At 37.1% G+C, this 134,487-nt stretch overlaps 1 protein-coding gene and 1 pseudogene across 1 annotated transcript; both read left to right on the top strand.

The window, feature by feature from the left end:
* The first annotated feature begins 69,680 nt into the window (after positions 1-69,680).
* Positions 69,681-132,695, top strand: SHOC1 (shortage in chiasmata 1). The gene is made up of 23 exons (XM_032866349.1): positions 69,681-69,721; positions 71,903-71,983; positions 74,335-74,458; positions 78,318-78,408; positions 86,507-86,691; positions 94,242-94,404; positions 94,609-94,705; positions 96,304-96,454; positions 97,130-97,240; positions 98,466-98,574; positions 103,953-104,047; positions 104,768-105,010; positions 110,642-111,055; positions 113,103-113,228; positions 114,620-114,796; positions 116,809-116,913; positions 119,690-119,868; positions 120,961-121,033; positions 126,642-126,714; positions 128,238-128,416; positions 130,082-130,199; positions 130,896-131,007; positions 132,570-132,695. The coding sequence occupies exons 2-23, from the start codon at positions 71,939-71,941 to the stop codon at positions 132,693-132,695; spliced, it is 3,096 nt and encodes a 1,031-aa protein (XP_032722240.1). The 5' UTR covers positions 69,681-69,721; positions 71,903-71,938.
* LOC116872907 lies at positions 130,721-130,885 on the top strand (annotated as a pseudogene).
* Positions 132,696-134,487: the final 1,792 nt, after the last annotated feature.

Genomic DNA, 134,487 nt, shown 5'->3' with positions numbered 1-134,487 from the left:
CGGTGGCGCTTTGGATAGTAAGTTAACTTGGCCTTTATCTTAATTTTAAATCAGTTCAGGGAGATGTTTTAATCTCGTACTAAATGTTTCTGTTTGTTTCTTTAGCCTGGATGAGTTTATATTGTTTCTTGATTGTTTTATGTTTAGACAGTGTTTATTATTTCAAGTGATTTCCTTTAAATAATCCATGACCTCCCTTGAGAGATTTCAGAATTGAATTCAATTTTGAAAAGAAGTTGGTTACTTTATCCTTGCTATTTATTGTGTTTGATATTGATTAAATGAACTACCTTAATTTACAGTTTAAACAGAATCAGAATCAGCTTTACAGTTTAAAGCTAGGGTCAGAGAAGAGTTTAAATCAATGTCTGTACTGAGAAACATACTGCATTCACTATACTCTTTTACTGGGGTAAAGTCAGTAAGAAAGAACAATGTTTACAAATGAAACTTCTGTTCAGAGTTACTGGTTAATGAACTAAAGTTATAGCGGGTTAGAATACTACCAGCAAACTAACTACAAATGGAAATTTTCAAAACATCAGCATTGTAGTTCATTAATTCTAGGATTCACTTTAAAAAGAAAAAGATGTAGGGGCACCTGGGTGTCTCAGTGGGTTAAGCCTCTGCCTTCAGCTCAGGTCATGATCTCAGGGTCCTGGGATCGAGTCCTGCATCGCGCTCTCTGTTCAGCGGAGAATCTGCTTCCTCCTCTATCTCTCTCTCTGCCTGCCTCTCTGTCTACTTGTGATCTCTCTCTGTGAAATAAATGAATAAAATCTTTAAAAAATAAAAAAATAAATAAAAAGATGTTATCTATCTATCTATCTATCTATTTATTTATTTATGAGAAAGAGTGCCCATGCCAGTAGGGGGAGGGACAGAAGGGGAAGAGAGAATCTCAAGCAGACCCCATAATGAGTGCAGCAGACTCCTACCCCCTGTGCAGGGCCTTGATCCCACAACCCTAAAATCTGAAGCTTAATCTGAATCTGAAGTTTAACCACTGAGCAACCCACATATCCCTAGGCCTCACTTTAAAAAATACTTTAGCATAGGGCACCTGAATGGCTCAATTGATTATGTCCCACTTTTGGTTTCAGCTCAGGTCATGATCTCAGGGTTGTGAGATTGAGCACCACCTCCTTAAGATTCTCTCTCCCTCCAACCCTCTCCCTTCTTAAAAAAAAAAAAAAAAAAAGCAAAAAACACCACTTTAGGGGCACCTGGGTGGCTCAGTCGGTTAAGAGTCTGCCTTTGGCTCAGGTCATGATCTCAGAGTCCTGGGATCAAGCCCAGCATTGGGCTTCTCCCTCTGTCCATGCCCCCCACCCTACGCTCGTTCACTCTCTCTCAAAGAAATAAATAATTTTTTGAAAAAAGAAAAAGAAAACCCAATTTAACACATTTTAACATTTCTTTTTTCTTTTTAAGATTTTATTTATTTGACAGAGATCACAAATAGGCAGAGAGGCAGGTTGAGAGAGAGGGGGAAGCAGGCTCCCCACTCAGCAGAGAACCCGATGCGGGGGCTCAATCCCAGGACCCTGAGACCATGACCTGAGTCTAAGGCAGAGGGTTAACCCACTGAGCCACCCAGGTGCCCCTATTTTAACATTTCTGAAAAGGAAATGTATCTCATAGTAACACTAAATGGTGGATGTTTTTTTCTTGATCATATGTAAATAACAATGCTTCTTACAATGAATGCCCTCTTAGATTCAGTGAACTGTATCAATTTGGTCAATTAAAGCATTGTGTTATATTCTGCTTTTCTCCAAAGTATGAATGACATGGAAAATGAGGCCAAGAAAGGCGAAAGAAGCACATATTCCTATGATTTAACACAATTGGTATGCTTGAGGGGCGCCTGGATGGCTCAGTGGATTAAAGCCTCTGCCTCCGGCTCAGGTCATGATCCCAGGATCCTGGGATCGAGCCCCGCATCGGGCTCTCTGCTCGGCGGGAAGCCTGCTTCCTCCTCTCTCTTCTGCCTGCCTCTCTGCCTACTTGTGATCTCTCTCTGTCAAATAAACAAATAAAATCTTAAAAAAAAAAAAAGAACAATTGGTATGCTTGAGTATAATCAGTAGATTAAAGGTCAGCTATATTGTACTTAGGCCTAGTTAAACTCTGTCTTATTCAAATCATTCTATAGTATCTATAGAATATTAGGATTACGTATTCTAAAATGAATATGCATGAATATGTAACCCAACAGTCCACAGATACTGTAAAGGTGTACATTTCTTCCACATAGCTCAGCAGCATAGGAATCTAACAAAGATCGTGTCCAATGGTCTTACTTTTTGGCAGTTAACTTTTTTTATTTTATTATTTTTTTTTTTTTTGGTCGTCTGAAGAGCCCTCCTCTCTTTTAGAAAACTAATTTCACCAAGGTCAGGGCTTCTGATTCTCTCCAGGGACAAACCAGTAGCATTAGCATGTATTAGAATTCACGTACTTTGAGGAGCAATATTTTCAGAGACAAAATTCAAATATGACTGTCATTTAATGGCCCTAGATATTTTAGTTTATAAAACCTTAACAAGAAAAGAATTCAAAACAGCTTGTTAAAACCAAGTACTTAGAACACATTTTTGGCTTGAACCAAACCCAAACCAAAATATTTAGCTGATTAGAAACTGAAACTGAAATGAAATTGTATTGGTTCTAGCTCCATGTCCCAGAAGAGATAGTGCAGAAGGCTGGGAGAACACAGGTACACAAGTTACTCCAGAGAAACAAAACAGTTTATCTTTGGCAAGTTGATACTTAGTTACATTTTATTCCCACAGCCTGTATTTAAAAGTTGGTGTTCCATTTTTTTAAAGTTACATTTTCAACAATCAGGATTCCTGGTTTGGGTTGTATCTAAGAAAAACACCATCTTTGGTGAGACCCTAGATAAATCAAGTGTAAAATGTGGCACTGAAAGGCTATGCACAAAAAAAAAAAAAAAAAAAAAAAAAAAAAGACAAAGAAATTACACCAGATGATTATAAGTATTTGTCTTTGAAGAATGAAATGTGTTAATATTTTTTACCTGTCTTTTTATGTTGTTGATTTCCTATAATGAGCATTATTGATTTTATGGTGAAAAATGGCCATTTTTCTGTTGTACAAAGGAGTTGATAAAAACCAAGTAGAAATTTCTCTCTCTTTTTTTTTTTTTTTCCAAATTATGAGTGGCACAGTCACTTTGGAAGATAGTTTGGCAGTTACTTACAAAACTAAACATACTCTTACCCTACGATCCAGCAATCACATCCTTGGTATTTACCCAAATGAGTCGAAAACACAACCACACAAAAACCTGCACACAAATGTTTGTAACAGCTTTAATCATAATGGACAAAATGTGGCAGGAGCCATGTCCTTTGGTAGATGAATGGATAAACTGTGGTATGTCCAAACAATGGAATATCACTCAGCACCAAGAAGAAATGAGCTATCAAGCCATGAAAGACATGAAGAAAGCTTAACTATTTATGACTAAGTGAAAGAATCTTTCTAATTATATGACATTTTGGGAAAGGCAAACCTATGAAGACAGTAAAAAGATCAATGGTTGTCCAGGGAGGAGGCTAGGGATGAAGAGGCAGATCACAGATTTTTAAAGCAGTGAAACTATTCTGTACAATTCTGTAATGGTAGATACACGCATTATACATTTGTCAAAACCCACAGAATTTACAACACCAGGAGTGAATTCTAATATAAACTGTGGACTTTGGGTGATAATGATGTGTCAGTGGAGGTTCATCAGCTGTAACAAATACACCATTCTGGTGGTGGTGTTGATAGTGGCGGAGATGGTGCATATGTTCGGGCAGGGGGTATATGAGAACTGTCTGTAATTTCTGCTCAATTTTGTTGTAAGCCTAAAACTCCAGAAAATAAAATCTATCTTCTAAAAAATCAGTAAGTACTCCACTCAAAAATATATTGAAAATGTTGTAAGCTAGTTTGTCATCAAACACTAGGGCTTTGCACCTTCTAGTCCCTCAAAAATTTGTTGAATGAATGAATAAAAAATCTACATTGAGACAAATCACTGGAAAAATTGCTCACCTTTTTCCCGTGTTTGCCAATACTTTAAAAATATTTTGGGGTGCCTGGGTGGCTCAGTTGGTTAAGCGATTGCCTTCAGCTCAGGTCATGATCCTGGAGTCCCGGGATGGAGTCCCACATCAGGCTCCCTGCTTGGCAGGGAGTCTGCTTCTCCCGCTGACCTCTCTCCTCTCTCTCTCTCTCTCTCAAATAAATGAATAAAATCTTTAAAAAAAAATTCTTTGTGCAAAACATACACATGTACACATTAACTACTGTAACCCCTCCTTCATATTATATAATTAGATCACAGAGTGAGAGTAACTACCCATTAATTTGCCTAATCACAACCTGAAGACCTATTCCAATGCCCATGCTCTACTTGACAGTCAACAGCATGATTTTTATGTCAGCATTGGACATATTTTCCATCTTTGTCATTATTACAAAGAATCTTTCATAGACACATTTTTAAAATCACAATTCGGTTCCCTATGGTTAATGTGTTATTTTTAAAAGACAGATATACTGTAAATGTTCAGCCTTGTTGAAAAAAATGTTTTTAAATAAGATTAATTGAAACAAACAAAAAAAGGTGATCCTCCAGAAATTGAGTGAATCTGAAGTTTCAAAAACAAAGTTAGAATCAATTGGTTTGAGATTTGTGGTGCTAATAAACAAAAGAAACAATTTCATTCTTGTCCCCCCCCCCCAAGCATGTTTGCAATTAGTTAGAAAAATGCCTTATCTACTTATTAGCTCAGGTGCTAAACTTACGCTGATTTTGTTACCCAGGAAATGGGTAGCAACAAATCCTGAGATACTATACATTACTGTGAATAGCCTTCAAACGTACAAAGGTTCTAGGCAAACTCTCAGTTCGGAGCCTGATCCTGCCAATGCACAGGTTGAGTGTGTTTGTATGTATGGGTGTGGTCCAGGGGAGTGCCCAGAGGGCACTAGAGTTCATTTCATTCACAGGTGTTTTGCTAACTTATATCCAAACGGCTAATTAAAAAGATTTACCTCATACTCATTTTTCTTTTCAAATTTTGTATCTGATTTTATTTTAATCCATAGTGTGCTAGTGTGCTAGGTTGCAGAGTTAATGTTTATTCTTAAAGGAGGCTAAATTTAAGATATTTGCAAAAACGTCTCGTATAAATGTCAACAATTTTCTTTTTCATAATGTTTTTAAAAATGCTTTAAATTTGGTTTAACTTTTAAAGAATTTATTGATTTACTTTCTTTAGGCTATTTTTGGTTTGTTTGTTTTTTTAAAGATTTTATTTATTTATCTGACAGAGAGAACACGAGTAGGCAGAGTAGCAAGCAAAGGGAGAGGAAGAAGCAGATTCTCCACCAAGCAGGGAGCCCGATGTGGGGCTCAATCCCAGGACCCTGGGACCATGACTTGAGCCAAAGACAGCTGCTTAACTGACAGAGCTACCCAGGACCCCCTAGGCTATTTTTGTTTTTAAAGTAATCTCCAACCCCAACTTGGGGCTTGCACTCATGACCCTGAGATCAAGAATCACATGCTCCATTGACTAAGCCAGCCAGGTACCCCTAAAATTGCTTTCTTTTTAGTTAGACTCAATTCAATTTATTTATTAAAGTTTATAATGTTAAAAACTTCACCTAAGCTGCATGTGTGTGTGTGTGTGTGTAAACAAACTTGGTAGTTTACTGAAAGAGACACTAATATTTATTGAACTGAGGATGAGACTCCAATGTTTTCTGAACACAAGAACATAACAAACACCTGGTAAGTGAGGGAGCTGGAGTTTAGACCTACCTCTATCAGACTTCAAAACCAATAGTCTTTGTATAAGCAAGAAAATATTAAGTTATTTTAAACAATATATAGTAGTTGATCAACCCTCAGTTCAGGTTGCAAAGGAGATTTTTGTTTAGCATTATTTAGTTTGGAAACCAATGTTCTGTAAGGGTCAATTTCACCATCAGAGATACAGAAAAATATATTAAGAATAGATCATATACTTTTGCTGATACACTCGCCATTTAAACACCTTGCTCTTTTCTTTTTACATTTTTTGTTTCAGTTAAGAGGAATTTCATAAAATATGCCGTCATTTCAGAACAATTCATCTAAGAGAATACAACAAGTAGAAGAATTAAAAAGAATAGTCTTGGGCGCCTGGTGGCTCAGTCATTAGGCGTCTGCCTTCGGCTTGGATCATGATCCCAGTGTCCTGGGATGGAGCCCCACATCGAGCCCCACATCGGGCTCTCTGCTCGGCAGGGAGCCTGCTTCTCCCTCTCCCGCTACCCTTGCTTGTGTTCCCTCTCTCTCTGCATCTCTCTCTGTCAAATAAATAAGTAAAACCTTAAAAAAAAAAACACCTTTAAAAAAAAAAAAGAATAGTCTTTTTCATAATTGCTTTCTTCCCATAAAATAATTCAGGGAAATGCCAATCAAATCTGCTTCTTCTGGTAATAGTTCATAGTATTAACAATATAATTCAAGTGTGAATTTAACTTTTACTAAGTAGCAAAGGCTGTTGAGATAACCTATATCACCTGAGCTTAGGATCTACAAAATACCTTTTATCTTAAGAATGCTTTGTTGGGGCGCCCGGTGGCTCAGTGGGTTAAACCTCTGTCTTCGGCTCAGGTCATGATCTAAGGGTCCTGGGATCGAGACCCACATCAGGCTCTCTGCTCGGTAGGGGGCCTGCTTCTCCCTCTCTGCCTACCTGTGGTCTCTTTCTCGCTTTGTCAAATAAATTAAAAAATCTTAAAAAAAAAAAAGAATGCTTTGTTTTAGAATTTAGTGTAGACTATGATTTAAACACATACACTGTGAAGGTCAAAGTGACTGGGTTTGAATCTCAGTTCTACCATTTATTAGCTATATGTTGTGAGGCGTAAAGTTAACATATTTTAAATATTCAAAACAGTTTCAAGCACATGTAAATTCTATGAAAGTTTTATTACTATCCCTTAATAGAGTTCATTCATTCTAATTTCATCTACATCACTTGTTTCCTCCACTTCTCCCTCTACTGTTTTTACCCATAAAAAATAAAATTATAAGGATTTTTTTTAGCAAATCAGTCTATCTGTAATAGAAGCATATAATATTCCCTAAGTCTTGCATTTTACACAAATAAGAATATCCTATAGATATCATTTTCTTGCCAACATAACTGCTTTAGTCAATCAGAAACAAGTGCAATTCGATGACAATTGTATGGAATAGGAAAAATATAATTAAATAGTAAAGAAGAAACAAAGATACTTTTATTCCATGAATAAATTCCTTTTATTCAGGCCTTGAAATATAATATTATACCAAGCAAAGAGTAAGATTAAGAAGGTATTTAGATATATAGGGGGTTTTCTGACATGTAAGAAACAGTGATATTAAATAAGTGTTCATATTATTTGGTGTAATAATACCTTAAAATACTAAGAATAAAATGCATCAGGTTATCAGGATTAATAGAAGGCAAAGCTTCCAGAGTCTGGTTTAAATGAAAATATATATACACTTTTTTTTTTTTTAAAGCTCAGACTTGGTTTAAAAAAAAAAAAAAAAGATTACAATGGGAGACCTGGGTGGCTCAGTCAGTTAAGCATCTGCCTTTGGCTCAGGTCATGTTCCCATGGTCCTGGGATGGAGTACCACTTCAGGCTCCCTACTCAGCAGGGAACCTGCTTCTCCCTCTTCCTGTGCCTCGCCACTGCTTGTGCTCTACCCCCCATCCCCGCCTGCTCCCCCAGATAAATAAATAAATAAATAAATCTTAAAAAAAAAAGATTACAACATTTGCATAGCACCAAACTAAGAATGAATGTGTGAAGATGAGCCCTCCATCCAGCCTAGCAATTTTGTGGTTCAAAAATCCTATCAGATTATTTTTAAACCTTTATTTTCTTGTGGGCATAAATTCAAAGTGTTATCTCAAGTGTGAAGAAGCATGAAACAGTCCATTGTTCAATTCCAGGAAATAGAAACAACTATTGGGGCCTTTTTTATACTAAGCTGATCCCTAAACTCAATAGCCCATTGTAATTATTTTGTAATCATTTGGGTTTGGGAGACATCATTAAGAGCCAGTCACTGTACAATGGAAAATAGTGAGCAGAATTATAGGAACAAGACTGTTCAGATAACAAGGTAAACAAATGGCTTTCCTATTCAGTTATTCCTTTTCCTTTACTCCTCAACAAATTTCAAAAAAAAACTATGCTGCAGGAGAACTTTGTTCTCATGCTTTGGATATAAAGTTAAAGTTGATGAAATCATTTTTTTTTTCCCAGAAGTTTGCAGGGGACTATGGAAGATAAACATGAAAACAGATCACTGTATGAAATTTGTAAGTGTTGATAAAGAGGCATGAGGGAAATTGTTTGGGATTGGGAATGATTATTTTTATTTAGTAAAGTCTAAAAAGACTTCATGGATAAGTCCTGGGTCCTGAAGAAAGAGTAAAGTGGGGTAAAGTGAGAGGAAAGCAAGATGTCTCATGTGGTTCCTTTGTGACTCCCAGTATTTTAAACAACTGAATAATCTGAGGGAGCACGCCAGGAGTCAGCCAGAAAACAGTCTGAATGGACACAACCTGAGAAACGGGGGCCTTGGTTAACTAAGAATTGAATTGATAGGTAACTGAAAATCCAGTTATAGGGAATTTGACCGTGTAAGTGATTTGTCTGTCTAAATCGGTACCCTTTTGAGAAAGCAAGTGGGCACAATTACCAATCAGGCCAGGAGAATTGGTGTAAACTGAGACTACCGTAGGCAAATTAGTCATGTGGCCACACACAATTTAAAAGACACAGGAGAGGGCGCCTGGGTGGCTCAGTGGGTTAAAGCCTCTGCCTTCCCCTCAGGTCATGATCCCCGTGTCCTGGGATTGAGCCCGGCATTGGGCTCTCTGCTCAGCAGGGAGCCTGCTTCTCCCCTTCCCCTCTCTCTGCCTACTTGTGATCTCTGTCTGTCAAATAAATAAATAAAATTTTAAAATAAATAAATAAATAAATAAAAGACACAGGAGTTAGCCAAAGCTCCATTAGGGCTCTTGCTCCATTTTTTCTATAATAATTTTGGCTTTTTCCTTCTCAATGTGTCAGTTTTATCTTCCAGCTGACCTCTCTCATGGTTGTAAGATGGCAGCTAACAGTTACCTGTACCTCATAGTTTTCCCTTCAAGAAGAAAGTTTTCCCTGCAAGAAGAAGGAAAATGTGTTAGTTATCCAAACCCACCTAACAAAAACCCTTGATGTCACTTGTTAACTGGGTTAGGCTATGGCAAGAGACTAGAATGGTCAAATCAGGACCCACTGAAGCTGGTAGTAGAGGTAATCACACTCAAACTGCATAGCAGTTATGTAATGAATGGAGGAAAAGAACTGGAGAGAAAACCACAATGTTCACTACAGAGTTTTCTCAAACAATGGAAAATTTCTAGAAAGTCTTAAATATGAAATCCCATTTAACCTATTTCAACTTTTATTATTTTTTATTTTTATTGAGTTATAGTCACATACCATAAAACTCACTCTTTCAAAGATTACATCATTATTCATAATAGCAAAAAAAAAATGAAAACAATCTAAATCCAACTCAATTAATAAGAGGATAAGTAAAATGTTATATATCCATATAGTGGAAGATTATGTAGCTAGAAAAAGGAACAAAGTACTGATAAATGCTACAATGTGAATAAACCTTGAAAACATGCTATGAAAGATGATAGTTACAAACTGCATAATTCTATTTTAATGAAATAACCAGAATAGGAAAATCTATAGAGACAGATATTAAATTAGTGGTTACCATGGGCTGGAGGGAGAGGGAAATGGGAAATGACTTCTAATGGGTCTGTGGTTTCTTTTCACAGTAATGAAAATGTCCTTAAGTTAGGTAGTAATGGTTGTACAACCCTGTGAATACACTAAAAATCATTGAATTGAAATCGCATTTAGACCGCAGAAACAAAAGGCAACTATAGAACTAAAGTTGGAACTATAATGAAATACTATTTCCCACTTACTAATATGGCTATACCAAGTTTTGGTGAGGATATGGGAAAATGGAAACCCACATATATTGCTGGTGAGATTATAAAATGTGGTAGAGCCACATTAGAAATAAGTCTGGCAGTGCCACAAAAAGTTTGTTACCACACAACTCAGCACTCCTAGATTTGTATCCAAGAGAAATAAAAATACATGTCTACACAAAAATCCTTTAACTTGAATGTTTGTGACTCCCCAAAATTCATATGTTGAAATCTTAACTTCCAAAGATGACATTATTAAGAAGTGGAGCCTTTAGGAGGTGAGTAGGGCATGAAGATAAAGCCCTCAAGAATAGGATTGCTGCTCTTATAAAAGAGATCCTACAATGGTCCCCAGCTTCTTCCACCATGTGAGGGTACAGTCAAAATATGCTCCCTATGAACCATGAAGAGGGTTCTCAACAGGACACAACCATGTTGGCAACTTCATCTTGGACTTCCCAGCCTCCAGAACTATAAGAAATAATTTTCTATTGTTTATAAGTCACCCAGTCTGTGTAGTTTGTTTTAGCAACCTGAATAGACTAAGACAGATGGTGAGCATATTTTCATGTGTTTATTGGCTATTTACATATATTCTTTGAAGAAATGTCTATTAAAATCCCTTGTTGAGGGGTGCCTGGGTGGCTCAGTGGGTTAAGCCTCTGCCTTCAGCTTGGGTCATGACCTCAGGGTCCTGGGATTGAGAGCCACGTCGGGCTCTCCACTCAGTGGCGAGCCCGCTTCTCCCCCACCCCGCCTGCCTCTCTGCTTACTTGTGATCTCTGTGTCAAATAAATAAAACCTTTTTTAAAAATCCCTTGTTGATTCTTTTTTTTTTAAAGATTTTATTTATTTGACAGAGATCACAAGTAGTCAGAGAGGCAGGCAGAGAGAGAGAGGGGGAAGCAGGCTCCCCGCTGAGCAGAGAGCCCAATGCAGGGCTCGATCCTAGGACCCTGAGATCATGACCTGAGCTGAAGGCAGAGGCTCAACCCACTGAGCCACCCAGGTGCCCCTCCCTTGTTGATTCTTAATTGGTTTTTTATCTTTTTATGATTGGGTTGTACGAGTTCTTTACATATTCTAGATACAAATCCCTTATCAGATATATGATTTGTAAACATTTATACCATTTTGTGGGTTGCCTTTTTTCCTTTTTTGATGGTGCCCTTTGAAACACAAAATTTTTCATTTTAATGGTCCAATTAATCTACTTTTAATTTTGTCACTTATGGTTTAGTATTGTATCAAAGACACTATTTTCTAATTCAAGGTCACAAGACTCCCTCCTCTGCTTTCATCTTTTATAGTTCTAGCTCTTGTATTTAGGTCTTTGATCCAATTTGATTTCATTTTTTAAATTAATTTTTTATATGATGTGACATAGAGGTCCAACCTCATTCTTTTGTACATGACGTCCAGTTGTTCCTGGCACCATTTCTTTAAAAGACAGTTTCCCCCCTTGAAAGGTCTTAGCATGCTCATTGAAAATCAGCTGACCATCAATGTATGGATTTATTTTTAGACTCTCAATTCTATTGCTAGTACCATGTGGTCTTCATCTCTATAGATTAGCGGTAACTTTGAAATTGGGATGTGTGAGCTCTCCAGATGTGTTCTTTTTCAAGATTGCTTTGGCTCCTGAGTTCATTATGAATTTTAGGATCAGCCTGTCAATTTCTGCAAAAAAAAGAGAGCTGACATATCAATAGAGGTTGCACTGGATCTATAGATCAATTTGGGTAGTACTACCATCTTAATGTAAGTCTTCTGATCCATGAATATGGGATGACTTTCCATTTAGTTAGGTCTTCTTTAATTTCATTCAACAATGTTTTCTACTTTTTAGTGCACAAGTCTTATGTTTCCTTTCTTAAATTTATTCCCAAGTATTTTATTTCTTGTGAAATTTATTTCCAAAGTATTTTATTCTCTTTGATGCTATTGTAAGTGGAATTATTTTCATTTGTGGATTGTTCATTGCTAATATATAGAAATATAACTGATTTTTATATATTGATCTTATATCCTAAAGCCTTCCTGAACTTGTTTATTAGTTCTAATGGCTTCTTTGTGGTTTCATTAAGATTTTTATATGTAAGATCATGATCTTCCAATAGAAATAGTTTTACTTAGAAAAAATAAATAGTTTTACTTCATTCACTTCAATCTGAGTGTATTTATTTCCTTTCCTTGCCTAAGTGCCCCAGCTGGAATCTCTAGTATAATACATAATGTGAATAGAAATGGCAAAATCAGAAATCTTTGTCTTGTTCCTTATAATGGGGTGGAGGGGGGAACCTTTCAGTCCTTTACCACTAGTTACGATCTTAGCTGTTTTATCAGGGTGAGGAAGTTCCTTTATATACCCAGACTTGAATATTTTTGTCATAAAAGGGTACGGAATTTTGTCACATACATTTTCTGCATCTACTAAAAGGATCATACAGTTTCTGTTCTTTATTCTATCAATACAGTGTATTACATTGATTGATTTTCAGATGTTAAACCAACCTTGTGTTCCTGGAATAAATCCCACTTGGTCATGTTGTATAAACCTCTTTAGATATTGCTGGATTCAGTTTGCTAGTATTTTGTTGAAGATTTTTCTGCCTACATTCATAAGGAATATTAGTCTGTAGTTTTATTTTCTTACAACATCTTTGGTTTTGGTATTGACAATACTGGCCTCATAGAAAAACGGGTTAGCATTACCTCCTCTATCTAATTTTTAGAAAGTTTTTGAGGGATTTGTGTTAGTTCTTCCTTCAATGTTTGGTAGAATTCACTAGCAAAGCCATCTGGGCTTGGGTTTTTCTTTGTTTTTTGTCTTTTTAAAAAAATTATCATTTTGATGTCTTTACTTCTTATAGGTCTATTCAGATATTCGATTTCTTCCTGAATCAGTTTCAATAATTTATGTCTTTCTAGGAATTTTTCTATTTTATCTAGGTTATCTTCTTTGTTGACAAACCATTGTTCATATTACTCCCTGGTAATCCTTGTTTACTTCTGTAAGCTCAGTAGTCAAGTCCCCTCTTTCACAGCCGACTTTAGTAATTGAGTCCTCTCTTTTCTCTTGGTCAGTCTAGATAAATATTGTCAATTCTGTTGATCTTTTCCAAGTACCCACTTCTCATTTCGCAGGTTTTCTCTATTTTTTAAATCTCTGTTTCATTTATTTCCACATTCATGTTGATTAGTTTCCTATTTCTGCTTACACTGAGTTTAGCTTGCTTTCTTTTTTTCTAGTTTCCTTTTTTTAAAAGATTTTATTCATTTATTTGAGAGAGAGAGAATGAGAGAGAGCCAGCATGAGAGGGCAAGGGTCAGAGGGAGAAGCAGACCCCCTGGTGAGCAGGGATCCCGATGAGGGAATGGATCCCTGGACTCCAGGATCATGACCTGAACTGAAGGCAGTCTGTTTCAACCAACTGAGCCACTCAGGCACCCCTTTCTTTCTAGTTTCTTAAGGTGGAAGTTTAGATTCTTGATTTGAGATCTTTCTTCTTTTTTAATATAGATGTTTACAGCTATAAATTTCTCTCTGCAGTGCCTTAGTATCCCTCATAAGTTCTGGGATATCGTAGTTTTGCTTCCATTCACCTCAAAGTATGCAAACAGGGCAAATGAATATGTCATAAAACAAACTGTACTTACTCAGATTCAGCCATCTTTCTTAAGTAATGTCTCCTCAGATGGTTGTTGGTTTTGGTTAACTTACAGAGTTCTGAAAAAAACTAATTTTGACAGTTTCTGCTAGTGTTCACAATGCTTTTAGTGTTTCAAAAGATAGAATTTAATATTTTTAGGTTGTGATATTTAACCACTTAGCATACATAGTAAAATGGGAGCTAAGTTATGTCTTAAGACTGCTTAGGAGAGGGAAATTTTTACTAGCATTTATAACCTCCTATGTTAAAGTCAGTTTCCCAAACTCTTCTTATGTCTATGCCCCCCCAACACGTTGATCAGCTCATCTTGCACATGGGCCTTGATGATGTATTCCATGGTTTATATTACCAACTAACTTTGCCTAGGATACATACATTTATCGGTAGAACTGGAATCCTGTCAGAGGACTATAAAATGTATATGCAGGAAAGAGGAAGTAATCTAATATTCTGGGGCTCCTGGGTGGCTCAGTTGGTTAAGCAACTGCCTTCGGCTCAAGTCATGATCCTGGAGTCCTGGGATCGAGTTCCATATCGGGTTCCCTGCTCAGCAGAGAATCTTCTTCTCCCTCTGACCCCTCCCCTCTCATGCTCTCTCTCTCTCTCTCAAATAAATAAATAAAACCTTAAAAAAAAAAAAAACACACAAAAGGGAAATAACCCGGTATTCTGAAGAAGGAATAAAAGGAAAATCGTTGTGTTAATGTTGGCAATTCGTAATTCTTCCAAGAAGGACTATTGGTTAGATCCCTACAAGAGAATGAATGAGAGGCAGATTCACAAATTTTATACCTTTCTTGGATTTGCAATGGAATCTCCTCGTTATTAATATTAGGGAAAGTGGCTGCTCCACATTAGGCCAAATTACTCTCAAAATTTTATTGAAATCCTCTTCTGGCTCCAAAGCAGACTAAGCACATTTATCTATTCACTCATTTAACAAATACTTGTTGAGTACCTATTATGTAATAGACACGGTTTTGAGTAATGGGGAAATAGCAGTGAGCAGAGTTCCTTTCTCATGGAGCCTGTATTCTAATAGGGAATGCAGGCAATAAAAATGTATACATAGTATAGTTTGGTAGAGGGGGCAAAGAGTAAATATCTCTGCAGTTGTCGAGAGGACTTCTCTGAAGAGTTGACATTTGAGTAAAGATCTGAACAAAGAGAGGGAGTAAGCCATGTAAATATATAAATAGGTAGAGTTCCATTTAGTGCAAAGTACAAGGAAAAGGCCTTGCAGAAGAGCGCATTTGGCTTCTTGGAGGAAGAGCACATAAGCCAGTGGGGGTGGAGTAGAGTAAGTGAAGGGAAGAAAGGTAGGAAATTGGTCACAGTAAGGGCCAGGGTCTAGATAATATAAAGCTCTGACAGTCATAGTAAGGATTTTGGATTTTACTTTGAGATTTGATGCCACTAGAACATTTTGAGCACATGGGTGACATAATTTTGATATGACTTTAATAGAATTTCTCTGACTGTTGTATAGTGAAGAAGAGTCCATGAGAATAAGAGTGGAAGCTAATAATCCAGCTGGAGACTATTAAAGCAGTCCAGGAAAGGGATGATGTGGATTATATTAGGGTACATATATTTTTTTATGGTTTGCCTTCTCCATTAAAATATAGATTCTGTGAGAACAGGAACAGTGGAGAAGTGAGCAAGCAATTAGACTTAGGATGTATTTTGAAGGTGGTGCCAACAGGATTTGCTAATAAACAGGATAGAGAATGAGAGGAAGAGGACAGTCATGAATGGCTCTAAGATGCAGAGCTTAAGAAACTGGGTGAACAGTGGTCCAATTCACTAGGACGGTGATCACCACAAGGAACAGATTTGAAGAGGAAATTAAGAGTCTTGTTTGGATGTGTTACAAGTGAGATACCTTTTAGGCATCTGTGATAGATTAAAGATGGCCATGGATTCTTGGCTTCCCTTCCCTTTGAGAGACAGAGTCTAATTCCTCCCTTCTTGAATGTGGACTGTAATTGAGACAAGTGACATTTTGGAACACCCTTGCTTAGGACATGAGAAGCCTTGCTATTTCTACCGAGGCCTACTGGAACATACTCTAGGGTGCCCTCATTCTCCACATAAAAAATCTCACTCTTTCAGACCACCATGCTGGAGAGGCCCCAGTAGGTATTTCAGTCAATGATCCCTGATAAGCTCAGCTTTCCAGCTGTTACTACTGAAGTGAAGCTGTCCTAGACTCTCCAGACCTGGCCATCTGCCAAGTGAATGCTCATCTTTGTCAATGCCAAATTCTTCACCTACAAAATTGTGAAAGAGAACAGCTGTTGTTTTATGCCACTATGATTTTTGGCAATTTGTTACACTGCAGAAAATAACTGGGATAAGATCCAAGCATTGAAAATATAAACCTGAGGGTCATCTACATGTAAATAAACTTTAAGGGCATAAAGGAAAGTACGATGTACGTGTTCTTAGCCTTTTGTATGACACAGAACCCCTTGGTAATCTAGAGATGTTTATGGATCCCTTTTTTAGATGTAAAATATTAAATATATAGTATTCGAAAGGAAACCAATTATACTGAAATATCATTCTATCCACTTACCCCTAGACTGAAAAGCCATCAGCATTGATCAAACAGATTGATAAAATCATCAGCTTTGACAAAGAAGAGGCCTAAGGACTGAACTCGAAGACACTCAGACTCAGATGTTTATAAGTTAGCAAACTGAATTAAGCCACACAGAAAACTGAGACAGAATAACCTGTGAAGTGGGAGGAAAATGAGAAGACTTCAGTGTTATAGAAGCCAAATAAAGAAAGGGATGAAAGGGAAGAACAAGATTAATTAGTAAGCTGAGAAAATTAAGTGTGAGGTCCTGAATACGCAAGGGTGTGGCACATGGAAGTGGTGAGTTTGAGTCCAAGTTCTAAAAAGGGCTTGGCGTTGGCCTTGGAGGTTGTAGAATATGTGGATGGCCTCATCTAAGGTCATGTCCTCTTCCCAGGAACCCATAGCCAATGGATGATCACTGTGGGGATATAAAGACCCAGCCCTCTCGCTCCAATTTAGGACAATTCTGACAGGTCATCCAGCTTCAGATGGAGACATATTGGTATCGGAGGCCTCCAATGTGACCACATCACAGTTCACTCTTACTTCTCCCCTTTTCCTTTGCAGATACAGCACAGTACCCAAGAGGACTCCCTAAGAAATTTCCTGCATGTAAATCTCTAAGTCAGTTTCCTGGGAGAACCCAACCTACAACAGTCTTTCACCCTGCTTCAGGGTTTAAAGACTTTGTAAGTCAGGTTAAGAGTATGGACATTATTCATTATTTGCTACATTTTTTTAAAGATTTTATTTTATTTATTTATTTGACAGACAGAGATCACAAGTAGGCAGAGAGGCAGGCAGAGAGAGAGGAAGGGAAGCAGGCTCGCTGCAGAGTAGCCCCAGAGTAGTGGGGCTCGATCCCAGGACGCTGGGGTCATGACCCCAGCTGAAGGCAGAGGCTTTAACCCACTGAGCCACCCAGGCACCCCATATTTGCTACATTTTTAAATAAAGATATTGAGGCTTATAGATTTTTAACTGGTTTGTCCTCAGTCATAATGTAAGTAAGTAGTGGAGGTGGGGTTTGAGCCTATGTCTGTTGGGCCCCAGAGCCCTAGTGCCTCCCCTCACCCCTCATTCCACACAACCAACCACATAAACTCATTCTCAAAGGCCCAAGATCTGCGTTCCTCACCACATGTGTGAAAATGGTCTGCATATTTATTTCCTTTGGCAAAACCTGCCTTACTTTTTCATTTTCTGACATTTTGGAAACTTGAGGCCCATTGCTCTAAATCAATCTTTATTTTTCACAGGCCTGTTTGCAAACCACAGATACCTATTCACAAGGTGATAGAGGCTCCTAATACCTCCCTCAACTACTCTGACTGGCTAGAGCCTGTCCTTCCAGTGCTAACCAAATGCAGGTGACTCAAATCGAGATTATGACCCTCTCATCAGACCAGTCCGAGAGTGTGGATGGCCTGCCTTGGTCACACCCAGTTCTCCTTCCCAGACCTTTTCTCTTTACTGAATATGACCTCAAGTTTGCTCCACCTCTGTGCTCTTTCTCTCAGAAATGTCATCATCATCCGTCCTGTTGCCTAAGCCAGAACCTTCTGAACCATTCTTTTTTTTTTTTTTACCTTCTGAACCATTCTTAACACTTCCTTCTCTCTCATAGACCACATGCAAGAAATACCAAGCTGCTTCTTCCTTACCTTAAAAAAAAAAAAAAAAAAAAAGATTTTATTTATTTATTTGACAGACAGAGATCACAAGTAGACAGAGAGGTAGGCAGAGAGAGGGAGGGAAGCAAGCTCCCTGCTGAGCAGAGAGTCCCATGTGGGGCTCGATCCCAGGACCCTGGGGTCATGACCCGAGCTGAAGGCAGAGGCTTTAACCCACTGAGCCACCCAGGCGCCCCTCTTCCTTACCTTTTATGTGTAAAATTCATCCATCCCCTATTTCAGGCCACCACTCTCTTACTGATATTTTTGCTCAATTTTCTTCTTGCTTCCAGTCCATTCTACAACGAGAGTAGCCACTTCAAAATGCAAATCTTGTTATAGCACTCTCCTTTTTAATTTTTATTGAGTTATAACTTAATAAAGATGTTAACTTAGTGAAGTGCCCAAAGTGTAACCTAGTAGAGTGCCCAAATCTTAAATATGACTTGATATATCTTCAGTTATGATTACCAGATCAAGATGCAAAACATTCTGGCATGCCAGAAGTCTAACTCATGCCCCTACTTGACTCGTGTTCCACCTCCAAGGTAACTAGTATTCTGACTGCTATCGCCGCAGTTGAGTTTTGTCTAGTTTAAAAATTCATATAAATGGAATCATACAGTAGGTTCTTTTCTGTGTACGATACTTTTACTCAATGTCTGTGATATTCATCCAGTATGTAGCATATATAAGTAGTTCATTCTTCTTTATTGCTATGTAGTAATTCATTCTATGAATATACCTCAATTTATTTACCCTTTTTCCTGTCGATAGCTGTTTGGGCCCTCTGTAGGTTTTAGATAATATGAACAAAACTGTTTCCACATTTTGTGTATATCAGTTGTTTAACACATGCACTCATTTCTTTTCGTATGTAACCTAGGGTGGAACTACTGGATTGTAGAGCATTATATGAAAACCCCAGTTACTGCATATCAAGTTATCAATTCTTGGTGTTGTCAATATTTTCAATTTAGGCAATACTTTCTAAACTTTTCATCTTTAAGCTTCATTAAAATGCCCTTCAATGACCACCCAGGGTTCTAGGCATTTACTCTTTTATTAATATGCATCACACTATATTGTAATTGCCTATCAACTTGTCGATTTTTCCTGAGGGTAAGGAGTGTATCTTGTTCACTTTTATATCACCAGTTCTTAGAAGAGTATGAGCACATAAAAGGTGCTTAAGAATGTATGAGTTAATGAACAAATTAATGAATTAATCAATTATCAATGGAGTATTTCAAATTATTATTAGGAACTAAACAGTCAGGCTATTTCAGGATTAATATTTTGGTTTCTAAATTCTCATTCTTTAGGTTGTGCTTTTGACAAGTGATAGTGAGGGGGAAAACACAGTAAGTCTTAAATAATTAGTTATTCAATCCATAGAATTAAATAAGTCTCAACTGATAGGAGGGGATGATAATTTTTCAAAATACAGATGCCTCTGAAGATTCAGTCCCTGTAATTTTCAACCAAGGCAAAACACTGGAAAAATCTCAAAAGCTTTCAAAAAGTACTGATGCCTGGAAACCTAACTCTGGAATTTCTGATTTGGGTTAGAGTGAGTCTTTTTGAGGCTTTTCCACTGTAAAACAGAATAGGGCTATAGTCAGAAAAGTTCTGGGCCGGGGGGCGGGTGTGACTTATTAACAAGAAATGAGTAAAGAAAAGCCAATAGATAGTTATCTCCATGCCTCTTAAGTGCTATGAAACTACAGGGTCTGTCATGGTTCATATTAAACTATCGTTTTCAATTGGAAACCTTTTTTTTTTTTTTAAGATTTTATTTATTTATTTGACAGAGAGAGATCACAGTAAGCAGAGAGGCAGGCAGAAAGAGAGAGAGAGAGAGAGAGAGAGAGGAGGAAGCAGGCTCCCTGCCGAGCAGAGAGCCCGATGCGGGACTCGATCCCAGGACCCTGAGACCATGACCCGAGCCGAAGGCAGAGGCCCAACCCACTGAGCCACCCAGGCGCCCCGGAAACCTTTTTTTTTTTTTTAAGATTTTATTTATTTGACAGGGAGAAACACAGTGAGAGAGGGAACACAAGCAGAGGGAATGGGAGAAGGAGAAGCAGGCCTCCCGCCGAGCAGGGAGCCCGATGTGGGGCTCGAACCCAGGACCCTGGGATCATGACCTGAGCCGAAGGCAGATGCTTAATGACTGAGCTACCCAGGTGCCCCAATGGGAAACCTTTTTTAATGTGGAAAGAAGAGAATCATATATATAAGGTAAATATGTATATATTTATGTGTGTATATATATGTATATATGTATATATATTTATGTATATATATGTATATATTGCCAATATCTGCCCTTAAGTTGGAACATCTATTAGGAAAATAAGAAATGTGCTTATCTAGCTGGGATCTTGAGCTTAATATAGATTCTAATATCTTGACTGTGAAAAACCCCATGGAATGTGTCAAGTAATAATGTAAGGACGAACCTTAGAGAATTGGGCCCCAAATATGTAAACTGCGTCTGTTGAGGCAATATTGGTGTCACTTCTTCTTCTGCACAGTGCAGGGGGCTTACATTTCACAGTCTTTGCTGCATGCCGGGCTTTGGCCATTTCTGCCCCATTTTCCATTCTGAGCAGGTCTCTCTATCCACGAAAATCAGTTTCTTCATTGGTTCCCACACAAACCCCACTCATACACATAGATTTTATTTAAGAGCAGGGGCTTGTAGAGGGGAGAGTTTACAACACAGAGAACACATTAAACAACTTTTAAAAGCCACTTTACATATTGTTTTTTAAAGTCCTGATTTAGGGGACCTTTCTCTTGATCAATCAGCCTATGCTGAACCCAGTCTCATATATTCCCCAGGGTCCCTCTTTTCCCTCTGCTGTCACAACCAACTGTTCTGTCCTGGCCCGCTGCTACCCATCTTCTCCAGATAAACAAATTTTTCTCTTTGACTTGGTAGCAAGGCTGGTCTCCTTAGCTTGGCAATCAGGCTGACCCACATGCTCTTATGACCCCATCTTCTACCCCAAACAGTTCTGAGGCATTTCTCCCTCCTTACATTTCCTCCCTTAGAAACTGTTAATTGAAGGGGTGCCTTGGTGGCTCAGTGGGTTAAAGCCTCTGCCTTCAGCTCAGGTCATGATCTCAAGGTCCTGGGATCGAGCCCCACATCGGGCTCTCTGCTCTCTCTCTGTCTGCCTCTCTGCCTACTTGTGATCTCTATCAAATAAATAAATAAGATCTTTAAAAAAAAAAAAAACCTGTTAATTGAGTACTTTCCTCCGTTTGTTAATTGAATACTTTCCTCACTTTATTACGAACATTTTTGCCAGAGTTAGAGGTGGTCCTGAAATAAACAGGATAGCCTTGATTTTCTCAATCCATCCAAACTTTGCTCCTGACCTGCTTCTCTCCCCATCTCCCCTGCGCTCCACTGTAGGCTATGGAGCAGAGAAAGGAAGGGGACGGAACAAACTTGGAGAGGACTGTTCAAAGAAGAATTCAGGGAAAGTTAGTGTTTGTGGCTTAGGAAAGAAAACCTGAAACTACAAAAAGACAGAAAATATTTGTTCCTCCTTGCTGTATGTAGGCCCTTTTCCTTCCTTCTTCCACCTTTTTCAGGCAATACTGGTGGTCCTGAGATCTAGAAACCAGTGCTCTGGGGTTTGGGTGGGTTCCAGCCTGATCCTTACTTTCATTAAAACTTTGGTATTTTGTTCATCATGAAGTTTTATGGGGTTTTTTTTTGTATTAATTTTTTAATAACAGCTTTATTGAGATATAATTCACATACCATAACATTCATCCTTTTAAAGTGTACAATTCACTGGTTTTCGGTATATTCATAGTTATACCACCATCGCTGTTATCTAATTTAATTTTTTTTATTTTTATAATTTAATTTATTTATTTAATTTATTTTATTTATTTATTTATTTATTTATAGATTTTATTTATTTTTATTTTAGAGAGAGAGTGCGAGACAGAGAGCGCATGAGCAGGGGAGGAGCAGAGGGAGAGAATTTCTAGCGGACTCTGAGCTGAGCACAGAGCCTAATGAGGGGCTCAATCCCAGGACCCTGAGATGATGACCAAAGCAGAAACCAAGACTCAGCCACTCAACTGACTGTGTCACCCAGCACCCTACCATTCTCTAATTTTAAAACATGTTCATCATCCAAAGCATTTTTATTTAAAGAAATATTACATTAAATATTACTGAGTGTATAATCACATACCCTCCCTCTACTCAGCTTTCACATCTGACACACACATCTGGAGCTGTCACACACTGTCTATCCCAGCCCCAGGGATATCACTCATCTTTTTATTTTTTTATTTTTAGATTTTATTTATTTATTTTTTTATTTTAGAAAGAGGGAGAGAGAGAGCACATGTGGTGGGGGTGGGGGCAGAGGGAAAGGGAGAGAGAATCTCAAGCAGACTCCATGCTCAGTGCACAGCCTGATGCAGGGTTTGGTGGGAGGCAGGGTTGGGGGGACTCAATCTCATGACCCTAAGATCATGATCTGAGCCAAAACCAACAGTGCAATGCTTAACTGACTAAACCACCCAGAAGCCCCATCACTCATCTTGCCTCCACTCTCTTATACCTCTTTATCTCCCTGCTGCCCCCTGCCCCCTGCCAACATCATGCATTGCTCAACTACAACTCTACCACAGATACCTCATTCTTTCCCTCACACTACAACATGAAGAGAGGAAGGACATGTAAGAATGCCAGGGTTGCTGCGGGGAACAGTCACAATCTCTGTTGCAAAATTTAGTAGCCATACTTGGAGATGGAAATGAAGGAGAGCTTCCATAAATGGGAAGAATTGGTAACATGAATTGGGAAAGATAAGTGGTTGCTTAATAAACTCGGGATGTATCTCTTAGTTATTTCTGCATTTCTGCTCTCTGCTGACATGGGAATTAGAGAGGAGGCAGAAAATGCAGGAGCGAGGATTTGGCATTAGACAAGACCAGGAGACAAAAAAAAAAAAAAAAAAAAAACTGAAGTCATGCCAATGAATTCCAAGGAAATTAGATGGTAGGCATATCACAGATATTTGGGGCAGCCCAAAGGTCCACAGGTGTCAATGATGCTAGGGTTCCAAGATAAAACACAGATGTTCAAATAAATTTGAATTTCAGCAAGACAACAATTTTTTTAGTGTAAGTATATGTCATGCAATATTTGGAACACATACTAAAAAATTATCCATTTTTTAATTAAAAATTCTAATTCAACTGGGCATCCTGTACTTTTATTTGCTAAATGTGGCAACTTTACATGATGCCAATAATTGGTGAGGAAGACAAGATTCTCCAATTTGTGTGAATGGCCATTTTAATTGACTAGTAAACAGAAAGTAAAGGGAGTCAAACTTAAGAAGCCAGAGTTCTAGGTGTGCCTGGGTGGCTCAGTTCTTTAAGTGGCTGCCTTTGGCTCAGGTCATGATCCCAGGGTCCTGGGATTGAGCCCCACATCGGGCTCCCTGCTCAATGGAGAGCCTGCTTCTCCCTCTCCCTCTGCCTGCCACTCTGGCTCCTTGTGCTCTCTATCTCTCTGTCAAATAAATAAATAAAACCTGAAAAAAAGAAGAAGAAGAAGAAGCCGCCAGAGTTCCAATCTCTAATGAGTAGAAAGAGGCAGAAGGAAGAGGTAAGAAACAGGGGACTGATAAGTGGTAATGAAGCTCAAGCCAGTGACCTAGGGTCCATTACTGGCATAAACCCTGTATTATAGATCCTACAGCTTGGTTTTATTGCCAAACCAAAATCCATTTCAAATCATGTACATATCTTAATTTAACATTCAGGGCCACTAAAAATGAGGTGGAAGGGAGCCAGAAGCTATAGACCCCCTTAACAATGCTATCACATTTTTTTTTTTTTTTGGGCTGAGTTCTAGTTCACCTTGGGATTAACCTGTAATCTGCAATTTTATTCTTTTCTAGCTATTAGTATAGCTGACATTATTTGTTGACTCATTTTCACAGCAAATCTTCCTTCTAGAAAACTCCAATTGGTCTAAGAAGAAAAGGGTGTTTTCTACACCCAGGATGGGCTAAATAATTTGGGGGTCTCAGTGGAAAATGAAAACGCCAGGCCCCTCATTTGAAATTTGTTATGAATTTCAAGGAAATATTAAACCAAGCACAGGGTCCATCTAAGTGCAGAGCCTTGTGCAAGAGCACAAATCATATACCCATGAAGTCAGCCCCTCCCATACCTTAGTCATGATAGATAAAATCTGTGCTCTAGAGCTAGGGCCAGGGATGGAAGAAGTCTGAACTCATTTTAGAACTCACAGGGATAAAAGGAACTGGGCAGAGACAGGGAGCACAGGGAGGACAGAGGTGGGGATCAACTTTAGCTATTACTACATTCCTCTTGAGTTGTTGTCTGGCTCACATTGACCTTGGGATAGCAAGTCTCCTCCTACTCATTATTTTCCAAGTTTTTTTCCACCACTTTCATCTGACATAGTATATAGACCCTCTTCTAGTTTTCTGACCTCTCACTGTCCTTCCCCCTCCATCTACCTTACCTGTTTTGGCTCACCATAGAAAATCAAGTTTCAGATATGACAACCCAGAGTACAGTACAACAACTCCTTCCTTTGATCTGGACCCTACTTTTAATTCAATCTAATAATATGTTAGGCTTTTCAACAGCTGTTTCATGCTTTGGGCTTATATTGAGCTAATATTCAATTAAAACCCTCCAATCTAGTCCAGTGAATTAATCCCAGTCAGGACTTGAGTTCCTGCCGGTTCTCTTTAAATTTAACACATTGGACTTCACACTGGCCTGATTTAAATTTCAGCTAGCTGATTTCATACCAGCATTCCAGCCAATTGAGATCATTTCGGAAACTGATTCTGTCATCTATGTCTTCATACACATCCTTATTAAAAGTGCCGAACAGGGCAGGGCCGAGGATGACAGGATCCTCCACAAAAGACTTGCTCCTGAGTGACACAGAAACAATAATAATCCCATTCCTCTAGGTGTGGTTCTGTCAGGTGTGGGAATATGTGAGGAATCATCAGAGGAATTTATTGGACATTCCTTGACAAGTGAGCAGTCTAAAGAGTTATGTGAAATCTTTTTTTTAGGTAAAATGTTAGAAACCCAAATCACTAGCAGAAAAATTTAAATGCCCAAAAAGGCACTGGTAGGCATAAGACATAAATTGAGAAGAAATTTAGACAGACAGACAGACAGACGAGAGAAAGAAAGAAAGAAAGCAAGCAAAGAGGAAGGATGAGAATCAAAAGGAAAGGCTAGAGATCAAAAGGGAGAGATGAAGCGAGACCTCAGTGACATTAGCTCTCAAAGTCATGTGACCCTGTTTTAAGGCTTATCACTTCCTGCCTTTGAATGCAAAATGAAGCTAATAGTCAGTCTTTTTTTTTTTTTTTAAAGATTTTATTTATTTATTTGACAGAGAGAGATCACAAGTAGACAGAGAGGCAGGCAGAGAGAGAGGAGGAAGCAGGCTCCCTGCTGAGCAGAGAGCCCGATGCGGGACTCGATCCCAGGACCCTGAGATCATGACCTGAGCCGAAGGCAGCAGCTTAACCCACTGAGCCACCCAGGCGCCCTAATAGTCAGTCTTTAAAGAACTTCTCTCATGAATATTATAATTGAGTTTATGGGCCACATTGGATAAAAATCAGGATTTCCTGAGGCTAATCCTACTGACTCTCTGAGGCTGGGATTCTGCTTGCTACAACTGGTCATACTCCTCTAACTTATGAAAAATAGAATTAACATCCTTCTGATTTGAATGAAATACTGTCAGGAAGATTGGCTGAGAATAACTGAGACATTGCTCCCTTGCCTATTCCCATTAATAACCATTGCCCTCAGCAATTAGTAAGAGTAACTCTTAAAAGTTGAAGAGATGAAAAATTTCCTTTGAGTTTCTTCTTCCTACATCTGATACTAAGGCCCATCTAATTAAATGATATAGAATCAGATTTTATTCTTGCCAGTTTTATTAAGGATTCTGCCAAAGAAGAAGGTTAAAATTAAGGTCTAATTTTATTTTCACTGAAATATCATCAGAATATGCTCACTTACATTTTACCATTTATAATTTCACCATGTGTTCTCACTCTTCCATGATGTTCATCATATCTCTTCTGTTCCCCCTTGCTTGTTTGGCTACTTGCTACTCATCCTTTAAAGGGTGAATTCAAGCATAACCTCCCTAGAAATATTTCTTGGTCATTCAGTTGAGTTAAGGAATATAGATGTCCTGCCTAGTCTCCTGGATGTAGTAACATGTTCTCTCTTTTTCCTACTAGATAGTATTAAAGATGAGAACTGATTATTGTTCATCACTAAATTAATACTAAATACTAAGTAATACTTAACATAGGACCCAGCATGTTGTAAGTGCTCAGTAAGTGTTTGTGTAAAGAGGAGGACAAGGAAGAAGAGAGGAAAGGAAGGAAGAAAGGGAAGGAAATAATATATTATGTACAGATGGCCAACAGACACATGAAAAGATAAGGTGAAAAGATGCTCAATGGATGCTCAATCATTCAGCATCAGGGAAATACAAATCAAAACTACAGTGAGATATCACCTCATGCCTGTCAGAATGGTTAAAATCATTATTTTCACTGAAATATCATCAGAATAGGTGACCAGACATTCTTTTATCCACATTCACACAATATGCTCACTTACATTTTACCATTTATAATTTCACCATGTGTTCTCACTCTTCCATGATGTTGTTCATCATATTTCTTCATATGATTGGAGAGGATGTGGAGAAAAAGAAACCCTTGTGCACTGTTGGTAGAAGTGCAAACTGGTGCAGTTACTGTGGAAAAGAGTATGGAGGTTCCTCAAAAAAGTTAAAAATGAAACTACCCTATGATCCAGCAATCTCACAACTGTGTATGTACCCAGAGAATGCAAGAACACTAATTCAAAGGGATTTATGCACCCCTGTTTATAGCAACATTATTTACAATAGCTAAGATATGGAAGGAACCCAAGTATTCATCAACTGATGAATGGATAAAGGAGATGTGGGGATGTGTGTGTGTGTGTAAAATATTCATATATATATATTCCATTTTAATTATATAGTGAAATATTTGGTGATAAAAAAGAATGAAATCTTGCCATTTATAACAACATAGATGGAGCTAGAGAGTATAATGCTAAGTGAAATAAGTCAGAGAAAGACAAATACATGATTTCACTGATATGTGGAATTTAAGAAACAAAACAAAAACATGAGCAAAGGGGGAAAAAAGGAGAGAGAGAAATAAACCAAGAAACATGCTCTTAACTATAGAGAACAAACTGATGGTTTGCCAGAGGGGAGGTGGGTTGGGGATGGGTGAAATAAGGTGATAGGGATTAAAGAGTGCACTCATCACGATGAGCACTGAGTAATGTAATGAGTAATTGTTGAATCACCTATATTGAACACTTCAAACTAAGATAACACTGTATGTTAATTATACTGGAATTTAAGAATTTTACTACATTTTTTTAATTAAAAAAAGAACATATTATAAAATCTCATCCTACAGAATGACTTATGGTCCAGTGCCTGAATAGAGTAAGGTGACCTTTTTTTTTTTTTTTTAAAGATTTTATTTGGGGCAGCTGGGTGGCTCAGTCATGATCCCAGGGTCCTGGGATCAAGCCCCGAATCAGGCTTCCTGCTCAGGAGGAAGACTGCTTCTCCCTCTCCCACTCCCCCTGTTTGTGTTCCCTCTCTTGCTATCTCTCACTCTGTGTCAAATAAATAAATAAAATATTTTAAAAACATAAAATAAAAAAATAAAGATTTATTTATTTTAATTAATTTATTTATTTGTATTCATTTTATTTTATTTATTTGTCAGAGAGCAAGAGCATAAGCAGCAGGCAGAAGGAGAAGCAGGCTCCCCACTGAGCAAGGAGCCCAATGTGGGACTCTTGGGACTCCATCCCAGAACCCTGAGATCATGACCTGAGCCAAAGGCAGATGCTTAACTGACATCTCAACCATAGGTGACCTTTAAAAAGACTCTTCTAATCTTATAATTCATGTCTTATAATTCTAATCTTTTTATTTCTAAGTTTTCATCCATCCAAATCCTATATAAGACCCATGATTCAAAAAGAAGACATGACCATTTAGCAGAGCTGTACTGCAGATATCAAGCACATTGGTGAATGTCATCCTATTAGTTCACATAAATCCTCATGTTTCTGATGAATGTTCAAGTGTACTTTGTGATATGTATTTTTTTAATAACAGAAACTTGATTTAATTTTTTTATAATTTTTTAATAAACATATAATATATTATTAGCCCCAGGGGTACAGGTCTGTGAATTTGCCAGGTTTACACACTTCACAGCACTCACCATAGCACATACCCTCCCCAATGTCCATAACCCAAACACCCTCTCTCTGCCCCCGTTTTGTGAGATTAAGAGTCTCTTATGGCTTGTCTCCCTCCCGATCCCATCTTGTTTCATATATTCTTTTCCTACCCCCAAAACCCCCCACGTTGCATTTCCACTTCCTCATATCAGGTAGATCATATGATAGTTGTCTTTCTCTGATTGACTTATTTCGCTAAGCATAATACTCTCTAGTTCCATCCACGTCGTCACAAATGGCAAGATTTCATTTCTTTTGATGGCTGCATAGTATTCCATTGTGTATATATACCACATCTTCTTTATCCATTCATCTGTTGATGGACATCTAGGTTCTTTCCATAGTTTGGCTATTGTGGACATCGCTGCTATAAACATTCGGGTGCACGTGCCCCTTCGGATCACTACGTTTGTGTCTTTAGGGCAAATACCCAGTAGTGCGATTGCTGGGTCGTAGGGTAGCTCTATTTTCAACTTTTTGAGTAAACTCCATGCTGTTTTCCAGAGTGGTTGCACCAGCTTGCATTCCCACCAACAGTGTAGCAGGGTTCCCCTTTCTCTGCATGTGATGGTATTTATAACCAGTGTGTTGTCATCAAAAAACTCTGTCAATTATGGCAGTTCAAAGCAACATAATATAATTTTTAAAAATATGTGAGGTAATTGAGACTGACAGCAATTATCCATCAGAGGAAGCTCAATTTTTTCAAAGGGAATTTAGAATACGATAAACTTCAGAGGAGTAGTTAAACCAAAGGCTAAAGACATGCTACCCAAAGCTCATCAGCATTTCTCAGTTTCTGCTTGCTTCTACTCTAAATGTAGGCGATATTCTGTTAGGAGGTTGTAGGCTGAAGCATCTAGAGAATAATTCACTTTGACTCCCAGAGAAATAGTAAAGTCATTTTCTTTTTCTTTTCTTTTTTTTAAAGCAAGCCCTACAGGAAGGAAGGAAGGAAGGAAGGAACTAAGAAAGGAAGGAGGGAAATCCTGCTTTATTATTTTTTTAAGTACACTCCACACCCCATGTGGGGCTTGAACTCACAACCCTGAGATCAAGAGTTGCATGCTTGGGGCACCTGGGTGGCTTGGATGGTTAAGCCTCTGCCTTCAGCTCAGGTCATGATTCCAGGGGTCCTGGGATTGAGCCCCAAGTCAGGCTCTTTGCTTAGCAGAGAGGCTTCCTCTGCTTCTCCTTCTCCCTCTGCCTACTGTTCCCCCTGCTTGTGCTCTCTCTCTCTCTCTGTCAAATAAATTAATAAAATCTTAAAAAAAAGAAAAAAGTTGCATGCTCTACTGACTGAGCCAGCTAGGTGTCCCAGTAAAGTCATTCTCTAACAAGAGTTTGGGGAGCCTTTCTTTTAATAAACATGGCTGCATATTGACTCTATGGGTTTCCTCAATTATACAAAAAATATAAGAAATCCTAATAAGGATCCAGAGTTACACTGTCATTTTCTGCTCTATGACTGGAGAAATTTTTATGGATTCCACATCTGGAGATTGAGATGAAATTCAAAGTTGTAACATCTGGGTTTTCAACACCATGAACATATCTTTAAAAGAAATATGTTAATATGCCAAAACCTAGAGGCCCTTTGTAGAAAAACACTAGGAAAAGAAATACTTCGGGATAACCCCATCCCTGCTCTATCCAAGTTAATGGACAGTTATTTCCCCTCAATGTGTCAGAGCAAGGAAGAAAGTTGGATATCTAGGATTGATCTCTCTCCTAAAGATACATGTGTGCATCTCCAAACCTCCTACTTTATTTACATTTCTACTGGAATAGCCCATCAAACTCTGTACTTAAAAACTAAAGCCTCAGGAGCACCTGGATGACTCAGTCAGTTAAACATCTGACTTCAGCTTAGGTCATGATCTCGGGGTCCTGGGATCAAGCCTTGCATTGGGCTCCATGCTCAGAGGAGAGTCTGCTTGTCCTTCTCCCTCTCCCTCTGCCCCGCTGCTCATGTTCTCTCTCTCTCAAATAAAATCTTAAACAAGACAAAACAAGACCCCTAAAGTCCCAAATACCTGCTCTTAAAAATACTTCCCCTTTTCTGACTTTCTTATTTTAACAATGCCAACCTGAAGTGATGCTCGGAGTGGATATTTCCCAGGTGAGGCAAAAGCCTAGGGAACAGAGACCTACTTGGTATAGAAGCTTTAAGTCAAGAGGGAGACATTAATGAACCAAAGAGTTAACTGATGGAGTAAGGCCCATGAGGAGGAAGAAAGGGATAAAATTCAGACCACAGGTAGCTTCGGCTTTAGATTAGCTTTAGACCAGAGGAGGGAGATGAAGGTAATTTTGCATATTGGAGATGAGGGACAGAGACTTAATGTAACTGCTCTTTAACGCTTTTTATTTTTCTGTGTGAGGTATTAAATATGGCCACCTTGTAAGAGTGATGAGGTAGGGTGAGACACAGAAGGGGTAGAGAGTTTGCAGAGAATAGAGAAATTAAAAATCACTCAAATTTTAGGACCACTAATCGGTGATGTGTCATGGAAGGTCCAGCTGTTTTTCCAAGTGGGTTAGATAAAAAGTCAAGGGAACTAAAGAACAGAAAATTTTGCCAATAAATAATTGATCTGAAGAGCTGAGAATTTAGGTTCGATAGGGAGGGACAAATAGACTGGAAGAAAATGGAAGAATCAAATACTGGAGGTCTTGTTAAGATCAAAGGGCAAATTTAAAAGAAAGAGCAAGGAGTGACAGAAGTGGAATACTGAAGCCAGAGGGTACTAGAGTTATGATTCTGGAGGTGTAGTTTGGGGCAACTGACAAGATCCAAGATGTCCATAACTGGAGGGAGGGGTGACTAAAATTACATGGAGATCATGACATTGAGAAGGTCAAGAAATTATTGGGTAGATTATCCCCACAGACACTGTGGTCACCCACGGTTATTAAGGGACTGGACATAGGATCAGGGGCCAGAGGTAAATGTGGGGGAAGGACTAGGAAGATGGTAGTTTGAGTCAAGAAAGGGAACTGTGGCATAATCTAGGGGCCTGAAATTCAACAGAGGAACATATTCTACTTGAAGGTATAGGAGTAATAGCTTGAAAATGACACTGGGATGTAAGAATGATGCTCTTTCTTCTGGCAATTGTGGTTGACGGAGTATGGAAAGGGCAGGAGCGGAAGTAGTGTCCCTCAGAGAGAACCTGTGTCTCTTAGGACAAGAGGAACAGGTCAAAGATGTAGAGGACCTGAGTTAACATGATCTGGGGTGGAAGTGAAGGGAAAGTGGGGAAGCTGGTCTTAGAAGTGGAAGTAGAGAGTGTGGACCACTTCCCATAGGGAACTTTTCCTCACCAATGCAGTTTTTATTTATCCTTTATTCTCTGCACTTCTTAAAAATTAAGTGTTCAAGTGCAGAAAATGAAGGATATCCTTCAATATTCAGACTGCTTGCATCATTGTAGAATGTTGCCTTCCAGGCATCCTCCTAGATTCTGATGTTACATACCGGAGTTAAGACTTTGTGAATAGTCCAGCTTTCCTCAACTGGTCCAGCAAGTTGAGAATGATCAGGTGTAGGTGGTTATTGCATGCTCCAACCACCAAGAAGCCTTAGGAATCCTAACATAACCTGATTCCTGCCCCCCCGCTTTTAAAAATATTTTATTTATTCATGAGAAACAGAGAGAAAGGAGGGTGGGGGGAGCAGCAGGCTCCCCATGAAGCAGGAAGCCCAGTGTGGGACTAGATCCCAGGACCCCAGGATCACAATCTGAGCAGAAGGCAGATGCTCAGCCAACTGAGCCACCCAGGTGCCGCCCCCCCCCCTTTTTTTTTTACATAGTAGGGTAACCAAAAGGCAGATAAACGTTTACCAAGTCCCTTTGTGTCCTAAAAACTCAGGACTTCAGCATCAACAGCAAGCATACTGGGGTGCCTGTGTGGCTCAGTGGGTTAAAGCCTCTGCCTTCAGCTCAGGTCATGATCCCAGGTTCCTGGGATCGAGCCCTGCATCGGGCTCTCTGCTCAGCAGTGAGCCTGCTTCCCTTCCTCTCTCTCTGCCTGCCTCTCTGCCTACTTGTGATCTCTGTTTGTCAAATAAATAATAAAAATAAAATCTTAAAAAAAAAAAAACCCAGCAAGCATACTCTCAGGATTTAGGCATGAGGTCAGAGCCAGGGGTATCTCTTTTTCCTTTTCCCCCCCAAAATTCTCTTAATCAGGTACTCCAAGTCCTGGTGGAGCCATTTGGTAGCTGACACAAGTTGCATAGACTGTTCATAGAAGCAGACTGAGGTAAAGGACCTGGTCTGGAAGCTCGTGGCCATAAAACCAATAAGGCAAAGATGGCTGATGATCAGAAATTCACAGCCATGGGGCGCCTGGGTGGCTCAGCGGGTTAAAGCCTCTGCCTTCAGCTCGGGTCATGATCTCAGGGTCCTGGGATCTAGCCCCGCATCGGGCTCTCTGCTCCGCGGGGAGTCTGCTCCCTCCTCTCTCTGCCTGTCTCTCTGCCTACTTGTGATTTCTGTCTGTCAAATAAATAAATAAAATTAAAAAAAAAAAAAAAAGAAAGAAATTCACAGCCATTCCGACCTTACAGGGCTTAGGTGTCCTACCTGGCAGAGAGACGGACTTGAGCTCTCTTAAATGATCAGGCAGGAAATAAATAAGCAGAAAACTGCTTTTCACATTGAAATCATCCACCTGCTATCTGTGGTCTTTCCTACCAGTTATAGTGGTCTGTCTCAAGATAAGTTTTCTAGGAACTGCAGCTGGGTGTATCTCTGAAATGGATGGTTCAAGTTCTAGGCACTGCTCCTCTCACCTACCTGGTTCTATTGCAGTTAACTGGGCCATTCTCAGCTTCATCCTAGGATCTGTGCCATTATTATTAGACATTTATGAGAACTTATGTATCAGACATTATATATATATACATATGTGTATATATATGTGTGCGTGTGTGTATATATATATACACATATATATACACATGCATATATATATATATGCATCTAATCTTTTCAACAGTCTTATCAGGTTGGGTCCATTTTTTTTAAGATAAGGAAACTGAGAAATGAACTAACTATACCCAAGGTCACAAAGCTAGTAAGTAGCAAAGTCAGTCTTCAAAATCACAGTCTGAAAATGGAGACCTTGCTCTTCACTAGTGCATTATACTAACTTGCTTGTTTTATACAGATGGAAACAGTGTATGATTGTTGCAGATAGCACATTTCACTAAAAGAGAGTTCTCCACAGATGGAATGGACTGCTTAGAGGAGGGAGTGAAACTCTTGAAGAATTCTTCTGTTTGGGTAAATGACAAAACAACTGGGCTTCACATCACAGATGGGTGATGGGAGATAGTCAACTTATCAGGGAATGTTAAGGTTGAAATTTAAGGGGACTTCCCAATGCCATCTATATAGACCCATTGGATGTTAACCTCTTACACACACACACACACACACACACACACACAATTATCAGGTCCAGCATAACTGGAGGAACCTATCACTTCAGGGGGAAAACATACACTTTTTTTTTTTTTAATCTTTCTAATGAGACATCTCTTCAGCTGAAACTGTAGTGAAAAAATGGCAGGAGTGAGATTTCAAGCCACAAATACCCAAGTGCATGCCTGTTTCATGCCTGAACCTGTGTCATTAGACAGTCAATTCACCCCTCCGGGGTGCAGTATTTTAATGGTCTTTACTGACAATGTGTGCACTAGGTGGTGGGGCACCAGCAGGGGGAGGGCGGATAGGTAAGAGAGGAAAGGAAGTTATCATGTGTCAGCCAGGCCAGGCCCTGTGCTATATGCTTTTTAGACAGAATCTCATTTAATCCTCACAGCAATGCCATGACATAAACATTATTATCTCCACTTTACAGATTAGGAAACTGGGAATCAGTCACATAATTATTAAGGGGTGAAACTGGGACTTCAAAGCTCCTGGGTTTTTACTGTAACAACCTGCATACTGACGTACAGGTGGGAGGGATGACAACTTCCACAAGGGCTTAACGAATAAAAGGAGAACCTGAACTGAAGTAAGTATAGTAATGTTTGGTATGCCAAGGGCAATTATACCCTTGATTCACTTGGCATGAACCGAATAGGGAGAGAAGACAGGGCTCTGTGCCTTCCAACCATATCTTTCCTCTTGTTCTAGATGCAGGCACCATGGGACTACAAAAATGCCCTTGCTGCCAAGTCACTTTTATACTGCCAACCTCTGAAAGCCAAGCAGGGTATAACCAGACAGAACAACAAAGACCCAGTCCTAGTATTGTATAGACCAAGAGACGGAAACCCAGAGAGAGGTAAGGACTTAGGCAGGAGCAGGCACAGAAGTTGAATCAAAACCACAACTGGAACCTCGTGTTTTCCAGGCAGGTTTTTTAGGGGACAACAAGGTTGGCCCTGGGAAATCAGCAGTTCTATGCCACACTTCCTCAAATGCTAGTGTTCAAGTTCAGTTGCATCTTCCTGGGGATTCTCCACAAATTCCCCATACAAAGACGTCAGTGAGGATGAAGAGCATATATTCCCATTCAGGGGAGATAAGTATCCATGGGACTAATGTGAGGCATGACTAGCTAGAAATCAGAAGACCCCTCATGAAGTTGGAATTCAGGTTGGAAGTGGATCTTCAGACAAACCCGGGCTCTAGGCTGTTTCAAAGCAGGGGACCTGATGTGGATGGTGATGTCCACTCAGTACATCGCTTTGTAAAGCCTGTGTCTCTTCACACAGCCTGTGTTCTCCCTCTGGTTTAAAACTCCTTGACCTTCCCATCAGAGAATTACAATCAGAGAACTTCCTACAACATACACTACTTTTGTGGGAATTTGAAAAATGCGCCCATGCCCAGCAGCCCTTGCGGGAGGGGTTAGTGCCCAGAGCACAGGTAAGATTTCGCCCTGAGTCTCCTCCTCCAGGCACTCCTTTGCATAGCAACTTACCACCACAATACTGGGCGGTGGCCCTTTCTGTTCCTCCTTCAAAGAGCTCAGATAACTGGCAAATCTTTCTACCCGTGTATTTACAACTGCCCACAGGATCTTATCAACAAATCAGGAGTGGGTGTAGGGGAGGGGTTACTCAAGCATAGACAACTCTGATGGGAACTGCTCAGTCTTGATTGGAGTTTGTTCCACTTACTAGGTTAAAGTCTGATAAAAACCCACTTCAGCTCCTAATAGAGGGGTCTTTCAGATTTTCCTAATTTTTCCTAAGTTGGCACGTGGGGTGCCTGGGTGGCTCAGTCAGTTATGGCTTCAGGTCACGATCTTGGGGTCCTGGGATGGACTCCGAGTAGGGCGCCCTGCTCAGCGGGGAGTCTGCTTCTCCCTCTGCCTCTGTGCTCTCTCTCTGGCTCTCTCTCTCTTGCTCTCTTTCATGTACAGAAATAAAATATTTTTTAAAAATAAAGCTGGCATGTGATTCTTACCACCTTCTTACTGGAGTAGTATCTGACACACATAGCTCAAAGCATGCCTAGTGAGTGAAGGAAGGAAAAGGGAAGAAAGAAAAGAAGAAGGGGTGGGGGGACCAGCAAGGATAGAGAATTCTCTGTGACAAAGACTGTGTCTATGTGATGAAGAATACAGAATTCCAGGAGCAGCCTTGGGCCATCCTCCATTCAGAGAGCTGATGCAGGATTAACTGGGCTAAATGGTATGCTGTGTGGCAATGATCTCCATATGTCTTCCCCCCACCCCTAGTCTGCATGTCTGCAATTGCCAGACAATCTGTAGTGGATGTGTTTGGCCTCTGAGTGATTAGAACGCATCGCTTAATAATATGCTTTCTGAGATTCTTCTCTTGACTAGTGAGCACGTACTGCTTCCTGAAATGTAGGTTCCCCAATGCATGGGTCACTCTCAATGCAGCATCAGCTACCAAAAGGAGAGAATTAATGAGAGTCGTGGCTACCAGATTCAATGACACCTGAAAATCCATTTTGGGGACAGAATGATATGCTAAGCGAGTACACAGGAGAGACTCCTTATAGCAAGGAGAAGTCATGTTAAGGGCAGTGCCTGGCCCTGAAGGAAATGGGAAATGACATTGTTGACATGGCATTCCAGGGAAATCAAGATGTTGACTCTTCACAAAGCTCTGGTGCTTCGGCTTGGGGAGTGATGAAATGAGTTCTTGCTCGTCTCATCATTGGCACTGTCATAATCATGATCAACAATAACAACAGCAATGTCAGCAAATACTTGTCAGGTGCCTTCTCTGTAAAAACTGTCAATAGGACCTTTGGGCTGAGGTTCTGAAAGAACTTCTCTTCTTAAAAAAAAAATGGTAATAATAAGCCTTCCAGTGAGAGCCTTCAAAATAAGGAATATTATCAATTTAAGATTTATAGATTGAAGCAGGTAGGCTTCGATAGACTTTTTGAATAAAAAAGAAAATTCACTCCCCAAATTTGAAAGGTACCAAAGTATAGACTAAGAAAAGTAAGTGTCCCTTAGACTTTAGCAGCCACCTTTTTTTTGCATCCCACCAACACTTCACATCCTCCTATCTCCCCTCTGCTTAGTAGTCATCTTTACTAGCAATAAATTTCCGTCTTGAAAGTTTTTTTTTTAATTTTTTACTTTTTTAATTAACATATAATGTATTATTAACCCCGGGAGTACAGGTCTATGAATTGCCAGGTTTACACACTTCACAGCATTCTCCATAGCACATACCTTCCCCAATGTCCATAACCCAACCTTTTGTTTCGTTTTAAATGAGAATCTGTCATTTATTCTATGACTCTTTCTCTCTTAACCTCTCTCCTTGCACTTCCTTGCTTATCAGTTTTGTTGTTGTTGTTGTTTATTTTTATTATTATTTTTTTACCTCCAATGAGCCTTCTGGGTCCCTAATTCAGAACTAGGTCTCATAATAGTGGATCAGAGCTGATAGTGAGGATAAGGCAGATCTAGTCATGTACCAATGGGTGTCTTGGTTTATATCCCAGTTGCAAGACTATGATCTTGACCTTGGCCTCCTTGGGCCTGCAGTTCATTAGAAGTTATGGTCCCAGGGGCACCTGGGTGGCTCAGTGGTTAAAGCCTCTGCCTTGGGCTCTGGTCATGATCTCAGGGTCCTGGGATCGAGTCCCGCATCGGGCTCTCTGCTCAGCAGGGAGCCTGCCTCCTCCTCCTATCTCTCTCTGCCTGCCTCTCTGCCTACTTGTGATCAAATAAAAAAAAAAAAACAAAAGAAGAAGTTATGGTCCCAGACAGCAGTTAGCAGTAGCTAATTTTCATTCTCTTTCCACGGTGTTGAAGGTACCCACTACTGCTCAGGGTTCCAGTCTCCTGTCTCATAGGCATCTTTTCAATCCCTTTCACTTTATAACAGGCAAACTTCAAGCTGCCCCAGCTTTAGTCTTTTTTACTGATTTGTTTCTAATCCTTTTTGGATTTTTTGCATTTATCTGGTATTTTAGCCTACTTATGCCTTTTGGGTTTCTTTCTTCATATTTTTATTACTGCTATATATATGGAGCAAAGTGGGATTTCATGGTATAAATCCACTGTACCATCTTGATCTGAAAGTCTTTTGTTTCACATTTGGGTGATGACTTCTTTCTCTATTTCTTAATTCTTTTCCTGGGATTTTTTTTTTAAGATTTTATTTATTTATTAGACACAAAGAGAGAGAAATCACAAGCAGGCAGAGAGGCAGGCAGAGAGAAAGTGGGAAGCAGGCTCTCCGCTGAGCAGAAAGCCCGATGTGGGACTCGATCCCAGGACCCTGAGATCATGACCTGAGCCCAAGGCAGAGGCTTAACCCACTGAGCCACCCAGGCGCCCTTCCTGGGATTTCTAATGGCTTTTCTTTCTTCTTGATTTATTTGTATTTATGGTTTCCTCAAGTTTTCCAAGTTGTCAAAAATATTTTCTTTAATATTGGGTTCCCTTTATTTCTGTAAACTTTTGTCTAAGAGCCCTTAATCTTGCAGTTTCAATCTGGAGTATCTGTTCTATAGCCTTGCTAATTAGCTTCATCTGGGAATGTCTTTTCTCTGTGCTTTTTTGAGTTAGAGTGGTGCACTCTTTTCTGGATTCCATATCTCCTCTTTCTTGGTCTGTTCTCTAAATTTTCTGGGTTATATCCTCAAGAAAGTCCTAAGAACAGTTACTTGGAAGGTAAAATTTTTAGTCTTTTTGTGTCTGAAAAGATGTTCTCTTCCCTTATCCTTGATTAATAGTTTGCTCAGTGTTGGATTATATTTTGAAAATAATCTTTCCTCAAAACTTTAAAACTCTGGAAGGACTTTGTATGGAGGGACATGTTCTGGAAGTTGGCCCAGGGACATTTATGATCAGAAATAGGTAAGCAATTCCTTAGGCCTCTGGAGGTCTTACTGTACATCTGGTTAAGGTGCTGTAAGTGTGAGAATATTAGAAGGGGGGATATGTCAGGTTCCCAGATGTCTCTGTGGGGCATGGTAAGGGCTTTGGATAGTCTGGAGGGGTTGGCCAGATTCATTTTAGGACAAAAATAAAATACCCAGAAATGGGCTTCTCTGGCCTGAATTTCATTTCATTCATAACTGTTCCTGGTCAGAACAGTTCCCCTCTGCATTTTGCATTCCCATAGGCAAGCTCTGGGTGGCTGGGTGGTCATAATCAAGCTCAGGTACATAGCATCCGTATGTTTCCTGTACCAAACGGTGCCCAGTCATCACTGGGGCTGGACTGCTGAGACAGCACAGGACGGAGGGAATGAGGAATAGCAAAGTGTTTATATTGTTATTCCCCTTGTTTGTGAGATAAAGCATTATCTACCTGCCTGTGCAGTGCCTGCAGGACAGAAACAAAAAGCTGGACCATCTTGTAGGAGGTAAGTGAGGTAAGTGAGATAAGTGAGGTAAGTGAGGTAAGCCTCTGCATCTCAGTTGCTCCAAGCTTACTCCCTGGGATTAGCCCTCATGCTTCTAAGGCAGCCTTTAAAACCATTAACTCTCACTCCCACAGAAGGTAGTTGTGGAAGTCAGTTATCTGCGCCTATATGAATATGATAACCCTATATCACAGATAAAACTAAAGCTTCCAACAGTATGGGGGGGCAGGGAAGGCTTGGGACAATGGGAGTTTTTCACAGCTTAAAGATGCAGCATGTTTTCTTTATTGAGGTGATTGGATAAAACTGGAGTGATGAATTGCTCATAAAACAATAAACCCCAAGATATGCTAAATGTTTTTGAAAAAGTCATATTTCAAAACCATTGTTAAATTACTAGGTATCCCATGGAAGGAAGCCTTGTTTGTTTATGTGGACCAGTAATCAACCTGTGAGTCCTCAAACACAAATCTAACAGTTAAGCCAGTTCTTACTACACTATCCAGGAATATCCATGTCAAGTTAGATTTTTAGAGTAGGAGGATGTCCCCAAACAATAAGCCATGTACTGTCATGATTAGCACTTGGGCTGTCTAGTCAAATTTCTGGGTTCTTCCTTGCTCTGTTACTTACTAGCTGGATGACCTAGAGCAAGTTATCTGCCTTTATTAATCTTCAGTTTCCTTTTCTGCAGAATGTGATTAATATTAGTACTTAACCTCATAGATGTGTGGTGAGACCTGTAAGGACTTATTTTATATTTTTATATTTTAGCAAGAGGCTTTCTTTAAAGTTAAACTGTCCCTGCTCCTCTTTCCCCAGGGGATTCACTTAAAAACAAGTCCCGGGAGGCGCCTGGGTGGCTCAGTGGGTTAAAGCCTCTGCCTTCAGCTCAGGTCATGATCCCAGAGTCCTGGGATCGAGCCCCGCATAGGGCTCTCTGCTCAGCAGGGAGCCTGCTTCCTCCTCTCTCTCTCTGCCTGCCTCCTTGCCTACTTGTGGTCTCTGTCTTGTCAAATAAATAAATAAAATCTTTAAAAAAAACAAAAACAAAAACAAAAAAACAAGTCCCGGAAGCCAGCTCCAGGTAACAAAGCCCAGATACAAGGGTGGGTCAGGCTAGGTGGAGACATCGATCAGTGGGGGGTTGCATACTGTCTCCCTAGCTACCAAGGAGTATGGGCCCCCGCCCTTTGGGAGCCTTTTTGGCGCCAATCCTAATCAAGGTGTAACAGGCTGATTCAAATGTCTACTAGGGTAAATTGTAATTCAATTGGTCACCTAGCATCACTGTGGAATTTTCCTGTGTGTTACAATCTCATTGGCCACCTGTGCGTGGCCAAAACCGCATGGCCTTTGCCCTTAAAAGCTAGTCTGTGGGGCGCCTGGGTGGCTCAGTGGGTTAGGCCGATGCCTTCGGCTTGGGTCGTGGTCTCAGGGTCCTGGGATCGAGTCCCCCGTCGGGCTCTCTGCTCAGCGGGGAGCCTGCTTCCCTTCCTCTCTCTCTGCCTGCCTCTCTGCCTGCTTGTGATCTCTCTCTGTCAAATAAATAAATAAATAAATCTTTAAAAAAAAAAAAAAAGCTAGTCTGTGAAACAGAGAAGGGTTGCCCTCTCTTGTAAGAGGTGCGTCCCCGAACGTTCGGTTAGATTCTTGATGCTTGGCATGAAATAAAGCTTTGCTTGACTTTTGCTTTATATCGGTCTCGCTCCTTTAATCATGGACCCGTTATTGGGGCATAACAAGACCTAAATGAGATAATCGTGTAAAGTTCACAGCACAGTGCCAGCAGAGAATACGTATGTAATACAGATTAGCAGTTATTAATAGCTATTACTTTGGGAGCCCCTTCTGTATCCTTATCACTAACTACTGGAGGATGATGGTGGGAGGGTTATCCAATAGTCCCAGTAGTCCAAGAGTGTTCTCAAAGGCCAATGTGTATCATGGGACCTGAAGAGTCAGGTTTGTTCACTGTTTTAATTGTAGGTACCCCAAAGATGTAGCTTCATGAACATCCATGTTCTGGGGTTGGTCTCAAGGTTGGCCATCAGTGAAACTATGTGGCCATCTCTGATGGTGAGCCCAAGAAAGCTGAACTAAGCTTGCACCAGGCAGAACTCCATGTTCCTCACAGAACTGCTCCAAAATTGCCATAGATTTGAGAAGCACCTCAGTTTTAGGTTTGGAAAAGGCATACAGCAATGTAATGGGAATATATTTCACTGTCATACACATTCATGCATGCAAAATGGAAATAATTTACTTATAACTCAACTTACTTTAGCTCTGGAGTCCTTATTGTACCGATAATGGAAAACCCAACCCTGTAATGCAAAGTAATCTTGGTAAATTCTATTTTAAACTCAATCTTTTTTGGATGAATGGTCAAATTAGTATTTTTTCCTTTCATCTTTTTCTGTCACTTTTTAGTAGTCATCTAAGATCTGGATGATCCTATTCCTGGGTAGTCTATCATTCTGACTTTGGGGGAGAGTAATATGTTTTGCAGTCATTAGCAAACCACCCAGTGGCTTCTACTGAGAGGAAAAATCTATTTCCCGTGCAGTGGATGCCTATTCCTACTATAACCATGCCAAACTGTGTGTCACCTTGGCTTATTAGTCATCAGGGCTTCACAAATCACTCTATATCCTATCCCACTGGCTTGATTTTCAGTCATTTTGTCTTCCTACTGGGGGCATGGGAATTTTTTCCTCCTTGATTTTTAAAATTTTAAAAATTCTGGTAAAATATATATTACATAAAAATTTCCATTTTAACCACCTTTAAGTGTACAGTTGATCGGCATTATTCATATTCTCATTTTTAAAAAGATTTCATTTATTTATTTAGAGAGTGCACATGCAAGTGGGAGGAGGGGAAGAGGAAGATAGAGAGACTCTCAAGCCGACTCTGCGCTGAGTGCAGAGCCTGTCATGGTTCTAACGACCCTGAGATCATGACCTGAGTAGAAATCAAGAGTCGGATGCTTAACCTACTGAGCCACCCAGATGCCCCTCATATTCTCATTTTTCTGCAACTATCACCATAATCCACCTCCACAACTTTTTCATCATCTTCACTAAAACCCAATACCTACAAAACTGTCCATTCTCCCTTCGTTCAAGCCCCTGGTAATCACTATTCTACTGTCTCTGAATTTGACTATTCTAAATATGCCATACAAATGGAATGATACAGTATTTGTCCTTTGGTGTCTTATTTCACTTAACATAATGTTTTATAGGTTGGATCCTTTTGTAGCATGCATTAGAACTATATTGCTTTTTAAGGCTAAGTAATATTTCACTGTGTGTATATATATAACACATTTCACTTATATGGTCACTTATCAATGGATCTTTGTGTTGCTTCTATCTTCTGGCTATTGTGAGTAATCCCACTATGAACATGATTATAAAAATGCATGTTTGAGTTTCTGCTTTTAATTCTCTGGGGTATATAGCTACAAGTGAAATCGCTGGATCAAATGATAAGTGTGTTTGCTTTTTTGAGGAGCTATCATACTCTGACATAGGAACTTTCATAGGTTCTTTCACACTCCACAGGGGTGTGAAGCTGCCTCAAGCCCAGCTACCTGGTGACCTCACTTAGCAATTGTTCTTCCTCAGTTCAGAGTCTCTAGCTCTCCTAGAGACTAAGTCTTCACTACAAGGTGTGCCATCTCATCAGGCAACATTCTGGGGAGTTTGATAGTGGTTCTCCTGCTCTGACAGCCCCCTAACTCTCATTGGAATAGCTAGATGATGAGTTTCTTCAATATCGCTCTTGGGACTCAGCCTAAAAAGTGTTAAGGATAGAAACTATACCCATAAAGGCAAGTTCCTTTCATGTCTTCTCCAATTCTCTTTCTCCTGCCAAGTCCTGGAAATCTTGCTTTCTTTTGGCTAGGAAAACTGCTCTTCCAGAATCCTATACTGTTCCAAAATCTGATAATTATGGTATAAACTTTGTATTTGGATTTTGGCTCTTGGTTTTCAAAGACAAGCTTCTGAACTTAAAAATACTTTCACTCTCAAACAGCCCAACTATTGGAATTTTAAAAAGTCTGTGCTTGCAAGCCTGTTTTCTCTGCTATCAATTTCAACAGCCTACTTTAGAATTCAAGGCCAAGAATTTGACTTTTTATTCTTAACTGTATAGACCAACCCCTCTAGATCAGTACTTTCAGAAGCTTTGCTGCAATAGCTTATTCAAGAAAGCACAAGGCCAAAGGAAAACAATCTTCACTATCTCGAAATATTTTACAGCTGTTCCCTTGGCTGTACCACATGTTGTGGATACAAAGTGTGTTACTTAGCTCCTGGGGTATGACACCAGGCAGCCAGAGAAGAGCCTAAGACAATTTCTCAAAATCAGAGTATAAGAGAACATGAGAGAGCTCTGAATGCCAAAAGCTCAGAATAACAAAATATTCATGCATCCTGGGATGGGGATTCTAACTAGGCAAATGCCAGGATCCTAGGCAAATACCACTGGCATCAAGAGCTGGTTCTGGTGACTGACTGTGACACACTCTCTACGGGTTGGCTAAATCACAAGGGCCAGAAACAGAGTAACACACAAGGAGGGAGTGAACTACGTTATATCCTAAAGTGTTCCTGGTATCTCTATATATAACATCCTAGTCTGAAAGTCCCCCTAAAGGGACTCAGCAGAACATACTTTCGATGCACTTATCCTTTGATTATCTAAAAGTACTTATTAGTAGGTTATTATTTAGGAATGAATTTTCTCAATAGATTGTGTGTGTATGTGTGTGTGTGAGAGAGAGAGAGAGAGAGAGAGAGATTGATTGATTTTAGGCACAATTTGCTTTACTTCTTTATTAAACATACCAAGGAACAACAATAAAGGCCAGTTCTGAATCCCAAAAGCACAACCACAGAAAAGAATCATTGCTAAAGGTTAACAAAAGTTGATTATACAAGGCACTGTGATTTGATTTTCAGGGTTTATTGAAGTCTAGTCTTTATCCTTGCCCTTACCTTGTTGTGGCTTTGGCTTGGTCACATAGTTTCAGTGCTCAAGTTCCTTCAGTTGCAAAGTGAGGTTAATTATAAGGACCAGCTTTACTCCCAAAGTGATTTGTTGTTGTTGACTATTTTAATTAGCAAGTCTTTTAGTACTAAGGATTATCAATATAAACCATCTATACTCTTTACTGATAATTGTACGGGTTGGGATGCAAGTATCACATATCTGAAGGTTTGACAAAAAGGAACCATGTAAGGGTCATTTCTTCTTCAACAAGTGCTAGTTCACAAGAAATAAGTGTTTCTGTCTATATACTGCAGGTACTTAGATATCTCTCCCTGGATGCCCTTCTAGGAAAATAAAGATCTTAAATCTCAGGACCCTAGAAATGCAAATTAAGTTCATTATCTTTATAATTTTAGCCTTTGCCATCCTTGTAATGTCTTCTATGGCTTTGGTGAATCCTACCAGGCTCTTTGTTTCCAAACTCTCCATGTTTGCAGAAAACAGGTCATAGGAACAGGGACTATTTTTTCCAAGCAGATGGAGATACATAATCTTTTTAAAGTTAATGGGCACTCATGTGAATGTCCCATGTCATGTGATATTAGAATAGCCAATTACTCCCTGGCCTTCAGACAATGTTCACTTAGCACCAGTTTTTGTCATCTGAAGGTTCACTGGGTAACCAACAAACACAAGAGGGAAAGGACCATTATGTGGCAGCCCACTACTAGAGCTTCTATGTACCTGATCTCATTTATTTACACAATGAACCTACTTTGCATTTGAAGAAACTTAATATTAGAATTTAAGAACCTTCTTCCTATGACCACACAACTATAAACTGACAGAACCAGCATTCAGACTCAGACCTGTATGACTCCAAGCCCAGGTTCTTCCTGAGGTAATATATGAAAACTATTCATGACAGTCCCTGATTTATAGTAAGTCCCATGTAAATTCCAGATATTCTTTAAGTCATTATTACACATTACAGTGTTTCTCAAGAGTGCCCCCTCTTCCTCCTGACAATGATTCCCATGTGCTGGGACGAATGTGGAGACACTACTTGAAGATGACTTCATTCTGTAGGGGAAGAAAATGTTTACCTTCTTCCTTTCTAGGTTCTTTGGATTATCTAATAATTAAATCAATATAAGACAGATTAACAGGAGAAGAAGAAATTTAATTTTGCACATACAGAAGCCCCAAAGATATATGAGACTCAAGGGGGAGTAGAGCAGTTGAGGCTTATATGCTATCCTGAGTGAAGGAACGGGATAGGGACCTGGGGCTTCAGAGGGAAGGAGGGTAATTCCCAGGAGGATAAGAAGATATGTTTGGTAATTAGATTTTGCCCTGACCTACAGATAGGTCTTTTATTTATTTATTTAAAGATTTTATTTATTTATTTGACAGACAGAGATCACAAGCAGGCAGAGAGAGAGGAGGAAGCAGGCTCCCCGCTGAGCAGAGAGCCCAATGCGGGGCTCAATCCCAGGACTCGGAGATCATGACCTGAGCAGAAGGCAGCGGCTTAACCCACTGAGCCACCCAGGCGCCCCCAGATAGGTCTTTTAGATAAAAAGTTATCTCTGGTAAAAAGGAACCCTTACCCACCATCAGTGGGAATACAAATTGGTGTAGCCACTGTGGAAGCCAGTATGGGCACCTGGCTGGCTCGGTCAGTGGAGCAGGCAACTCTTGATCTTGGGATTGTGGATTCAAGCCCCATGTTGGGTATAGACATTACTTAAAAATAAGATCACAGTACCTGACTGGCTCAGTCAGTCAAGTATGCAACTCTCAATCCCTAGCTGATGGGTTCAAACCTCATGTTGGACATGGACCCTACTTAAAAAAATAATAATAATAATTAAAAATAGAAATATGATACAATCCAGTAATTCCACTACTGAGTATTTACTCAAAGAAAATTAAAATACTAATTCAAAAAATATATGCATCCTATGTTTACTGAAGCATTATTTATAATAGCCAAGATATGGAAATAACCAAAGTGTTCATGGACAGATGAATGGATATAGGAGATGTGGAGGAGAGTGAGATCTTGCTATTTGCAACAACATGGATGGACACAGAGGATATTACATTAAGTGAAATAAGTCAGAAAAGGGAAAGACAAAAACCATTTTTCACTTATATGTGGAATCTGAAAGACGATAAAGTAACAAATAAAAAAACAGGAACAGACCCATAAATACAAAAAGCAAACTGATGATTGCCAGAGGGGAGAGTTGGGGGGATTGTGCAAAATGGGTAAAGGGGAGTGGGAGATAAAAGCTTCCAGTTATGGAATGAATAAGTCACAGAGATGAAAGGTAGAGCATAGGGAATATGGTCAATGATATTGTAATAGCATTGTATGGGGACAGACGGTGATCATAGTGTATACAGTCGTTGAATCACTATGTTGTACACTTAAAACTAATGTAACATTACATATCAATTATTCTTCAATAAAAAAAAAAAGAATACATTAGGGGCGCCTGGGTGGCTCAGTGGGTTAAAGCCTCTGCCTTCAGCTCAGGTCATGATCCCAGGGTCCTGGGATCTAGACCTGCATCGGGCTCTCTGCTCATCGGGGAGCCTGTTTCCCCCTCTCTCTCTCTGCCTGCCTTTCTGCCTACTTGTGATCTGTCAAATAAATAAATAAAATCTTAAAAAAAAAAAGAATACGTTAAAAAAAAAGTTATCTCTGGTAATAGCTCTTATTCTGGGCCAGTCCCCTTTTCTAAATTCTTTTAGGTATTTGAGAGGCAAAGGTTTGTCTTGAGTCTTCTGGATCTTAACTGACTTCAGCTCAAAATAACCCACATTTTGGTTATTTTGTGGCACATTCTGGTCCCCTTCAATTCCCAGATCCCATTCATATAAGGACCTTGAGAACAAGTATGTGTCCAATTTATAGGTGAGAACACCCTGTTTCCCACCTAAAAAGCCAAGTTTTAAAGGTTGTTTGAAAGTACGTTTTCCTCTGATCATATGGCCTCCCTCTGACCTTTCTGTCAGTTGTGAAGTTGAAGACATTTTTCTGAAGTCCCCAGAGGGCACTGGGCTGGCTGTCACAGGTTTACCTCTTTCTCCAACTTTATGAAAACATGATTATGTCTTGTGACATGCACAGTGTGTACATCTATAGCATTCACCATGGATACACAAATTTATGAATAAGGCAGACTTGTTCTCGCTTTGCTTGGGGGACATATGAAAAGCCATGTGAGTGCCACATAGGATAGACTCAAGAGTACTTTCACCACAAAAAAGAAATGGTGATTACACGACCCGAGGGAGGGATTAGCTAATGCTTCAGTGTTAATCATATTGCAGTACATAAATCAGCACTTTGTACACCTTTAACATATACAATATTATGTCAACTATATCTCAGTAAAAAAAAAGAATCAAGAGTACTTTATTAATCTACAAGCTATTCTGCATGAATTTTATGTAATTTCGGATTAACATTCTAATACTGTTGACTTTTTACACATCAGACAGGGGACATAAAGTTCCCTCTCTAAAGGAAAATAGGAAATACAGACTAACCTTTTATATAAATGCTGTACCTCCAGCAGCCATACTGGAATCTCAGAACTTTTGTTGGGACTCAAAACTACATCTGTTTTGCTACTAAACAGAGAGAGCATTTGAAGTTCAACTATGTGTGAAGCTAGTTTTAATGTTTCATTCACTTCATATTCTTATAGATAAAAATGAGAAAAAGGGGCTGGTATATTGAAGAAAACATCAGAAAACCTTAGGGGAAAGTGGGTTGAGGAAGGAAAGTGAGAAAGTAGATACTGAGAGAATTTCTCCAGAACTCCATTCTTCACTTGCAAAATCCTGAATATGTTTACACAAAATGTAGTTTAAAATCAGGATGACTGTATTCCTTGGTTTGCCTGGGACAAACTCTGTTTCTGTTGTCATGGTATTGTTGCGTCCCCAGTGTTGGGTCCCCCAATAATGGGTCTGTGATTAAAGGAGCAGACTGATATAAAGCGAAGGTCAAGCAAAGCTTTATTTAGGCCAAGCATCAAGAATCAAACCCAGCCTCAAACAAACCGGCCCGGGCTGCCCCTTACAGAGAGGACGACCTCTCTCTGTTTCACAGACTAACTTTTATAGAGCAAAGGTGTCCAATGAAATTGTAACACACAGAGAAAGCTGCACAGTCATGCTAGGTGACCAACTGGATTACAATTTACCCTAGTAGACATTTGAACCAGCCTATCACCTTGGTCGAATTGGCACCCAAAAGGTGCCCAAAGGGCGGGGCCCATACTCCTTGAGTGGAGCACCCCCACTGATTGGATGTCTCCACCTGGCCTGTCCCGCCCTTGTATTTGGGCTTTGTTACCTGGGACTGGTTTCTGGGACTTGTTTTTAAGTTAAGTTCCCCTGGGGGTGGAGGGGCAGAGCAAATTTAAGTTTTACAACAAAATGGCAGTTCAACTGGGGTGGGGCCACTCTGGCTGAATAGGCCTTTACAGTATGGTTATTAATTTGCTTCTTTCGTTCTCAAAAGTGTCAGATTCAGACAATAAATTATGATAACTTTATTTATAATCTAATCTCCCAAGTTCCGGTTTCATGTCAATGTAGTATTTTCTAACTATCGAGGATTACATTTCAACAAGTCAAAATTTGTATTTACATCTAATCCTTTCTCACACACAGGTGATTACATAAATGCTGGCACCTCTCTAAAAAGGTTCTGGCAAACATTCCTAAATTAGCTGAGTTAATGTAAGTTAAATAGCTTTAGCAGAACTACTAAAGAAGTTCTCTAGCAGAGAGTTCTATTAAACATACTGCCCTATTGATAAAATTTTAGAATATATGTGAGGTCCCAAGCTGACAACCAAAAAAGAATTCTTAAGACATCTCTGGTGCAAAAAGGTGATTTTATTAAAGCACTGGGACAGGACCTAGGGTCAGGAGAGTTGCTGCAAGAGAGTTGTGAGGGTTGCTGATTATATACTACTAGGTTGGGGCAGGTAAGGGAAAAGGGAAGTTTCGAAAGAACTTTCATTTGCTAAAGACAATCTATAAGATACCAGAGGCCTTGCCCCTGTCAAGTTAAGGTTGTTTCTCCCCTCTAGCAAGGCATTAATATTAAGATAGCTGAGAGATTCCTGGAAGAATGTCTCGCATGTCCCACCCCGGACTGCGGGGTGGGGGGGTGGCAGGGGGTCAGCTTCTGCTTTGTCTTCTGCTAGCCTTCCGTTCCCTCATCACTATTATATAACATGTTCTGTTTCCTTAGGTAGTTACAGGATACCAAAGTCAAATTATGTAGAGGGCTATTTAGAACTATTTTTTTTTTTCTTTTTAGTTCTTGCTGTCTGTCGTCACACCTCACTGATTGAGAGAGGATGGTATAAGAATTAAGAATATTCTGTGAAATAGATGTGTCTGCTGGAATAGAGTGGTACTAGATCAGAGCTCAACGACACAACATAGCTCAGCAGTAAAAAAAAAAAACAAAAAACAAAAAACTCAGTAGTAGTACACAGACTGCTTCAGCAATCCTTACTAGACAAGGCCTACCTGCCTGCCTGGTATCAGCCTCTTAGTGTTAGGTGGTCCTTACAAAGCAATTAAATCTTAACAGCATTCACACTTTAATCTAAGGTAGTTTTACCAAATGTCCCGATCAAATTATTGTTGGCTAACAGGAACCTCAGCACATATAAAAAATCATGGGGTGATTATATTACAATGTCCTTTAAAGTCTCTCAATTCCGGATTTAGTGGAAGTCTCCATAATTATAGGAAGTAAGTAATAGGTTACCTAAAGTCTATAGAAGCATTTTTTTCTTAGTTTTTCATAACCAGGGTTTTGGATTGTTTTCTCAGAAATTACACAAAGAGTGAGTGTCCTAAGATTCTACACTGAATTCTAATACACGGGTATTTCCCCCACACCTAGCAACTTGATACTAGCTGGGTGTCCCACAACTTAATTTTGACACTATGTACCCAGAGATAGCCTCAGATACCATACATTAAGGGTTCAGTCCTACAAGACTGCTCCCCAACACGTCCCCACCACACCCACTACGACACCCATCTCAAGTACAGGTGGTCACCTATACTTCTGACCAGCTGGGAGATTCCCAAGTCCTGTCTTTAGTTTCCATTAATTTGCTAGAGTGGCTCACAGAAGTCAGAGAAACATTTTACTTACTACATGACCAGTTTATTATAAAAGGAAATAACTCAGCAACAGCCAAACTGAAGAGATGCATAGCACAAGGTAAGGAAAAAGGGACACTAGGCTTCCATCCTCTCTCAAAACATACCACCCTCCCACAATCCCCAAGTGCTCACCAACCTGGAAGCTATCTGAACCCTGTCCTTTGGGGCTTTTATGGAGGGTTCATTACATAGTCATGATTGATTAAATCATCAGCTACCGGTGACTGAACTTGACTGCCTGCCCCCTCTCCCCTCCCCAGAGGTGGGGGAGGACTAAACTAAAAGTTCCAACCCTCAAATCACAAGGTTGGTTCAAGGAGCTACCAGCCCTAGCCTTAGGTGCTTTCCAAAAGTTCCCTCATTAACATAATAAAAGACACAATCTCTTTCTCCACAGTTAATTCCAAGGGTTTAAGGAGTCCTATGGTTCCGTGGCTCAGTTGGTTAACCATCTGCTTTGGATTCAGGTACTGATCTCAAAGTCCTGGGATCCGAGTTTGGTGTCAGGCTCCCTGCTCAGTGGGTTTCTCCCTCTCCCTCAGACCCTCCTTCCTGCTTATGCTCTCTCTCTTCAAATGAATAAATTAAATATTAAAAAAAAGTCCTAAACCAGGAACCAAAAGGAAGACCAAATATTTATTTCTTATTATAAGTCACAGTATCTCAGTTTCATTCTTTCTGTGATATTTTGCAAGGATATTTAGTATATATTTCCTTTGAGGAGAGATATACTCTTCCCAACTTCCTCTCATCGCAGGCATCATTATATGCACTTAGAATCCAATTAATTTTTTCATTGCATTTTTCAATACTCTCCCTACACTCACAGATGTCTGCACCTTGGTACCACTGATAATTTCCCTAAGGCTGCAATATTCTCACTTAGCCACTTAAGTTAGAAGCAACGCATAATTTGTATTAAATAAATACAGAGAAGAAGAAATGACATGAATATGAAGGGGGAAGTCAAAAGAAGGAAGATGAGGACCAGGAGTAGGAAAAACACATGTTTTAAGAAGAGGAATAAGAAAAGAAAACATTGGGGAGGAAAGGGGCAAGATGAGAAGAGGGAAAATAAGAGCCTGTCCTCAATAAGATTTGAGGGAATAATGGGGCGCCTGGGTGGCTTAGTCCATTAAGCATCTGCCCTCAGCTCAGGTCACACAATCCCAGGGTCTTGGGATAGAGCCCTGTATTGAGCTTCTTGCTCAGTGGGGAGTCTGCTTCTCCATCCCCCTCCCTCGTGCCCTCTCTCTCTCTCTCTCTTTCTCACTCAAATAAATAAATAAAACCCTTAAAAAAAAAAGTTCTCATCTCAAGAAAACAAATTTGTGACTCTGTGTGGTGATGGATGTTAACTACACTTACTGAGGTGATTATTTCACAATGTATACATATATTGAATCATTATGGTGTCTGGCTGAAATGAATATAATATTACATGTCAATTATATAACAATAAGAAATTACAGGTACACAAACAATAAAACCCAGCCATTCACTTCTAGGTGTTTATCCAAGATAAGTGAAAACACACCCACACCAAGACTTGTACAAAAACATTCACAGCAGCTTTATTTGCAGTAAGTTGTTAAATAACCTAAGTGTGCATCAATAGGTGAGAACAAATTCTGATGTATCTTTATTTTTTATTGAGATATAATTGACATGTAGTATTCCATAACTTTAAGGTGCGCAATATGTTGTTTTGATATGTATATCTTACAATATGATTACCGCCATAGCTTTACTAAAACCTCCATCACATCACATAATTATTATTTCCTTTTTGTGGTGAGAACATTGAAGATCTAGTCTCTTAGCAGTTTTGAAGTATAATCACTATGCTATGCATTAGATCTCCAAAATTTATCTACTAGTTGTATTGGTAGCAGAGGAAAAAAGCTAGTGAAACAAATGTTAAGTGAATGGACTCATGTTCTAAGTCAAGGGAATCCTCACTCTCTGAATTTGGCCGGTCCTTCCCTCCTCTGGCAGTGTCAACAGAGCACACTTTCGGGTTGCAGATCCAGGATATATACAGATGACAATTCCTTCTTACTCAATTTCATGAGGCTACACAAGGAACAGTTTACCTCGTTAAGAATGCCCAAAGCAATGTTACATTAACTAGAAAAAAAAGTACAGAGAACATAACAGGATGCAAATAGATTTGTGAGGAAATTTTGTATGTCTTTTGGTTACTTTTTTTTTTTTTACCCCATCTATTATAACAGATATTCATGGAAGCAAACAAATCAAATTATAAATTAAAGAACAAAGTCCTGCTAAGTTAAATGAGAGCACTCAGGCTAAATATAGTTACTGCAATTGAAATCTTTTTCTCTAAAATTGTAGGCAGCTAAGCTCTAAAGGGAAATATTCTAAGTTAGGTAGCGATTACAGGGGGTATCCTCTGTTTCTCTGGCTTCATGTCCCCATGCAGTATTTCAGCTAGAATAACACTCCTGGCCCTTCTCTTCGTCTCTCACATAACCGTAGGAAGAATAACTCACTTGATGAGTACTTTTGACTAGAACATTAATAAATACATTAGCATCTTCAAGGCTCCCTACACAGAAAGTTAACACTAGTCTGTTTTTTTTTTTTTTTATCTTATTTATTTGACAGAGTGAGAGAGATCACAAGTAGGCAGAGCAGCAGACAGAGAGAGAGAGCAGAGAGAGAGCGGGGGAAGCAGGCTCTCTGCTCAGCAGGGAGCCTGATGCCGGGCTCCATCCCAGGACCCTGAGATCATGACCTGAGCCGAAGGCAGAGGCTTAATCCACTGAGCCACCCAGCTGCCCCAACACTAGTTTGTTTTTACTACAGGTAAGAAGCTAGTATCTTCCACGGAGGCCTGAGGTTGCCCAACTTTGCCTATAAAAGCATAAAGAAGTTTGATTTTAAGGTGAAATATTAAGAAGTCCAGTCTAGACATAAAAACATGCCCTCCAATACAGCTTTTTTTAAAAAGATTTTATTTATTTGACAGACAGACAGATCACAAGTAGGCAGAGAAGCAGGCAGAGAGAAAGGAGGAAGCAGGCTCCCTGCTGAGCAGAGAGTCTGACTTGGGGCTCCATCCCAGGACCCTGGGATCATGACCTAAGCAGAAGGCAGAGGCTTTAACCCACTGAGCCACCCAGGCGCCCCTCCAATACAGCTTTTAAAGTAATTAGCTAACAGTTTTTATTTCCAGTTTTGATCTGTGTGTATTTCTCAATGGATTCTGCCAATTTTTTATATGTCAGGCTTCCAAAACACAGAAATAAATTGACTCTATCTCCAGGGTTCACAGTTTGGTGGGGGAGACAAGTTAACTAGCATTTCCAGAACAGTATGATAAGTCTGTAATAGAGGTAAATACAAGGTATTGTGGAAGTATAAAGGCAGCAGCTTCTTACCCTCAGGTAGGGAGGGGTCAGAGAAGAAGAAACATAAGTAAGCCGAATTGAGTCTTTAAAGAGAGGTAGGAGTTTACGGGATGGAGAAGAAAATGTTCCAGGGAGAGAAGATCAAACAAGGTAGTAAAGTGGGATAATAGCAGGAGAAAAAATGCTATGAAATATTTAAAGATTTACTTATTATTTAGCTGTAAATCACCAGAGGCTCATGTCTTAATTTATCAAATTATCTTTGCATTCCTAAAATAAAATCTATTTCGGTCATGCTAACTTTTAAAATGCTGTTGTATACAATTTGTTAATGTTTTATTTAGGATTTCTGCATTTATTTCATTACTAATTGGCCTATTGCTTTTTCTTCTGCTATTCCTCACTAATTTGGTTTCATATTTGTTAGCCTTGTATAGTGAGTTACAAAGTTTTCCATCTTTTTCAAAGTTCTATAAATAATGTTGTTCCTAAAGTTCTGCTAGAATCCATGTTTTAAAACATCTTGACATAGGGGTGCCTGGGTGGCTCATTAGGGTAAGCACCCGACTTAATTTCAGCTCAGGTCATGATCTCAGGGTCACAAGACTGAGCCCCACATCGGGCTCCGTGCTCAGTGTAGAGTCTGTCTGCTCAAGATTCCCTCTTTCCTTTTCCCTCTGCCACTCCCCCTGCTCTCTCTCCCTCTCTCAAATAAATAAATAAATAAATAAAATCTTAAAAAAAAAATCTTGACCTGGTGCCTTTTTCAGAGGTAGAACTTTGGTAACATTTCCCATTTCTTCTATTGATCAATTCAAGTTTTCCGCCTCTTCTTGTATCGATTTTCATAATTTTTATATATATATATATTTTTTTAAAGATTTTATTTATTTGACAGACAGAGATCACAAGTAGGCAGAGAGGCAGGCAGAGAGAGAGAGAGAGGAAGAAGCAGGCTCCCTGCAGAGCAGAGAGCCCAATGTGGGGCTCGATCCCAGGACCCTGGGATCATGACCTGAGCCGAAGGCAGAGGCTTTAACCCACTGAGCCACCCAGGTGCCCCATAATTTATATTTATTAAATAATACCCGATGTTGTCAAAATTTTCACTTTATTGGTAGGTTAAACTTTGAGTATTCTTGTAATTTTTCAACTTCTTGGATATTTACATGCATCTATTAATTCCATTTTTTTCTTTTTTGCATTTTCAGCTGTTTTCTCTTTCTTCAGTTTTGCAAGAGGACTATTTGTCCTGTTAGAATTTTCTTTTTTTTTTTTTTCTAAGATTTTATTTATTTATTTGATAGACACAGCGAGAGAGGGAGCACAAGCAGGGGAAGTAGAAGAGGGGGAAAGAGACTTCCCACTGAGCAGGGAGCCTGGTGAGGGGCTTGATGCAGGGCTCCATCCCAGGACCCTGGGATCATGACCTGAGCCACCCAAGTGCCCTATCCTGTTCGTATTTTCAGTGGACTAGCTATTGATCTTATTTATCTTTTTTTTTTTTTTTTAAGATTTTATTTATTTATTTGACAGAGAAAAATCACAAGTAGGCAGAGAGAGAGAGGAGGAAGCAGGCTCCCTGCCAAGCAGAGAGCCCGATGCGGGACTCAATCCCGGGACTCTGAGATCATGACCTGAGTGGAAGGCAGAGGCTTAACCCACTGAGCCACCCAGGCGTCCTGATCTTATTTATCTTACTTGACCTTTCAAATGCATCATACACACATTTTCTTTTTCATCACTTGGCTCTAAGTGACATAAAATTCTTAAAAAAGAAGTTATAGGAAATGATAGTAATTCACAGGAAAGGGGAGCCCTCTGGAGGTTGAAATTTCAAAGTTTAGTGCTTATTGAGATTGCCCTCCATAATCAAAATTAACAAAATGGCCACCAATAAGAAGAGAGTAGGGGAGGGACGCCTGGGTGGCTCAGTTGGTTGGACGACTGCCTTCGGCTCAGGTCATGATCCTGGAGTTCCGGGATCGAGTCCCGCATCGGGCTCCCGGCTCCGCGGGGAGTCTGCTTCTCTCTCTGACCTTCTCCTCACTCATGCTCTCTCTCACTGTCTCTCTCTCAAATAAATAAATAAAAGTCTTTAAAAAAAATTAAAAAAAAAAAAAAAAGAGAGTAGGGGAAAAAAATCCATTTTTAGACAACATTACATAAAACACAAATTTAATAAGAAACATGAAATGCATATATATACTATATAATCATGTAATCATAGGTAGTACTCATAGGGCACTTACTATGTGCCAGGTATTGTTTTAACCACTTTAGATATATTAACCCATTTAATCTTCATGATAACTCTGCAAGGCACCCATATTATAGGAGGGGGAGATAAATAACAAGTCACAAAGGTGAATGAATAGTTTACATGGCTAGTAACAGCATAGGTGAGCTTGGAACCCAGGCAGTTGATTCTTGCATATATGAACTAAAGCACTATGCTCTATTAAAATGTACACACATACACACACACAGAAATTGTAAAATTGAGCACCTGAGTGGCTCAGTTGGATAACCATCTGCCTTTGGCTCAGGTCATGCTTCCAGGGTCATGGGATCCAGCCCGAGTTGGGCTCCCTGCTCAATGCGGAGCCTGCTTCTCCCACTCCCTCTGCTGCTCCCCATCCTTGTGTTCTCTCTGTTGAGTAAATAAATAAAATCTTTTGGGAAAAAAAACCAAACTGGGTGTCTGGGTGGCTCAGTCGGTTAAGTGTCTGCCTTTGGCTCAGGTCATGATACTTGAGTCCCAGAGTCTCACTCTGTCTCTCACATAAATAAATAAAATCTTTAAAAATATATATTTAAAAAAGAAATTGCAGGGGCGCCTGGGTGGCTTGGTTGGTTGAGTGGCTGCCTTCAGATTGGGTCATGGTTCCAGAGTCCTGAGATCAAGCCCCGCCATTGGGCTCCCTGCTTGGCAGAGAGCCTGCTTCTCTCTCTCTGCCTGATGCTCTGCTTACTTGTGCTATCTCTCTGTCAAGTAAATAAATAAAATCTTAAAAAAAAAAAAAAGAAATTGTAAAATTATAAAATTATTGGGGAAGATGACAAAAGACTTGAGTAAATGGAAAACCATATTAGGTTCTCTGATTCCAAAGATTGCCTACTAAAATGAGTCAATTCTCCAAATTAATCTATCACTTCTATTTCATCTTAATCAGAATCCCAGTAAAAGAAAATGTGGGATCTTGGCAAAATATTTCTTATGCTTTTTTTAAAGAATAAACCTTAGAGGGGTGCCTGGCTGGCCCAGTCAGAGAAGCAGGCAGCTCTTGGTCTCACGGTCATGAGTTCAAGCCCCACATTGGGTGTAGAGACTACTTAAATAAATGCATAAATAAATAAGCTTTAAAAAAAAAAGAATAAACCTTAGAGGGTAGGCACAAATTGTTTCTGGTTTTTGTTTTTTGTTTTTGTTTTTTTTTAAGAGTAGTGGGACCACCTAGGTGGCTCAGTCAGTTAAGCATTCAACTCTTGACTTTGGCTTAGGTCACGATCTTGCAGGTGTGAGATGAAGCGCCAAGATGGACTCTCTGTGCTCATCGTGGAGTCTGCTTGTCCCTCTCCCTCTACTCCTCCCCCCACTTGTTCACTCTCTCTCCCCCAAATAAATTTTTTAAATTTTTTTAAAAAGTGGATGAGATTGCTGCCCAGAAATTAAAACTTTAATCATTAAAACAGTATAAATAAATAAATAAATAAATACAGCTCAGGAGTAAACCATCAACAGAATAAATTACAAATCTGGAAAGTTTAGTTTACATATAGAATAATCTGTGTATAGACATGTATGATAAAGATATGATTTATTTATTTATAAAGATTTTATTTATTTATTTGACAGAGACACAGCAAGAGAAGGAACACAAACAGGGGGAGTGGGAGAGAGAGAGAAGCAGGCTTCCTGCCAAGAAGGGAGCCTGATACAGGGCTCAATCCCAGGACCCTGCCATCATGACCTGAGCAGAAGGCAGATGCTTAACCATCTGAGCCACCCACGTGCCCCTAAGGATGTAATTTAAATCAGAAGGGAAAAATTAATAAATAACTCACTAAACTATGTAAGAGAAATATTAAATTATAAACCTATTTCATGCCTTACACACACACATAGAAACACACACACATGCACAGACACATAATCCCAGAGATTCTAAATGTAAAAGAATGACATGATAAAAACAGTAAACAAATACATACTGGAGTATCTGTAGGGTTCTTGGGATAGAGGTGACCTTTCTAAACATGATCCAAAAAGTAGAGATAATAAGGAAAGAGAATGATCAATTTAGCTACGAAAAATGAAAAACAAAAACTGAAAAATTACTCTCAATTTTCTTCCTACCTACTGATTTTAAATAACATAAAACTTTGTTTGTTGAAGGTGTGTGACACGGGTGTTCTTAAGTGGATAATAATACAGCTTGAACCTAATGTTGCCTAAGATATTTGATCAGAATGGGAGGGTTGTTTTCCTTCTACCTAAATACTATGTATGAGGATGAATCACATCCCAAAGTGCTGTTATTCTTGGTGGCCAATGAACCTCTCATGACTTTCAACTTCAAAGAATATGTTCTTAACAGACTTTTACTCATTCATTCAGCTCATATTCAATAACTACTATGACCAAGGTATACAGCTAGGATATTCTGGGGGACCAAAATTCTGAAGCCCTAGGTAGTATAGTAGGAAGAACCCTCAATTAGAGACAGAACTCTTGAGTTAGATCTTGGTTCATATTGGAATATTTCTGCCCTTTGGCAGGTCACTTGATTTCCCTGAGCCTCAGTTTTCTTATCTGTTAGTAAAGTAGACCTTGGAGAATTACTATGAAGATTAGAACCAAACAAGCAAACAAACTTGTATTGAGCTCTTGTTCTTTACCAGGTTCTTAACATATTTGCAAGAGTGCTTATAAAATTCTACAGATAAATATGTTACTATCACAATGAGTTTTCTGTTCTAAAGGAGGTAAAAATAGAGGGCAAAAAAAGCATATACATGCTTTATAATGTCAAAATTTGTAAGTGAGAAAAACACCACTGGGGGAGCAGGGAGGAAAAGATCTGAGATTAGGGACCTCGGCTGGGAAGCTTGAACTGGGCTTGAAAGTGGTTGGGTATTTGGACCTCAGGAGATGCATGAGAAAGAAGGATGACATAGAAGGTATGATATGAAAAGGAGCAAAGAGAAGGATAAAAAGCAAAGAGTCTGCACAGAACAGCAGTATTTTAACATGAATGTAAGGTGGATGCAGGTTGGCAGGACCTGGAAAAAGTGTGAAGCCAGTTCAAAGAGAGACCTGAAGGCCAAACTCGGCAGTCTGGACCCAGTGCCTTGGGGAATAAAGAGTTGCATAAAATGTACACAAAGATTTTGGCATAAGACTGATTTGGATTTGAATTGGCTCCTCACATCCTAGCTATAGAGTTTTGAGCAAGACACTCAACCTCTCTAAGCCTCAGTTTCTCATCTATATGATGGAGATACTAATACTAACTTAAGTTCCAAGCACAGTATCTTGTGAATAAAAAAATGTATAATGTGACTTAGTCATTGTGATAGGCACTGGTTGACTACTGAAGGACTCTGATGAGAGTAGCTGACATAAATCCGACAGCACAAAATGCAGACTAGATGAAAAGCTAGGAGAACAGTTAGAAAATTACAGGAGTCCTAGGGGATACGGATAAGTTAAAAAAACAGAAGGATCAAAATAAGAGTTTTAAAGAATATTTTAAGATAGAATATAATTAAGTACTTTTTAGACACAGAGAGAACCCGTTGTAGGGGAAAGCATGAAGATACATGAGAGGAAATAACCTGTGAACCAAATTTCTGGAGCTGGTGAGTGGGGATGAGATAAAGAATTCAGAGAAACTACTCTGCTGGATTTTTTTTTCAATTTTATTTATTTATTTGACAGAGAGAGAGATCACAAGTAGGTGAGAGAGGCAGACAGAGAGTGGGGGAAGCAGGCTCCCCGCTGAGCAGAGAGCCAGATGCAGGGCTCCATCCCAGGACCCTAAGATCATGACCTGAGCTGAAGGCAGAGGCTTAACCTACTGAGCCACCCAGGCACCCTCTGCTTGATTTCTTACCTGTTTTATTCTGTGATACAGAATGCACTCTTGTCAGCAGCATAAATAATTTGGAAAATAGGGTAGGGTGTAAATACTGGAAGAGATAAGTCTTGGAAAGAGAGAAGAATATTATCCACAGAAAGAAGTAAGAAAATGCCAAATGAGACTATATGGACATTTTGATATAAAAAGAGGAAAGTGAAGGAACACAGTTTCTCATTCAAGAAGAAGTCACTTCCAGGGAACGGGGTAAGTTATATATATATAACTAGAAGAGTGTGGATATAGTTTAGTCTTTAATCACCTAAGGTCAGGATTTCTCAGCCTTCATACTATGGATATTTTGGGCTGGATAATTCTTACTTAAGGGTGGTGGTAGACTTTCCTCTTAATTTTAGGATATTCATAGCAGGATCCTGGCCTCTGCTAATTAGATGCCAGTAGCAACCCTTCCTTCAGTTATGACAACCAAAAATGTCTCCAGATACATCCAAATGCCCTCTAAGAGGCAAAATCACCTCAAATGAGAACCACTGGTCTAGCTGTTGGAATATGAAAAGGGGCCTAAAGATAGGGACATTGTCTTGAGACTCCTTCCTCTTTCTCACATTCAGAGCATTGCTGGTACATATAAACTCTCTCTCTCTCATATATATACATATATATATATATATGTATATATATACACATACACACACACACACACACACACACACACACACATATATATATATATATATAATGATTTTATATATAAAATGAAGGAAAATAGGGGCGCCTGGGTGGCTCAGTGGGTTAGGCCGCTGCCTTCGGCTCAGGTCATGATCTCAGAGTCCTGGGATCGAGCCCCGCATCGGGCTCTCTGCTCAGCGGGGAGCCTGCGTCCTCCTCTCTCTCTGCCTGCCTCTCTGCCTGCTTGTGATCTCTCTATCAAATAAATAAATAAAAAAAATCTTAAAAAAAAATGAAGGAAAATAATGATTGACAATTAGTATTGAAGGACTTGCTGAAGTTGCATAACATATATTTGTAGTAGAACCAATAAATCTGATATTATGGTTTTATTGTTTTCTCCCCAAATTACAGAGTCCAGGTGTAGAACAGATGGGAGAAATCAGGAAGCTAGAAGCCTAAAGAGAAAGGTATTTAAAAGAGAAGGTGCTCTGTGCTTGTGATGAGCACTGGGTGTTATATGCAAATAATGAATCATTGAACAATACGTCAAAAACTAATGATGTACTATAAGCTGGCTAACTGAACATAATAAAAAATAAACAAATAAAAAGCAGCTTATAAAAAATAAATAAATAAAAGAGAAAGTGCTCGATAGAGTAAGATATTATTGTTTCAGGGTACTTTTTTTTCTTTTTTATGGTAAGAGACAATACAAGTTGCTAATCTGCTAAGTTTGTACATACCAAGCACATAGTAGGGGCTCAAAAATTATTTGTTAAATTAATTTACATTGTGAGGTATGAGACTGGGTCTAAATTCAAAATATGAAATTGTGAGAACTGTTGTTTATGAAACAACATTAAGACTTCTTTTGGAGAGGGGCGCCTGGGTGGCTCAGCTGATTAAGTGTCTGCCTTTGGCTCAGTTCATGATTCCAGGGTCCTAGGATCCAGTCCCTCATTGGGCTCTCTGAACAGCAAGGAGTCTGCTTCTCCCTCTATCTCTCCCCTTGCTTGTTCTATCTCTCTCTAGTAAAAACAAATTTAAAAAATTTTTTTAAAAAGACTTCTTTTAGAGAGAAAAAGAGAAATAGTTTTCCCATCTTGTATAAGGATGATATTGGCTCCCCTGCATATTGGTGATTTGTTACAACTTACAGTTTGAATATGCAGTTTAGACCTCAGGAAGTTATTTATTTTATAAGTTGGTTCATTTTCCATTAGGTACACAGTGGTGCTGTTACGCTTTTTTGCTTCAAACAGCTAGATTTCCCATAGGTGTGGTTAATCTGATGAAATATCTAAAAGATATTTATTCATTTATTCTGTATCTCTACAACTTATTTGTTAAAACAATAAAGCATTATTTCCTTGAAGTTCCTATAACTCTTATGACATTAATTTCCTCAGGGAATAACTAGTTTTTATGTAAATATCTTATTTCCCCTGCCACATTGACAGAGGAGAATCATTTGCTCTCCCCAACCAACATAGTTCCTTGTGCATAACATGTGCTCAAAAATAATTGATCGGGGGGGGCGCCTGGGTGGCTCAGTGGGTTCTAAGGCTCTGCCTTCAGCTCAGGTCGTGATCCCAGGGTCCTGGGATTGAGCCCTGCATCAGGCTCTCTGCTCCGAGGGGAGCCTGCTTTCTCCTCTCTCTCTGCCTGCCTCTCTGCCTACTTGTGGTCTCTGTCTGTCAAATAAATAAATAAAACCTTTAAAAAAAATAATAATTGATCGGTAGGGGCACCTGGATGGCTTAGTCGATTAAGCATCCAACTCTTGATTGCAGTTCAGGTCGTAATTTCAGCGACATGAGATCCAACCCTGTGTTGGGCTTTATACTGGACATGGAGCCTGCTTAGGATTCTCTCTCTTCCTCTTCCTCTGTCCCACTCCCATAAAGAACTTGATGGATGCATCCCTGAGTGAACAATTACACCTCACTGGGTAGAAGTCCAAAGACCTATATTCCTATCCCACCTATTAATTTTTGACAAATGCCTTAATTTCACTGGACCATAAAATACGAGAGGTGTTAGGATAAATTTTACCCAGGGAAATATTAAAGCATAGAGCTAGCCCTTCCATTTTTCAGAAGGAAAAGGATACAAGTAAAATTGCTTATTCCAGCCTAAGCCTTCTTTAGGGGAACAGAGTTAAGTCTAAACACGGATAATGTTTTTATCCTAGCCAGAAGCTTAGCTTAAGTGAATTTTTCAATGTGTGTAAAAGATGATACATATATATAAGGCATGAGATGACTCATAACCAGCAAAATGTGTAGGGGTTCAACATGTGAAAAGAGAAAAATGATAGTGTTTATAGAGACAAATGTTGCAAAAATAGGCTACAATAACGTGGCTTCTGTATTTGAAAAAAAGCTAAACTATATAAACAGTATACTTGTGAAAATTTCTTTACATGCTGATGCTACCACAGCTTGTTTCTAGCATTATTATCTAGTTTAATTAGATTAAATATGTTTTGCCAAAATGTTTGCTCTCATTCTATTGATGTAAAATAGTTCATTACTGATCAAAAGATAGTATGTAAGACTACACCCATAAATTAGCAACCACAAGACATGTTACTTATGCAACACATTTGTGCAATATTATTTTATTCCACATATCCAGATTTTCTGCATAATCTGGTTCATCCTAATCTGCAACTCTGTCTCAAATTGACTATCCATCATACTTATGCCATGTCTTCTTTGGCTGATGTACGTGTATGCATGTGTAATATTTCATACACATTAATGCTTCTGCAAAAACACTGAAAACTCACATTTAATAGAAAATGGAAAAAATTTTTTTGATTATTTCAAAATGACCTAGTGCCAAATTTCAAGGAGTGAATTAAGTATCTATTTTAGAACTTACTTTAGATAAGGTATTATGCTAGTATATACAAAGTGTGTAAACATAATTAAGACATGGTCCATGGCCCATGATCTCAAGAACACAGCAAGGAGTGAATTAAGTATCTATTTTATTTTATTTATTTATTTTTTAAGATTTTATTTATTTATTTGACAGAGATCACAAGCAGGCAGAGAGGCAGGCAGAGAGTGAGAGGGGGAAGCAGGCTCACTGCTGAGCAGGGAGCCCGATGTGGGGCTCAATCCCAGGACCTTGGGATCATGACCTGAGCCGAAGGCAGAGGCTCTAACCCACTGAGCCACCCAGGCGCCCCAGTATCTATTTTAGAACTTACTCTAGATAAGGTATTGTGCTAGTACATACAAAGTGTGTAAACGTAATTAAGACGTGGTCCATGGCCCATGATCTCAAAAACACAGGTAGGAGATGAAGGCATGAACAAAACAATTATAATCTAAAGCATGAAAACTACCCAAAGTGGGACACTGAGAATGTTAGAGTGCTAAAAATGTGACAACTAATTCTAATATTATCAGTGGGAAGAGAAAACAGTTGAACTGAACCCTGTAGAATAAATAGGTCTTCAACATGTGATCAGAATACAAATAAAACAGCAGGAACAAAGACTTGGAAGTTGAAAGATCTGGGAGATGTTCAAGGAATGGCTAATGGTTCCGGGTTCCAAAGTAAATGGGGCAAAATAATTGTTCCATGCAAAGAAATTCAGATTTCATCTGATATGTGATCAATTATGAAGTTTGGGCAGGGAAATGATAGTTTCAGCTAATTGTTTTAGAAATATCATCCTGGCAACAATACACAGAATTGTCTGAAGAAAAGAAAAATGAAAAAGACGAATAACATCAGACAAGGATTCATGAGCTTCTCAAAGGCTAAGATCTGTTTATTTTTCATCTTCAGTACCTAATATTGTGCCTGGCACAAAGTATGTTCTCAGTAAACATTAAACATTATTACTCTGTCCTCAACAGCATAGCATGTGAATACAACAATGAAGCTTAATATTATTATAAGGGATTTCCACAAGTATATGGAACTGATCTGGATAGTAGAGGGTTTTTCCAGCTTCCTTTATGGCTCCTCAGCTTAGTTTATATTAAAGTGTGTTTAGGGGCACCTGGGTGGCTCAGTTGGTTAAGCACCTGACTTGGTTTTAGCACTGATCATAATCTCAGTGTTGTAAGATCGAGCCCTGCATTGGGCTCTATACTCAGCATGGAGTCTGCTTGGTTTTCTTTCTCCCTTTTCCTCTGCCCTTCCCCATGTGTGCTCTTTCATTCTATCTCTTTCTCTCTCAAATAAATAGATAAATAAATAAATAAATAAAATAAAATCTTTATATCCAAGTGTGTTTAAATTTACTTCTACCGAGATACAAAATACTACTAACAAATAATGGTAAATTAAAATTTATATGGCAAACTAATTGTTCTAAGATTCTTTTCATATGCATAATTTAGAAATGATGCAGAAACATTATCTACTGAGAAAAAACACAGACGACTTAGATGTACAGGTGAAATTCACTCTGAATATATAAACAAAACTACTTTTAGAAATTTCCAAAGATAAGCAGGAGGAAAATCTTTGTAAAAAACATGGCAGACCAAGAACAAATGTTCCTTTTAAACTGTATATGGCCCACCTAAAAGCATGGACTCTGAACCAGACTACCTGGGTTTGCAATATACTTTCTAGCTGTTTAATCTTGGGTAAGACACTTAAGTTCTCAATGTCCCAGTTTTCTGACCTATAAACTGGGGTTTGTAATATAGTATCTAGTTTATAAGTAGTTGCAAAGTGTTTAGAATAGTGCTTGGCACATAGTAAGTGGTCAATAAAAGTTAGGTATTTTTAAATTATTCTTCTTAAAGTAGCAGAAATATTATATTTCTCAAAGTCTGTTTTCTCTTCCTTATTTTAATAATAGAACCTCAAGTTGTAACTGTGCATATGACTGTCCAGAATAAACAATGAATCTTCTAGCCTTTACTACTGCTAAGACTGACCAGGTGTCCAGGGCCTAACCAATGAGATGTAAGCAGAAGTGTCATGTGGCAGCTAATGATAACTTTCCTTGAAAGACAACTAGATTCTTACCAGATACTCAAAATTAAATAACATGGGGCACCTGGGTGGCTCAGTGGGTTAAACCTCTGCCTTTGGCTCAGGTCATTGTCTCGGTCCTGGAATCGAGCCCCGAATCAGGCTCTCTGCTCAGCAGGGAGCCTGCTTCCCCCTCTCTCTCTGCCTGCCTCTCTGCCTACTTGTGATCTCTTTCTCTGTGTCAAATAAATAAATAAAATCTGTAAAAAAATTTTTTTAAAAATTAAATAACATGAAGCTGCTAAGGGTTGGCAAGGACATAAAGCAATAGGAATCTAAAACATTGCTGGTGGGAGTGTTAATTAGTACAATCACTTTAGAAAACAGTTTGCCATTATTGAAAAAATGTGATGATATGCATACTCAATAATCCAGAAATTCATTCCTAAAATTATGTTCCAGAAAAATGTACATGTATATTAGGATATATGTACAAGGATATTGATAGAAGCACTATTTGCAATTTGTAATAATCCAAAGGTCCATCAAGAATAGAATGGATAAATAAATTGAGGTATATTTATACTATGGTGTATTCAGCAATGAAACTGAATTAACATACATACATACAATGTCACTCACTGAATAGAAACAAGAACCAAACTAACACAGACAGCAATATTTAAAAATAAGCAAAACTATATCATTTAGAAAGCATACTTGGGTGAAACTAAACAAAAGCAAAGCAGTGATTACCATAAAGTCAGGATTATAGTAATCTCTAGGTCTAGAGGGAGACTTCCTCAAGGGAGAGTTGTGATTAGAAAAGGAAACACAGCTTCTCAAATTCTTGTAATGCTCTGTTTCGAGTGGAGGTTGCATAGATGTTTTTTTAAAATAATTTTTTAAGCTATAGATTGTCTTTAGCATTTTTCTATATGAACATTATATTTCACAATTTTAATTACAGATATATAAAGGAACATTGTGCTCTTGGCCTCTCCTCTTTTTCATTCCTTGCTCCATCTTGCTGCCTGAAACATAAACACTGCCACCTGAGACCCTGAGACCAAGGACCACAGCACAGGAATATCAGAGTAATGAGCTTGATGGTTAAGTCCCTGAGGACTTTGTGGGGCACAGCTGCCATATCAGACCTCAACCTTTTACTTCTGTACCTCATTTACAGGACAGAGAAATAAATTTTACATTGCTTTGAGATTTTCTGTTATCTACACAGTCAAATCTGGTATTAACTAATGTACCTATTTACAAGATCTTCAAGAGACAACCTACTGGATAGAAAAATCACCTGATCTTGTACATACACACAGACACACAGACACACACACACACACAAAATTAGGCAATTAATGGGATTCATGGAAGAAGCAATCCAAAGAGCTCATGGGCATCTAAAAAGTGTTTAATCCCAGCATTAATCAGGAAAATGTAAATTAAAACAATAATAAGATAGTATTTTTCATGTGTCAGACCAGAAAATAAAAGAAAAAATATTCATTTCTGTTGAGTACTCAGGAAAATGATCCGTCTCAGGCATTGTTAAAATAAATCACTACAAATTTTTGAAAGGTAAATTGGCACTATTAAATTTGAAACAATTTTACCACTTAAGGCAGCAAAGCAACACAAATCTATACCATAGGAATAACAGCAATAATATTCAAAACTCTACATCTAAGAATTCCCATTGCAGCATTATTTGTCAAGATAAAAAAAAAAACACAACAACCCTGAAAACAATCTGCTAAAGCCATCAGTAGCAGAATGTTTGGATAGATTATAGCATATTTTCACTATGAAATAATATGCAGCTGTTAAAATGAGTTAAATCTATATATTTTTAACTGGAAGGTTGTTAATGATGTATGGTTTAGTGAAGGAGAGTGAAAAATAAGTCACCCATTTTTATATAATTGGCCAAACTATTTTGTGTGTACATGTCCATATAAATTTGTATGAACGTACAAGAAGGTATGAAAAGATATTCCCTTGGGTGGAGGGATGGGGTAACTGAGTGATGGGCGTTAAGAAGGGCACTTTAGATAAAGTGAACACTGGGTGTTACATGCAGCTGATATATCACTAAAGTCTACCTCTGAACTAATAATATAATATATGTTAATTAATTGATTTTAAATTTAAAAATTTAATTTAATTTTTAAAAGATACACCCAGATTGTTAACATCGGTTATCGGGGAATAAGTTTCGTAATAGAGATTACATTTTCTTAATTCATTTTAGGATGGTTTTGCCGGTTACAAAGAGTATGAGTACAATGAGTGTTACTTTTGTAATTTTTACAAAATTAATTTAAAATTAGTTTTAATAAAAGGTATACATCCAAGAATACATAGTAATGTACCTCAATGACAGATGAACATCTTTATATTGATTACCGCCAAACATTAAATCCGTACGGGTGAAGCAAACTGCACAAACCTGCGCAAAATACAATGAAGTCAGTAACTTGGGAGAGTAACGTGGCTTATCCACTGATGTTTCATAATTACTATTTTGTTAGTAGTTAACTGGAAAAACACCCATGTGTTAGTAAAATAAATAAATGCATGTTACTTCTTGCAATATTCTGGGGAGAAATTTAATGCCAAGTTATGTCACGGAAAGAAAGATAGGAGTTAAGAAATACAGCAACAATTCTTCCTGGTCAGGTGGGTCTAGTAATTCCTAAATGAGTGTGTTTGTGAAGGGTTGGCTATCAATCAACATGTACAATCTGCATGTCCCAATTCTAGCTATCTTCCTGCCCCTCCTCAAATGCTCTTATGCCATCAAGGCACGGCCAACACCTAGCCAGATACCTGAATCAGGCTGGCCTCCTCCCTTTCACTTTCTTGTCTCCCTGCATCTGATGGCTCAATCCTGTTTTACGTCGGGAAAGCTTCTGCCCTTGCCTTCCCTCTGCTCCTTTCCCGTTTGGCCAGGATTAGCCAATAACATCAGAAATCCAGACTCCCTGGCCTGGTCTTCCCTGCCTTTCGTACCGGCTCCTTCCGGGCTTCCCGCCACCTTCTCCGCTGTTACTCTCCACTCGATGCTGCAAAGGTTCCGCTCACCAACGAGGACACCCGCAGCCTAGGCACTGGGCAACGGCAGGCGGAAGTGCTGGGAGCCCGAGGGGCGGGGCCTGGCCAGGTTGGCCAATGCCTGCGCTGAGCCCAGGGCCAGAGGTCACATGCTCAGTAGGCGGGAGTTTTCCCAGGCGGAGAGGGGTCGGTGGCGATATTCCCTTCAGTAGCAACCCTGAGAGGCTGAAGAGAGGAGAGAGGGAAGGTGTTCTTGAGCAGAGGAGAAGAAAAGGTCAGGACGGGTTTAGAGTGTGGCAGCTCCAAAATTTCTGGAAAATATCTTTGTGAGGCACGGTTGATGTGGCTCTGTGAGGACAAGACCCCAGAACCAGGGTCCACGTAACTTAATGTGGCGGGAATAGAGGCGAAGGGCACAGAAAAGCCAGTGGTATTTCAACCCACTAACAAGAAGTTGTACAGATTAAAAAATACGAGAAAATGTGTGAACCTTGCCTCCTCTGGGATATTACATGGTTAAAGTGTGGTTTTTAGGCCAAGGAGTGAGGAAAGGAAGAAATCTCCATATGCCTGAGCCCGGTGAGAGGAGGTGGAAAGCCAGCCCTAAAATTCATATTCACTCGTATGTGTCTTAAATAATCTTGGAAATAATATTCCATTATATATACCTACACTTTAAATATGTAAAACTTTTATCTCAATGATACTTCAGTAAAACTGGGTGGAAAAAAATCTTCTGCCTTCCTTCTCTGGTCTTTTGCGTAAGAGCCTAACCTAATTATTTATATGCATTTCCATTTTGGCCCCAGTCAGGAGGTAGCACAAGAGAAATAAAATCTTTAGAAACAGGTAAGGAAAAATATTTCAGGAATTGCTGCAATTCCTGATTGATTGATTATTTTTAAAATAACTTCTCTTTAGCCATGATGTTGCTTGTTTTCTCCCTTGACTTTAGAAATAAGGCTGATCTCTCTTCCTATCCGTCCACTATTTTAAGTTGGAGTCAAATACCTGTAATGCAATGAAGTAAAGTTGACAGGTGAGAAGAATTCTATGAGTATATATGATATATAGTATCTTATTTAAGTACTGTATGTTCAACATGAATTTAAATGATTAATTTCAATACAACAGTAATTATTGTTTAAGATAGTTGATGAGAGTGATGAATCTGAACCTAGTAGAAATACAGGCTTCACCAGAAAGGAAAATTTAAGATAAACGCTGACAATGACTGAATGGATTAACTACTTAGTTAATCCATTGGTTGTTTTAAACTTTTTGAAATGACTTCTAGAATGAAGCACATCAGATAATGTTTTTTTGAAAGCACAGTATCACGAAATGGAAATTCTAAATTAATATTTGCCGCAAAGATCAGTGAACACTGTATGGAAAAGGTATGGAAGTACAGTGATTGGAAAATATTTCCGGAGAAGTAATCACCAGTAAGAAAATGTTATGTTGACATTGTTTAATTAAGAGTGGAAGAGGGCACCCACACTATGTACTCCCCACATCTGTTGATACCACAGAACCTAACAATATTAAAAATATTTCAGTATATTAAAAATAATTTAAAAAAATAATAATTCAGATAGCTTATTGGGTTTGTTTTAATTGGAAAGCTTATTGTAATATCCACAATGTCTTATGATTCATTAATCAGATAAAGTAATTATATTCCATAATCAGTTTGATCTTAGTTTTTTTAATACAGTAATTGAGTAGTTAAGAATGGTCTCTCGGGGCACCTGGGTGGCTCAGTGGGTTAAAGCCTCTGCCTTTGGCCCAGGTCATGATCTCAGGGTCCTGGGATCGAGCCCCACATCGGGCTCACTGCTCAGCGGGGAGCCTGCTTCCTCCTCTCTCTCTCTCTGCCTGCCTCTCTGCCTACTTGTGATCTCTGTCTGTCTAAATAAATAAAATCTTAAAAAAAAAAAAGAATGTTCTCTCGATGATGACTGAAAATAGGAATAGATCATAACTAATGAATGTAGATGAACTCTTAAGGTCTTCTGGTACTGTACCTTCACCCTAGATAAAGAAAAAGGTAAACTTCAAACAGATTTAAAATAATAATGAAACTAAGGCAAAGCCATTCAGATTAAAATGTTTATTTCACTTACTAAGAACTTACTGACAAACGACTATATGAAGACTTCTGGCTTACATCTGAATTACCCAAAACATTTTAAGTAATTGATCAAAATGCTAAGAACTACCTGATACATTGATTCTATTCTAGAGTGACTCTTATAAGCTGTAATTGCTCTGGTTATCACATAAATGAGAACCATCTTGGATTCTCAGCATTCTTTTTTTTTTTTTTTTTTTAAAGATTTTATTTATTTTTTTGACAGATGGAGATCACAAGTAGGCAGAGAGGCAGGCAGAGAGAGATGAGGGAGCAGGCTCTCTGCAGAGCAGAGAGCCCGATGCGGGGCCCGATCCCAGGACCCTGGGACCATGACCCTAGCCGAAGGCAGAGGCTTTAACCCACTGAGCCACCCAGGTGCCCGGATTCTCAGCATTCTTAAATTTACCTACCGCTTCATTAGATGAATTTGTTTATTTACCAATAATAATGTACCCATTGACCTAGGAATACTATGTCTTAGTGGCTTTATTCCAAATGGGCTATTAAGGAATTCTAACTTCAGCCTTTTTTATTTATTTTTTTTTTTAAAGTAAACTGTACTCCCAACAGGGGCTTGAACTCATAACCCCAAGAACAAGAGTCACATGTTCTTCCAACTGAGCCAGTCAGGCACCCCCCTGGGCTTTTTATTTTTTAAAAGACTGCAATTTCCCAGATTCTTCTCCCCTGCTTCAGCACAGTTTTACTTGTGGTTATTCTATTTCAAGACCACTTAAGAAATACGGTTATCCTGAGAAAACCACTGTACCATTCTTTCAAATTCCTGCCTCTTTTGCAACAAAATGATCACAGAATATGTACTTTAATCCACCAGCCAGAAGTTGTGTGGATTAAATAATATATGAACATATATGAAAATTAGATGAGTGATTTTATATCAACATACATTATTTTCATATTAGATTTAAATCATAGTAATAACTTATTTTTATAGTTAGCTTTTTTTAAATCACTCAGTGCCTTCTTAAAAATGATTGAACCCAAGTTTTGTGATTAAGAATGGCTTCTTTCTCCTTTTGCTATTTTACCAACATTTAATTTTGATTTTTGTATTTCCAGGTACTGAAATTTGTACCACTTTCAAAGAAAGAAGACATGTTTTCAACATTCAAATATTGTGCAATAGACTATTTATATGAGGTAGCGTGTTACTGAATCACTAACTACCAAGAATTATGATATGAAAAGTACTATCTGCATTCACTACATGATTATGATAATTTTGCATTAGTCCTTAGATTAATCCTTAATCTAATTACTTTGAGATTTATTTAAAATTTCTTCCCACTTCCAGTATACCTTAAAAATGCCACTTTTGGAAGGAAATTATTGGCAATGTATTGTGAATTGAAGCTGTCAGCAGAAAAAAAAAGGAGACTTGGCATATTTAGGCTGCTTTTGTATCAACATTCTTGAGTGATCGTCCTTGAAAAGAGTGGGGTGGGGGAAGCAGTCCCAGTTATCTTTATGAGGAAATAACAGTAATAGCATGTATTGACCACTTGCTATAGGCCAGATACTTTGCTCTTTTGATAGATTATATCTTTTGATCATTTGCTCTTTTGATGGGTTATGCCATTTGATCATCATGACTACTCCAAGAGCTAGATTTTACAATTTTACAGGTTCGGAAACTGATGTCTAGAGACCTTAAACAGCTTGTAAGAGGCTGAGATTCAAGTCTAGTACATTGTTAAGAAACTAATTGGAGTAGTCGTCATACAATAAATCATTGTTCTTATAATCTTAATTGAGAAGTTATATTTTTATTTTCTTTATAACCTTGACCTCTTTACCAGGAAAAAGTTATTCCAATATAACTAAAACTGTTACATTTTATAGGAAATAAGAAAGACATTTAGACATCTTCAGGTTTTATTATTTCTTCATAACTTGCATTACTTCCCAAGAGTTCTTTGTTTGCTGAAGGTGTTAATCATATTAAATAAAAGGTCTTAATTATCCAAGTATAAATGGTACAAAGGAAGAAGCGTTAAAGTAATTTACATAAAATGAGGACCAAAGGTTCATTGCAAAACAGAAAAAAAGCTGATTAATACCTTTGTCTAAAAAAAAAAAAGAAACAAAGCTACAGACATTAAATTCATAACTGTGGGAGGTAAATGTGTTATTATAGCATTTACATGGTAGGGAATCAGAAGTCATTGTTAACCAGATATATTTATGAATATATTGGCCACTTCAAAATTAGTCTGTATTCAAACATCCTTAAACTTTTATCCTTGCCTGTAGTATCTTAGTTTCTCACTGGTGGATCACATCCCATGATATAGTACAAATATGATACTGACTGATGGCATTTCTTACAAAAGTTGTAGAATTCTGTAAAGTTCATGAAATCAGTATTGAGGAGCCACTCAACAGGTAAAGCTATTGTCAAATGAAGACCTTGCAACATTAGATTAGTTACAGAGAAGAGGAAGAGAATGATTTGCATATTAAAGGAGTCAGAGATGCCTTGGGAATATTTTGGTTAAATATTTTTAAAAAATATCTTCTTTATAATCAAACGTGAGGCAATGATTAATATCCATATCATTACATAATACAGTTTATGGGAGAATTTTGACAAAAAACCAGTTATGGTTACAAGCTAATTATAAATAAAATTTTATTAGCTACAAAATTTAATGTCTGTAGCTTTGTTTCTTTTTTTTTTTAGACAAAGGTATTAATCAGCTTTTTTTCTGTTTTGCAATGAACCTTTGGTCCTCATTTTATGTAAATTACTTTAACGCTTCTTCCTTTGTACCATTTATACTTGGATAATTAAGACCTTTTATTTAATATGATTAACACCTTCAGCAAACAAAGAACTCTTGGGAAGTAATGCAAGAAACTATCATTTGTCCAAATACATAGAATAATGAATTTTGTGGGAAGTTGAGAGTTACTGAGGAAAAGCTTCATAGCGGAGATATTGCTTAAGATGGGCCTTGAAAGATAAATAGGATTTTTTTTGATAAATAGGATTTTGATAATCTGAGAAGAATAGTGGGACATTTTTCAGAGGCACACCAAAGACGATGAAGTTAAAGAAATAGTTTTATTTGTTAATTTTTTTTCAAGTTAGAAATTTATTTGCTGGTTGTCGCTAGCGCAAAGACATAGAAACAAAATTAAGACAGCCATATTATACTGTTAAGTGAAAAAAAGCACATTGCTAAATGGCATACTGTATAAATGATGTGATCTCATTTGTGTCAAACATACACACACATACACATATTTAGCCTAGCCTAGAAAAGGAAGTCTCTGAAAAATATGCCAAACTCTTACTTAAATTACTAGGGACCTTGACTTTCTCAGTTATGTGTTCTGTGTTATTTTATGTTTTATAATGAGTAGGTATTACCTTTAAATAAAAATGATATGAATTTAAAAGAATAAAGAATTTTAATATTTTGAATACTGTTAATTGCATTTGATAAATATTTTTAAAGATTTTTTAATCTTACTTTCTTACATAGAATATAGTTAGAAAGAAGTTTTGCAGAGATGCTTTATTGCTTCGAGTCCCTTCATGTTTATATCAAGATGGAAATTATTATGCAGGAGTTATTGATAATAAGTTTAGGAGGCCATGGATGAGAGGTATGTTTTACTTTTATTTCTCAAAAATCTATTTTAAAAGTGATGTGAGAGTTTAGCACAGTAAATTATTAAGAAAATGTGCTTTTTTTATTAATAAAACTGCATTGCATTTATTCATATCAGAACTCCAAGGGGTGCCTGGGTAGCTCAGTCAGTTTAAGCTTCTGCCTTTGGCTCGTCTCTGGTCATGATCCCAGAGTAGGACTGAGCCCTGCATTGGGCTCCTTGCTCAGCAGGGAGTCTGCTTTTCTCCCTCTGAGCTTCCCCTTCTTGTGTGTGTGCACGCTCTCTCTCTCTCTCTCTCTCTCAAATAAATAAATAAAATCTTAAAAACAAAAAAGAACTCCAAGAAGGTTAAAAAATAATATTTTTATGACAGAATTTAGGTGACAAAGTAGGGAATTGGGAAGCTTATACTAGATATGAATAGAACAAATAAAAGATATGTAGATGATGAAGTCTTAAAATATTCTAGCACTGTAAACATTTGTTGTAATAAGATCTTGCTCAACTGTAGGAGGGCTACTTTAAAATGTTATGATATACTGCATATAAAATTATTTTTAAATGTATATGTACAAAATACTATCTTCTGCTCTTATCATGTTGTGGATTTAAGAAAGAGATAGCTTCAAAGAGAAAGAAAGAAAGAAAGAAAGAGGTAGCTTCCATAGAGGAGTCAAGTCAGTTAACAACATTTCTTTAGCATGTATTATGTACCAGGTACTGTTATAGGTGCTAAGGATGGTACTAATAAGACAGAAGTAGTTCCTTCCCTCTGTGGGTTTTCAGACTAGTAAAAAGAGTGCCGCAAAAAAACCATTAAATATATAAGCTAATGTCTGGTATTAATAAATGTGTAGAGAAGACACAATAGGGTAATGTGATAAAAGATTTAGTAGGGAGCACTATTTCCTAAGATGCTTAGGGAAGGAGCTGGACATATGAGTTGGGATCTGAATGATGAGAAGGCAACAACAATAAGATAATGGGGGAGAAGGCTTTCAAGCAAATGCAGAGTTTCTGACTCTGGAATAAACTTGATGAGTTTTAGGACCAGATAATTAGGCCACCATGACAGGTTAATGAAAGGGGGATATTTAAGAAGTAGGCAGTTTACGAAAGATATAAGGCATTATAGGCCATAATACAGAGTTTATTTGCTTGTTTATATTATGGCTAATGTGGCAAATCATTGGACGGTTTTTAAAAAGGGTGTGACAATCTGATATATGCTTTAGAAAAATCATTCTGGTTGGCTGGAGTATGGAAGGGGTAGGGATTGGGAAGAGTAGAGATAAAATCAATCAGAAAGCTATCATATTGGTTCAGAATCTAGACTGCTAAGTGAATGTATACTCTACATAAATGATGATAGTGACTTGGACTAGGCTTATATTAATGGATGTGTGAGGAGTGGTTGAATTGAGATTATATTAGAGGTCCAGCCAACCATGTGAGGGTTAAAGAAAAAAACAGAACAATAAAGAATTTCTTCTAGGTTTTTGACCTGAGCAACTGGGTGGATGGCAGTGCCATTTCCTAAGATAAGGAAAGGCTCATGGGAAAGCCAGTTGGTGGCTAGAGTCAATTGCTCTGCTTTGGCCAGGTTAAAATGCCTATTTAGGCATCTAAATGAAGACATCAAGGAGGTAATTTATTATATAAATCTTGAGCACTGCTGGAGTTTCAAATTGAAGTAATCATACATGGATTGCACGTAAACTTATGGAAGTGGATGCAGTCACTGAGAGCATGAATATATATAAAGCAGAGATCCTAGGACAAAATCCTAAAACACTCCAGCAGTGAAAAGGCAGAACCAGATAAGAACACACGTGAGATAGGGACACCTGGGTGGCTCAGTCCCTTAAGCATCTGCAGTCAGCTCAGGTCATGATTTCAGGGTCCTGGGATTGAGCCCTACACTCAGCAAGGAGTCTACTTGAGATTCTTTCCTTCTCCCTCTGCCCTTTTCCCTGTCCACATGTTCATTTTCTCCCTCTCTCTAAAATAAAATAAATAAGTAAATCTTAAAAAAAAAAAAAAGAAGAAGAATGAGAAAGCCGGTTTGGTTAGGAAGGTGTACTGTTATCATCTGTCAATATTGGATGCCCATTTGAAATTTATGGTCATAATCAGAAATGAGTTCATTCAGCATGACTGGATGATCTTTTTCCAATAATTTTCAGCTGTTCTAGTGTATGTACACAAGGTAGAGAGTAGAGGTTTTCCTAAGGTAGTACAAGGGAAAGAGAGGCAAAGAAATTAAGGATCTTTATAAGATAGTGGTTATGGGACTGGCTATGGAAACTGAACTGTGTAAGAAAGGTAGTAAGGATAGTAAGGACATGAGGGAGGAGGAATATTCATTTTACAATGAACATTGTAAAAATGGAATGAATCTCAATCAGGTTGGAAGTAAGTTAAAGAATAGCTTTCATTAATCTGCTTATCTAAAGGTACAGAAGGAAAAATAAAATAAAATGTACAGAAGGAAAAATGAGTTTATCATTTTTCCTATTTCTTTTTCTCTTTTTTAGAAACAATAATAATACACTAGTAGCCAAAATTTCTTTTTAAGATTTTATTTATTTATTTGCCAGAGAGAGAGAGAGAGAGAAAGCAGGGAAAATGGCAGGCAAAGGGAGAAGCAGCTCCCTGCTGAGCAAGGAGCCCAATGTGGGATTCGATTCCAGGACCCCGGGATCATGACCAGAGCTGAGGGCAGAGGCTTAATGGACCGAGCCACTCAGGCATCCCCATTAATAGCCAAAATTTGTTCACAATATGTAAGGCACTGTCTAAACAATTTATATGTCTCATCACATTTTATCTTCACAACACTAGGAAAAGGCCATTATTATTATTCCTAATTTGTAGATAAGGAATACAGGTACAAAGGGGCTAAGAGGTTTACCCAAGCTCATACACTTAATAAGTAGCAATACAAGTATTAAAATCTAGTCAGGGTGATTCCAGAACCTGTACTTGTTACCACTAAACTTTTGTATTTTTTTCAATGACACACAGACTCAGATGTAAAGTGATTTGTTCAAGATAACAAAACTAGTTAAGATGTAACATTGGTAGTAGAATACAGGTCCTTCGACTCTTAACTTCACTCAGTTGCTTTTTCTGAGATTAGTATTTGACATGATCTCTCTCTCTCTTTTTTTTTTTTTTAAGATTTTATTTATTTATTTGACAGAGAGAGATCACAAGTAGGCAGAGAGGCAGGCAGAGAGAGAGATAGAGGAGGAAGCAGGCTCCCTGCTGAGCAGAGAGCCCAATGCGGAACTCAATCCCAGGACCCTGAGATCATGACCCGAGCCGAAGGCAGAGGCTTAACCCACTGAGCCACCCAGGTGCCCCAACATGATCTCTCTCTTAAGGAACCAAGGGTCTAATTTGAGAGACAAGTTATACCTAAAATTTTAAAATATGGCTGTGTATGGTCATGTACCGGAATGATTGCTACTCACAACTTTGGCCCTTCAAGGAGAATATATCAGAACAAGCTGAAATGGTTAATAATAAAACTTTATGAGGAATAATATGAGCTGTTGAACAGGACTATGTAGGATGGTAGTGCTGCATTAGCAAAAGAGAGGATGTAGAAATGAGGATGGTATGTTCAGGTGATGTTATTCTGACTATCGTTGAACGGTTTTGGGAGGGTGAATTGTAATAATGAGAAAGATTATTTAAATATTTGGAATCTGGTAAAATTTGGGGAAAAATTACATCTGTGAACAAATAAAGATAATACCATAATGTAAAAGGTTCATGTTTGGCTTCTTTGTATTAAGTGCAAAAGAAAATTCTAGAAGTTAATGTTCACCATTCTCCTTTCTAGTTTCAGCTGTTTCGGTGTGGGGAATGACAGATGATATTTCAGTCTTGGATCAATGGAAAGCAAGTCTCTTTGTGGAAGATTTCCTAGAGAAGTATGTATCCTTAACCTCAATTTCCCCTTTACGTCTAGGGCAGAAACAGTAAGTTCTCCAGACACCTGCAGAGAGAATATCCTTTCTTTTGTATCCTTACCAATTTTATTCTTTTATCTGAAGAAAAAGCCCTAATCTGAGTCACAAAAGAGAGGTTAATACAAGTGATTTATACCTTTTTTATTTTGGCATCAGTTATCACATATTAACCGTTCTCTATGCATTTGTGCTATAAAATGCACACAGAAAGAAAGCAGATATATTATTATGCTTTTAATCAATAAGTAAACTTCTTATAGAATGTGTCTATAGGACACTTTATATTAAAATTGGTCTTTTTTCTTGTAGTATAAATACAGATTTAAGGCTATTTTCTAACATTGTCAAAACATTATTTATTATTAGTTCAGTCATTCATCAAATATTTATTATATACAATCCTGTGTGCTGGATACAGAATACGCAACTGAATAAGATATAGGCTCTACTCAAAGAACACAAGAAAATAGGGAGTAGAGATTTATAAATAATTACAATATAATATAGAAAATATAATGACAGAGATAGGAAGACAGAGCATACATAATGCAAGGAAGGACATCTAACCCAACATTGTTAATATAGACAAAAATTAGAGATTTCAGTGCAAAGGTAAATAATTTACTCTGTTGCTTCACTTTGTATAAAGAGTGCTGATCAGACCCAGGAAGGATTTAGTTTTTCACATTTTTAGGTTTTAGTAATTTAAGTTTTCCTTAATTATTGGAAATTGCTGGAAAGAAACAAATAACCAATTTAAATATGTCTAGACTCCAAATGCAAAGAGACCCAATATACCATCTCCATCATCTAAGAATTTAAAAGTCAAGTTAGGAAGATAATATATAGACATCAAAAAAACTAACCATGTAAAAATTAAATGATAATATAAGATGACCATCAGAAATTCTATCACAAGGCATAAGGCCAATACAAAGTGCCTATTGCATGACTAAACTGAGCAATGAGGAAGCAGGAGGGTGTAGTGAAAAGAGCTCTGCTCCATGAGTTTAAAAAAAAATGTGGATTTCAAGTCTTGATTTGAAAAGTTAAGTACTACCTACTTGACAAGTCATCTTCTCTCTCTGACCCTCACCCTCTATCAGTATAATAACACTGGATCAGTGCTTCTCAAACTTTAATGTGCATATGAATCACCTGATGATCTTACTAAAAATGGAGATCTCAATTCAGTTGGTCTGTGTTGGGGCCTGTCATTCTGCACTTTTTTTTTTTTTTTTTAAGTAGACTCCATGCCCAGCATGGAAACCAACACAGAGCTTGAACTCATGATCCTGAGATCAAGACCTGAGCTGAGATCAAGAGTTGGATGCTTAAGTGACTGAGCCAGCCAGGCATCCCAGATTCTGCCCTTCTAATGTGCTCTTAGGTATGATGGTACTGCAGGCCCAAGAACCTACTTAAAGTAACAAGAAACAAGATGATCTCTAAGATCTCTTCACTTCACGAGTTAGATGGTAAGGCTGTGCATTTATAAGCAGGAGAGATCAGCTTTACAAAGAAGTAGGAATTGAGCTTGAGCTGGACATTAAAAGAGAAACTAACTTGAGAGAAAGGTTTTCGGGCAAAGGAAACAGCAAGTCTGAAGGCATAGAGCAAGAATACACGATAAATCCACAGTGAAAGCAGTTATCTAGCTACTTTGACTCAACCAAGATTCATGTATGGGAGAAATGGGAGGCGCTGAAAGAATGGATGCCCTATCTTATCTCACCTTCCTTTCATTTTGCGGTACCAAGATGGAGTCCATGGCAAAGAAGGTGGACCTGTGGCATCACCTAGAATCACATTTACATTTCTCAGCCTCTCTGTAACTACACATGGCCATGTGACTCATTTCTTCCCAATAGAATATTAAGCAGAAGAGGCTTATGCAATTTCTGGGGAATGTCCTTAAAAGGAAGCAGCATGGGGGCACCTGGGTGGCTCAGTGGGTTAAAGCCTCTGCCTTCAGACTCAGGTCATGATCCCAAGGTCCTGGGATCGAGCCCCGCATCAGTCTCTCTGCTCAGCAGGGAGCCTGCTTCCCGCTCTCTGCCTACTTGTGATCTTTCTTTCTGTCAAATAAATAAATAAAATATTTAAGGAAAAAAAAAAAAGGAAGCAGCATGTTTTTCTCCTTCACTTTTCTCCTTCCCAGTGCTGGAATAGATATGTAATGACTGATTCCAGCAACCAACTTCGGCTGTATCGGCAAGAACTAAACGTAGGAGTGAAAGAGTAGAACAAAAGGAGATTTAGTCTCTAACACATTGCAAACTGTTTTACCAGCCATGAACTTCTAAACTCCACTTTTTATGTGTGTAAGCCATTAATTTCAATTTTGTCTCATACAGTAAGATTTAATTTTTTTAAAAGATTTTATTTATTTATTTGACAGACAGAGATCACAAGTAGGCAGAGAGGCAGGCGGAGAGAGAGGAGGAAGCAGAATCCCTGCGGAGCAGAGAGCCCGATGCGGGGCTCAATCCCGGGGCTCCATCCCAGGACTCTGAGATCATGACCTGAGCCAAAGGCAGAGGCTTTAGCCAACTGAGCCACCCAGGTGCCCCAGTAAGATTTAATTTTTAATAGACTTTATTTTTAGGGAAGTTTTGGTTCACAGAAGAATTGAGCAGAAAGTATAGATACTTCCCATCTTAAATTTAATTTTAAATAATTCTGCTACTGCAGTTTTGTTACCTATGGATTTTAGAAATAAACATTCTGATCATTAGCACTACCTAGAGTTTCTAAATCTTGCTTTCCCTCTTTTTCTCCTCTCTCTTTGTTCCTTGTTTCTATTTTTGTTACTTCTTTTTTTTTTTTTAAAGATTTTATTTATTTATTTGACAGACAGAGATCACGAGTAGGCAGAGAAGCAGGCAGAGAGAGAGGAGGAAGCAGGCTCCCGGCTGAGCAGAGAGCCTGATGTGGGGCTCGATCCCAGAACCCTGGGATCATGACCTGAGCCTAAGGCAGAGGCTTTAACCCACTGAGCCACCCAGGAGCCCCTATTTTTGTTACTTCTTAATATTGATTCTAAGGCCTCAATTATTTTACTAACTTGTGGTATACTGTATTTTAACATATTTGGGCATTTTCACTGTGTGTTCCTAAGAAATCTTACGTTCTGTGAAATTACACACTAAAAATAACAGGACATACAAGAAAATTGGCTTCTGTCATCAAAGCTGCAACTTGCAACAGAGCACTAACAAAAATAATAACTATTTTAATTTTTAGAAAACTACCAGAAAAAAGTATAGTTTAAAAGACATATTAAGCTCCTAATAAATACATACATATTACAGTAAATATAGCACTTTTTTTAGCCCAAGAGACAGAATAAAGAAGGGGTTGAGGCTATCAAATCATGGTGACAAGGGCAAAATGCAAAAACATCAGGGAGAACCATGCAATAAACTTCCTAGCTTCCAGGAGAGAGCAATGGCCAAGTAAAGTAAGAGGAAGAATGTATTACAATATCCCCTAGTCCTCTGTGGCTTTCTGTATTCACATGAATGCAATTGAACACAGGGCAATGCACATATATTTATTTCCTGTATACCTCATAACTATTATGTGAGGTGGGTGTTACCATCTAAATATTACATATGAGAAACTGTGACTCAGATTAAATAACTTGCCCACAGTCAATAGTTGGAACTATTCAAATGTTCAAACCCTAGTCTGTTCAACTTCAAACCCTATACTCTTTGGTTTGGTTAGGTTTATATTAAAGCTTTACTGAAAGATGATTCATATCTGTATAATTCACCTATTTAAAATGTCTAATTCAGTGGTTTTTAGTATATTCACAGAGTTGTACAATTATCACCACAATCAATTTTGGTGCATTTTCATCAAAACAAAAAGAAATCTGAAACTTATTAGGATTCACTCCCCATCTTTCCTCCTCCTCTGGATAGGCGACTACTGGTCTACTTTCTGCCTCTCTAGACTTGCCTATTCTGGACATTTCATAAAAATGGAATCAAAGTAAAATCATACACCAATTCCAACATAGGGAGAAGGTGTAGTTTTCCCAAACCAACAAGCAGTGCTCTGATACCAGCTGGGTAATCCTACAATTCAACTCAATTTTACCCAGAGATAGTGTTAGATACCACATGTCAAGGGCTCAGTGGTACAAGACTGCCTCCCCTCCCCCGCCACTTCAGACTCCACTTGCAAGTCCAGGTTATAACCTGTACTTCTGACCCATAGGCTATAAATTGGAGGTTCTAGCAGCTTCATCCTTGGATTTGATCAGTTTGCTAGACAGACTCACAGAATTCATAGAAACATTTTACTTACTGGATTACCAGATTATTATAAAAGGATATAATTCAGGAACAGCCAGCTGGGAGAGATGCGTAGAACAAGGTAGGGGAAAGGGGCACAGAGTTTCCATACCCTTTCCCTTCACACCACTCTCCCAGCATTTCTGTGTGTTCACCAACCCAGAAGCTCTCTGAACCCCATCCTTTTGTGTTCTTACGAAGCCTTCATTTCATACATGTGGTTGATTTGATCATAGGCCACTGGCAGTTGATTCAACCTCCAGCCCTTCTCCCTGGAGGTCAGAGGGATGGGGCTGAAATTCCAGCCCTCTGATCACATGGTTGTTTCTCTAGGCAACAGAGAGGTTTTCCAAAAGTTACCTCATTAACATAACCAAATATACCTTTATCTTTCTCAATACTTAGGAAATTCCAAGGCCTTTAGGAGTTCTTTGCCAGAAATGGAGATGAAGACCAAATATACATTTCTTATTATAAAACACAATATGACACATACAATATGGGATCTTTTGTGACTGGCTTCTTTCATTTAGTATAATGTATTCAAGGTTCATCTATGTTGTGCATGTATCAGTACCTTTTTTTTTTTTTTAAAGATTTTATTTATTTATTTATTTGTCAGAGAGAGAGAGAGAGAGAGCGAGCACAGGCAGACAGAATGGCAGGCAGAGGCAGAGGGAGAAGCAGGCTCCCCGCCAAGCAAGGAGCCCGATGTGGGACTCGATCCCAGGACGCTGGGATCATGACCTGAGCCGAAGGCAGCTGCTTAACCAACTGAGCCACCCAGGCATCCCATCAGTACCTTTTTTTTAAAAGCCAAATAATATTCCATTGTCTAGACATAGCACATTTTATTTATTCATTCATTAGTTGATGGACATTTAGATTGCTTTCAGTTTTTAGCTAGTATGAGTAATGCTGCTATAAATATTTGAGGATAAATTTTTTTGCATACATGATTTCATTTCTCTAGTAGTAGAATTACTAGATCATACAGTAACTCTGTGCTTAACTATACAAAGAATTGCTAAATTATTTTCCAGACAGTTGTACCATCTTATATTTCTACCAGCAGTGTATGAAGATTACAATTTATTTACATCCTTGCAACACTTGTTATTATCTGTCTTTTTTATTATAGTCATCCGAATGGATGGCTTATTGTATGTCATTGTAATTTTGATTTGCATTTCCCTCATGGCTAATGATATTTAGCATCTTTTTATATAATTATTGGCCTTTAGTTTATCTTCTTCAAGAAAATGTTTATTTAAATTCCTCACCCATTTTCCAGTTGGTTTATGTGTCTTTTTAAAATTGAATTAAGAGTTTTGCTACACAGTCTAGATACAAGTCCATTATCAGACACATGATTTATAAATATTTTCTTCTGTGGATTATCTTTCCACTTTCTTAATAGTATCCGTTGAAGCACAGTTTTTAAAAATTTTTGATGAAGTCCAATTATCTATTTTTTCTTTTGTCACTTGGGCTCTTGGCATCATATCTGAGAAAGCTTTGCCTAATCCAAAGTCATGAGGATTTACTCCTCTATTTTCTTCTAATAGTTTTCCTGGAACTTTTGTTTTAAGACACAAATCAGATCATGAACTATCTCTGTTATAACCTACTGACAGTATCCCGTTGCACATAGAATAAAACTCAAAGTTCTTACCAGGTGCTGTAATACCCAGCATGATCTGGTCCATTCCTACCTATCTAACCTTACTCTTTTCCAGTAACCCTAACGTTTGTGCCTTTCTGAGACTATACCAACCCTGTTCCCACACTTTAGGCCTTTGTATGTGTCACTTCCTACCATTATTCAGGTAGCTGTGGAATTATCAGCTCCTCAGGTGGCCGCTCTCCAAAATAGACCTCCTACCAATCTCTGGCTGTTACTTGATGTCCTAATATTTTATTTTCTTTTATTCATAACAGTTCTTTGCCACCTGACATTATGTTACTTGTTTATTTGTCTATCATTCTGTTAACGGGTTAGCTTCATGGGGGTAAGAACTTTGTTTTGCTCTATCACTCCATTCTTAGTGCCTAAAATGGTATTAGCACACTGTGGACACTCAGTAAATATTTCATTTAAGTTAAGGAATTAGTGAATTGGAGTGGATGAACTTACCCAGATAGAATGATATGGAAAGAAAGCAGACAGACACCATCCAGATTGGAATCCTGAGAAATATCAGTACTACAGGTTAGGTGAAAAGGAGACACCAGTGAACAAAGAATGGATAATACTGGACTCAGAAGTAGGAAGAGATCCAGGAATTACTTTTCTTCATAGAACCTTTATATCTAGAGGAAGAGAATTGACTGGTTTTTCTCAAAACTCTAATACCAAGGAGTATTACAAAGTACTGACCCTATTAGTAACATTTAAAACAAAAAAAGATAATTGTGGTATAAATGCTAAATTTAGAAGTCTATAAAGATTCCCATAGAAATCAATGGTCTCATGAGTAATATGGACCTGGGTAAGTTGAAATATCTTTTCTTGTGCCTTGTATTTTCTTAAAGAGTCAGGGAGAAACTTTACAGATTTTTCTATATATGATTTGAAGATACGGTGTATTCATTTTTCTCCAATTACATAGGGAATGATACTGACTTTGGTTCTCTCAGTCTGGGTAGGGAATTATTGAGACTAAAATATTTTAGGATATCAGGGGGAAAGGGGTATATTAGAATGTGTAGTTAAATTGCCAATAATATATTTGTCAGAAAATTCATTAAAAAGTTCTCTTATAAAAGTCCAAATCTCCCAATATTGCAGACAGTGGCAGATATACCTGGATGAATCAAGAAATAGGCAAGATATGGCAAGGTCAAGGGAGCCCCCCCCCCAAAAAAAAAGTGCCCCCAAACAGCAGGAAGTTGTTAACACTCTAAGCTTGTAGGAACAAGGGGACTGAGCAGTAATCAGCCCAGTAAGAACTACGACTAGCTGTAGGAGAGGGCCTGTCTGACAAGAGATGTAACTCTTGGTAGAATGCAGCCACTTCTAAACTGTGGCCCAGGAGAGAAGCATTTGAGAACAATAATATCCTAACTTGTCTCTCTTCCCAACTTTGATCTCCTGACAATGCTTCTGATTGGCCGAACCCAACCAGAAGCCAGAGAGCAAGGGAGCTTAGTTCAGTCATGGAGATGCACCTCCCAGGATGAAAAACAGAATATAAAAGGTTGGATAATGATCTGGGAAAACAAACATTGAACATCCAATGAAGGGCAACTTGGCAGTACATGGCAAAGTCTAAAAATCTGTATACATTTAATCTGATCATTTCCATTTTTAGGAAACCTATTTTGGAAAACAGACAACTGCACAAAGATGTTACTTGCATTATAATAGCAGATGATTACAACAAATTTAAATTGCCAACAATAAGGAACTCTTTCAGTAAATTATGGCCTACCAATGCAGTGGGATCCTGTTTATCAAAAATGAAGTGAATGTACATTGATTGACATATAAATGTGGTCATGTTTTATTGTTTACCAGAAAAGGCAGGTTTCAAAATACTATGTACATGAATCTACTTTTGTTTAAAAATATCTAAAAGTAATTGAGAAAATACATAGTTTTTTAATTCATCTCTTGATTGTTGGGGCAATGGGTAACTTTTCTCTGTATCTGTTGGAATTTTGTAATTTTTCTACAAAGAACATATACTATTTATAAAGATGTTTTAAAATAGGACATACATAAAATCAATAATTTTATAATGTCATAGAAAAACAATTACAGGAATGGTGACTCAGATTGACTATGAGTTTGAGGAAGTTGTTCCAAGTTCAAACCCAAACTCCCAAACTGAAGTAGAGGAAGCCAGTTTATATACCCATAAGGACTACACTGAAGTCTTTACACTTGTCAGCGGTTTAGAAAAATGTCCAGGACTTCAAACACAGAATGAAGGTAAAACATTTATTATTTCTATTGTTATAAAACATTTCTTACTAACATGCAGATTTTCATTTTTGTGTTTTTCTGTTTATTGTACTTTTAATTTTTCTATTTTATTAAAGGTATCCACCTGCAAAATTATAACTCTATGCTTTGCCACATTAGGGAAATACTTTCTCTTTTATATTAGTCCCTTTTCTGTGAATTTGGTTGTTTGGGGGGTCTTATGTGTGTTGGGCATCAAAATAGCGTCAGGGATTTGATCATAGTGTGCCCACACCATATTACCATAACCAGACCTGATGACAGAGCAATTTGGTATAACATTAAAACAGTAGATTACTAAATGATGCTGTATTTTATTTTCAAAATATGCTCAAGATTTTGAATCTCATCTGATTGACATGAAACCATAGTTCAAAGTAGAGATGGAGTCGCTGTAGTATTAGATCAGGAAATTCACCTCATTTTTACAAATTTACCATAATTAATAATTAAAGTACATTTTATCCAAGCTGTATTCCAAATTTTCATCCCTACTAGAGGGTGCTGAATCCTTCCAATTGTATAAAAACTTGCTGAGAACTACCTTTCTTGTATGTAGAATAGCCTGTTCCCTTTTAAAATAAAGTTTAAGGGGCGCCTGGGTGGCTCAGTGGGTTAAGCCGCTGCCTTCAGCTCAGGTCATGATCTCAGGGTCCTGGGCTCCCTGGGCTCCCTGCTCAGCGGGGGGCCTGCTTCCCTCTCTCTCTCTCTCTGACTGCCTCCTCTGCCTACTTGTAATCTCTCTGTCAAATAAATAAATAAAATCTGTTAAAAAAAAATAAAATAAAGTTTAAGATATACTATATCTTGAGCTACAATAATCTAATAGATGTAGAATATATAATAATTTGGTTCTTAAACGGCTATTTTTATGTAATTCCATAAATTGTGTTTAAATTTTTAGTGTTGGCAGATAGGTGTGTGATGATACAGAGTTAGATCCCTCTCAGTTTGAAATGAGAGTGAGAGATTGCGTTAAAGAATAAACTTGAACAGTACCTGGAGGGCTCAGTTGGTTAAGCATCTGACTCGATTTCAGATCAGGTCATGATCTTAGGATTGAGATGGAGCCCCAGGTCTGGCTCTGCACTCAGTGGGGAGTCTGCTTCTCTCCCTCTTCCTCCCCCTCTGCCCCTCCCCCTGCTCACTCATGCACACATTCTCTTTCTCTCTAAAAATAAAATCTTTAAGAAAAAATAAAGACTAAACTTGAGAACATGTTGTATTAGGAATAATCTGAATTTGATCATAGTCCAAATGAAAATTTGATCATAGTCCAAATCCACTCAACGATTTGGAAGATTTGATTGTAGTCCAAATCTACTTTTAAAATGTGGTACAATTTGAAGACAGTTGCTAAAAATTTTATAGTTTTCAATTTCCTTCTTTAATTTTTTTAACTTACTCTTCTAATTTCTTATAAAAATGTTTGTGGGGATCAACTAATATATTTGTACATGTAATAAGATAGTTTATAAAAAATAAAAGATATCCAAACATAGCTATTATTAATGTGGAAAACTGCAAGCTGTTATTGGTAAACTTTATAATATCTATCATCAACCAGAGTCAGAAGCTTCCTTAACTACTATTCATTGAATGAGAATATACTTGGGTTTCTGAAATACATATAAATTGTCCGTATCCTGTATTGCCTGAGGGGTCCTCCGTCATTAAACATCATTCTATAAATTTAGGTTTGCAATTTCATTTATTGTCTTTGCAGCTATATTGATTGCTGTCAGATTTATAGATACTTTGGTCTCAGTGTCTAAATCCAAAGGAATGCATTACATTTTGAAATTCAATTGATACTGTAAATTTTCTGTCTTAACAGAAATTTAGTCAATTGCTAAATTATAACTTAATTTAAAAACCTATATTTCTTTAAGACATAAAAGCAGTGAGGGACACCTGGGTGGCTCAGTGGGTTAAGCCTCTGCTTTCGGCTCAGGTCATGATCTCAGGGTCCTGGGATTGAGTCCTGCATCGGGCTCTCTGCTCGGTAGGGAGCCTGCTTCCCCTTCTCTCTCTCTGCCTGCCTCTCTGCCTACTTGTGATTTCAGTCTGTCAAATAAATAAATAAAATCTTAAAAAAAAAAAAAAAGACATAAAAGCAGTGAGTAATTTTCTTTTATTGTGGGGCATCTGGGTGGCTCAGTTGGTTGAGTGTCTGCCTTTAGCTCAGGTTATGATCTTGTAGTCCTGGGATTGAACCCCATATCAGGCTCCCTGCTCAGTGGGGACTCTGCTGCTGCTTCTCCCTCTGCTCCTCCCCCAGTGCTTATGCTCTCTCTTTTGCTCACTCACTCTCAAATAAATTAATCAAATATTTTATTGTTTATTGGTTTGTTGATATGTACTAATATTTCTACAACATTATTTATTTTAATAAATGTAATTATTTTATGAATATCCATTCAGATGTCCAAGGAATATATAAGCAAATGCAAATGTAGCTTTATTTTTTATTTTTAATTTAATTTTTATTATTTTTTAAAGATTTATTTATTTATTTCAGAGAGAGAGAGGAGAGGGGCAGAGAGAGTCTTAAGCAGACTCTGTGCTAAGCACAGAACCCGTCGCAAGGCTCGATCTCACCACCCTGAGATTATGAAATGAGCTGAAATGAGTTGGATGTTTAACTGATTGCACCACCCAGGCATCCCTTTATTTTTAATTTAGAAAAAAATTGTACATGCAGACAGTTTAGAGTATCAAATAGTTACTCAAAATTTATAATAAAAAGTAACAGTCCTCTGACTTCAACTACCCATATTTTTTCCTTTTTTAAAATATATTTAAGATGTGCAATGTGGTGGCTTAACACATGTATATATTGTAAAAGATTTCCATCATTGAATTAACACATACATCACTTCACATATTTACCTTCTTTTTTTCTTTTTCTTTTTGGTAAGAACACTTAAGTTCTATTTTCTTAGCAAATTTCAGTTATACACTGCAGTGGTATCAACTGTAATTACCATTTTATACATCAGATCCTCATACTTTATTTACCTTATAACTGGAGGTTTGTACTGTTTTACCAGACTCTCCCTATTCCTCACAGCCCAGCCTCAGTCTCTGGCAACCACCATTCTACTCTGTTTACATTGGTTCCACTTGTTTTTTTTTGTTTTGTTTTGTTTTGTTTTGTTTTGTTTTTTAAAGATTCCACGTAGAGGCACCTGGGTAGCTCAGTGGGTTAAGCCTCTGCCTTCAGCTCAGGTCATGATCCCAGGGTCCTGGGATTAAGTCCTGCATTGGGCTCTCTGCTCAGCAGGGAGCCTGCTTCCACCTCTCTCTCTGCCCACTTGTGATCTATGCCTGTCAAATAAATAAATAAGCAATAAAAATAAAAAATAAAGATTCCACTAACAAGTAATACCATGTAGTATTTGTTGTTCTCTGCCTGGTTTATTTCACTTAGCAAAATGTCCTCCATGTTCACCCATATTGCAAATGGCAGGATTTCCTTCTTTTTTAAGGTTGAACAATATTTTCTTGTGTCTGTGTGTATAAAACCTATTTTCCTTAAAACACATTTTTTTAATCCATTTATCTGTGGACAGACACTTACATGGTTTCCACACCTTGGCTGTTGTGAGTACTGCTGCAGTGGGAGTACAGATATCTCTTTAAGACAGTGATTTTGTTGACCATCTGTTTCTTCCTTCACAACATTTACATCTTTTGTGTGTGTGTATTATTGTGCTTACTAGGACCTACAGTACATTGTTTAATAGAAGCAGTGATGTTGTCATCCTTGTCTTGTTCTTGACACTAAAAGAAATACTTTAAAATTTCATCATTAAAAATGATGTAGGAGCACCTGGGTGGTTCAGTGGGTTAAAGCCTCTGCCTTCGGCTCACTCAGGTCATGATCCCAGGGTCCTGGGATCGAGCCCCGCATCGGGCTCCCTGCATGGCGGGGAGTCTGCCTCCCTTCCTCTCTCTCTGCCTGTCTCTCTGCCTACTTGTGATCTCTGTCAAATAAATAAATAAAATCTTTAAAAAAAAAAAAGATGTAAATATCATTTCAGTGGTGAATCATTTACAATGTTTATTTCAGTTTCAGTGGTTAAATGTTGGAAGAATTTATTGGGTTGAGGAAGCTCTTTCTGTTCGGAGTTTACTAAGAGTTTCTGATCATGAATGAGGACTGAATTTTATTAATGTTTTCCACATCTATTATGATATCTACATCCTAAATATGTAGAATGTCCCTTTATTAAAAACTTCCAAGCCTATAATCTAAACATAAATCATTTTGCTATTGGGATCATATTGTGTCTGCATTATATTATTTTTAAATGTTAATATTATCTTGGGAACATCTCACCATACAGTTATCTTCAAAAGGATGGCTTTTAGTGACTGCAGTTTTATGTATGTATCATTCATTCCCAATTTGAGAACACTAATGTTGTTTTTAATTTCAAGTATGGACATAAATGTATGCTTCCATTTCCACTTCTTTCCATAGAGTAAATTCATGGAAATGGAATTATTTGATATAAGTATTTCTTTTAGCTATACGTCCACAAGCATGATATGAGAATATCCTGTTCATACCAGCCTTATCATCATCGGATATATTACTACTGATATTGTATTAATACATTTTAACCAATGTGATGGACAAAAATTATGTTTTTACTTAGACTTTAAAAATTATTCATGTTTGGTATGCTTGGGTAGCTCAGTTGGTTGAGCATCCTACTCTTGATTTTGGCATGGCTCATGATCTCAAGGTCATGGGACCAAGTCCTGAATGGGGCTCCATGCTGGGTAAGGGAGTCTGTAAAAGATTCTCTCCCTCTCCCTCTCTCTCCCTCTCTGCCCTCCCCACCTCCTTGCACTTGTGTGCCCTTGCACACACTCTTTGTCTCTAAGTAATAAATAAAACTTATAAAAAATCATTCATGTTTACTGGCCATTTGCAACTTTTTATATTGTGAAGTGATTCTTTTATGTATTTTTCTATTCCTATATTTTATCTGTGTATGTCAAAGAGATATTTAATACATCTTTAAAACTAACCAGTCCCATCAGCGTTTCCCTTTAAGGTTTCTTTCATTGCTTTTATACTTAGAAAATTCTTCCTTAAATCAGATGAATATTTATTCATATTTTCTTTAAGGTTTTCCTTAAGATTTTGGTATATGTTTAAAAGTAAGGGTTAAAAGTATTTTTTTCCAAATGTTTTGGCAGTCATCTCAGTATCACTTATGGAATAGTCTTTCCTCTCTCTACTGATTGGAAAAACCACTTAGAAAATATGCTAAATCCTTGCCCACATTAGAGTGTGTCTGGATTTTTTATTTTGTTCTATTGATTTGTATATTATTGTATCATACAGTTCTATTTAATATGTAATTATAACATTATTAATAGTCTCTTCTCTTTTTGTTGTTATTTTTTCCTAGACTCACATTCTTATTCTTCTAGATTTACTTTCAGTAAATCAGTTTTTCAAGTTCCAAAACAGATCTCTTGAGAAATTGAAAAGTCATTGTGTTTTTTCACTTTTTTTTTTTAACCATAGTCTTATAGCCAGGAAATGGTTTATCTTGCCTTTTATTCAACTTTTTAAGTGGTTCTCATTAAAATTTTGTGGTTTCCTGCATATACTCTCTGTACATTTTATTATGTTGATTCCTTGATGTTTGTATACTTGTTACCATTATGAATGAATTTTCCATTAATTTGGGGTTTTTTTATGTATGCCTGAAAACCAGAGATTTTACAGTTCTTTCTTATCAGACACCTGGTGAACTCCTTTTTTTGTTTTCATTTAGTTAGCTTGGGTTTTCTAGGTAGACAGAGCAATCTTCCGCCAAGTAGACCTCTATTTTCTGTTTCTTTTCATAGTTAACTAGCTAAAATTTTGCTTCTTTGTGACAATTTAACACTTCTTTACAATAAAGGAAAACCGTCTCCTCATATTTGTGTTGGTAATAGAAGAGCTGTAATAAAGTAAGAACACCAGGAAATGTATAACCTTAAGAATATAAGGAAGTAGCACCCTTCTAAAACAACTTTTGTGTAATGACAAAAAACATTGGTTGTGGTGTGATGCTGCCCTCAAGCGGATCTGTCAAAAATGGGTGGTTGGAAAACAAGATCTCATAACTGATAGATGTTTCTTTTCTTGGACTTGCAGAAATACTAGGATGAGCCTGTACGAATGGAAGATGGAGAGAGGGATATAAGTAAATGCTGTTTGGGTTTTTACTATTAACAGGACTTCATTAATACTTTCAGAGTGGATGTGCAAATGAACCATCTTTAATTATCTCACCTAAGCCCTGTTTAGATATGGAATTGATTTGCTTGTTCTCTTTGGTATATAAAAGAACTATGCCAAATTTGTCATGGGAAGCTCTTAGCTACAAAATTATCAGGAACTTAGCAGGTTCAGATAAGTAATCTCTTAAGAGGCTTGTTAATGGAACAATTTCTCTTTTGGCATTTCAAGGCAGCACTAGGCAAAGGGGTGTTTCGTGGTTGCTTGTTTAACACCACATATTTACTAAACATATGCATTCCAATGATTGGTCACTGGAGACATCATTCCAAGCTATTCCTCTTTCATGTTATTCTAAATTTACCTAACTGAAAGGTCACTACCCAGAACAAGAAATTGTTGCTCTCTCTTCAATGTAGCTTTTGCTTTGGTGAGTCTGGATTTCTGAACATTGCTTCATCTGAACTTATATTTTCCTTTTCTTCTTTCCACTCAGGAGCTTATTAAAGAATGGGAGCAGGTTTTATGATCCCGTCCTTGGCTCAGAAACTGTTAAAGCACTGACACAGTTGGCTAAGATTTTAAAGTAACCTGAATATAGTAGGTTGGGGATAGGAGAAATTTATTCCAGCAATTAACTGTTAGCAGTAGTGTTTCCTAATATATAAAATGTATCACACTTCTCAAGTAGATATTTTGCCATGTAACCTTCATTGTAATCAATTTTACAGTGAAAATTTTATTTCTATTTTACAATAGAAAGTTTTTTTTTTTGTCATTGCAATGATAGAGTCCAAATTGATCTCATTTATAGGTTTTGTAGACCATCTCTTCCCCTACATCTCAGATCCTCTAGGGATGAACTAGAGACTTTAAGAGGTAAAATGATGCAGAGAAAAGACTAGGTTCCACAAAAGTCAAATGCTTTTATTTCTTTACGACTTTGCTTAGGCTACCCCTGACTGTTTTCAAGCATAAGGCTGCAAGATATTTTCCTCCATTGATTAAACTAATCTTCGTTTAAAAGAAAATGAACATTACAACTCTTTCAGGATATTTGGTTACTAGTCAGTGTACTAAGTAATAACTAAAATTTATTGAGCTTTTAGCTATATGCTAATCCTATGCTGTATGCTTTATATGCACAATACAATGAAGAACTAAAAAATTAAAGTGTGTGTGAATGTCTGACTGCAGTTACTATCTAGATCCCTTTGTATAACTTATAGATTTTTTTCTTATTCCTTTACATTTCTTTTTTCAGATTTGTTTATTGATGAAGAAATAATTTTTTTAAATAACTTGACGACCTATAAAAGTCAGCTACCAACTTTGCATACTTTGTTGAGTAGGCTAAAACTATTTTTGGTAAAGGACCCCATTTTAGATTTCAAAGGACAGATCTTCACAGAAGCTAATTTCTTCAGGTATTTAATTGATGTAAATGTTTTTAAAGGAGAAAATATTCTTTGTATGCTCATAAGTCTAGACATTATCAATAATAAATTATCATTGCTTTACATCGATTCTAGTTTTAATCATTGTATTAAATTATTATTTAATTTGATTGGCTACATTTGGTATGAACCTTGCTTTTAGTTAAACACTAATTTTTTGTTGTTGTTGTTAAGGGAATGTTCCTCTTTTCAAGAAGATTTGAAAGGTCTAGTGAAAGAAGATTTTTACATGGATAAAGAGAACTTTTGTCAGGAAAAGCTAGAAGATACAGTAGGTTTACATAAAACTGTAATACTTTCTTAAAGTAATATTTTTATAAAAGTTAGTAAAGCACACTTTTATAATTTTAGTAATATACATTGACCATCTACTAATGTCAAGTTAAAAAAGATTTGGTAATGGGTTAAATATATCAATAATGAAGTCAAATTTACTTTAAGATAGTGGTTCTAAACCTTGTCTACATTGGTATTACTTGGAGAGTTTTAATAAAATACTGAAGCCTGGGTCCTACTCAGATGTATTCTGATTGAACTGGTCTGTTGTGCAGCCCAGGTATAGTGAATTTAAAAATGTCTCTTAATGATATTAATAAATCTACCTCGTGTAGGACATTAAGTGGTCATATTCTAGTTTAAAAATTGGAAACCAGAGCTAAAAATGTTGATTTTGATCTGTGAGGTATACACAAAATAGGACTTACACTATGTAAGAAAAGGGATCTCATTGAGGTAGTAAGAGTAAAGATGTTCTGAGACTTCATTTTAGGTGCTGCCAGTGGTTAATAAAGAACGTAGCATCTTTGCATATTAAAGATCAAATGTCTCAAAGGCAACCCCTCTTTTTTAGTGTACAGTTCCAAAGCACACAAAATTGTTATTGTGATATTAATATGTAAAGAATTTTAGCAGTTGAGAGTGCAAATAACTTTTTGCAATTTAACAAACTCGAAAACCTAGGCCCACATAGAATAGATGCATTTACAGAGTTACTTTAAACATTTTTTTTTGAGACAACTGAAAATATTGTGAATGTGAAAATATTTCACATTTGGGGTTTTTCTTAAAACATTCAAAGGAGATAGATATAGCTGTAGATACAGATATAGATATCTTAGGCATTTAAAGAGTCTCCTTACAGTTAAAAACTTTAACACACATGGTAAAAAAACAAAAATCACACACACGGTGACAATATTAATTCACTTATTATCCCCTTTTCCCTCGTCCCCCTCTCCCTCACCCATTAGTTCTGAGAATTGTGCACATAGAATCTAGTTCTTTAGGAATGAAAGAGAAACATATTTAATGGAGTGTAGTGAAGATCCATTTCATTTCATCTACCCTTTTTATTTCTCCCCATTCACCATCTCTCATCTACTGCAGTGATTATTTTTAATTCAGAAGTTTAAAAATTTGTTATTAGCCCAAAAGAAGATATTTCTGCATGCAGGATACTGTACATCACAAGTATAATCAGTGGCCATAAAGGATGTTACTCAGAACATTGCTTGTAATCTATTTTTTGGCTTCTATACCTTTTTTTTTAAAAGATTTTATTTATTTATTTGACAGACAGAGATCACGAGTAGGCAGAGAGGCAGGCAGAGAAAGGGGGAAAGCAGGCTCCCCACTGAGCAGAGAGCCCGAAGCAGGGCTCGATCCCAGGACCCTGAGATCATGACCTGAGCAGAAGGCAGAGGCTTTAACCCACTGAGCCACCCAGGCGCAGTTTTCATAACATTAAAAATTTTGAATGTTTAATTTAAAATTTGATACAACAATTCAACAAATTACATATGTTTATGAGTCTAGAAATATTTATCTGGAAAACCTCCCTAAAAGCCTTTTTTACTTATACTATTTCAGCCATCAAGTTTGCCTGAGTGTGAATTCTTAATACCTACAAGCCTCAAACAAGAAGTTGATATTCTATCACTCTCCGAACTGAAGGAATCCTTAAACTTAGTGCCAGAAATAATAAATTATGCAGATGAAAATGAAAAGCTTTTCAAAATAGGTGAGAACAAATTTAAAAATCTATTGCCTATGAAATCCACTTAATAATGTTTGTTATGAAAATATATTGATTAAACTATTTTCTGAACCTCCAGATTTTTAAGAACTGCTCTTTAGCTTACATGGTGAAATCTCAGAATTATTGTTGGTGAGACTCTTTTCTCATTGTCTTTCTCTTTATATCTTAACATATATATATGTATATATAAGTTAACTTACATAACTACAGACTTAAAATGTCTCTGAAATTAACCAATTCAAGTTAATTACATAAATAAAGCTAAATCACATATGACTTTACTAATTTTTTTAAGTTGTTTTCTTATAAACAGTGACAAAGCACTAACAACTTCTATGCTGACTTTCATTAGATGTGCAGAAACTTAGAGTAGGGTGTTGATTCATGGAGTCAGATGACTGGGAGAATCATAACCTAAAATATAAATGCTTCCCAGTTAGACTTAGTAAATATTGTTGAATTCTTTCTAATGACAATTTAACCCCAAGTATTTAACTACCCTTTTATAAATTCCAGTTGAAATCATCAAAAATAATAATATTAGGGAGAAGTGAAGGGAGATTTATGATATCCATTGAAAACAGGGGAACGGACAACATTCCAAAGAAAACTGTTACAGAAGTACTTATGCTGATAGTAGACTTTCTTATTTTTCAGATCTTACTACTAAGCATGGAATTGACATTGAGGATATAAAATGCAGCTCCACAGAGATTTTGGCCATTCAAAACCATTTGAATGGTTTTGAACCAGAGTATAGTGAACCAGGTAGAAATTTTGGATAGATCATTGAGTTTATCAGCAGTTACCTATATCTGATGTGAAAGTACAGTATAGTCACATGTGAGGTCTACTGTGAGACAGTTTTCATGTTTAAAATTTGATTATTGCAATCCAGCTTGTCATTTTTTTTTCTTATCTGTCTATTTACATTTGTTACTGTCATTAACTCATCCTTCTGGCATCGAAACTGAATAATGTACAGAGAGTTACAAAGATTGAGGAAGAGGAATGGAAGGAATAGCATTAATATTAAAATCAGAAATCTGATGATATTATAGTTCAGTAAATAAAATTTTATATTTAATTTCAGTATTAGTAATCTTGTTGACTCTTGTTATACTTCTGTAAATTTAACTTTTTAATCACCCAAAGCAATCCTATCATTAATGTTACTATTATTATCATACCAGATTTGGACTCTGAATCATCTTTTGTTCCACTTTAATGCCAACTTGTATTGCTTCTTAACATGTTGATGATACTATTATTTAGTTACATGTATTTTATTTATTATTTATTTATTTATTTATTTTAGTGGGGGTGGGGGAAGGTAGGCAGAGAGAGAGAGAGAGAGAGAGATTGAGAATCTTACAGGTTCCAATGCCCAGTGTGTGGCCTGATCTCACAACCCTGAGATCATGACCTGAGCCAAAATCAAGAGTCTGACGCTTAACCGACTGAGCCAGCCAGGTGCTCCTTTAGTTACATTTATAATTGAATCATATTAATCATCTCTTTGGAAGTTTTTTGCTCTATGAAAGTGATAGAAACACACTGACTACTTATGAATAAATCAATTTCAGTTTCTCAAGGCCACCCTATGTATGAACATAGTAGGTTCATTTAGTATGAACATAAAAATAGTACTGGCTCCTAAGTACATAACAAGTTGTCAGAATTGAAAACATTAATAAACATAAAACTCGTAGAATTTATCTCATATAGTGAACAATAAAGTTTAGTTGTTAATATATTTTTTTAAAAGCACCACTGCCACTGTTGAGATAGCATGTGATACATGTGTAATTCCTTATGATGGAAATTTAAAACTGTTATTTTGTATTTTAAGTAACCCAAGTGTCTTTTTATTGAAAATTTTTGTTGTAGCAGAATGATCAACATAATAGTTGCTTACAAAAAGTTCTAAACTATACTTAATTTTATGCCATGTTTATGTAATTAATTGTTTTTTAAACTTTTTGTATTCTAGTAGAGTTAGAAATGCCACTAACTCATCTACATCTAACAAACCAACATTCTTCCATGACTTCATTATGTACAGGACTTCAGACATTTCCATTTTCTCCTATTTGTAAAATGTAAGTAAAGATTATAGCTAGAACTCAAATTGCAATTCAGAATAAGATTTTATTTAAAGATTTTATTTATTTATTTATTTGACAGAGATCACAAGTAGGCAGAGAGGCAGGCAGAGAGAGAGGGGTAAGGAGGCTCCCTGCTGAGCAGAGAGACCAATGTGGGGCTCGATCCCAGGACCCTGAGATCATGACCTGAGCCGAAGGCAGAGGCTTAACCCACTGAGCCACCCAGGCGCCCCCAGAATATCCAGTCCTTAAACAAATCCCTTCATATTAAGGTAATTTACAAGATACCTCTGTGAAAAAAATGTAAGAGAGGACAGTATCTATAGTAAGCAAATAGAATATATGAATATATATGTACATTTTAAAATTTCTTGATACTATTTTTTAAATTTAAATTCCATTAATTAACATACCACATATTATTAGTTTCAGAGATAGAGGTCAGTGATTCATCAGTCTTATATAATATACAGTGCTTATTACATCATGTGCCCTCCTTAATGTTCAGCGCCCAGCCATCCCATTACTTCATGCCCTGCCCCTCCAGCAACGCTCAGTTTGTTTCCAGATTGAAAGTTTCTTATGGTTTGTCTGTCTCTCTGATTTCATCTTGTTTTATTTTTCCCTCCCTTCCCCTATGTCCCTCTGTTTTGTTTTTTAAATTCCACATCGGAGTAAAATCATATGATAATTGTCTTTGTCTGACTGACTTATTTCATTTAGAATAATGCCCTCTAGTTCCATCCATGTCATTGCAAATAAGATTTCAATTTTTTGATGGCTGAGTAGTATTCTATTGTATATATATACCACATCTTCTTTGTCTGTTCATCTGTCAATGGACATCTGGGCTCTTTCCATAGTTTGGCTATTGTGGAAATTGCTGCTTTAAATATGGGTGCAGGTGCCCCTTCAGATCACTACAGTTGTATCTTTAGGGTAAATACCCAGTAGTGCAATTGCTGGGTTGTAGGGTAGCTCTATTTTCATCTTTTTGAGGAACCTCCATACTGTTTTCCAGAGTGGCTGTACCAGCTTGCATTCCTACCAACAGTGTAGGAGGGTTCCCCTTTCTCCACATCCTTGCCAACATCTGTTGTTGTTTTCGCCATTCTAACCAGTGTGAGGTGGTATCTCGTTATGGTTTTGATTTGTATTTCCTTGATGCTGAGTAATGTTGAACATTTTTTCATGTGTCTGTGGCCATTTGTACATCCTTGATTTTGTATTTAGAGAATATCTTTAGAAAGACACACAAGAATCAGGTAGCTTCGGTTGTGTCTGGAAGGGACCTGGGTAACCTGGCAATATGGGAGCTAGTAAGTGAAAGACCTTTTTATATTTTATATTCTTTTATATTTTTAGTATTTTGAATGTGAACATATTACCATTAAAAATAGACAAGTTGAAAGATTGTAAAGATTCTGGCACTAGAACAGTTTGCTTAGGACATTGCCATTGGATACCTGCCAGTGGTACTGCCTCTATTGGCACTCACTGCTACGAAAGATAGTGTAGTGTATATTCATTTGCTCAGGCTGCCTTAACAAATACCAGAGACAATGGCCTAAACACCCAGTCTATGGTAAATAAATTTATTTATTTTTTTAAAGATTTTATTTATTTATTTGACAGACAGAGATCACAAGTAGGCAGAGAGGCAGACAGAGAGAGAGGAGGAAGCAGGCTCCCTGCTGAGCAGAGAGCCTGATGTGGGACTCGATCCCAGGACCCTAAGATCATGACCTGAGCTGAAGGCAGAGGCTTAACCCACTGAGCCACCTAGGCGCCCCTGGTAAATAAATTTAAATTTATTTATTCACAGTCTGGAGGCTAGAAGTCTAAGATTAAGATATTAGCAGGGTTGGATTCATCATGAGATGTCTTTTCTTGGCTTCATCTTAGGTAGCTGTCTTCCACCTTTTTCTTTTTTCTTTTTTTTTTAAGATTTTATTGATTTATTTATTTGAGCTTTTATTTATTTTCTTTTTCCTTTTTAAGATTTTATTTATTTATTTGAGAGAGAGACAGTGAGAGAGAGCATGAGAGAGGAGAAGGTCAGAGGGAGAAGCAGACTCCCCATGGAGCTGGGAGCCCAATCTGGGACTCAATCCTGGTACTATGGGATCATGACCTGAGCTGAAGGCAGCCACTTAACCAACTGAGCCACCCAGGCGTCAAACTCTCTGACCAGGAATAGCCAAGGATTACAGGGCAGTGTGGATAGGGATCAATAAATAGATTTGTCTATCAAATTACTTTCCTAGGAGTACTAGGGATCATATCCCATCTCTAACAGAAGGCATCCACTGACCTTGTTTACCTCTGTTGATGTGGTATTGGTTTTGGGAAACTAGACATGTAGAACCAAGTTCTGATCCACAAATCTGTTCAATACCCGATTGTTGCTGCACAGAATGGTGTATAATCTCAGAACTGACATTTCAGGGCTGGATCATTGTATTCTAGTTTGAGCCAAAATTGTATAGCTTAATGGCCCAGCATATTTGCCCTCCAGTGGAGTCTGAGATAGCTTGGTTTGCTAACTTCTACCATGTGGCATACATGTAACTTAATGTGTTCTAAGTTAGATTAGTCTGCTGTCTTGGAATTGACACTCTATTCCCCTGCTTTTACACCAGTTACAAAACTAGGAGCATAACCAGTATAGCCTCTTTCTTTCCCACTGTAGTCCTGAAACTAAATGAGTCCGAAAATAATACATTTCAGGAAAATTATAGGAAAGTCTACAAGTCTCTAATGAAGTGTTCCCAGAATGAATGCTGTGGGAGCTGAGTACTGAGTTTTTAGTTTTTAGCTGTGATCTGTCAAAGGAGAATTCTGTTGTGTAATTGGGAGCAACTGAAACAACTCATCACTAGCTGCTCAGGTTTCTATTAATGATCTCAGGAAGGTATCACAGCACACAGTGGAGGAGCCTATTACTGAAGGCTCCAATTACCTTCATCTTCTGGCAAAGAATAGTATCATTTGGGGGTAAATCTGTGACATACAAAACTCTACCATGAACTGGAACTGCCCATATCAGAAATGAACTCTTAAAAAATCTCATGGAGGGGCGCCTGGGTGGCTCAGTGGGTTAAGCCGCTGCCTTCGGCTCAGGTCATGATCTCAGGGTCCTGGGATCGAGTCCCGCATTGGGCTCTCTGCTCAGCAGGGAGCCTGCTTCCCTCTCCCTCTCTCTCTCTTTGCCTGCCTCTCCATCTACTTGTGATCTCTCTCTGTCAAATAAATAAATAAAAAATCTTTAAAAAAAAAAAACTCATGGAACAAGTATAGAAACTACTTACACTTTGCTTAAATACTTTTAGTCCCTTTGCTGAGGTGCAGATGTTTATTCGCAGGACCCATACCATCTTTTTTTAGTGCTCTTTTACTCCACGTATCTGAATCCATGTGTTAAGGCAGATTGGCAATCAGAAGCAGAAACTAGAAGAAATTAGTACAATCTTGAATTTCAATCTAATATTAAAAGCACTTACTTAATTGCCATAAATTCCTGTTAATCACACAAGTTATATATCTACTTATTGTTGTAACTCAACTACATAGATGAAACTTAAGTCTCATCTATGTTTTATGATTTGCCTAAGTTAGAGCACAAAAGGATTTTTAAAATTAGCCAAAGGTTCTAGGCCAAAGTTGTTCTATTTGAAACAACTTAAAGAGGTCATCTCCTCACTGCTATTTTCATTAGCGAGAGGTAAATCACTTCCATTTGGCTTATGAATATACAAACTTTAAAATTCCTATTTTAAAAATGGATTTTCACCTCATCTGTGAATCTAAAAAAGAAAAAAGTGTTAAAAAAAATAGAAGGGAAAAATAATGTGTAATGTTACTGTACTCTTAATTTGCTTTTATGTCCCCAGTTACTTTTATTTCAGAACACAACATTTTGGCTGGAAATATATCCAGTTAATAAATATTTTGGGAGCTTACCACGTGTCAAACTCTCTTGCTAGACTTTATGGAGCTTAAAAGAAAAGTCTGTGTAGCACCAGACTTTATTTCCACACTGATTACTGAATTGTGAACATATTTTTATTTATAATGAAACAATATATCAAATTCAGACATATCTTCAGAAAGTTCCATTAAGAGTGGGAATATTTATTTACATTATGGCCTTCTGTTGGACTTGGCTTGCCTTCCTTTTGCTTTAAAGTAATTGTCTATAATCTGAGCTGTCTGTTTGTCAAAGAGATCTTGGTAAGGTTCAAGAATTATCTAGAATCTCAGTTTGTCACCTCATCCTAGATTTTGCATTATGTAAGTAAATTGGATAGCTTAGACATAAAACAGCTTTCTGCTGCCCAGGACTGTCAACTCAACTAGCAGTATAATTATATTATAATTAGAGTGCTCACATATGTCCCATATGAACAGAGAACCAGAATACAATCAATTCTTAACTTGGAGTGAGAGGTTTGGGAGCATAGATTAAGGGGTTTGTGGGTTAATGTTATCTTCCCTACCAAGGCTGGTACCTTCATAGCTACTGATAAGCTGTGATTTATACTAATTGTCATCCATCTTTCTTCCTTTCTCTTCCTAGTACTCCTAAACAGGTAAACAGACATACATCACTCATTCACACACCCGTCAAGATTAAAGGACCTGAACTAAACTTCCCCACTAAACTTTCACCTTCTCCCCCCACCCTCCACCAAAAAAAACACCTTTTACCATCCTGAGAAGGTAGAGCAGGCAGAACATTTTCATAGTTTCTGACCCTCAACTAGTAGAGGCTCCAGAATTTGTTTAGAATGGACTTGGGGACAACAATTTTGTAAAAAATTTGTGTTAAAACTACTTTTTTTGTATGGAAAGCACAGTAATTTTACTTAAATTATATTTTTAATTTGGGTGGCTTATAGGGGTAGTGCTGGCACACTTCATGGAAGGAAGTGCTAAAACCCTCCTAAGTCAGGCTCCTTTGTCTCCAAGTTTCATTGAGGGAGACAGAGGAGTTAAGGTAGGCAAGCAGGAGCAAATAAGAGCTAACAAATTGTCAAAACTTCCAAGGGGAGGAAAAGTAAGTATATGAAATTTGTTCTCTGAAAATCTCTATTTCAGTTTACACATTTATAGAGTAAGTTTTTTAGTTGCTTTTGTATGTAAAAAAATACTTAGAATAATAATTTTCTTAAAATAAAATTTTATTACATGATGATGAGCACTGGGTGTTATATGCAACTAATGGATCATTGAACACTATATCAAAAACTAATGATGTACTACTATATATTGGCTAATTGAATTTAAATCTAAAAAAGGAAAAATAAAATTTTATTATTAAAAAATGCTCAATATTATTAATATATTAGGCTCTAACTCTTCTTTTTCAGTAGTTTGCTTACTGCTGAAGAATCAGCTAACAAAAACCATATGATGTGGCAGTTAGAAAGCTGCAGAAGCTCACTGAAACCGTTTCTGCTTACAGGTAAAGATTAATTGATTTTGAATGCTAAACAAAAAGTAAAGGTGAGAAGATATAGTTAGTAGAATGTATTGTCAGCTTTATTTTTTTTTTAGTATTGTTACTGTCATTATTAAAAAAACACAGGTCCAAAATTAGGATTTCAAAATTTTTCATTTTAATTTTGGGTTGATGCGTATAGTGCAGATAATAATTTAAGTAGTTATGCTACTTCAGTTCCTCCATACATTATGTTTTGTTATTATTAGGTTAAAAGTAATGATGTGGAAAGCTCTGTGCCACAGTATCTAAGATGATAGTCATCATAAAATCTGATCAAATATATCTTCTAGTTTAGGTTCATTATAATAAAATAGAATTTCAAATTTAGTAAATCTTACTTTAATTCCTCAGAGTGTTATCAAATGTGTTAATTTAGTAATTACTAAAATGTTCAAACAAAATAATGGTACTATCTCCTAGTATGTGTTAGAATAATTTTAACTTTATGATATTTCCACGGATTAAAATAAATCCCTATGTGACTTCTATTGCTATAATATTCTGGACTTTTAGTATCTTGAAGACAAAATACTAGCTATATAACTCCAGGTTTCACTTTTTTTCCCCAGTGTGTGAAAATCTATTTCATAAGGAATTTTCAGTGTGGTTCTATTTATTGTGTTTTTCATCTCTTTTGCCCTATGAACTGTTTCTGTTTTCCGTTTGTTATTGTTTTTTAAGTGCCAAGAACTGAAGAGCCAAACAGTCAATATTCAGTTATGGATTTGAAAAAGATATTTTCTATTGAGGAAGAAAGCCTTGTAGTTAATCTTGTGAGCACAGAGTGGTGGGAAAAGGGACAACTGAATCTGAAAGAGGCAGAAATTTTGGAACATCCAAACATGTATTTGTGTCATGATAACTTATCATCTGATGTTACTAAAACGGAGATATTTTTGCCAACGAAAGTGCCTCAGTTAGAATGTAAGTACACAATAGTAAATATCCACTCTGTGAATTTTTCAGAATGAGAAAATGTTAGATGCTGGCTTTCCACTAGGTGATTGAGAAAATAAAACTAAATTCCAGCATTCAATATTAGTCCTGGCTCTGCCAGAATTTATCATTTTTTTTAAAAGATTTTATTTATTTATTTGTCAGAGAGAGAGAGAGTGAGCACAGGCAGACAGAGTAGCAGAGGGAGAAGCAGGCTCCCTGCGGAGCAAGGAGCCGGATGCGGGACTCGATCCCAAGATGCTGGGATCATGACCTCAGCCAAAGGCAGCCGCTTAACCAACTGAGCCACCCAGGTGTCCCAGAATTTATCATTTTGAGCTCCACTAAGCCCCATTCTTTTCCTTGAAAAAAATAAGGAAGTTTGACTTGCTCATCCTGAAGTCCTTTGTTGTCCTAAAATTGTATAGTCTGTTTTTAAATTTCTGGCCATTTTCAATTAATGTGACTTTGTTTCTTTTTATATTAATTAATTGCTAGTGCAGTGTGTATTTACATCAGACTAGACTCAAAGCAGGACAGTTATTTTTTGATCTGACAGGTAAACTCTGTGTGTTCAATAATATCTAGTAAACTTTCTTTAACAGTAGATAATCTTCCTTTGTTTCTAAAGAGTTTACTCAGTTAACATTTTTTAATTATATAGTTTAAGGTGGCAGAAATGTCTTTTAAGTATCTTTTGAGTTATTTTGGTTGTTATATATGCCATTGTAATAAATGGAACATAGTTAGTCTGAATTACACCTTTTTGTGTTTTTTTTGTTTTTTTGGGTTTTTTTGTTTTTTAAAGATTTTGTTTATTTATTTGATAGAGAGAGAGATCACACATAGGCCAAGAGGCAGGCAGAGAGAGATGGGGAAGCATGCTCCCCGCTGAGCAGAGAGCCCCATATGGAGCCCGATCCCAGGACCATGGGACCCTGGGACCATGACCTGAACCGAAGGCAGAGGCCCAACCCACTGAGCCACCCAGGTGCCCCTGAATTACACCTTTTTGAAGTATATATAGATTGTTTTTAAATCAGTTTGTGCAATAGCTTTAGAACTTAAAGAAGTTGGGAAAGTTCACTTTTAGCTTATTATAGAGTAAGTAATTATATTTAAAAATGCATTTTAGAAATTATTGTGTGTGTTGGGAGACTGCTCTAAGGAAATAGGAACTGGAGCAAGAATTGTTGTCACCAAGAGATGTTTCAAAGACAGAAGACGGAGGGCTTTGGTAGAAAGGAAAATAGACTATGTCAAGGAAATGTACACCATTCGATCTATCCTAAGGCATAGGTGGGTACTAAGGGTAGAAGAAGAATTTTTTTTTTAAGATTTATTTATTCATTTATTTGACAGACCGAGATCACAAGTAGGCAGAGAGGCAGGCAGAGACAGAGGAGGAAGCAGGCTCCCCGCCAAGCGGAGAGCCCGACATGGGGTTTGATCCCAGGACCCTGGGATCATGACCCCAGCCGAAGGCAGTGGCTTTAACCCACTGAGCCACCCAGGCACCCCTAGAAGAAGAATTTTAAAAGAGATTAAGTTAGATTGCTAGACAAAGAAAAGGGAGAGGAAGGTTTTATGGGGTCTTCAAATATCCAGAATAATGTATTAAATTTATAAGACTATGTATAGTCTTTATTATGAAATGTAACTATTTTGAGGTTAAAGTAAAACATGTAATTCACCTTGGCATCCAACAGAATTATGATGATAGTTTAATTATGAAGTTTAAAAAGCAATAACTGAAAAAAACAATAAAAATAAGTAAAAGACAAGAACTATATATCAGGTATATATCACTATATATGTCAGGATATGGGTGATTAATCAGAGAGAAGTAGAAGAAAATAATCAGAAAAGGGAAAAAATAAACAGTTCGTATTTGCCAGCTAAATATACCAGGATATCTCTGGAAAGTATCTCAGAGGTTGCAGATTGGTAGCCTCTGGTCCTAGTCAGCCCGGATATTATTGATCCATTTGGTGTTTTAATTAGTTACCAACATTTACAGTTTGGAGGGTTGCAGATAAATGGTCTGTATTTTGAAATTGTCTTTAAAAATTCCAAAAACCAGACCTATACTCTTATAAGGCAACAATTGGTTGGAACCAATAGCAGCTCACCACTTTAGACAGGCCACTAATAGCTCACCCACCTCCAGTTCACCATCATTCCCAGCACTCATAAATTGAGGCCAGGTGTTAGCGGAAGTTAGCGTTACTCTTGCACTTTTGTCTTACATTTAGTATAGTTAGGAGGAAAGTAGAATGTTTCTTAAACCAGTATCTCTGATAAAGGCCAAAACAAAAAAACTACAGACTACATTTGGAAGAAAAAATTCAAAATTTATCTTCCCAAAGATTATGATTTAAGCACTGGCCATATACTTCATCCATTTACATACTTTATTTATCCGACCCTATAGGTATTTAAGTTTTTCTCAAACATTTTAGGGTATACTTTACATATAATAAAATGCACCCATTCTAACTACAGTTTTATGCATTTTGACAAATGTGCATACCAATGAAACAACCCACCACAATTAAGATGTAGAATATTTCTTTTTTAACTTGTTTTTATTTAAATTCATTTAATTAACATATAATATACTCTTGGTTTCAGAGGTCCAGGTCTGTGATTCATCAGTCTTATATAATACCCAGTGCTCATTATATCACATGCCCTCCTTAATGTCCATCATCCAGTTACCCCATCCCTCCACCCTCTCCTGCCCCTGCAACCCTCAGTTTGTTTCCTATGATTAAGAATCTCTTATGGTTTGTCTTCCTCTCTCTGGTTCCTTTCTCTCTGGTTTCATCTTGTTTTATTTTTTCCCTCTCTTCCCCTATGATCTCTGTTTTGTTTCTTAAATTCCACATATCTGTAAGAATATATATATATATGTATATATATATATATATTTTTTTTTAAGATTTTATTTATTTGACAGAGAGACAGAGCAAGAGAGGGAACACAAGCAGTGGGAGTGGGAGAGGGAGAAGCAGACTCCCTGCTGAGCAGGGACTCGATCCCAGGACCCTGGGATCATGACCTGAGCAGAAGGCAGATACTTAACTGACAGAACCACCCAGGTGCCCCAGTGAAATCATATATTAATTGTCTTTCTCTGAATGACTTATTTCATTTAGCATAATAACCTCTAGTTCCATTCATGTCATTGCCAATGACAAGATTTCATTTTTTGATGGCTGTGCAATATTCCATTGTATATATATACCATATCTTCTTTATCTAAAGTTATAGAATATTTCTGTCACTGAAAAAGTTCCCTGTGCCCCTTTGTATTCTATAGTCATTACATTCCTCTCTTCTTCCAACCTTCACCCCTGACCCCAGGTCAGACCCACTGGTCTACTTTCTATCACTATGTGTTAGTTTTCCTTGTTCTAGAATTTTGTTTATAGAATCATATAGTAACTCTTTTGTGTCTGATTTCTTTCACTCAGCATAATACTTTTGAGATTCACTTATGATGTTATGTGTGCAACTAGTTCATTTCTTATTACTGAGGAATTTTTCATATGGATGTACCCCAGTTTGCTTATCAACTCTCCTGGATTTATTTCCCAGATTTTTATTATTAGGAAAAAAACTATAATATTCTTATAGAAGTCTTTTTGTGGTCATGTGTTATTATTTCTCTTGAGTGAATATCTATGAATACAATTACTGAGTCTTATGGTAAGTATATACTTAACTTCATAAGAAACTACTAAAGGGCCACCTGGGTGGCTCAGTCAGTTAAGTGTCTGCCTTCAGCTCAGGTCATGATCCCGGGGTCCTGGGATAAAGCCTGGCTCCCTGCTCAATGGGGAACCTGCTTCTCCCTTCTGGGAATGAGCTCTGAGAGCTCGTGCTCTCTCTTACTATCTCTGTCTCTCTCTTTCTCTCAAATAGATAAATAAAATCTTAAAAAAAAAAAAAGAAACTATTAAATTGTTTTCCAAAGTGGTTGCACTATTGTGCATTCACACAAAAGATAGTAATCTTTAATTTTAGCCATTCTAATGGGTGTGTTGTGGTATCTCATTGTGGTTTTAATTTGTATTTTCCTGATGACTAATGGTGATGAATATCATTTTACATGGTCATTGGCCATTTTATATCTTCCTTTAAAAAATATATTATAGGGGCACCTGGGTGGCTCAGTTGTTAAATATCTGCCTTCAGCTCAGTTCATGATCCCAGAGTCCTGGGATCAAGCCCCACATCAGGCTCTCTGCTTGGCAGGAAGCCTGCCTCTCCCTCTCCACTCCCCCTGCTTGTGTTCCCTCTCTTCCTCTGTCTCTCTCTGTCAAACAAATAAATAAAAACCTTAAAAAAAATAGCAATTTTTTTTTAATCCTATATTTTTTAATAAAGGAGCTCCTGGGTGGCGCAGTCTGTTAAGTGACTCTTGGTTTCAACTCAGGTCATGATCTCATGGGTGGTGACATCGAGCCCCAGGGAGCGGGCTCCATGCTTAGGAGGGAGTCTGCTTGAATATTCTCTCCTTCTGCCCCTCCCCCTACTTGCACATGCACACTCTCTCTCTAAAATACATAAACCTTTTATATATGTATATATATTTATATTTATATATATACACACATATATTTTGAATATATGTGTTGTTATTGAATATATTGAATTATATTTCAATAAAGCTAATATATATGTATGTATGTTATACACATATATTAATATAGTAATATATATTATATGTATATATAAATATATGTATATACATATATGTATATATAGTATATGTATATATACGTATATACACATATATATACACACATATATATTAGCTTTATTGAAATATAATTCACATACCATACAATTATCCATTAAAGTATGCCATTCAATGGTTTTAGTGTATTCACAGAGTTGTAATCATCACCACAATCAATTTTAGAACATTTTTCTCATCCCCCCAGAAGAAATCCTATACCCGTTAGCAGTCACTCCCCATTTTTCCCCATTTGCCCAGCTGTGGAACCACTAATCTATCTTCTATCTCTGTAGATTTGTTGACTCTGGATGTTTCATGTAAATGGAATCATACAATATGTGGTCTTTTGTGATTGGCTTCTTTCATTTAGAATGTTTTTAAGATTCATCCATGTTACAGCATGTACATATCTTGTGTATTGTTTAAATATTTTTTAAATATTTTGTCAAATTTTAAATTGGCTTTCTTTTTAAATATTAAGCTATAAGAGTTCTCTGGATATATTGGATACAGTCCTTTTTCAAGTGTATGTATTGCAAGTATATTCTGCTGTTCTGTGGATTGCTTGGTACCTAAGGTTTTGACCTTTAGACTTAATTGCAAGCCTGTTAGCAATAGGGCTTTTCTGGAATTCTTTCTTTGCTTGGTAACCTAGCTCCAAGATTAAGAATAAGAGGTGCTGAATTTTTGCACTTTTAAAAAAATTTATTTTATTCAGGCCAAAATTGATTTTCAAAGCAAGAGACAAAGTACTTCTAAGGATCAAATATATTAATAAGAACTTACAAATAAAAGTTATTTTAATACCCTAGTAAGAACACTCATTTATGCATGAAAGTCATTTAGGTATTTTTATTTTCTGTTTTCAGCATGGCTAGAGCAAAAAAGTTGTTCTTCACCTATTGTACTTATTAATGAGACATCTACAAATGATCATTTATTACTTCCACAAAAGATTTCATCTCTGGCAGAAGTATCAGACCTGTGTTTTTCTGATGACAATTTATCTGTTAAACAACCAACAAAAGAAGAAAAACCAAAGAATGATCTAGAACTAGTTGATAGAATAAGCCAAAATAAAGAACATGAAGATTACTTAGAACTTGACTGCACAGTACCATCTATTGAACCATCTTCCTCTCCAAAAATTGATAAAGCATCTTTTAAACATGGTAAAAAATGGGAGAATGATTTGGACCTTTTGAGTGACTTTATTACACTGCGAAATAAATATAAGACTTGTATGTCAAAGACTGAAGTCACAGGCAGTAAAGAAAATGATGGTGGGTAATTTAGTAATATTTTGGCATAGACATAATAGCTTTAAGGACTAAATGTATAATTTACTAGAGAAGGTAAGAAAATTTAAAGATCTTTCAAACAAAATATATTCTTTTTCAAAGTCAACGAAAATGACATTCATTCATGATACTTATTGAGTATGGAGATAGATGTGGCTATTTAGGTATAGATGTGGATACGTATTTTCCAAAAAATTTATAAGTGCTTTTGAACTTGTAAGAAAAGCCACTATTTGTAAAACTTGCTTTCTGCAACTTGGCCACACAGAGTCAGTATTTCTAACTTTTATTGACCATTCTGCCATTCTTTTTTCTCTTTTAGCTGACAGTTCTCAGTATTACATTTTAATGTGTACTTAAAAACACTTTGCTCATTTGATTGCTTATTACTCTTTTAAATTTACTGAAGAGTTCTGTGTAAGTTGTAATTATTTTACGTTCACTGCTTATGACCATGTCAAAGGTAGTATGTGTCATATCATTTCATTTCTGGTAAAGAAACAGTAAGTATTCTAGAATATATTTGACATATGTTACCCAGAAGAATTAAGTGCAAAAATATTTATGTGAGAGAATTACAGCATGGTTAGGTCTTATGGTCTCATATATATATATATATTTTTTAAAGATTTTATTTATTTATTTGTCAGGGACAGAGGGAGAGAGAGCGAGCGAGCACAAGCAGACAGAGAGGCAGGCAGAGGCAGAGGGAGAAGCAGGCTCCCTGCCGAGCAAGGAGCCCGATGTGGGACTCGATCCCAGGATGCTGGGATCATGACCTCAGCCAAAGGCAGCCGCTTAACCACCTGAGCCACCCAGGCGTCCCGGTCTCATATATTATTAACATTCAATTCTGCTGTTTAGTTAGTAAGCCCACTTAACTCTTAAACTAAGTTCCTTTCTCCAGCTTAAACTTTATTAGTAAAAGAGGTAATATTTTGGTATATATTTTACTTCTTGCCTTATTTTATAGTTAATTCAGGGGCAAGAAAGAATGTTACAACTTACTGGGCCCCCTCAAAAACTTTAGTAATTCATATAATTTAATCCTAGCTATTCCAGTTATTTATAGTTAATTAAAAGCATACTTGAAAATAATAGCATAATCTAGTTTAGGATATTTTACTCCACTAATTTTCACCATGTATTTAAAACTCATATGTTAAAATCTTTTAAGATGGTATTGTGTTTTTAAAATTGCCCTGTAATTGTATTATTAACAGATAACATTACTATCTAGTTAATATAAGTAACTATAAATAATTAGTTATATATATATGTTTATATATATGTTATACATATAACATATATACATTAACTTATATATATAAAACTATAAATAGTTATATATGTAAAACTATAAATAATTATATATATATATATATATATATATATATATATTTGTAATCCTCTACAATACTCTATAATACCTAGGAAAGAAGGAAGAAAAGCGACATTTGTTGAATGTTGTATGCCAGGCACTAAAATACATATTAGAGATAAAAATGATACCATTGCTGACCTCGAGAAGCTTGCAATATAGTAGAGTAGGGTTATAGAAAAATTCCTGAGAGCTGAAAGGTGAGTGGTTAAGAATTGACCTAATTAAGAAAGGACAGAGCCAGGGAGGACTTGGGGCATAGGAGAGAATTAGTAGCAGAAGGAGGGGGTATGTAGAAAGTCATAGAGAAATGATATTGAGCTCTTTGTGCATTTTAGGTGTCAGGAACTGTACTTGGTGCTTAATCTTTATAACAATATTCAAAATAGGTATATTTATCTATATATTACATATGGGGACACTGAAGCTAGTGTCAGAACTGAGATTGAAACAGTGATTCAATGTCAAGATTCTTTCTGCTATTGCCATTCAGCACTGTGTTATATCCATCAACCTGAATAGTTGTTCAATTTAATACTGATGTGTTTCAAGGAAGAGCTTTAACAATTGTGATTGTATTACATGGAAGCATTTTAAGTAAAACAATGTTAAGTTTCCCTGAATAATGCGAATTAACATTTTTATTAGGAATTCAAGATAAAGAACATTCTTTGACTCTTCAGGAAGAAAGTCCTCCTGTTTGTACTAATAAAGCTCTAGAGAAAATAAATCAGGAAAGGATAGTGGATAATGTCATTGAAATTCAAGCATCAGGTATGCTGTATGCTTTTAAAATGCATTCTAAGTAAGTAAATTTGAAAGCCCTTTCCTGAGTATGAATCAGGACATACCCGATTTTCCATGTAATTTTTTTCACTTGTTTCAGATGTTTCTTCCTTCCATTCCTACTTTTAAGATATTCCCACACCTGAACTCCCCATTCACTGCCTCTTCTTCTTTCCATTTCCCTGCTCCAGTCCACTCACTGTTATTTCTTCCTTCATTTAAATTGCTGCTTCCCTACGTTCCTCAGACAACAGCAAACTGCTGCTGCTGAGACACTTAGGCCCAGTCAGAAGAATGAACTGCTGAGGCTTACTCCCTCTGTTCTCTTACCCACCATCAGGGTGATGTTAAAGAAGCTATTATTGTGTCCTATACTGATTAAAATTTTTGCCTCTGCTGTGAAGAATATTCCTTGACTCCTAAAGAATAGTCTGCTTAGGGACGCCTGGGTGGCTCAGTTGGTTAAGCGGCTGCCTTCGGCTCAGGTCATGATCCCAGCGTCCTGGGATCGAGTCCCACATCGGGCTCCTTGCTTGGCAGGGAGCCTGCTTCTCCCTCTGCCTCTGTCTGCCTGTGCTCGCTCGCTCTCTCTCCCTCTGTCTCTGACAAATAAATAAATAAAATCTTAAAAAAAAAAAAAAAAGAATAGTCTGCTTAAGAACATCATGCTCATTATTAAAATCAATAAGGAAATATGACACTAGTTTCTAGTATCTTTTCAATTCTTTGGTTCAGTTTTATTTATGACCTTTAGATGATAATGCAAATCTTAAAGTATTGCTATTCTAGTGAAAACTAGAAACAATTTGTCATTGTGGTAACTTTGTTCAGCTTAAGGTTGTAAGCTAATTGTGGAGGGAAAAGAAAAAAAATGTAATTCTCTTTATATGGCTCCTCATGTTTGCCATGCCAAATTAGTTACTGAATACACATTTAATAGGCAGAATAACCATTAAATTATGCAAATTCTACAGAAGGTTTTTGTTTTATTTTGTTGTTATGAGTTTATTTAGAATAAATATCCTAAATGAACCTCTATACAGTCTCATGATTTTTAATTCAGAAAATAATTTGGAAGTAGTTCAGTTTTCCATCAAGTGACATGTTTAATTGGTTTGTCAAAAGGAGCATGCCATCCTTTTTTTTTTTTTTTAAGATTGTATTTATTTAAGTGAGAGAGAATGAGAGAGAGCATGAGAGGGAGAGTGTCAGAAGGAGAAGCAGAGTCCCTGCTGAGCAGGGAGCCTGATGCAGGACTTGATCCTGAGACTTCAGGATCATGACCTGAACCAAAGGCAGTTGCTTAACCAACTGAGCCACCCGGGTGCCCAGCATGCCACCCTTATAAAACGCTATCTTTAATGCTTTTATTTTCACAGATAGCCAGTGCCAAGCATTCTGTCTCTTAGAAGCAGCAGCTACTCCTATTTTAAAAAAACTTGTAGGCCTCTGTACTCTCCCTGCTGCTAATTGGACATTTGCCACTGTCATTTTTGACCAAACAAGATTCCTCCTAAAGGAACAAGAAAAAGTAATAAGTGATGCTATTCAGCAAGGTGAGTACAAATAAAATCATGTTATTTAAAAGGATAAAAACGTATGGGTTATTGTATCAAATGAGTAAAAATTGAATATAGAAGGTATAGAAATTAGTCATGGATGAAGGCATCACTTTAATTCAGAATATGATACTATAAACTAATACTGGAGGGTGAGCTAAGTAAGAGAAAAAGGTAACAAATACCATCTGGCATTGCTTCTCAGTAATGCTCCTAATTGACATATATTACTTGACAGATTCCTATTGCAAAAAACTAAATTAACTCTCTATTATGAACATCTGAACCACCTGTTCCCTCCTCAGGTAGGGGGGAGGTTAAAAATAGATTAATTAAAGTCAATCCTGGACTTTTCTTCTGGCCAAGAATGGAGTTTTCAGGAAAAAAAGAAAAGACAAAGGCAAAATACATGAAACCAGTTTTTAAGACCCTAGACATCAGGCAGTGAAGAACAGTGATTTCTGAGATATGGGAAACAAGTAAGGTGAGCCCTACTATTGCCCTAGCTTACTCCCTTGAAAAAGTCCACCAGGCCATAGCACAAGGACAAATAGTAGGAACAGAGCCCAGTGGACATTCTGTGTTGAGGCAACAGAACTGACTGTGATCATGATCTCAGGGTCCTGGAATTGAGCCCAGGGTCCAGCTCTGCAGTTAGCTGGGAGTCTGCTTGAGGGTTCCCTCTCCCCCTCTCCCGTGGTCCCTCCCCGCCACACTATCTTTCTCTCTTAAATAAATAAATCTTTAAAAAAATAAAATGAAATACTGAAAGAAAAAAATCCTAGTATAGAACTAGGCAAACATACATTATGAAAGCAAAAGTGAGGGGCACCTGGGTGGCTCAGTTGGTTAAGCGTCTGCCTTCAGCTGAGGTCATGATCTCAGGGTTCTGGGATCAAGTCCCGTGTCAGGCTCTCTGCTCAGCAGGGAGCCTGCTTCCCCGTCTCTCTCTGCCTGCCTCTCTACCTACTTGTGATCTCTCTGTGTCAAATAAATAAATTAAATCTTAAAAAAAAAAAAGCAAAGGTGAAATAAAGATGTTTCATACATACAAAAACTAAAAGAATTTATCAGCTGCAAATCTGCACTCTAAGAGATGTTCAAGAAATACTCTCCTAAAGAAGAAAAATGATACCAAATCTGGTTTCTCTACCCTGTTCTCATCCCTTCCAGGTCATCTTGTTTCCACAAGTCCTTATAGGGGCTGTATATACTACTCATAAATGGTTCTCCTGTTGCCTCTTGGTTCCCAGTGACTACTTCATATTTGCCTTGATCTTTATTGATTGATTAGATGAGTACTTTTCAAACTTTTTAGCAGAACTTTTTATACAAATATTTCATGGGATCCCACTATATTAGAGCTTTTCTGGTTGAATTGGGGCAGTGGCCTAGATTCCTTATCTTTTTGGTTTCACTTTTGCACACAGTAAAATCCAATCTATCATCTTCAAAAAACTCTAAAACTACATGGAACACATTAAGTAGACAATTGGCCTGTCCCTATGAATACATCTCTTGCTCAAGTCATATCTTTGGACAGTTATTATTCCCAGGTATCTCTGCCTCCATTTCAAGGTATTACTTTATGTTAGGATCACCCATCTTTATCTTCACCAGTTGGCAAGTTACAAGTTTAATTTTCTTCTTGTTTTATAACTGGGAATCACTGATCTTTTTTCCTACCAAAAGTGGGAAAGCAACAAGAGTATGACCACTAAGGTTAGTCATCTGGGTTTGAATGCCAGCTCCATCATTTATTCACATGTTGGCCTTGGACAGTTACTTAACCTTGTTCGGACTGTTTTCTCATCCAAAAAATGAGGTTCACAATAAACTTGTCTGACAGGGTTATCATTATAGATTCAGTGGAATACCAGCTTACATACAGCCTGGTACATAGTAAGCACCTAATAAAGAATGTTAGCTATTATTGTTAAGCATTCTGATACATATTCTAAAATTCTGATGTGCATCTTATGTTTTTAAATATGTTTCTGCTTGCTTAGGTACAAACGATGAAAAAGAATTGACGTTCAAGCATGCTGCTCTCTTACATCTTCTGGTAACAATTAGAGATGTCCTTTTAACATGTAGCTTGGACACAGCATTGGGTTAGTGGGGGAAATTTTTATTTCCCCTTTTCTTCCTATTGAAATATTTCATCTGAAATAACTTACTTTTCTGAAAAAGATGCACCTTATAAGAAATTATTTAGCCTCTTTTACTTCCACATTAAGCTTTATATACATTTTGACATAATTATAATAGAATATATGTTTTATTCTGCCTGTATTCTTTAAAAGAAACAATTTGTAATAAATATCATCACTTAGAAAAATAGGTTTAGGATTCTCTAATCTAGGCCTGAATTACAGAGTCATAATGTCTTAAACAGATTTGATTGTATAATCATTGTCATATACTACTTTTTAATGTAAGATATTTTGCCATGTACATTTTAGGTCTTCATTGAATGTGGCTTTGAATCTTTGAATCTTTGCTATATATACTATATATATAGTTACATATAATATAATATATGTTACATACATATGTAATAATATATATAATATATATACTATAACCAAATTATTAATAGTAGATATTTTGTAATTTCTTTTTTTTAGTTTTTTTCTGTAAATTAGGATATGAATTACTGGAGGAATAAAAATCAAGCTATTTTGAATACATTGGAAAATTTAAAGATTTTAGAAATTTCTTCTAAACTATCAAAATCATTTAAATATTTGTCTCAATACCCTACTGCTTGAGACTCCTTGTTGCAGGATTATTTAGATTTGTTTAGTAACGGTATACTTATAGAATTGTTTTATAGTTTAGAATTTCTAGAACCTACTTGAAATATAAAGTGAAAATAATTTTACTATGATCTGTGACCCAGAGGTTTTGTTTTATCTGTGACCCAGACAAGAATGTTCTAATCCAAGGTTTTGGTAAGTACTGAGCAGCAGTGAATTACAACTGTACTCCCTCAGCAGCACTGGGAGTTATAATATTTGGCCAAGTATTATATTAGTATTATCTGGCCAAGTATTAAAACTAAATTACAGTTATTTTTAGAAAGCCCAACGTGGTACTTTTCCTCCAATTAAACCACTTGGGTGTTGATGCTGGATTTGGTTGTTTTATCTCCATCCCCAGACAAGTATGGACTGGGGACTCTCACCCTAGTTTACAGTACCTGAAATTGGTGTCAGGGCGTAGTTTTACATGCCCCTCTGTTTAGTCACCTGTCTTCATTATACTTTTCAGCTTCCGTAAAAGATCATCAGTTCTTTCAAAAGCTAAGCTGATTGTTAAAGCGTAACATAAGGCAGAATGTCAGAATCTAGAATATCTGAGCTCCCAGTGCTGTAAAGAGAGTGCAATTTTGACTCACTATTGCTCAATACTTAGTATTAGAAAGCTAGAATTAGAGAAGTAATATTTATGGAGGATTACTTGGGATATATTCACCTTTAAGTACTTTGTACTTTCACAATCTACTCTAGGATTAGGTGAGACCATTAAGAACTATGTACTTCAGCTGAATTATTTTTGTTCCTTAAAGGAATACTTTCACCAAATCAAACTTGAGAATTGCTGTTTGGCTACCTTGAGGAACACTATGAAAGTAAAATCCTTGTTGGAAAACAAACCAAGCCATAAGGAATAACCTAGCCAGCTTGGACATTTTTAGTGGAGAGATGTCTTACTCCTCTAAACCTCTCCAAATCAAAGAACTGAGTTAGATTGTCCTCTTTTTCCTTTTTCTCTGCATAGTGGCAGAGAAAGAAAAAGATTCATGGGGGTCTGGCTGTCTGCCTGCTGCCTTCCAGAATTCTGTACTTTTCTCCCAGCTTCTGGTTTTCTACCTCTCCCAAGCTAGGAAGTTAATGAGTTTCAAGATTAAAGGTATAAAGTTTCACTCTTGAGGTTTAACCCAGAAATAAATTCAGTATTGTGTAACGGGCATTAGAGCAGCAGTATGTACTAATGGCACAAAGGATCAAGACTGTTACCCTTAAAGCTGAATATTTGTTTAAAAACAAGTAGGAGTTTGCCAAGAAAAGAAAGGATGAAAGGGTATTATAGGCAGAATTGAGAGCCTGGAAGAATGACCCAGTGGGTATGCTGCATGTAGCTAAATTGAAGAGAATAAGGTAGAAAGGAATAGGAACTAAGCCTGAAGACATAACAAAGAAACAAATCATGAATAGCCTTTTAGGCTGCACAAAAGAGTTCAGACCTTATCCTGTAGATGATAGCGAGCCATTGAAACCGGGTGCTACTGGCTTGGGCTTCTCTTTCAGAAGATGAGGTCTAGAGAAGCGGGAAGAGCTTTTAGGCAGAAATCCCTGAGAAAGAGTCTAGATTTAATGAATATGAACTTTCAGGGATTGGTCTCAGGATTCTGTTTAGAAACTGCTTTAGTGAGTCTGAATTTAGGCTCTGCTCTTTTAGCAGCTCTATAAATGAATTATGCATAAGTATCATGGATTATATCCCAGGAGTTTATAGACTAATGAGATTGACATATACATACATAAGAAATCAAGTACAAAATCTCTATAGATAAAATACCAAGAAAATTCCAATGAAGTGACATTTCCATAGGACTTGCATGTAAGTGTAGACCAAGCCAGAAGGCAGGAAAAGATGGGGTATATTCAGAGGATATATAGAGTATGTCATTATGTAGCTTAAAAGAAGACATTTGGTATTATTTTTCAGCTTCACTCAGTTTTAAGGTTTTCATTAGTCAATATCTTTAATCAAAATCGGAAAAAGATTAAAGGAAATTTTAACTCTGTTATGACGCATGGCTTTTCTCAAAGAACAAAAAGATATGCCTTCCCGCATTCCCCCCACTTTTGTTTTTAACAGGATATTTGTCAAATGCAAAAGATATCTACAAAAGCATTTTAGGCTCCTATTTAGATGACATTTGCAGACAGCTGGAGATTGTACAGTTTATTAGGGAAAAAAAGCCTGAAACCAACCACAAGATACAAGAACTACAATGTCAGATACTAAATTGGATGCAAAGTGGACAACAGATTAAGGTAAGTGCTGGAATAAAGCGGATGACAGTAATCAGCTTAAACAAGAATTGAATGTCAGATAAATTTTTGCATTTAACTCTGAAATTATGAAATAGTCTAGACTATTTCTAGAGAAAACCTTGATCGTTTTCTCTTTAAGTAAGTTAACAAAACAGAATTAGACCCAGAGAAAGGATGATTTGCATCATTGTTCATGTATCTTGAATTTAAAAATACTTTCATTTTTATTATACGCAGTTTTCTATGAATTGGTTCTCCAAGTCTCAAAACTGTTGTCTGGTATGTCTAAATTCATGAAAATATACCAAATAACTGAACTACAATAATTAATTTTAGATATTGAGCCAGAAGCTTATCTTATGTGATTCTATTAAAAAAGCATTAACTTATGTTTTGGATCATATTGGAAATTTTCGTCCACCCTACCTCAAGCATATGAAGGTTACATTGATAAAGACTTACGAGGAAAGACTTTCTTAAATGTTTTCAAGCTGAAAAACATTTCAAATGCTTTATGCTAAATCTGGACACAAATTTGTCCTTTTTCTTCCTTTTTTTTTCTTTGTCCCTCCTGTGTCTTTGTCTCCAGCTCTGTGGTTACTTAGATAACTTGCTTATCATTAAAATAAAGTAAATTAATCAGTAAGAAATTTAAAAATTGTTGTTTATTTGTTGTACTCTCCCCCCACTCAACCAAAAAAAAAAAACAAAACAAAAAACAAAACTATAATGATAACTAGGAAAGTATAGCAACAAATCATTGATTTTTTCCCACTAGTTCAAACTTGTCTGGGTTGAATTTAACACAAGCAATGCTGGTAAAAACAATTTATGTATACAGTCACCCTTATGGGAGTACATGAATGCTAAAAATGCCCCACTCCAGAATATTTTCCTAATTGATATTTGATCTTACCAGAATTTATTCCTTTGTGTTTAAGCACTGATATCTTTTACAGCACAAATATTTACTTGGTAATCTTTTTGTCAATAGTTTTATGTAACCATTGAAGCTTGTTATTTTATCACAGTAGCAAAACTATGAAAAAGAATAATTATTCAGATATATATGAAATTCTTGTTTTTGATCAGGTGCTGATTATAATAAGAATGGACTCAGATGGTGAAAAACATTTACTCATAAAAATCCTTAACAAAATGGAAGGTAGGGAGTTTTAAATTATGCCTCATTTGATAACAGATGTTTGAAACATATGAAAAAGTAGTGATCTAAGTTTTTAAATTAAGATATACTAACATAGGGGCACCTGGGTGGCTCAGTGGTTTAAGCCTCTGCCTTCAGCTCAGGTCATGATCTCAGGGTCCTGGGATCGAGCCCCGCATCAGGCTCTCTGCTTAGCAGGGAGCCTGCTTCCTCCTCTCTCTCTCTGCCTGCCTCTCTGCCTACTTGTGATCTCTGTCAAATAAATAAATAAAATAAAATAAAATAAAATAAAATAAGATATACTAACATAAAATTCATTCTTTAAAAGTATATAACTCAATGGAATCTAACCAGTTTTTAAATAAATCTGGACTTTAAGTCTGCAATATAAATATACTATAATGTATTTATATGTACATGATCTATACTTTTGTGTTTATTATTATTATCAATTGATACCTTTTATTGATTGTCCAATAGTTACTAAACGATTCTGTATTCTTACAACGACTCTATAAATCAGTTTTACAAAGAAAAAAGCTCAAGTTCATAGAGGTATTGTAACATGCCGCACATCACAGGTACTAAGTGAGATAATCAGGATTTAAACCAAGGTCTGTCTTATTCTAGTGTCATTCTTCAACCCTTCTACCAACTATTGGTCTCTCTGCCAACCTTTTCCACCTTGTGCCATGGAACCCATTGCTTATATGTAAACCCTTTTCCTTTTTTATCTCCTTGTCTTAAGTGAACCCAGCTTTCCGCAGTTGATACAGCCTCCTCTGTATCCCTTTCATATAGAAGCTGATAATTCTCTCCCTCTTATATATGATATATATATATATGTGTGTATGTGTGTATATATATACACACACATATATACATATATATACACACACACATGTGTATAGATTTAGATATAGATATAGATATACACATACCAATCATAGGATTGAAAGGGCCATTTCTTGCTTTCCATTATCCTTTCCAAAATATTATTTCTCAGGGCACCTGGGTGGCTCAGTCATTAAGCATCTGCCTTCGCCTCAGGTCATGATCCCAGGGTTCTGGGATCAAGTACCACATTGGGCTCCCTGCTCAGTGGGAAACCTGCTTCTCCCTCTCCCACTCCTCCTGTTGTGCTCTCTCTCTCACTCTCTCTCAAATAAATAAATAAAACCTTAAAAAAAACCAACAACATTATTTCTCTATCATCTGAGGCTATGCCATATTACCACAGCATTGTCTTGCCATCATCTAGTAACCACCCACGCATTCCCGGACAGTTGTGCACCTGGTTCATGGTATTCTTTCCACTCCTAGTCCTGCCATTATCCTAGGTGTCTTTAATGTGAAGCTCATTCAACACCTTGTTGTTTGTACAAGGTCAACACCTTGACCTTGTAGTTTCATTGACCTCCACAGGAGTAATAGTATTCACTTTTTGGTTATGCCATCAACCGTGTAATAGTGCAGAATTGTGCTACTTCTGAACTTTAAACTCTGATACATTTGTCTCTGTCCACAACTGTCTTACCTCTTCCATGATCTTCAGCAACTTAGAGATCTGTAATCAGTCAACTCCTTTCTTATAATCAATTAACTCCTCAGCATTTTTCCTCTTTCCAGACTTGGTGATGTGCCCATGACTTTAATCAATCTTGTCCTTCTGCTGTACCTTCCATTTACTCTCAGCTCTGAATCCATCAAGACATTTAACCCCTCTGTTCCTATACACAAGTTCCTGAGCATTATCAGAGAAAATCAGGTAATTTAATACCACTACAAACTTAACTTCTCTGATCTTTAATGGTCTCTTAATACTTCTTAACAACCTTTCATCTTACAACCTACCATCTACAAACTTACCTTCATTTCTTCTGTTCTTTTATCTTTTCCTTTCTTTGTAAAGGAGGTGAACCTCCTCCTTTTGAAAACCAGTTTTTCACTTTTGCCTTGGATCCCATGTCTTCTTGCATCAGTGTTCCTCCATCAGTTATTTCCTTGCCCAACCTTCCTCTCCAAAGACTCTTCCTTAATCTTTAAGCCATCCAGTATTAAAAATAAAATACCAGGGGTACCTGGGTGGCTCAGTCATTGAGCATCTGCCTTCAGCTCGGGTCATGATCCCACGATCCTAGGATCGAGCCTTGCTTTGGGCTCCCTGCTTGGTGGGAAGCCTGCTTCTCCCTATCCCTCTGCTGGTGTTCCCTCTCTCCCTGTGTGTCTCTCTCTGTCAAATAAATAAATAAAATCTTAAAATAAAATAAAATACCACCCTCAACCTATATCACCCTTTATTTACTATTTCTCTGCCCTCCATACCATCTCCAAATATACCTTTGCTGTAACCCTACTGTTATGCCCAAGTTTTCGTGTCCGAGAGACTACCAAGGAGCCAACACCAATGCAATCACATGAGGGTTTATTTGACAAGCTTAAGTATACCCGATACAGCGGAGTAGGGACTTGGACCCCGAACCGGATTACAGTCAGAAGTTTTTAAAGGCAGAGTGGGGGTGAACTTGGCAGTAGATAATTGGGCCATGACTGCTGGCTCAGCAGTAGGTGAGGACAAAGGGGATGTTCAGAAGAGCTATCAGGGTAAAAAAGACTGTCAGGATATTGGAGGCCTGGTTATTATCAAATTAAGGCCGTTTCTCCCTTTGATGAGGCACTGACATGACGACAATTGGGAGTTTCTTGGTGGAATGTCACATTTCTCCTATCAAGCGTTCTTGTTAGTGAGATTTAGGTTTAACTTTGTTTGCATTTTCTTCCGCCTCAGCCTCCTTCAGTTTTATGGAGGGGAGGGCGATGTTAGGGCTAGACTGGAGGTGGATACAGCCTTGTTTTTCTCGGCCTCCACACCTACCAAGCTATTTATCATGCTGTTTCCTATATTATGCTTCCTGTTCCTGCTATCAGAATGTTCTTCTCCCTTCTTTAGCAGCTAACTCCTACACAACCTTTAAAAATTAGTTAAAACATTTGTTCATGTAAATGCTTTCCCCTGTGCTCTTAGTGTATTATGTGCATAATTTTAAGGCACTACTTGCCATCCTAGGCTATAACAACTGATTCTATTTTCTTTTCCTTACCAGCATGTCACCTTCTGGAGGGTAAGGACCATGCCCTAATTTGTATTCCCAGCACCCACAGAAATGTCTGGAATATAGAAGGAACTTAATAAAAATGAATTGAATAACTGAACTAACGAATGCCTCTCTATATACATAGTAGACTGAGACTAGTGAAAAAAATTGAACTGAATTATATACAAATATTACAAATGTCGGCTTATCAGTGCTCTTGGTAAAATTAACTTTTAAATTATAGTAATATGAGAATGGAAGTCTCTTTCCAATAGAACTTTATAAGGTGCTATTTCTAGACATTATCATATGTCTAGAGTCCAAATTTGCAAGCTTGCGTCTTATTATTTCATCCAGGTTTCCTGTCCTGGGAAGATGAGGTCTTATCCACCAAATTCACAATATTTTACTAGTACCAAAAATTTTAAAGTAGTAGTTGACAATTGGTGAGGCTTGAACTTGACACACGTGTCTGGAATCGGGGTAACTGAAAACATTTTTTTTAATTAGGAAAGTGCTAAGCAATGTAGCATTATGAAACAAAGGGATTTAGGTTACTGAAGTAATACTTTTGTAAAGAGACTGAGGAAATATTCCTGCCCCATAGAGAAGATTACTTAAACCTACTTAATGGGGCACCCTTTCTTTTGGTGTACTTAAGACACATGGACAAACTATTATTGTATGTATCACTTCTTATCTAGGCTATTAATAGTTATATTAATAGGCTATTATTGGGCTATTATTAATAGGCTATTAATAGTATTAATAATATCAATAATAGAAATTATTTCTTTTGGCTTTGGGGATTATATCAACACTACTCTATTTTTTTTTCAAAAAGGTTTACTGACACAAAAATATTTTACTCCTTAAGCTGAAAAAATGTTTTTTATGTCTTTCTAATGCACAGCTATCCTCTATGTCTAGGAGTGAGGCCTTCTTTTTCTGTCTAGTGTTAGCAAGTAGAAATGTGGTTTCATCTTCTCTGTGCTTGCAAGATCCTAGAAATGCTTTTAGCAAGTAATCTGCTTTAAGATTATAGCTAAGACAAATCAGCTAAAGAGATTAGGTTTTAAATAGTTTGAGTTTGGGGTGCCTGGCTGGCTCAGTGGGTGGACCATGCAACTCTTGATCTCAACATTGTGAGTTTGAACCCCACGTTGGTTGTAGAGACTGCTTAAAAATAAAATCTTTTAAAATAATAATATGATTTTATAAATTTATATAAAAAGAGAAACACTACTCATCCTCTTCTTATTGCTACCAAAACTATTGACATATCAAGCCAAGTAAACATAAAATTATTAAGCATTACTCTGTCATTATCACATATGCCTTTGTCAACTTTACAACTGACAAAAGTACACCAATAGAGTGTAAAATTTATTTTAACTAGAATTAGCTATTCTTAAACCAATGATATCTACCAAAAATAAACTGTATTGTGGCTACAGAATTTTTAAAAATTTATTTTATTTTGCTAAAAAATCAGTAACATAAGAAACTTAAATTATGATTAAGAAGCAGAAGTGAATCTAGGGGCACCTGGGTGGCTCAGTGGGTTAAGACCTCTGCCTTTGGCTCAGGTCGTGATCTCAGGGTCCTGGGATCGAGCCCCGCATCGGGCTCTCTGCTTAGGGGGGAGCCTGCTTCCTCCTCTCTCTCTGCCTGTCTCTCTGACTACTTGTGATCTCTGTCTGTCAAATAAATAAATAAAATCTTAAAAAAAAAAAAAAAAAGCAGAAGTGAATCCAAGGAGGAGATGGCACCCAATAGGATTTCTGCTGCTTATACAGAAAAAAGGAAAAAGGGACATAAAAATTAGTCTCTTGCTATTTAGTTACATACTTAAATTTTTGACTAGAGAAAAGGTAAAATCAACCAGGGTTTTTAGCAAAGTAAAATGCGCAAAATGGATGAGTGTTTAATTTGGCTACTTTAAAATTAAGACTTTGATACATTTTATTATTTTACATAATAAACTCAGAATTTCCTGCTTGTATGTAAAAAACATACACACACAACAGAAATATTGCTCAAGCTTCAAACTTTCTGATATCCACAGACAGAAGAATAATTCAACAAATTGTATTTTAAGCAGTCTCCTTGTTCAAGGCCTTTATCTCATTTTTTATAGTAATGAGATATATAAAGATTTATTTATTTATTTGAGAGAGAGAGCATGAATGGGAGGAGCAGAGGAAGAGGGAGAGAGAATCTTTTTTTTTTTTTTTTTTTTTAAGATTTTATTTATCTATTTGACAGACCGAAATCACAAGTAGGCAGAGAGGCAGGCAGAGAGAGAGGAGGAAGCAGGCTTCCTGCTGAGCAGAGAGCCCGATGTGGGGCTCGATCCCAGGACCCTGAGATCACGACCTGAGCCGAAGGCAGAGGCTTAACCCACTGAGCCACCCAGGCGCCCCAGTAATGAGATATATAACATCTAAAAATTGTCTATGAACAAAACACTGAAAAACACTTTTTTTTATTACTCTTTTTTTCCCCAACAGGTTTAACATTGACTGTCTTACATCCAAACAACAAAAGGAAAGATTTTCTGGAATCTGAAGGTGTTTTAAATGGGTAAAAATGTATTTCTTCATCTATGGGAAATAAGCATACCAGTTCCATAGGAAAAGCACAGTTTCTCCTGGAATTTAACTTTTTAAAAGGTTCAAAATCAATGTGTCTCTCCTCTTCCTGAAAAGTGTTTTACATTAGAATACTTCAACTCCAGTCATTGCCTTGTGTGTTATATATTATTGTTGTCCAGAATTTTAGTTTAATCTTGCTATAATGTCTCCCACTTATCATTATCAGTGTTACTGTTAGTACAGGAAGTACCCGTTTAGATTTACCCATGTTTATACCAGTTTGGGGGGGTTTGCTTAGCATTGTTTCTTTTATCTTCTTCCTTTCTTTTTTTTCTAAGTTTGCTTAGCATTGTTTCTTTTATCTTCTTCCTTTCTTTTGAGTTCTCCTTCTTCCTGAAGTACATCCTTTAGAAATTCTCTTGGTGAAAGCATGCTAATAATAATATTTAGTGTTGACTTATCTAAAAATGTTTTTATTTTGCCTTATTTTATGTAGAAATTTTTATTGCTAATATTGGGAGCCAGATAACAAAAAGAAGTTGTAAGTCAAATAGAAGCCCATAAAAGCATTTAACTTGTGTCTGTTATCTATTTAGATTGCTTTAGATAGAAAGCAGCAGTAGAGAATTTTCATTACAATAAGTGCTATTATATGGAATTTGAAGATAGGAAAGATAAACTTATGATATTTAAGTATCTGTTTTTTGTCATTGCTGAATTACTTATGAAGCTCATTAAGAAAAAGAAAAAACATTTCAAAGTTGTCAGGTAATATTCTATTATGTAGATCCTCAAAGATGAAACCTTACATGTGTAAAAATGGATTCTCATAGTGACTTGTCTGTTATTGGTAGGACTCAGTTAATAAAATTAGGGTCCCTTGCATTTGAGAATGTGAAGTAGTCAACAGTTTTTTAGGTCCTGTTTTTTAAAGAAATGTATGACCATAGGGGCACCTGGCTGGCTCAGTTGGAAGAGCATACAACTCCTGATCTCAGAGTTGTGAGTTTGAGCCCCACATTGGGTGTAGAGATTACTTAAAAAATAAAATCTTAAAAGGGGCACCTGGGGGCTTATTTAGTTAAACAGCTGCCTTTGGCTCAGGTCATGATTCCAGGGTCCTGGGATCAAGTTCCACATCCTCATCATTGTCATCATCATCCTCATCATCATCATACTCATTGTAGGGCTCCCTGGTCAGTGAGGAGCCTGCTTCTCCCTCTGTCCCTCCCCCACTTGGGCTGGCTCTAGCTCTAGAATAAATAAATAAAATATTTTTTTAAATCTTTAAACTTTAATTTTTAAAAAAAAATGTATGACCATCAAAAAGAAAGATAAAAAGGAATTAGCACAACTGGAGAACAAATCAACAGAAAATACACCAGTGCCTTTCCAGGATAAGCAAGTATAAACTAGAGAAGAATAAAATAGCCAAAACAATCATCTTTTGACCTTTCAAGTAAATAATGACACAAATATAATTCCATTTTCTTGGCTTTATTTTGTCTTCAGTAAAAGTTCCTGTGTAGTTGTGCATAATCAATATATTGGATCAGATTTCCCCTGGAGTAACTTCTCATTTGTGGTGGAATATAATTTTGTAGAAAACTCCTGTTGGACTAAACACTGCAAGAAATTGAATATTCCTCACAAGGTCTTCAAAGTGATTCTTCCAGACACAGTTTTACAGAGTAAGGATATAAACTAAAATCCTTTTGTTGTAGTAGAATGGAAATTGTCTGTTTTCTGCTTCTGGTCTGTGGAAAGAGAATGAGCAATGGCATTAGAGAACTTGAGTTCAAGCTCTAACCTGAGCACTCCATGTGACCTTGGGCCAGTTCTTTACCCCTTACCCTATTTTGCTCATTTGTAAAGTAAGCTTTACTGGTTATATTTGTCATCATCCCTTTACCTGCTAAATTTTACTTATTATAGCACAACTTATTATACTTATATCTAATCTTCACCTGATACTTCTATGCAATAGTATTTTTTATTGAATTTTAAGGGAAAATTCTGTTGTAGTAGGTTGACCGATTCAGAAAACTTAATGTGCAAAAAAAAAAATTATACACAAACACTTCAAAAATAATTTAAATCTCTTTTGGTTTCTTTGTATTTCTCAGCAGCACTTCATATGACTCAGGTTGTGAATTCTCACATCCATTAAATTAAAAGCCTATACACATTTAGTCCCAGTGCAAGCCTTTCAATACTTGCCGTAAGTTATTTTCTGTTCACCTCAAGTCTGAGTGGGAAGTTTGAATTCTGAGATATTCCATTTCAATGCTAAAAGTAGAGTCACCATAATGATGACTTTGTAATCTTTGAAATATAGAATTAAATGTTGGGGCGCCTGGGTGGCTCAGTCGTTAAGCGACTGCCTTCGGCTCAGGTCATGATCTCGGGGTCCTGGGGTCGAGCCCCCGCATTGGGCTCTCTGCTCAGTGGGGAGCCCGCTTCCCCCTCTCTCTCTGCCTGCTGCTCTGCCTGATTATGATCTCTCTCTGTCAAATAAATGAAATCTTAAAAAAAAAAATTAAATGTTAAATTGATTAAATGAGGGCCCCCCAAAAGATAAAAGATAAATATCCCAGTTTATATGTAGAGGCTTCTTCCATTCTCTCAAAGATGAACTTAATTGATTCAACCAATTCCTTATTTGGAGCATTTATAATGCTTCAATTTTCAACTATTGTACTCTAAGATTTATTGTAGCTTATATATTTTATTTATTTTTATATACTTGTTCTAAGAAGTAAAATGAGTTGCCAGGTCAAAGGTATACACACATTTATTTATTGCCAAATAGCCTTCCAGAAATGCTATCTCAATTCATATTTGTACAGAAAGTATAAGAGAATCCTTTCCCCAGTATCTTTACTGTAAGTAGGTATTATTATTCTTTTGAATCTTTGACAGAATTATAGGCATAAAATATTATAATATATATAATATGTTATATTATAGTTAATTAATTACAGGTGATGTCTTTGATTATCCATGTCTTTTCAGATGTGACTTGATCTTGTATAGCCATTCTTTTGTAAATTGCCTAGTAATGTTCTTTGTCCATTTATCTGTTGCTGTATTTATATTTTCCTGTTAATGTATCATATAGTAGTTTTAGTAAATTCTGTTAATGCTGTTTTATTTTTAGGTAGTAGGATAACATGTGGTTTTTATTTTATTCTTCAGACCTTTCTTTATTCTGATTTCTGATTTTTTACAATGACTGTGTTTTATTTTTGTACTACTCCTTGAACATACACTTGCTATTCTCATGTTAAGTAAAAAAGAGAAAAAGATAAAGAATGAGAAAAAAGAGAAGTATTTATAAACTTTCTGTTATTCAGGAAGCACCTTGCTGGATAGTTTTGGTGGATTTCTTTTGGAAATTCAGATTCCATATGTGTTTTTTGCATCTGAAGGACTTCTCAATACTCAAGAAATACTTCAGTTGCTAGAATCCAAGTAAGTTATTGACTTCATAACTTTAACAAAGGCATATATATCCTAAATGGCTAAACATTGTGCTATATATGTGACATATTTCTCCCTGATTTAAGTTGCAATTATATCACATAGAAATAGTTTTCCAGAGAGTTTATGTCAAGTCACACTTCTCTCCCTGTAGTATACATCATAATTACTGAATATTATCTTTTTTAGCAATATATATCAATTTTGTGAAAAAAAATTTCATTATTGTCTAAATTTATATCTTAATTTAATTTCTTTTGTTATCAGCAAATATGAACACTTTATGTGTTTTTTTCCCTGCAAATTTTATGATCATATCTTTTGGTCATTGATAATATTGAAAATGAGTATTCCTATTTAGAGGGCTTTAAATATTGCATGGGAAATAGAACTATGATGTTCTAAATGAAGTACATAAGGCAATGCACATCTCAACTAATTTGTCACATATACTGAATAAATCTTAATTTTATTCCTCAAATTTGTAAAGTGGAATAAATTGATGTATGAAAAAGCTTTCGCAGTGGCAGTATCGTAGCCAATGAGGTTTATCCGAGGCGCGATTATTGCTAATTGAAAAAGCACAGAAGTTCAAATAATTTAGTATGCAGGGGGACAATACAACTTTTCTTGAAGAATTTTTCTTAGCCATTTTATTATGTCACCCCAAAATATGGGTTTTTACAGGTATAATATCACACTAGTGGAGAGATGCTGCAGTGACTCATTGAAACTCTTTGGAGGTACGGAGTGTTATGTAGTGGTGACAGTTGATGAACACACTGCCATAATTTTGCAGGTAAAATTATACAGTAAAAAGTATAAATTAAATATAGTACAGTATATTTGACCATGTAATTTATTATTAGCTTTACTATAGAGAGCTTAACTATAATCCATTAGTGTTTTCTTCCAAAACTTTGCAAATGGACAAGTATTAACATCATCACTATGGAAAATGACTATTATCAAGCTTCTTTAATGTCTTACAATTTTTAGCATACTTTAAGACGACAAAGCAAATATGGAATCTTTAATGTTATATATTGACCTATTTTAAAATATATTTATAGAATAATTACAGTGTTGAAAGCCTTAAAAATCAAATCCTAGCCATTATGTTTCTTAAAAGGTGGTAGTAAATTAATGCATGTTTAGTAATACGGGATTTCCTCTAAGGTAAGTGGGGATTACTTGCAAGTAAGCCAGTTTGAAAAAAAAAGAAAAAAGAAAAATTCTCTTTAAAAAAACCCTATAGTTTAGAATTTAAGATGTACAAATTCTTGACTAAATCTCCCTGATATGTTTGCTTGATTGGAGTACAAATTACAAAGAAATTAATTCAGTAGGGAGCAGAAGCCAAGTTTGATGGGATGGAATATAAATTAATGGCAAATATGGTAAGGTAGAAGTCTGGTCATGAGCAAATGTTAACAGTATAAGAATTATATAATGGAAACACAAAGCTCTGTTAGAGGGTTTCTTAAGAGTTACTATGTCTTATATATTTAAAGCTTTTTAAAAAGATTTTATTTATTTGAGAGAGAGAAGGTGGGAACGAGAGAGCACAAGCTGGGGGGGGGTGGGCATCAGAGGAAGAGGGAGAAGCAAGTGCCTGCCAGAGCAGGGAGCCCAATATGGGGCCCTGTCCCAGGACCTGGGATCATGACCTGAGCCAAAGGCAGATGCTTAACCGGGTAAGTTACCCCGGTGCCCCTAAAGTTTTTTTAAAAAACAATTATTTAGGGCAAAATATCATTTGGGAAACTTTTAATTTTATTTTATTATTATTTTTAAAGATTTTATTTATTTATATGTCAGAGCGAGAGAGAGTACGTGCACAAGCAGGCAGAGAAGCAGGCTCCCTGCTGAGCAAAGAGCCTGATGCGAGACTGGATCGTAGGATGCTGGGATCATGACCTGAGCCCAAGGCAGAGGCTTAACTGACTGAGCCACCCAGGCGTCCCGAAACTTTTAATTTTAGTTCATAGTTACATGATTTAATGTTAGAGTAAGACACTTCCTGAATCATTTACTCTATCAAAAATTAATTGTATGAAGTGTGTAAACCTGGTGATTCACAGACCTGTACCCCTGGGGCTAATAATGCATTATATGTTAGTAAAAAATAAAAAATTAAAAAAATAATTAATTGTAGATCCAAGTTAGGCTCCATGCAGCCTGCTTAAGGGTTGCTAAGATTGGGGCACCTGGGTGCCCCAATATAGATATAGATATATATATATATATATATATATTACATTTAATATATATATATTAGATTATTGAAATATGGTAATAATAATTTCATAACAACTATTCAACCTAGTGAATCTTTTTATTTTATTTATTTTCTGGTAGGACCTAGAAGAATTGAACTGTGAGAAGGCATCAGACAATATCATTATGAGACTGATGGCATTATCATTCCAGTACAGCTATTGTTGGATAATCTTGTATACCAAAAAAACATTAAACTCAGAGTAAGTAAACATTTCTTCATCCACAGTCACCTTTTATTTCTTAAGTTATTTGGTCTTCCTCTTTGAATAAAAGTAGCTATGCAAATTTTCCACTTGCTTATCTAGTTCGCATTGAGTCAGGGATCTTTGAGGTGGAGGTGTGCCTATAGGGAAATAAATGGGGGGAAAAATGAAAGGAAAACAAATCAGAACTTTGGAGATGATATATTTCTGGGGGACATTCTGTGCAAATCATCCTTCTCTAGTTCACTAAGAGTTGCTGCTTTAAGTGTCTCACTTTTTATTACTTTTTAGTTCTGACTTGTCTGTTAAAAGATCCCATTCTTAAATCACCTCTCTCTAAACGCTTATTAAGTTTACCAACTAAATAGCACCTTGCTATTCTTTCTTTCATTGACATGCTTAATTAAAAATTACAAAAAATCCATGCCAAGACACTGGCTCAAGTTATCATTATATGTCCCTTCTTTCCTTCATCTCAAAATTTTATGAACCCACAGCTTCCACCTCCTTTTTTTATTCTCTGCAGTCTGGCTTTTTTCCTACATCTATACTAATCTGTCTCTCCGTGTCACTTCCACCTCCAAAAGTATTTTTATCTTTCTCTGCTTTACAGTATTGAAGACTGTTGTCAGTGCTTCCTTATCTGAAGCTCTTCAGTCCTGTGACACTTACCTTCTCTTTAACCACTTTCTCTGTCTTTACCTCTTCTTCTTCCTTGTCCCAGTCTCCACAGATACATCTAAATTCTCTTTTTATTTCTGTTCAATCCATTAGAAACCTTATTCATTGCCATAGCTTCAATTAGCATTTTTTGCCTATAATTATTATATTTATATGCAGCTGCAGTCTCTCTTTGAAATTGCTGACATGTCTCTCTAATTTTCTATTAAATATTTTCACCCTAATATTTTATAGACTCTCAAACTTAACATGTTCCAGGGTGAGTTCATTATATTTTCTATCCCTTCTGAAGCAATATCCTCTTTTTTGCCCTTTGGCTATTTATGACTTGCCTTTCTTTTAGTCACCTAAGTTAGAAAACATATCTTACAGATATAACCACTAGTCTCTTTTTTATCTATCCCCTCTCTCCATTTATATTGCCAACATCTTAGTTCAGATCTTATGTGGACTGTTAACATAGACTACCAACTGTTTTCCCACCTCATGGCTCTCCATGTTACTCTCCATAATCTGTCATACATTTGATTAATATTTCAAAAATCAAGCTCTTATTATTTCACTCTGATAAAAAGCCTTCACTGACTTCCCTATTATCTACTGAATACATACATACTATTCACCCTAATATTCAAAATCTTCAGAATATAATCCTGACCTATATTTTCAGGCTTAATTTTCACTGTTTTCCATTTCAGCCAGAAGGATTGCTCATTGGTTCAAAAATATGGTCCTTTGTTGCTTCTACTTTTGCTGATACATTTCTCTCTTTCTACAATATTCTCTATCTCCTCCAACTATTTGATCTGGTGAATCATGCCTATTTTTCAAAACCTATCCTCAAATATCACTTTTTCTATTCTATCTTTCTTTAATACCCCCATCTCATGCACACAAATAGATAGTTAATTGTGACCTCTCCATCCTCTCCATCCTTTGGACTCCTTAGCTCTCTATCTTTTCCTCTTCTTTGATACTTACCACATTTTGCTTTGTATTACCATTTTGGAGTACTTGCCCCATGGCACTGCACATTGTTTCATATAGTAGATACTTGGTAAATATTCCTTGACCCAATGAATGGATCTTTCCTACTAAATTGCAAACTGGTC

Source organism: Lontra canadensis, unplaced genomic scaffold, assembly GCF_010015895.1.
Source record: "Lontra canadensis isolate GAN:19392208 unplaced genomic scaffold, GSC_riverotter_1.0 scaffold30, whole genome shotgun sequence".
Classification (NCBI taxonomy): Eukaryota; Metazoa; Chordata; class Mammalia; order Carnivora; family Mustelidae; genus Lontra; species Lontra canadensis.
The sequence above is the reverse complement of the archived record's forward strand: the minus strand, read 5'-3'. Positions and strand labels throughout refer to the sequence as shown.

Bases quoted from the DNA above. Each gene is read 5' to 3' on its own strand.
- SHOC1 (XM_032866349.1), top strand. From the start codon at position 71,939: ATGTTTTCAACATTCAAATATTGTGCAATAGACTATTTATATGAG. The intron at 104,048-104,767 runs GTAAAGATTAAT...TTGTTTTTTAAG, and splicing joins GAAACCGTTTCTGCTTACAG to TGCCAAGAACTGAAGAGCCA. The intron at 121,034-126,641 runs GTAGGGAGTTTT...TTTCCCCAACAG, and splicing joins AATCCTTAACAAAATGGAAG to GTTTAACATTGACTGTCTTA.